This window comes from Hyperoodon ampullatus (assembly GCF_949752795.1).
Source record: "Hyperoodon ampullatus genome assembly, chromosome: 7".
NCBI classification, from domain to species: domain Eukaryota; kingdom Metazoa; phylum Chordata; class Mammalia; order Artiodactyla; family Ziphiidae; genus Hyperoodon; species Hyperoodon ampullatus.
Window position 1 is genome coordinate 110,580,477 of NC_136920.1, and position 144,179 is coordinate 110,724,655.

Below are 144,179 nucleotides of genomic sequence, written 5' to 3' on the forward strand. Positions count from 1 at the left end.
ATAACTGAGGCAGAAGAACGGATAAGTGAGGTGGAAGATAAAATAGTGTAAATAACTGCTGCAGAGCAAAATAAAGAAAAAAGAATGAAAAGAACAGAGGACAGTCTCAGAGACCTCTGGGACAACATTAAACGCACCAACATTCGAATTATAGGGGTTCCAGAAGAAGAAGAGAAAAAGAAAGGGACTGAGAAAATATTTGAAGAGATTATAGTTGAAAACTTCCCTAATATGGGAAAGGAAATAGTTAATCAAGTCCAGGAGGAACAGAGAGTCCCATACAGAATAAATCCAAGGAGAAATACGCCAAGACACATATTAATCAAACTGTCAAAAATTAAACACAAAGAAATCATATTAAAAGCAGCAAGGCAAAAACAACAAGTAACACACAAGGGAATCCCCATCAGGATAACAGCTGATCTCTCAGCAGAAACTCTACAAGCCAGAAGGGAGTGGCAGGACATAATTAAAGTGATGAAGGAGAAAAACCTGCAACCAAGACTACTCTACCCAGCAAGGATCTCATTCAGATTTGATGGAGAAATTAAAACGTTTACAGACAAGCAAAAGCTGAGAGAGTTCAGCACCACCAAACCAGCTTTACAACAAATGCTAAAGGAACTTCTCTAGGCAAGAAACACAACAGAAGGAAAAGACCTACAATAACGAACCCAAAACAATCAAGAAAATGGGACTAGGAACATACATATCGATAATTACCTTAAATGTAAATGGACTAAATGCTCCCACCAAAAGATACAGATTGGCTGAATGGATACAAAAACAAGACCCATATATATGCTGTCTACAAGAGACCCACTTCAGACCTAGAGACACACACAGACTGAAAGTAAGGGGATGGAAAAAGATATTCCATGCAAATGGAAACCAAAAGAAAGCTGGAGTAGCAATTCTCATATCAGACAAAATAGACTTTAAAATAAAGACTACTAGAAGAGACAAAGAAGGGCACTACATAATGATCAAGGGGTCGATCCAAGAAGAAGATATAACAATTGTAAATATTTATGCACCCAACATAGGAGCACCTCAATACATAAGGCAAATACTAACAGCCATAAAAGGAGAAATCGACAGTAACACAATCATAGTAGGGGACTTTAACACCCCACTTTCACCAATGGACAGATCATCCAAAATGAAAATAAATAAGGAAACACAAGCTTTAAATGATACATTAAACAAGATGGACTTAATTGATATTTATAGGACATTCCATCCAAAAACAACAGAATACACATTTTTCTCAAGTGCTCATGGAACATTCTCCAGGATAGATCATATCTTGGGTCACAAATCAAGCCTTGGTAAATTTAAGAAAATTGAAATTGTATCAAGTATCTTTTCCGACCACAATGCTATGAGACTAGATATCAATTACAGGAAAAGAGCTGTAAAAAATACAAACACATGGAGGCTAAACAATACACTACTTAATAACGAAGTGATCACTGAAGAAATCAAAGAGGAAATTAAGAAATACCTAGAAACAAATGACAATGGAGACACGACGACCCAAAACCTATGGGATGCAGCAAAAGCAGTTCTAAGAGGGAAGTTTGTAGCAATACAATCCCACCTTAAGAAACAGGAAACATCTCGAATAAACAACCTAACCTTGCACCTAAAGCAATTAGAGAAAGAAGAACAAAAACATCCCAAAGTTAGCAGAAGGAAAGAAATCATAAAAATCAGATCAGAAATAAATGAAAAAGAAATGAAGGAAACGATAGCAAAGATGAATAAAACTAAAAGCTGGTTCTTTGAGAAGATAAACAAAATTGATAAACCATTAGCCAGACTCATCGAGAAAAAAAGGGAGTAGACTCAAATCAATAGAATTAGAAATGAAAAAGGAGAAGTAACAACTGACACTGCAGAAATACAAAAGATCATGAGAGATTACTATAAGCAACTCTATGCCAATAAAATGGACAACCTGGAAGAAATGGACAAATTCTTAGAAATGCACAACCTTCCAAGACTGAATCAGGAAGAAATAGAAAATATGAACAGACCAATCACAAGCACTGAAATTGAAACTGTGATTAAAAATCTTCCAACAAACAAAAGCCCAGGACCAGATGGCTTCACAGGAGAATTCTATCAAGCATTTAGAGAAGAGCTAACACCTATCCTTCTCAAACTCTTCCAAAATATAGCAGAGGGCGGAACACTCCCAAACTCATTCTACGAGGCCACCATCACCTTGATACCAAAACCAGACAAGGATGTCACAAAGAAAGAAAACTACAGGCCAATATCACTGATGAACATAGATGCAAAAATCCTCAACAAAATACTAGCAAACAGAATCCAACAGCACATTAAAAGGATCATACACCATGATCAAGTGGGGTTTATTCCAGGAATGCAAGGATTCTTCAATATACGCAAAGCAATCAACGTGATACACCATATTAACAAATTGAAGGAGAAAAACCATATGATCATCTCAATAGATGCAGAGAAAGCTTTCGACAAAATTCAACACCCATTTATGATAAAAACCCTGCAGAAAGTAGGCATAGAGGGAACTTTCCTCAACATAATAAAGGCCATATATGACAAACCCACAGCCAGCATCGTCCTCAATGGTGAAAAACTGAAACCATTTCCACTAAGATCAGGAACAAGACAAGGTTGCCCACTCTCACCACTCTTATTCAACATAGTTTTGGAAGTTTTAGCCACAGCAATCAGAGAAGAAAAGGAAATAAAAAGAATCCAAATCGGAAAAGAAGAAGTAAAGCTGTCACTGTTTGCAGATGACATGATACTATACATAGAGAATCCTAAAGATGCTACCAGTAAACTACTAGAGCTAATCAATGAATTTGGTAAAGTGGCAGGATACAAAATTAATGCACAGAAATCTCTGGCATTCCTATATACTAATGATGAAAAATCTGAAAGTGAAATCAAGGAAACACTCCCATTTACCATTGCAACAAAAAGAATAAAATATCTAGGAATAAACCTACCTAAGGAGACAAAAGCCCTGTATGCAGAAAATTATAAGACACTGATGAAAGAAATTAAAGATGATACAAATAGATGGAGAGATGTACCATGTTCTTGGATTGGAAGAATCAACATTGTGAAAATGACTCTACTACCCAAAGCAATCTACAGATTCAATGCAATCCCTATCAAACTACCACTGGCATTTTTCACAGAACTAGAGCAAAAAATTTCACAATTTGTAGGGAAACACAAAAGACCCCGAATAGCCAAAGCAATCTTGAGAACGAAAAATGGAGCTGGAGGAATCAGGCTCCCTGACTTCAGACTATACTACAAAGCTACAGTAATCAAGACAGTATGGTACTGGCACAAAAACAGAAATATAGATCAATGGAACAGGATAGAAAGCCCAGAGATAAACCCACGCACATATGGTCACCTTATCTTTGACAAAGGAGGCAGGAATGTACAGTGGAGAAAGGACAGTCTCTTCAATAAGTGGTGCTGGGAAAACTGGGTAGGGACATGTAAAAGTATGAGATTAGATCACTCCCTAACACCATACACAAAAATAAGCTCAAAATGGATTAAAGACCTAAATGTAAGGCCAGACACTATCAAACTCTTAGAGGAAAACATAGGCAGAACACTCTATGACATAAATCACAGCAAGATCCTTTTTGACCCACCTCCTAGAGAAATGGAAATAAAGACAAAAATAAACACATGGGACCTAATGAAACTTAAAATCTTTTGCACAGCAAAGGAAACCATAAACAAGACCAAAAGACAACCCTCAGAATGGGAGAAAATATTTGCAAATGAAGCAACTGACAAAGGATTAATCTCCAAAATTTATAAGCAGCTCATGCAGCTCAATAACAAAAAAACAAACAGCCCAATGCAAAAATGGGCAGAAGACCTAAATAGACATTTCTCCACAGAAGATATACAGACTGCCAACAAACACATGAAAGGATGCTCAACATCTTTACTCATTAGAGAAATGCAAATCAAAACTACAATGAGATATCATCTCACACCAGTCAGAATGGCCATCATCAAAAAATCTAGAAACAATAAATGCTGGAGAGGGTGTGGAAAAAAGGGAACCCTCTTGCACTGCTGGTGGGAATGTGAATTGGTACAGCCACTATGGAGAACGGTATGGAGGTTCCTTAAAAAACTACAAATAGAACTACCATATGACCCAGCAATCCCATTACTGGGCATATACCCTGAGAAAACCATAATTCAAAAAGAGACATGTACCAAAATGTTCATAGCAGCCCTATTTACAATAGCCCAGAGATGGAAACAACCTAAGTGTCCATCATCGGATGAATGGGTAAGGAAGATGTGGCACATATATACAATGGAATATTACTCAGCCATAAAAAGAAATGAAATTGAGCTATTTGTAATGAGGTGGATGGACCTAGAGTCTGTCATACAGAGTGAAGTAAGTCAGAAAGAGAAAGACAAATACTGTATGCTGACACATATATATGGAATTTAAGGAAAAAAAATGTCATGAAGAACATAGGGGTAAGACAGGAATAAAGACACAGACCTAGTAGAGAATCTACTTGAGGATATGGGGAGGGGGAAGGGTAAGCTGTGACAAAGTGAAAGAGCGGCATGGACATATATACACTACCAAACGTAAGGTAGATAGCTAGTGGGAAGCAGCCGCATAGCACAGGGAGATCAGCTCGGTGCTTTGTGACCGCCTGGAGGGGTGGGATAGGGAGGGTGGGAGGGAGACGCAAAAGGGAGGGGATATGGGAACATATGTATATGTATAACTGTTTAAATTTGTTATAAAGCAAAAATATATATATATATATATATAAAGAACAATAAATCCCCCCCCAAAAAAAAATAAAAAATAAAGTGGGCACAAAATTAAAAAAAAAAAAAAACAAGGAGACTGACAAGGGCTTAATTTCCAAAATATACAAACAGCTCATACATCTCAATAACAAAAAACAAACAACCCAATCAAAAAATGGGCAGAAGGGCTTCCCTGGTGGCGCAGTGGTTGGGGGTCCGTCTGCCGATGCAGGGGACATGGGTTCGTGCCCCGGTCCGGGAGGATCCCACATGCCGCTGAGCGGCTAGGCCCGTGAGCCATGGCCGCTGAGCCTGCACGTCCGGAGCCTGTGCTCTGCAACGGGAGAGGCCACAACAGTGAGAGGCCCGTGTACCACAAAAAAAAAAAAAAAAAATGGGCAGAAGACATGAATAGACATTTCTCCAAAGAAGACATACAGATGGCCAAAAGGAACATGAAAAATGCTCAACTTCGTTAATTATTAGAAAAATGCAAATCAAAACTACAATGAGGTATCACTCACACTGGTCAGAATGGCCATCATTAAAATGTCTACAAATAATGAATGCTGGAGAGGGTGTGGAGAAAAGGGAAACCTCCTACATTGTTGGTGGGAATGTAAATTGGTGCATCCACTATGGAATACAGTATGGAGGTTCCTCAAAAATCTAAATAGAAAAACTAAATAGAGTTGCCATATGATCCAGCAACCCCACTCCTGGGTACATATCTGGAAAAAACTCTAATTTGAAAAGATACATGCACCCCAATGATCATAGCAGCACTATTCGCAATAGCCAAGACATGGAAGCAACGTATATGTCCATCAACATAACAATGGATAAAGAAGATGTGGTATATATATACAATGGAATACTACTCAACCATAAAAAGAATGAAATCATGTCATTTGCAGCAGTATGGAATGACCTAGAGATGATCATACTAAGTGAAGTAAGTCAGAAAGAGAAAGACAAATACCATATGATGTCACTTATATGTGTAATCTAAAATAATGATACTAATGAACTTATTTACAAAACAGAAACAGACTCACAGACATAGAAAACAAACTTATAGTTACCAAAGGGGAAAGGGAGGGGAGGGATAAGTTAGGAGTTTGGGATTAGCATATACAAGCAACTATATATAAAATAGAAAACAACAAGAACCTACTGTATAGCACAGCGAACTAAATTCAATATCTTGTAATAAACCATGACAGAAAAGAATATGAAAAAGAACATATATATATATATATATATATGTATACATATAACTGAACCACTTTGCTGTTCACCAGAAACTAACACAACATTGTAAATCAACTATATTTCAATTAAAATAAACTTTCAGAACTTCTACAATTAGATGATAAGATACATTTAACATATTTCATAGACGAACTTCTACAGTGTTCAACAGATATTAGCTATAATTATTACCATCATTTATTAAATTTGTTTCATACATTCACTAAAAAGACAATATTAAGAAGGGACTGGGGACTTCCCTAGTGGCGCAGTGGTTAAGAGTCCACCTGCCAATACAGGGGACACGGGTTCGAGCCCTGGTCTGGGAAGATCCCACATGCTGCACAGCAAATAAGCCCGTGCCCCACAGCTACTGAGCCTGCGCTCCAGAGCCAGCAAGTCACAACTACTGAGCTCACGTGCGACAACTACTGAAGCCCACGTGCCTACAGCCTGTGCTCCACAGCAAGAGAAGCCGTGAGAAGCCACACACCACAACAAAGAGCAGCCCCAGCTCACAGCAACTAGAGAAATCCCGCACACTGCAATGAAGACCCAACGCAGCCAAAAATAATAATAATAATAAAATAAATAAAGTATAAGAAGTAGAAAAATATTTTTTAAAAAAATAAAATGTTGAAAAAAAAGAAGGATGGGGCAGTTACTCAAGGTTACTCTAAACTTTCCATTTGGTTCTGTTACTGAAAGTGGCTATTTACAGCCAACCAGATGTTGAATCTTTGACTGTTGAAGACAAAATCTGCCATCCCTGCTTTCCAATGTCAACTGACTCTAGAGAGTAAGAAAAGTCACTTTTGCAAAAACAGTCAGCTGAGGAAAACTTCTTAGTATCAATAAGCAAGGAGGGAAAACAGTCTGGCATCTCCCCAAAACGCTAAACATAGAGGTACCACATAACCCAGCAATTGAACTCCTATATACCTGTGATAAATCAAAACGTATGTCCACACAAAAAAGTGCACACAAAGGTTCACAGCAGCATTATTCATAATAGCCAACAAGTAGAAACATGGCCATTAAATGAGGAATGCATTTTTTTAAACCTGGTAAATTCACATATTGGAACATTATCTGGCAATTTAGAAAAGGACTAATACATGCTACAACATGAATGAAATGTGAAAACATTACACTAAGTGAAAGAAGTCAAACACAAAAGGCCGCATATTGTATGATTGTATTTATATGAGATGTTCAGAATAGGAAAAGCCATAGACGCAGAAAGCTGATTACTGCTTGTCATCAGCTGGCGGGAGGGGGCAGCTGTGACTGTTAATGGGTATGACACGCTCAAGGTGATGGTGGCTAAAGGTGATGGATGACACCCTAAAGGTGATCTGTGAATAACTGAAAGCCATTAAATTGTACACCTTAAGTGGAGGAATTGTATGGTATGTGAATTATATCTCAATAAACCTATTATTTGTTTTAAATAATAAGCAAGGAGATCAAGGTGGTGCAATTATCTGTGCAGACCGTGCAATCTGGTCGGCTGTGACAGGGACCCCATAGCAATGAAACATCGGCCTGAAGGCATCTGGTGCCGAGCACAACCAGCCAGATGTCCTCCTTATGTCCAGGGCTAGCCGAGGGGCATGTCCACTGTAAACCACTAAATAAATGAATGTTACTGGATGCAAAAAGCATGTGCTCTGAGGCCTGACTGAATTCAAACCCCAGATCTGCTATTTTTAGCCTTGTGAGGTTGGTCAAGTTCCCTAATTTCTGTCTTAGTTTCCTCCTTTGTAAAATTACAGTAAGAATAGTTCTTACCTCCTAGGGATATTTAGAGGCTTAAATATATGAGTCAAAATATGTAGAACTCTAGATAGTCCCTGGTACCTTATAAGGGCTCTATAATTGTTGTTTTTGAAGCAATTAGAATTAATTTTGTTTTGAGATGCTTTGGAGAATTTGTGTATATCCCTTGAGATAGCTGAGCTATAGTACCACAAGGATTGATAGCCAGTGACCTGAAATTTTTCTTTTCCAAATTCCAAATTAAATCAACAATCAAATAATATACTGACTGTGGTTAACCTCCATTCCCTGAAAGTAATTCTTACAAATCCTTATTCCTTTGTTGAGTAAGAGAACTGGCTTCCAGATATAGTTGTATGTATTTTGGAAAGATATAGTCTCTCTAAAGCACAAGAAATAATGATTTTGTTTGTGTCAGAACTCAGAGCATTTATATGCTCATCTGAAAGAGGAATTTTGTGCAGAAGTAATTTATAACATATGCTCCTCACTTCTTTTCAGAATAACAGTGCAAAAATATTCAGTTAAATAACAGTTTTGAACAAAGTGTGGTTTGACTGCTTCTTTTGAGATCAAGAGGAAGCAGAACAGAGTTTGCTTTCTGATGATCTCTGTGTATTGTCCTATTAACCTCAGTGATAACTATTTGGAAAGTACCAGAAAGGCTACTGAAGGACAAATGGATTCACCTAGGTAAGGAGCTTCCTTAACAGCTCAGCCTTAAATTTTCTGTGGCTGGACCAAGCTCTCTTCCAGTTAGCCTGGTGTGAAATGGCAGACCCACCTTTCTAGGTCCTCTGTTCTTTTTCAAATGTTTCTTTGGAAACACCTTGGACTTCCATTTCACATGGTAGACACAAACGAACTACCGTTTTTTATTTGGAATTCTGTGTGATATGTTTAAAACATATCACAGGGTCTTCATGTGCTTTCATTTACATGTACAATGATATTGAAGGTTTTTGTGAATATTTATAGCCAAATTACCCAGCAAAGGTACCATTTAAGAGGAAATGCATAATGTTTGTCAACAGGTTGGAGTTTTAGACTCCCATAATGGATCACAGAAAAGTCTAGGCCAAAAGATTCTCTGTGTCTCTCTCCTACAGGCCTGAGTAGGCCTAAACAGCATCTTCTGATCATCTTCCATCTGCTGACCCTGTCTTTGGTCTCATTCCCATCCCCAAGTGGCTTGTCAACACGGCAAGACTAAAAGGCATCCTATTATACTCAAAATGCCATAATCTCTGCCTTGGTTTCACCACTTAGACTCTTGGAATCGAAATAGAGCAGAATTGGGAAGCCTGCTGGTAAATAAGTTAGAGTAGGAAATTAGTCCAAAAGAGGATGCTTCTAATGTATATATCCTCATGTTAATCTCTTCTCCATTAATCTTAATCCAACACACTTTCCTTTCATTCAATATATCATTTTAAATGGTTGGGGATAATATTAAACCTTTGTTGCACAATGCAGCATGTTGTTCCTACAAGAGTAGAGGGAGAGATCAGAAAAGATAAGGATAGAAGGATGAGAAAACTGTTACAAAAGACCAGTTGAGAAATGTAACATTCAAATCCATTTTAGCTCATCTTCAGTGGGGGAAAAAAGCAAGTCTGTGTAAATAGTTAGCAATTTGTTTATTCTTGGAAAAGCCCAGTCCTGTAATGCAGTGTAAATAATGTGAGCTTTTGAGGTTGGTTGTTCACAGCTGCCTCAGTAGAGGATGGGATGTCAAAAGTCCTATTAGAGCACATTCCACATGAATCGCAGGCTGCCCAACAATTGTAGTGTGTCACTTTACTAAACTTTAGGCATATTTGCATGTATGAACTGACAATTTCTGGAAGTTAATAAATTTTTGACCATTTATTTTGAAAGACTTCACCCCTTCCCTAAAACAGTTTTATCTCCACAAATAATTCAGCCTTTTTTGAAGGCCCTAGCTATCCCACCATCACCCTCAGTACTCATTCTTAATGCATGAAAAAATATTTATTAAGTGTTTACTTTATGTGGGCCCCAGTCTAGGCTCAGCTGCTTTCAAGTGTAAACTTCTGCCCTCAAGGAGCTTACATTCTAATGGGAGAGACATTCAATATTCAAATGAATAAATAAATCTAGATGCAATGAAAGACTTTAAAAATGATGTGAAAAATAAATAAAGCAGGGAAGGGGATAAAGGGGGTTGGAGTGCCATTTTATAAAAGCATGTGTAGGGAAAGGATATGCTGAGTCAGGGAAATTTATGCAAAGATGTGAAGTGAGGGAAGGAAGGAGACATGGTGTCTCTGGGTTTCAGGTAGAGGAAGCAGTAAGTGCAAGGCCTTGAGCTAGGAAGGGGTCGGGCACATTTGAGGCACAGCAGAAAGGCTAGTATGGCTGGAGGCAGTGAGGGAGAAGAAAAGTAGAAGGAGGTGAGGTCCAAGAGAAAGCCAGACAAACTACCCAGAGCCTGCAGGCCACCTGTGGAGATCGACTTCACTCTGATGACAAGAGAAGGGTTTGAGCAGGTGCATAACATGATCTCAGCTAGGTTTCAAAGGGTCAGTCTGGCTGCCGGGTGGCAAAGAGATTGTAAAAGCTTATGAGTGGGTGCAGGGACACCAGACAGTGGCATTTGCCAAGGGAGAGACGATGACAGTGCTGACCAAGGAAGGAGCAATGAAGATGCTAAGAATGGTCAGATCGAGGAAATTCTTCCAGGTAAAGCCAACAGGATTTGTTCCTGAAGTGCCTGTGGGATTTTAGGGAAAAAAAGTAGGCGGGGTGGGGGAGTCAAGAATGACTACAAAGTTTTCGGCCTAAGCAAGTGGGAGAAAGGTGGTGAAATGAGGAAGATTAGAGGAAGAATGGGTTTATGAGGGCTGGAAATCAACAGGGAAATTTTGACTTTACTGGGTTTGAGTTGCCTATTACACATCCAAGAGAAGATGTCCAATTAGGTAGTAGATATAAAAGCTTGAGTTCAAGGAAGAATTTGGAGCTAGAAATTTGGGAGTCACAGATAGCCCTTATATTGTTATCTACAACGTTTTGAGCCCCCTTCCCCCATAGGAAACTCGGGGAAAATTGATTGTAGAAGAATAAGAAAGTAGATAAAAAGATCTCAAGTTTTTTAATCACCATCCAGTGCTCAGTCTACTAATCCATTCTTCTTCCCCTCTTCAAGAACATGGTTTAATTTTCAACAAGAGTTTTCGAGGTTTTGAGGGGTTTTCTCCCTTGATATTTACATTTCTTGGTACAAAAATCAAAGAATAAATCACAAAAGAAAATACAAAATCTTAAGGATTGCTCTTCTGGAAGAAAGTTGTTGGTAGCCTAGGACTTTCTTTAAAAGGTTAAAAAAGAAGTTTCAAGATTTTTTTTTTTAAATCCATTTTGTTCTTATAGTGAAAACACTTCTATTTTTAATCTTACCAAGCCTTACAGAGAAAGTGACTAGCAAGTTCTCTACGACATTCTTCTGTCTTTGCCTGAAAGTCAGAGTCACTATGTCTTTACCTCAGTCAAGACCTTCCCCAGTACCCAAGTCAATCTTCAAAACAAACATTATGCCTGGAACCTCAGTCCAGCCATAAGTGGCGCTCATATCAGAAGGGCCAGTCTTGCTCTCCAGTGGGCCAGTATACCAAGGGTTAGGATGAATCCCAGAGATGTACACCTTCTTCTGCCTAACCCAGTGTGTGCAAACAGGCCCTTGCCTCAGTGTTTGTTCCCAGTACACAGATTCATAACCCTACTTTGGCTGAACCCCCTGATCCCTTGGCTGGTGTCCTAGAATTATATTTAGTACCATAGTTTTTCAAGCATCATTACATACCTAACCTGCTTTGAGACTTGCAGTAATCCTGAGAGGTATTATTACTTCCACGGTCACAAAGACTAGAAATGTACATGAATGTGTACAGGGAGTAAAATCAATGCTAACTAATTGCCAAGCAAGTAGCACGAACCACACATGCTACAGAAACCCAAATAAGGAAAAGGTGGCAAGAAAGAAGGAAAGAGGAGGGGCTTTCCCAGGTGGCGCAGTGGTTGAAAGCCCGCCTGCCGATGCAGGGGACACGGGTCCGTGCCACGATGAGGGAGGATCCCACGTGCCGCGGAGCAGCTGGGCCCCGTGAGCCATGGCCGCGGAGCCTGTGCTCCGCAACGGGAGGGGCCACAGCGGTGAGAGGCCCGCGTACCGCAAAGAAATAAAGAAAGAAAGAAAGAAGGAAAAGAGTCTCAGATTTTCCTTCCTACAAGTGAACCTGAAGTTCAATTTTGTTATTTTCATAATATTAATACTCTAAAGTGGTTAGGTTTAACTGCCAGGACTTCCACGTCCCATAAACACAACTATATAATCAATCTCCTTCTCTGTATCGCTCTCTCCTTCCCTCTTTCCCCCTACTCTCGCTCTATGCTAATTACAGGCCAGTCACAAAAATATGTGAATAAGTTTCAGCCAGATCAAATTTAGTTTGAAAGCCTGAAACCTAAACAGGTTACATGCATATGAACAGAAATTTCACTGTATTTGAAGCAGGCTTCAAACTACTACAGAAAGTAAAGGCTGTTCCAGAAAGTATATCACATGAAAAACTCTAGCAATCTGATTCTGAGGTCTTTCAATATTTCTCTATGTGGTCTTGGTGGTGCTGTGTGCAGGGATCATGCACAGTACCCTGCTTTTGCTCCCGACACCTCAGAAGTGGCAGTTGGGTTTTGGCCTTTTTGTATCTTATTGTTCATAATTTGCCCCAACTGCACAAGCAAGCAATTATTTTTAGTCCCTTATAGGTTTCTTTGTATTCTGTTGCTGGAGGAGATATTTTCCCAGGTGCAAGCACTCCAGTAAAGGTCCCAGTTCCCAGGTTCCAGCCTATCTCACAGATGAAGCGGCTTTATTTTTTCAGCATGTGAACTTTCTTTTGAACATCTTTCTCTCCTCAGATGCCTCACTTATTTGCTCTGTGAGTTCATATTTTCATGGATTATCAGTGTCCCTAGCTGGGGGAGGGATGAGGGACTTCATCTTAGTTTGTGCCTTCTTGCCTAGTTTAGGGGCCAGGAAGAAATTGAAGCACCTCAGGACAGGAAGCTTGGTGTTGGAAGTCTGGACTCAACCACTCTCATATCTCAGCCTGATCAGTGGATCTTCCCCTCAGGGACACCTCAGAAATTCAACATCAGGTTCTGAGAATTTCTGAGGGCTGCTGCTATTTCTGTAATTTTCTAGTGTCTAGTCTGGGGAGGAGTGAGAGAAGTTATTTTTCAGGAACTGGTCAGGCTGACTATATATCCCGTTACTGACTTCTCATCTTTGCTGGCATTCAGCCTCAATTCCATATTAATTTATTCAAATATATTTATTGAGCATCTACTTGACTCTTGGATTATGTCAGCAAATGAAACAAAAGCCCTTGCCCTCATGGAGCTTCCCATGTGCCTGAGAAAGACAGGCAATAAACAGTAGACATAATAAGTGATTAAATTATATAGTATGTTAGAAGATGATAAGTTCTATGGGAAAAATACCTGTAAGGCAGTGTCAGGCAATTGGGAATCAGGGGTTAAAGTGTAGTTCTTAACTTGAAGTGCTCTAAGTCAGGGAAGGACTCACTGAGAAAGTACAAATTAACTAGTATGTTCATGAGAAAACAAACTCATTTCTTATTTTAAAATAAAATAAAGTGTATACTTGTATTATTCTTCACACTAATAAATCAGAGAAAAGACTTAGCTTTTTTCATAAAACCAAGATTATTAAACCATTCTGATTTGCCAGAGACTTACCGTTATTATGTGAACTTAAATTCTTAAGATGTTTCTGAGTTAATAGTATCTGTAAAAAAGAATAAAAAAAATACATTTACTACATTAAAACTACTTTTCTCACTTTCTGTGAATTTGGGACATATTAAGATTATGTAAGGATCCCGGTGCCAGATCCAGCCTCCTAGAGCAGAGGTCCCCAACCCTTAGGAGCCAGGCCAGACAGCAGGAGGTGAGCAGCGGGCGAGTGAGCGGAGCTTCATCTGCCGCTCCCCATCGCTCACATCACCACCTGAACCATCGCTTGCATTACCTCCTGAACCACTCCCCCGCTGTCAGTGGAAAAACTGTCTTCCAGTCCCTGGTGCCAAAAAGGTTAGGGACCGCTGTCTTAGAGGAACCATGTCCTGCAGCTTTGTGTGCCACCTGTTGTGCCAGGCGGATGCCACTGCACAAGAGGAGACGCCGTTTGAATTCTCCGTGAATGTTTGGAGGAGGAATGCCAGAGTTACCAGCTGAAAACTATCCAAACAAAAGATATATGTAGGCTGGGGACCCTAAATCACCTCCCCCAGGATGGACTTTCTGGTTCTCTTCTTGTTCTACCCGGCTTTGGTGCTGATTGGTGGTGTTACAATCTGCATCTGCTCAAAAACCCACTGCCTGAAAGGCCTGGTCAGAGGAGGAGCACAGATTCTTTTCCCTTTATGATTCCAGAATGCCTTGGACAGCCATACTAAGATTGCTTCATTACCACTTTCATACATGGAACCACACTTTTGTTATCCTGCATCTCATCTTGCAAGGGATAGTTTATACCAAATACACCTGGGAAATATTTTGCCTTTGTCAAGAGCTGGAGTTCTCTTTGTATTACCTTTTTCTGCCTTATCTGCTGCTGGTTGTAAACCTGTTTTGTTTGTTTTTGCCCTAAGTTGTGTAACCAACCCCGGGTACCATAACAAAAGCAAACGAATTACTGTTTCTTCAAGTTTATGAATTCGATGAAGTGATGTTCCCAAAGAATGTGAAGTGCTCCATGTGTGATTTAAGGAAACCAGCGTGATCCAAGCACTGCAGCATGTATAACTGGTGTGTACATCAGTTTGACCACCACTGTGTGGGGGTGAACAACTGCACTGGGGCCTGGAACACCAGGTACTTCCTCTTCTTCCTCTTGATGGTGACAGCCTAAGCTGCCACCACGGCTGTGGAGAGCACTGTTTCTGGTCCAGCTGGTGCTGTCAGACTTGTACCTGGAGACTTACGTTGATGACCTTGGACACTTGCAGGTTGTTGACACTGTCTTTCTTATTCAGCACCTGTTCCTGACCTTCCCAAGGATTGTCTTCCTGTTGGGGTTTGTTGTGGTGCTGAGCTTCCTCCTGGGGAGCTACCTGTGCTTTTGTCTGTACTTAGCCGCCACAAGTGGTAGAGAGGTGACCAAGCCTGGTGCCAACATTGCTCCTAGGTGGCCCGGCCCCCATCAGCAGAACCCAAGGTTTACCAGAACATTCACTTCCATGGGCTTTGGAGTAACCTTCAAGAGATCTCTCTACCTACTGCTGCACATTATGAAAGAAAGAAGAAATAAGGATGGGAAGAGTGTGAACTTATGGCTTCAGTCTCACACCTCAGCCCAGTCAAGGGTAAACACAGAAATACAAAGACAAACTGGCCTAGATCTTAAAGAGTTATCCTCTTTCCCAGGGGGTACAAAATTCTGAATTGATGTGAGCTCACGAAAATATAGATGAACAGAAAAACAAACAAAAAAGACTAACCAATCAGTTTCTCTGTTGGTTCTCACACAACAGAGAATTCATCTCCATCATTCAGAAATATCATCAAATGGTTATGCTATAAAACCAAATTTCCAGTCACTGATGCAACCACTTGGGAATATATTGTTGACTATGGGAAAGTTAGAAAAAAAAATCAGTAGACAGAGAAGAAAAACTAGAGAAACAGAGTAAGCAAAGCTAAAATTCTATTGTTACTTGGAATTCACTCTGGAGGCCAAGAAAGGATGCGTCCAGGTTATATAACCATTAGTGAACTTCTCCAGAAATGCGGTTTACTTGATACTTTGCCAAGACAGCCCACTTGGGCTTCTCAGTGTAACCTCCAAAACTGCCAAACTATAATTTTCTAAAAGGTAAAATTATGACTCTCAAACATAAAATAAACATATGTCAAAGAATTTGTTTATTCAATTAATTAATGAGTGTACTAGTAAGAGATTTTGGAGAATATATACGTGCAAATAGGAACACTGAAGTGATTTTGCTAATAAACGCAAAACTGGTTAAACTTCTACAGGTCAATTAAATATAAATTTTACACTTAAAAGTTTTACCTCTATGAGACGATATGCCATTGCCTTCCTTTTTTAATTTTTTTAATTGAAGTATGGCTGACATATAATATATTAGTTTCAGGTGTATAACATAGTGATTTGACATTTATATACACTACAAATTGATCACCATGATAAGTCTAGTAACCATCTGTCACCATACAAAGTTATTAAAATATTATTGGCTATAATTCACATGCTGTACCTTGTATCCCCTTGACATTTATTTTCTATCTGGAAGTTTTGTACCTCTTAATCCCCTGCACCTATTTGGTCCAAAGCCCCTCCCCCTCCCCTCTGGCAACCACCAGTTTATTCTCTGTTTCTATGAGCTCCTTCTTCATTTGTTTTTTGTTTTTTGGGGTTTTTTTGCAGTACGCGGGCCTCTCACTGTTGTGGCCTCTCCCGTTGCGGAGGACAGGCTCTGGATGCGCAGGCTCAGCGGCCATGGCTCATGGGCCTAGCCGCTCCGCGGCATGTGGGATCTTTCTGGACCAGGGCACAAACCCGTGTCCCCTGCATCAGCAGGCGGACTCTCAACCACTGCACCACCAGGGAAGCCCCTCTTCATTTGTTTTGTTTTTTAGAGTCTTGGCATTTCTATGGACAAGACTGTTTGCATTACTGTGCACTGGAAAAAGTTAGATTGTTATCGGTTTTCTACAACTTAGTTTCTATCCCTAAACAGCTATAAAATAGATTAGTCAACCAGACAGTGAAATAATCAAATACAACCAAATAATCCCTGGAGGATCAGCTAGACAACACTAAGGACCAATCCACTGAAAGAACACTTAGTGTTCTCTTTTTTCTCCATTTTCAAGTCTCATAATTGATCTTTAAATTTAAAATAAATAATGAAAAAATGTTTCCAACATCAATTTATTAAGGCCTATAAAATTAATTCTCTTTTTTTTTTCACACCACAACCCCCCACCCCCCGCCACCTTTCCCCCTTGGTGTCCATAAGTTTGTTCTCTACATCTGTGTCTCTATTTCTGAACAGCAAACCAGTTCATCTGTACCATTTTTCTAGGATCCACATATATGTGTTAATATATGATACTTGTTTTTTCTCTTTCTGACTTATTTCACTCTGTATGACAATTTCTAGATCCATCCATGTCTCTACAAATGACCCAATTTCGTTCCTTTTTATGGCTGAGTAATATTCCACTGTATATATGTACCACACCTTCTTTATTCATTCATCTGTCATTGGGCATTTAGGTTGCTTCCATGACCTGGCTATTGTAAATAGTGCTGCAATGAACACTGGGGTCCATGTGTCATTTTGAATTATGGTTTTCTCTGGGTACATGCCCAATAGTGGGAATGCTGGGTCATATGGTAATTCTATTTTTAGTTTTTTAAAGAACCTCCATACTGTTCTCCATAGTGGCTATATCAATTTACATTCCCACCAACAGTGCAAGAGGGTTCCCTTTTCTCCACACCCTCCCAGCATTTGTTGTTTGTAGATTTCTGATGATGCCCATTCTAACTGGTGTGAGGTGATATCTCACTGTAGTTTTGATTTGTATTTCACTAATAATTAGTGATGTTGAGCAGCTTTTCATATGCTTCTTGGCCATGTCTAAGTCTTCTTTGGAGAAATGTCTATTTATGTCTTCTGCACGTTTTTGGATTTGGTTGTTTGTTTCTTTGATACTGAGCTGCATGACCTGTTTATATATTTTGGAGATTAATCCTTTGTCCATTGATTCATTTGCAAATATTTTCTACCATTCTGAGGGTTGTCTTTCATCTTGTTTACAGTTTCCTTTGCTGTGCAAAAGCTTTTAAGCTTCATTAGGTCCCATTTGTATATTTTTGGTTTTATTTCCATTTCTCTAGGAAGCGGGTCAAAAGGATCTTGCTGTGATTTATGTCATACAGTGTCCTGCCTATGTTTTCCTCTAAGAGTTTTATAGCGTCTGGACTTGCATTTAGGTCTTTAATCCATTTTGAGTTTATTTTTGTGTATGCTGTTAGGGAGTGTTCTAATTTCCTTCTTTTACATGTAGCTGTCCAGTTTTCGCAGCATCACTTATTGAAGAGGCTGTCTTTTCTCCATTGTATATTCTTGCCTATTTTATCAAAGATAAGGTAAACATATGTGCTTGGCTTTATCTCTGGGCTATCTATCCTGTTCCACTAATCTATATTTCTGTTTTTGTGTCAGCACCATACTGTCCTGATTACTGTAGCTTTGTAGTATAGTCTGAAGTCCAGGAGCCTGATTCCTCCAGCTCCATTTTTCTTTCTCAAGATTACTTTGGCCATTGGGGTCTTTTGTGTTTCCATACAAACTGTGAAAATTTTTGTTCTAGTTCTGTAAAAAATGTCATTGGTAATTTGATAGGGATTGCATTGAATCTGTAGATTGCTTTGGGTAGTAGAGTCATTTTCACAATATTGATTCTTCCAGTCCAAGAACACGGTATATCTCTCAATCTGTTGGTATCATCTTTAATTTCTTTCATCAGTGTCTTATAGTTTTCTGCATAAAGGTTTTTTACCTCCCTAGGTAGGTTTCTTCCTACGTATTTTATTCTTTGTGTAGCAATGGTAGATGGGATTGTTTCCCTAATTTCTCTTTCAGATTTTTCATCCTTAAAGTATAGGAATGCAAGAGGTTTCTGTGCATTAATTTTGTATCCTGCAACTTTACCAAATTCATTGATTAGCTCTAGTAATTTTCTGGTGGCATCTTTAGGATTCTTTATGTATAGTATCATGTCATCTACAAACAGTGACAGTTTTACTTCTTCTTTTCCAATTTGAATTTCCTTTATTTTTTTTTTCTTCTCCGATTGCTGTGGCTAGGGCTTCCAAAACTGTGTTGAATAATAGTGGCTAGAGTGGACATCCTTGCCTTGTTCCTAATCTTAGAGGAAATGGTTTCAGTTTTCCACCATTGAGAATGGTGTTTGCTGTGGGTTGGTCATATATGGCCTTTATTATGTTGAGGTAGGTTCCCTCTATGCCCACTTTCTGGAGAGTTTTTATCATAAATGGGTGTTGAATTTTGTCAAAACCTTTTTCTGCATCAATTAAGATGATCATATGGTTTTTATTTTTAATTTTTTAATATGGTGTATCACATTGATTGATATGCATGTATTGAAGAATCCTTGCACCCCTGGGATAAATCCCACTTGATCGTGGTGTATGATCCTTTTAATGTGTTGTTGGATTCTGATTGCTAGTGTTTTGTTGAGGATTTTCGCATCTATATTCATCAGTGATATTGGTCTGTAATTTTTTTTTTTTTGGTAGTATCTTTGGTTTTGGTATCCGGGTGATGGTGGTCTCATAGAATGAGTTTGGGAGTGTTCCTTCCTCTGCAATTTTTTGGAAGAGTTTGCGAAGGATGGGTGTTAGCCCTTCTCTAAATATTTGATAGAATTCATCTGAGAAGCCATCTGGTCCTGGACTTTTGTTTGTTGGAAGAGTTTTAATCACAGTTTCAATTTCACTACTTATGATTGGTCTGTTCTTATATTCTATTTCTTCCTGGTTTAGTCTTGGAAGGTTATACCTTTCTAAGAATTAGTCCATTTCTTCCAGGTTATCCATTCTATTGCCATAGAATTGCTTGTAGTAGTCTCTAAGGATGCTTTGTATTTCTGCGGTGTCTGTTGTAACTTCTCCTTTTTCATGTCTAATTTTATTGATTTGAGTCCTCTCTCTCTTTTTCTTGATGATTCTGGTTAATGGTTTATCAATTTTGTTTATCATCTTCTCAAAGAACCAGCTTTTAGTTTTACTGATTTTGCTATTGTTTTCTTTATTTCTATTTCACTTATTTCTGCTCTGATCTTTATGATTTCTTTCCTTCTACTAACTTTGGGTTTTCTTTGTTCTTCTTTCTCTAGTTCCTTTAGGTGTAAGGTTAGATTGTTTGAGATTTTTGTTTCTTGAGATAGGCTTGTATTGCTATAAGCTTCCCTCTTAGAACTGCATTTGCTGCATCCCGTAGGTTTTGGATCATTGTGTTTTCATTGTCATTTGTCTCTAGGTATTTTTTGATTTCCTCTTTGATTTCTTCAGTGATCTCTTGGTTATTTAGTAACGTATTGTTTAGCCTCCATGTGTTTGTGTGTTTTACGTTTCTTTCCCCTGTAACTGATTTCTAATCTCATAGCGATGTGGTCAGAAAAGATGCTTGATATGATTTCAATTTTCTTCAATTTACTGAGGCTTGCTTTGTGACCCAGGATGTGATCTATCCTGGAGAATGTTCCATGTGCCCTTGAGAAGAAAGTGTAATCTGCTGTTTTGGGATGTAACGTCCTATAAATATCAATTAAATCTATCTGGTTGATGGTGTCATTTAAAGCTTGTGTTTCCTTATTAATTTTCTGTTTGGATGATCTGTCCATTGGTGTAAGTGAGGTGTTAAAATAACCCACTATTATTGTGTTACTGTCGATTTCCTCTTTTATAGCTGTTAGCAGTTGCCTTACGTATTGAGGTGCTCCTATGTTGGGTGCATATATATTTATAATTGTTATATCTTCTTCTTGGAATGATCCCTTGATCATTATGTAGTGTCCTTCTTTATCTCTTGTAACATTCTTTATTTTAAAGTCTATTTTATCTGATATGAGTATTGCTACTCCAGCTTTCTTTTGATTTCATTTGTATGAAGTATGTCTTTCCTACCCCTCACTTTCAGTCGTATGTGTCCCTAGGTCTGAATTGGATCTCTTTTAGACAGCATATATACGGGTCTTTTTTTTGTATCCATTCAGCGAGCCTGTATCTTTTGGTTGGAGCATTTAATCCATTTACATTTAAGGTAATTACCGATATGTATGTTCCTATTGCCATTTTCTTAATTGTTTTGGGTTTGTTTTTGTAGGTCCTTTTCTTCTCTTGTGTTTCCCACTTAGAGAAGTTCCTTTAGGATTTGTTGTAGAGCTGGTTTGGTGGTGCTGAATTCTCTTAGCTTTTGCTTGTCTGTAAAGGTTTTGTTTTCTCCATCAAATCTGAATGAGATCCTTGTCGGGTAGAGTCATCTTGGTTGTAGGTTCTTCCCTTTCATCACTTTAAATATATCGTGCCACTCCCTTCTGGCTTGTAGAGTTTCTGCTGAGAAATCAGCTGTTAACCTTATGGGAGTTCCCTTGTATGTTATTTGTCATTTTTCCCTTGTTGCTTTCAATAATTTTTCTTTGTCTTTAATTTTTGTCAGTTTGATTACTATATGTCTCGATGTGTTTCTCCTTGGCTTTATCCTGCCTGGGACTCTGCACTTCCTGGACTAGGATGGTTATTTCCTTTCCCATGTTAGGGGATTTTTCAACTATAATCTCTTTAAATATTTTCTCAAGTCCTTTCTCTCTCTCTTCTCCTTCTGGGACCCCTATAATGCGAATGTTCTTGTGTTTAATGTTGTCCCAGAGGTCTCTTAGGGTGTCCTCATTTCTTTTCATTTTTTCTTTATTCTGTTCCATGGCGGTGAATTCCACCATTCTGTCTTCCAGGTCACTTATCCATTCTTCTGCCTCAGTTATTCTGGTTTTGATTCCTTCTAGTGTATTTTTCATTTCAGTTATTGTATTGTTCACTTTTGTTTGTTTGTGTTTGTTCTTTAATTCTTGTAGGTCTTTGTTAAACATTTTTTGCATCTTCTCAATCTTTGCCTCCATTCTTTTTCCGAGGTCCTGGATCACCTTCACTATCATTATTCTGAATTCTTTTTCTGGAAGGTTGCCTATCTCCACTTCATTTTGTTGTTTTTCTTGGGTTTTATCTTGTTCCTTCATCTGGTACATAGCCCTCTGCCTTTTCATCTTGTCTATCTTTCTGTGAATGTTGTTTTTGTTTCACAGACTGTAGGATTGTAGTTCTTCTTGCTTCTGCTGTCTGCCCTCTGGTGGATGAGGCTATCTCTAATTAATTCTTTTCTCAGCTGGATTTTGAGCCTGCAGTCTGCTTTCATATATCTATCTGGACTAAGAAAAACTACACAGGTACGTTATAAGCATTCCATTAGGGTTAGCCATAATTTGAAAGTTATTTCTAATATTAGTTCCTAATATTATGGTGGAAATTTGAATTTATTTTTTTCCTTTTGAAGTAATTTTTACAAATAAAATCAACATAAATAAAGTTCAAATTAAATAAAACACAGTCTTCTAAGTCAAAACACTGCTTTATCCTTCCATCTTGCCAGACACTATTCTTCAGAAAGTTGGTTACTGGGTAGAGCTACTGAGAGATGGAATATTTGAGAAAGGACACTTCCTGGAGCGGGACTTTTGAAGACAGCTGATGTGGCCTCTGGAAGTTCACTGAACACCTAAAGGAGTGCTTGGCATTTGTTCCTTCAGAGCTGGGAAAATGCAGGCAGGTCCAGAGCCTCCAGGCAAGGACTAGCAGTTGTTCCCTTGTCTATATTTACCCAGAAACCAGCCTACCAACCCACACCTGACAGGTAATTGGAGATATGTCTATTGCTGAAGCAGTACAATCCCAGTATAATTGGCCAAATAAGAATTTTTCCATTAAGTACTTTTGGGTACAACCAGCTTTATCAAAAGCATGATACCCTTGGAATTTGAAGCTTTTACTCTTGAAGTTTCAGCTTTTTGCAAGCATAGAATGTCCAAGGTCATGGGTTCATTATTTTGCTAAAGGAAAAACTGGGTGCAGTGGCATTGTGAGTATGGTGTGTATGAGAGAAGCACTTGAGCACTAGATCCTGCTAGCCACCAGGCATCTACATTATAGCGTGGCTTACCAATCTATGTCCTTCACCAGTGTCAAGGTTCTGCTGGATTTTTAAACTATCTATCATATGCTCTATACTCCAGGGAGTAGCAAAATACAAACATATAAGACATTCTCTTTGCCATCAAAGAATATTTATTTTCATTAGACAGTCAAGATAGAGTTAATAAGATGGCCAATAACACCCAAGATAACATCACTAAGAGCTGAAGGAGTTATATAAGAGAATGCCAGAAAGTCAAGGGGCCTGTGAGTAGTTACAGAGGAGTGAGGTTTTGAATCCCATCCTGAAAAAAAATATAGAATTGGGGCAGATGCAAAAGGAAGGGGCGTGGGGGAGGATTCCAGAAAAAGGGAAAGTTGGAATAGGAAGATAGTACCAGTTAAAGGAACTGATTCAGAATGTGTATGGTGTAGAGGACAGAAAAAAAAAATGCCTTTGGTGGCAGAGTTAATAAAAAGCAAAATTTTTCATAGGAGAAAAGAGGAAAATAGCATTGAGTTGCTTCGTGTTATGCCAGACATTTTTACATCATTATTCCACATGATCTTTTTTTTTTTTAAGGTAAATCTACATGAAGAAAAGATCACTATCATCCCCATTTCACAGATGAATATGCAAATGAGCCTCAAGGAGTAAAGTAACTTGACCAGCTGGGATTTACAGCCAAGTCTTCTGACTCTCAACTTTTCTGACGATAGGCAGTACTTTTTCTAATTGCACCTCACGGAGAAGGCAAGACTTGAGCTAGTCCCAAAGAAATAGGTACGTATTTGAAGTACTAGTTATTAAACTACTGAGTGGCAGGAACCCATTGCCCAGCATCTAGTAGATGCTAAATAAATATTCATTAGATGAGTGAATAAATTATTAAATACATACGCAGAGAACACATTCTGGGAACGGAAATGGTTTAAATAGACAATAAGGAGAAATTATATAACTTTTTATGAGAATTATGAGGAGTTCAGACTTATATTGGGCTATGTTATGAAAGATCCAGGAGATCAAGCTGAAGAACTGGACTTTATTCAACGAGGAATGCAAGTTGCATAACGGAATTTCTTTTAATGGAGCTACAGAGGAAAGGGGGTATTTTAAATAATGGTTGTTGGTTTGTTACTGAGTCCAAGCTCATTCGCTCGCCGCATGACAGGCCAGTAAATCGGGAGATGAGGTGTTGAGGCAAGGAATACAGCTTTATTTAGAAAGTCCGCAGACCAAGAAAATGGCAGACTAGTATCTCCAAAAAAAATCTTGTCGGGATTTGATGTCAATTTCTTTTATAGAACAGAGACGGGGAGGAGATGAGGAAGGAAAGTAAAAAGGACATAAGATTTACAAATGTCCCCTAGAATGGCCAGCCTTGGGGAGGGGATGTGTTAATTTCTTCTTTCTTGCAGCTATCCACAGGTGGACAGGGTCAGGATGCTTCCCTGAACAAAGGCACGTTGGTTTAACATTCAGGCAGAGAGGCAGGGTTCCCCTGAGGCAGGCCATTATGTATAGACAGTATACTTTTAGTGAACAAAAGTAGTGGAAAGCAAAGGTTAAAGTAAAAGAAACAGATCCAACATGTAGTCATATTTGGTTCTTCCCTGTTACAGGTTCACAACCTCAGGAGTTCCCTGGGTGAAATTTGAAACTGGCTCCCACACACAGAAAGCGAAGAGAGACTGAAGAAAGGCAGATCACTCCAGAATGGTAGGTGGCAGATTTGATAAGCAAGGGAACTTACATACGAGGCTTGTCTTGTGCGACCGCAAGGTGAGTAGATGTCTTCACCTGCCCCCAGAACCTTGTTTATACAGAGATCTTAACTGGGTTCAGTCAAAGTCTCATATCCAGTTATCTCAACAACACAGGCTCTCTCAAGGCTGCATCCTTGAAAATGGCTCCAGCAGTGGGAACGGTGGGCAGAACATACATTCCAGGGACAGGGGAGGAGTGAGGAGCCTCTGATTGCCCTGGTCCAGTTCACGGGTCAACCAGCAGTCATGTCCTCTCATGACCTCCTCCAACAATGGTTTAAACTAAGTTGCCATTGCATTGACTGAGAGGAACAATTGTTTATGTACCTTATGTAAATATCATGGACTTTTATATCTAGAGGAGAAGGACAAGGAGGACAAGAAGAAGAAAAGAAAGAAGGAGGAGGGGGAAGAGAAGGAGGAGGAGAAAGAGGATGACGGGAAAGAGGAGGAGGAGAAGGAGGGTGGGGAGGCAGAAAAAGAGGAAGAGAAGCAACAGCATGAGACAAACCACTTGCTTCTCTTTGGAAGATATTATTACAGACATACTCAACAGATGTAAAATTACTCTGAGAAATTGCTTATAAAAATTTATAAATGCTTACCCTCAAGTTCTGTATGCATGTCATCAGACTGGTAGCAAGCAGATCCCAGACCGGCGTTGCCCTGTGGAGCACATTTTGGGTACCCCTGGTCCATAGAATGGAGCCATTCAAAATGATGTGCCTTAAATTCAAACATATCAATAATGTCATTCAGCAAGTTTTCAAACTAAAAGTCATCTGTAAATATGTCATAATATATGTTTATACTTATGAGATATCTAAAAACATTACAGAGGAGATACAAAGGAAGAGGGAAAGTGGTAGGAAGAGAAGTAGAATGAGCCAACAATTTCATAATTACACCAAAATGTATTTCAATAAGGCTTTATCCATAAAACATTACAACCAAGTGTGAAAATTCTACTGAGGAGAGAATAAGAGAACATTGAGTATAATTTCACCAAGTGAGAGTTTGATGAGAGTTTAGTTTTTACACAAGTAATAATGTCCTCAACGGTGAAAACTGTCAAGCATTTCAATGTGACATTTGTCACACCAAGAAACTCTGCTAGTGGCCAAGCATCATGGGACTTACTCTTGTCTGTTTGAGTAAGTCAGCCAATTCCAAGTCAATTTCAAGTCAACCCAAGATGTAACTATTCTTCTAATAACAGAGCCCCAAATTCCAAAACATGACCATGTGACTAACCTAACCACAGAATGCCAAAAACTTCAAGCCTGTAAGGCTCAGGAATTTAAGTAACAAAGAGTACCAAACCACAGCATTATTAATAAAATATAAAACAGACAGTCCTCAAGTTATACTTAGGTTGTATTTCAAAACTTTGTTAGTTGGCTCTTTAGAACTCAGAACATATTTCCCAAGACTGTGATCTTTTAAACCAATAAAAGACTATATACCTTTGAGTAGAATTGTTGGGTCAAAATCTATGTATATGTTCAGCTTTAATATATAATATATACCAAACCATTATCTTCAAGAGGGGTTGTCCTAATGTACACTCCAGCCAGCACTGTGTGAGCTCCAGTGAATAATCTTTTCTTTTTTTTTTTTTTTTTTTTTGCCGTACGCGGGCCTCTCACTGTTGTGGCCTCTCCCGTTGCGGAGCACAGGCTCCAGACGCGCAGGCTCAGCCATGGCTCATGGGCCTAGCCGCACCGCGGCATGTGGGATCTTCCGGACCGGGACACAAACCCGTGTCCCCTGCATCAGCAGGCAGACTCTCAACCACTGTGCCACCAGGGAAGCCCGAATAATCTTTTTTTATTGAGCATTTAGTATGTGCTAGACACCGTGTAAGTGCTTTTCATGTGTAGTTTTATTTGATCTTCACAACAACTCAGTGAGGTGGGTATTACCGTTTCTCTATTTCTAGGTTAGGTGAACTTGCCCCATATAGCTAAAAAGAGGCAGAGCCAGGACTGGAGCCCACGTCCAATGCTGTAAGCCACTAAGCCTTCCCTGAGAAAGAATTCAGGGCATCCAGAGCAAACACATATGAAAAATACCCCTCAATGCAGTAAAGGAAGAGCTGCATTTTGTTCTGCACATCAGTCAACTGTCAGCTCTGCATGGGGATATGCCTGAGGGCTGATGGGAGCAGACACAAGCCTTCCAGATACAGTCAGCATGGGAAGATGATTCAGAGATTTGGGAAGAGGGGAAGGATGGCTTAGGCAAGGCTGGGAGGTGGACAACACATAAGTGAGGTCAAGAGCTCTGTGATTGGGACTTCCCTGGTGGTGCAGTGGTTAAGATCCCGCCTGCAGATGCAGGGGACATGGGTTCGATCCCTGGTCTGGGGAGATCCCACATGCCACCGAGCCCATGTGCCACAACTGCTGAGCCTGCACTCTAGAGCCCGTGAGCCACAACTACTGAGCCCACGTACTGCAACTACTGAAGCCCATGTGCCTGGAGCCTGTACTCTGCAACAAGAGAAGCCACCGCAATGAGAAGCCCATGCACCACAACAAAGACCCAACGCAGCCAAAAAAAAAAAAAAAAGAGCTCTGTGACTGGGCTTTCTCTGTGCTCTGGACTTGCATATGCATATGTGACTTCCTGAGCAGAGTGGTCTGACTTTCTGGAGCTTTCCCCAGAATAATACAGAAGCCACGATTCTGAAAGAAAAAGTGATTTTCACACGCATTTCACCTTGGGGAGAAAATTTCTGTTATCTCTTCCTGGAACTCCACCCTTTGTTCTTTGGTTCTGTTTGTTGTTTCTAAGTGGCATTTTCTTCCTCTCTTTCTCATTCCCCTGGTGCTGGTCTATCCTCCCACTCTGATGGGAATTCCTGTTAAAATTCCGGCAGTCTCTTTGATGAGCTGAGCCCCGGTAAAGCCTGGGAAGTGCGCTCTGAGCCTCTGGCTGTCTGACCACCTTCCCACAACCCACAAGTGGAGTGTGTCTGTGCATAGATCATCGGTTTTCCCCTCTTGAAACTCTTGGATGCCCTTGAGGAAGGCAGAAACCCTGGGAGACTCAGTCTGCTTCTTTGAGATCCAAGTTGGCCTGGCCTTACTCTCTGGGTGGACACATCCCTAAGCCAGCTCAGAGTACTGCATTTTCGGTCCAAATTTCCACCTCTGAGGTCACAATTTTTGCTATCTAAATACAAAAATGAGAGCCCCCTTTCTGCACTGAGTTTAAGTTATCACCAGTCAGATCCTCTGAGAGTTTCCATGCTGGGGGGATGCTTGCATTCTCTCTCGTCTCTTATTTGTTCCATCATCTTTTCTCCAAGCTCCTCCTCAGATCATCATCTTGGTCATCTGTGCCTTGTCACCCTCCCTGGGCCTGCTGTCCCCTTCAGCATGGACACAGCCCCTCTTCCCCATGCCCCAGGTCATCACAATCACAGAGTTGATGTGAGTAGCAGATTTAGTGCCGGTTTAAGGAGAAGATTAGAGCACAGAAGAGGAAACAACTTACAACTGACTATTAAGGCTCTCTTGTAACATTTCCTGACCATATCAGCCCGATGTCCTTTCCTGGCTGTTTTTCTTCTCAGGCCCCTATCCTCCACATCTGTGGTACTCTTCCCTCTCCTCTTGCCTGTATTTTCCCTTATGCTTCCCCAAGTTCAGAGGCCTTTGAACACTTCCTGGGGACCACCATGAAAAATAGGAAATTCCTATTACTTTATTACACAGATCGATTTACTGATAGTTTCCTTTGCCTCCATTTCCCATTTCATAATCCTGAACTTTCAGAATCAAAATATCATAAGTGGTATCCTTAAATGAAAACTATGCACTCTAGGCTTCCAACTTCGGCAGCAGCCCAGATCTCTGTATTTTTTAAACAACTTCAAAGCTTCTGGTTCAGGTTTTATTAGTTTCATGGTGAAAGCACCTGTGCTTTCCTCTTCCGGGAGTCTGTAGGTGGAAGGAGAGCAGTTCTCAAGCTAGTCTCTCCCTTACCTGCTCAAACATTAGAGCCAGGGCTTTTTTCTGCTCTTTCATGGGTAAAAATACTTCTCGAGGACATGGTCTCTTAGAGATGAATCATGTCTCTGGCATCAGACAAAAGCTCAAGTTAAGGATTGGCCACATCAAAGGATGCAAAAAATTCTCCTCTCCACTACCCCCACCGGGAAAATAAGGCACCTCTGGATTATGGAGCCAACACAAATAGGCAGCAAACACATGGAGAGTCAAACTGAAGAACAAACTCTTGTCGTATACAAAAGAATGTTCCAGAGATCTGAAACACACTTCTAACTTCAAGGTGCATAATGTTTACACATCAGATATTTAGGTCCTATTTCCTGTGGTCCCTGTGAAAGAAGCTTTTTTGTTCCCCTACTCTATGCCAAGAGTGTAATTCTAGAATGGTTCTGGGAGTTGGGGTTATTACTCTCACTTAACAAGCAGTATAACTGAGGCCCACAGAGGTTAAGATTTTTGCCTAATTTAACACAAATTAGTGCCAGAAGAATGGTTAAAATCTTGTTCTTCAGATTCCAAGTCCCTAGCAATTCATGTTTCCCCAAAATACAGAAGATAATAAGTCAAACATCCAAGTGGCAATCTACCTCTTAGTGTTTGCCTCTTGCCCCAAATCCTCCAAAAACTACATCAAATGAGAGGACATAAGGGGCAATGAGAAAATAAAATATGAAGACAGCTTTCTAAGGCAGCAGAGAGGAACATGAAAACATACACAGCATTAAATATGTCAGCCTCTGTTTATTAAGTATACTGGTAGCCTATTAATTGATAAAAGTATTTGAATTATTAATTATTCTTTGGAGAAATCTATTTGTTTACTGCTCTGCCTCTCCAGATAGGGAGAACACAATTTTTTTTTTTTTTTTAAATCACAAAATGCTGGAAAGTTTCAGCTTCAGGAATCTTATGAAGGAAGGGCAGGACTTCCAGCCCAAGCCTCATAGCCTGGGTGAGCCTCATTTCACAAAGTGAAAAATGAGAAGTAAGTACCAGTACACAGGGGTTGTATTTTTCTAATTGGTAACCCAAGACAAGGCAGTTTCAAACTCTCCCAGACAAACTGTTAAAGGCCCAGACACAAACAGGATTTGGGAGCATGAGAGAGCAGCCCACAGGCTGTCTGGATCCCATTGGAGCTACTGTTGTCAACGTACTATCATTATAAGGGGTTCATGCTTCACTGCAGAAGGGCCCTGGGTGACATCTGTCCCACCCTCTCTCGTTGTTCACCAAGCAGTGAAGATTAAATATTACACCTGCAAACCCACAGGTTGTTAGAGTCTAGAACTCAGACCCCACCTAAATTCCCAGAACCCAAAAGTGAAAAGATGATTGCTATGTGGGTGGAGGTGGGAGGGAAAGTGGCAGTGGCTGCAGCAGGAGCTCACAGCTCTAGACAGCCCTGTTGACCAATGTGCTCTCTCCCACCTTTACCTTTCTGATGACACACATCTCACAAGCCTCAGTTTTCTTATCTGCATAATGGGAATAATAATTACAGAATTGTTGTGAGAACTAAATGAGACAGTCTATATAAAACACATATCACAATGCCTAGTTCACAATAAGCAATAAATTAATAATTGGTATAATATTAAAATAACTAATAATTATTTTTATTTCCCTTTTACAGTCCTGAGGAATTGTTTCATGTTGCAGTGTTACCCATCTTATTACCCAGTGCTAGGAAACAAGATATCTGAGTTCCAGTCCTGGTTTTCTGCTAATGAACTCTGAGTTCTTGGATGGCTTGCTTCATCTTTCCAGAATGACTAAATCTCAGTCTCCATGTGCCATAAATTCTAATAAATAGCACTGATGAAATAATCCCCCTCCAAAAATCTTGTCTTAGTCTCTATTCTAAATAAATATTGAAATTACTGTTGAATTTTAATAATGTATATGTAGACTTCAAGTTAGCTTTTTTTTTTTTTTTTTGGCGGTACGCGGGCCTCTCACTGTTGTGGCCTTGCCCATTACGGAGCACAGGCTCCGGACACGCAGGCTCAGCAGCCATGGCTCACGGGCCCAACCGCTCCGCGGCACACGGGATCCTCCCGGACCGGGACATGAACCCGTGTCCCCTGCATCGGCAGGCGGACTCTCAACCACTGCGCCACCAGGGAGGCCCCAAGCTAGCAGATTTTTATTACTTATCTTTAATAGATATTGTGTCCCACACAGAATTTAATTTAGAGAACTTTTCGCTGAAGTTAACTGTGGACTAATGAGGACTCAGCTACACACCCTTAAAAGTAAGTCCATAACAGTTCATGATCACTATGGTAAAATTCGCTTTGCCAATTTCTATAGTACTACTGATTCCTGCATTTAACCAGTAGATTCGAGATAATCAAAATATGGGATTATAAAAATAAGAAAACAGAATTTGAATTCCATGATTTCTGTCATTCCCTGTGACCATGTGGAGTTTTTTGGTATTTAAAATTTTTCAACTGTAGAGACATATGAAAGATGCTAAATTCAATCCCAAAGAAACAGACATGGACAGCACTGTGATTTCCGGAAATTAATGTGAAATGGGATTTTTTATGACTCTGACAAAATTATCCCTAAGTTTAAGATTTTTCCTATTTGTATGTTGGTTGCTCCATGTGAAAAAAAACTTTAAAATTAAATTAATAAGAAGTGTTCTTTATGAAATAATGCCATTTGCAGCAAAATGGATGCAACTAGAGATTATCATACTAAGTGAAGTAAGTCAGAAAAAGATAAATACCATATGATATCACTTATATGTGTAATTTAAAATATGGCACAAATGAACGTATCTACAAAACAGAAACAGACTCACAGACATAGAACAGACTTGTGGTTGTCAAGGGGGAAGGGAGTAGGGGAAGAAAGGACTGGGAGTTTGGGGTTAGCAGATGCAAGCTATTATATACAGGATGGATGAATGACAAGGTCCTACTGTATGGCACAGGGAACTATATTTGATATCCTGTGATAAACCATAATGAAAAGAATATTAAAAAAGAATGTCCATAAGTTTATAACTGAGTCACTTTGCTGTACAGCAGAGATTCGCACATTGTAAATCAACTATATTTCAATTTTTTTAATTTTAATAAATAAATAAATAAAATGCCAATCCAAAAAAAAAGTGTTCTTCAATTAACTATGACTCAAGATAGACTGACAAATTTTAACCCAAATGTTCAAAGATCGATTACAATGAAGTTCAGGCTGAAAAAACAAACTGTAACATTATTCATTACGATGTTCAGTAACTGAAAATTTCACTTTCTGCATTTCCCTTCCAGTCAGTATTCTTATTCATTTTGTTTCCTGATTATGACAAAATAATATTGTCATACAGAGAAAGGGGGTGTTAAAAACAATGACTCACTCCATAGGCCATAAACACTAGGTTTGCTCCTGGTTCTGTCAACCAGAGATAAGGGGGTCAGGCTGTTTTCAGAGTGGGAAAGGGTGGTCCACGGGGAAACGCTAACCTAAAGGCATGTTTTCTTTGAACTGCAGGGTGTTGGGTCACATAGTATTGTTATTTATTTGTTTATTTACTTATTATTTAAATTATTTAAATAAATATCATTTTAAAATCAGGATTTTCTGGATATATGCCCAGGGGTGGGACTGCAGGATCATATGGTAGCTGTATTTTTAGTTTTTTAAGGAATCTGCATACTGTTCTCCATAGTGGCTGCACCAAGAAAACCATAATTCAATAAGATACATGCACCCCAACATTCATTGCAGCACTATTTACATTAGCCAAGACATGGAAGCAACCTAAATGCCCACTGACAGTTGAATGGATAAAGAACATGTGGTGTATATATGCACAATGGCATATTACTCAGCCATAAAAAATGAAATAATGTCATTTGCAGCAGCATGGAATGACCGAGAGATTATCATACTAAGTGAAGTAAGTCAGAAAGACAAAGACAAACACCATATGATATTACTTATACATGGAATCTTGAAAAAAAATGATACTAATGAACTTATATACAAAACAGAAATAGATCCACAGACCTAAAAAACAAACTTACAGTTAGCAAAAGGGAAAGGGGGAGGAGGGATAAATTAGGAGTTTGGGATTAACATGTACGCACTACTATATATAAAATAGATAACCAACAGGGACCTACTGTATAGCACAGGGAACTATACTCAACATTTTGTAATAACCTATAAGGGAAAAGAATCTGAAAGAAAAAAAAGATATATATGTATTTACAACTGAATCACTTCGCTATACACCTGAAACTAACATAACATTGTAGATCATCTATACTTCACTAAAATAAAATAAATAATAAATATAACTGGAATTCAGCAGATTAGGAAATGGTAACAAAAAAAGGGGGGTTTAATTTATGCCCAGCACTGTAAAGCCTTTTAGAGCCATTAGTGACATTATTAAAATAAACACTATGGAAAGTGATGCAAACAAATCAGAATTTTCATGTTGTATTAAAAATTTCTGAAATCTCTGAAAAGAACCTGGTAACAATATGCTGCCTTAACTGGAGGATCAGAGAGGCTAAGTAATTACCCCCACATTACTGAAACCAGCACGCCAGATCTCCTGAGTAGAATTCTCAGGTCTTTCCCAATGTACTACTGGCCTATCGTGTGTGTGTGTGTGTGTGTGTGTGTGTGTGTGTGTGTGTGTGTGTGTGTAAGAGAGAGAAGGCATCATGGCAGGTGTCAGTTCAAGAGGCAGGAGGCGTCCAGAGAGGACTCCATTTCAGCATATTGAGAGGACTTTATTTTGAAGAGGAATAACAACACTGTATCAAGTTCTGGGCCATATTCTCTCTCCTTCACCCGTCAAGCACATGTCTGTAGCTGCATTTATTGAGCACCTGTGATGTACCAGGCTCTACCCACTCATTATTACATTCATCCCTCCAAAATCCCTGCACTTAAATTCTCTCAACTCCATGGTTCCCAAACTTCCAGATGCACAAGTGGACTCACGGGATAGCTTAAATTTTCAGGGGAAATACAGCAGTGCTTAATGTTTCTTGGAAATTGGACAAAGTAGTAATTTAAAGTAGTTCACAGTTTCAATATTAGATCATGCTACATTCCTTTAGATGTCATCAAACTTTGCAAAACTGGGTTTTCCACAGGTCCTGTGATAAAAAAGCAAGTACTGTGTGAAAATCAGTGTGGACTTATCTTCCCAAAAATCCAGAAGTTGTGCAGTGTCCACCAGAAGCACACACACATTCCATTAGTAAGAAATTGTGATTAAGGATGAAATAAAAATTATTTTTCTTTCAATTTATGTGTATTCTTTTTTCAAATAGCTCCTAAGTTGTTAAGACATAATTATGAAGTTGATTTGGACCTAACTACTTAATAAACAGGACTGTTGGACATTTCTTTTAGATTAGAGGCACTGCAAAAAAAATTACCAAGACCCAGGGGACCAGAAACAAGAGAGTTTTAGAACCTCTTTGTAGAGGTAAAAAAATGGGCTCAGAGAAGTTAACTAACCTGTCCAAGGTGATAAAACTGGGATTTGAATCAATATGTATCTGATTCCAAAGTCTGTGTTCTTTCTACCACCCTATATTGCCTCCTGCCTGTCAGACAACAAACCATCTCCATCAGTACAAACAGAGGGTCAGACTTGGTCACTGCCCCATCAAGGGATTCAGAAATGTAGTCAAGTCTTCTGTGGGGGCTACAGTAACCCTTCCAGCATGATGTTACCCACCCCAGATATCTATAATCCTCCAGTAACCTCCGTCCTGCCTCCCCAACTGATGTTCTCTGTCTGGCTCATAACATGCACCAAACTCAGGTCCCTAAGGACAAAGACCACCCCTTATACAAAATAACTCGGCTTATAATATATAGAGACATGATGTCAATTCAGGACAGTCTGTGATGAAGGATAGACATGGGATGTGGGAAATTCAGTGATGAAGAGGGCCCCATGAAAGGAGAACTGGTGGGGTTTCTTTATAACCAAGGGGAATCTTTCTGACTGTACACTTTGGGAAATTCTCAGACTTAGAATGACTGGAATAAGACGTGATGTTAGAATTACTTCCAAAGGATGTAGTAAACATTACAGAAGTCTTTACTTCACCATAAATGAATGCAGCTTCTTCAAAACAAAAAAAGTAGGCAAAAGAAAATCCTGATAGCAAAATTATTGAATTTATTACCTAATGTCACACACAAAGAACAGCAGCTACATGTCTAATTTAATCATGATTTACATCAAGAGAAAAAAAGGCCAAAACTAATCAAATGCAAATGATAAAAAAAAACAGCTATTATACTGAAGGGAAGATGGGGACTTTTCACATGCATTGCTATATCCCTCAAGGCCTTCTCCTCTGTAGGTGCTTAACGACTATGAGTGGGTTTAAATTGAATCAAATTATTGGACACCAAACTAAATACCGCAGTGAATTTGAAAATACTACCATGAGCTAAAACAAAACTCTCTAACCAAGACTTTTCTGTTTTTCTAAACCAACCACCATTAACAGATGAATTTTATGGTATGTAAGTTAAACCCCAATAAAGCTGTTTTTTAAAAAAAGCTATTCATATCTTCGAGGCTCTCTTAAAAATCGCACAGGTGATAGTTTAAAATTCTCTCTTTATCTTGTAAAAATTTACTTATTTTCCATTCACATTTCTTTTCATAGTTTTTAATTTCTCCAAGATACATAAGTAACACATGTATACATAAGCATGCTTACAAAAAATTCAATAACGCAGGAGAATTGGGAAGGCAGTTTGACTAAATAATTAGGAGCATAGGTTTTGGTGACAAACTGGATTTAAAACTTGGCTCTACCACTTACTAAAGTTATTTAAAACCTTTGTACCTCACTTTGCTCATCTATAAAATGGAGATGATGACGATAATGATAATAATAATAATTTCATGAGTGCTTACCACATGTCAAGGGCTGTTCTAATAAGCTTTTTAAAAATATATTTATTTATTTACTTATTTACTTATTTGGCTGCACCAGGTCTTAGCTGTGGCATGCGGGATCTAGTTCCCCAAGCAGGGATGGAATGCAGCTCCCTGCATTGGGAGTGCGGAGTCTTAACCACTGGACCACCGGGGAAGCCCCTGTTCTAATGAGCTTACATGTATACCTCAATTAACCCTCATGGCAACCCCATTACTTAGGTACCACTTTTATTTACATTTTGCAGATGAAAAAACTGAGGCACAGAGCATTTAAGTAACTTGTTTAAAGCTCACAGTCACACAGCTAGTCTGTTTGTAAGGTGAGATATAAACTCTGAAATGTCTGTAGACTAGAAGAGCCTACACTCTTAACCACTGGTATCTTCCTCCTGGGGTGGTAATGAGTACATGAAATGAAACAGGTAAAGCTTTAGGAGAGGGTCTGCCACATGCAATAAATGTTAGCTTTTATTACCTGTTTTAAAGTAAAAAGTGAAAATCTCCCTTTATCTGTATTCCACTGCCCTCCCCTCCTCAAAAGAAATCACTATTACACATATATTTTATATTTAAATATATATTTATTTATATAAATGGAATAATACTAAATATTTTATTTAGCTATTTGCTTTTAACTTACCTATATGTCTCTGGATACTTGGAAACATTTACATGAGAGTGCACAAGGATCATTTAATTTAGGATAAAGATGATGGTTTAATTCAGTGGAGAAGATGAATGTGAGAAATGACAAGATATTTAAAAGGGCTTTAAGTTTCCAGGGCAACAAATTGTGGAGGAACTAATAGAAGATCTAGTGAGTAAAGTTTGTTAAATAGATTCTTCTAGTGCTGTCTCTGAGCTCATAGGTGTCTAGAGTTGACCTGGCTGATTAACTTCTGTCCTTCCTGGTAGACAGGGGAGGGGGGATAACTTTATAAATTTATGCCCTTCTTTTAGGCAAATAGGGAAAGGGCAGAGAGCTTTTCTTATCTCTGTTTTTTCTCACTTGCCTTCAGCTCAAAACAAGCCTTATGCCAAAGTGGCATATTTTGGGGTGGCATATTCTGCTCCCCTTTCACTATTGATGACAGGGAAAAAATTCATGCCTAGCTCACTGTAGACTGCTGCTGTACTCTAGCTTCCCAGGGGGGTGACTCTGAAAGACAGGAATGAGGGATGATCATTCCACTAAGCAGAACATTGAGCAGTACATTTGGTGTTGATGCTGATGATGATAAGCAGTCATCAACTCAGCCTGGAGGGCGAAGTGATCGTAAGTAAGAATACACATAAATTCCTGGGAAATCACAAGTCACTTGACTGGTTCATCAAGGGTCTGGAACCAACAAGATAGAAATATTTTAAGACCAAAGACAAGGAGGTCTGGGAAAGTAACACCTGAATGAACTTACACAAGTAAGCACAAAATGTGTGGATCTTTGTGTCTTATTCACATCAATGCCTGAAGGAGAACATCTACCTAGGAGAAAGCACTGAACACCTGTGTGGATATAATCATGCATATAATGGAGGTCAGCCTGCCTCTGTCCTCAGTCACCCCATGAACATAATGGGCCTATGAACAACATGGCATAGTAATGGACATGGAAGCTATTCATGAGCCCAACTACAGTTCACCTAGTTGCTGCCACTGCTACTACAGATTTGACTTGTCAGTGATAAGGAATGAATCTGAGCCCTCAATATGGTACCATTCCTCAAGGGGGCCAACCGGTTACGTGAGACAATATATCTGATTAAATCAGATATTGCAGGTATGACTCTGCCTTCATTACCCTCAGTGCATCAGCCAGCAACACCAGGCTGTGTTAAATATTCCTCCTCCATATTCCTCAATATCTCAGCAAAACCTTATCATAGCACTAACCATACTGCATTCGAATTTTCTGTGTATATTTCAACCAACCTGCCAATTTCTTGATGGCAGAGTCTAGGTGTGATTTTTCATGAGTTTCCTGGCCCTATGGGCCAGACCATACACTACATGCTTTATAAATATTTGGTAAGTAAATGAATAAGTTAAAAAAACTTATGCAAATGCCCAAATGAGGGATACTAAGAGCTATAACTGGGGCAGTGGCAGTGGGTTTAGAGAATCTTCTGTCCTTTGTCCATCAGTCCATGCATGCCCCTGTCACAGTCACCACAGCAAGATTAGATAGCCTCAATGTAAAATAGATAGTTAGTGGGAAGCAGCTGTATAGCACAGAGAGATCAGCTCGGTGCTTTGTGACGACCTAGAGGGGTGGGATAGGGAGGGTGGGAGGGAGATGCAAGAGACAGGGGATATGGGATATATGTATACATATAGCTGATTCACTTAGTTATACAGCAGAAACCAACACAACATTGTAAAGCAATTATACTCCAATATATATGTTAAAAAAAAAAAAAAAAAGACTAGGTAGCCTTTCATAACCATACTAGGATCAGGGTAGAAGGAGAATCAGACCAGACAGTAATTTAGTTGGTGAAACTATTTTATTATTTAGACGTTATTAATCACCATGATTATCACAATGACACAAAAGCCTAGTATTAAAAATTTGTCATGTGTCTGATACTATACACAGAAAATCCTAAGGATGCCACCAGAAAACTACTAGAGCTAATCAATGAATTTGGTAAAGCAGCAGGATACAAAATTAATACACAGAAATATCTTGCATTCCTATACACTAACAATGAAAAATCAGAAAGAGAAATTAAGGAAACACTCCCATTTACCACTGCAGCAAAAAGAATAAAATACCTAGGAATAAACTTACCTAAGGAGGCAAAAGACCTGTATGCAGAAAACTATAAGACACTGATGAAAGAAATCAAAGATGATACAAACAGATGGAGAGATATACCATATTCTTGGATTGGAAGAATCAACATTGTGAAAATGACTATACTACCCAAAGCAATCTACAGATTCAACGCAATCCCTATCAAACGACCAATGGCATTTTTCACAGAATTACAACAAAAAATTTCACAACTTGTATGGAAACACAAAAGACCCTGAATAGCCAAAGCAATCTTGAGAAAGAAAAACGGAGCTGGAGGAATCAGGCTCCCGGACTTCAAACTATACTACAAAGCTACAGTAATCAAGACAGTATGGTACTGGCACAAAAGCAGAAACAAGACCAATGGAACAGGATAGAAAGCCCAAAGATAAACCCATGCGCATATGGTCACCTTATCTTTGACAAAGGAGGCAAGAATATACAATGGCGAAAAGACATACTCTTCAATAAGTGGTGCTGGGAAAACTGGACAGCTCCATGTAAAAGAATGAAATTAGAACACTCCCTAACACCATACACAAAAATAAACTCAAAATGGATTAAAGACCTAAATGTAAGGCCAGACACTATAAAACTCTTAGAGGAAAATATAGGCAGAACACTCTATGACAAATCACAGCAAGTTCCTTTTTGACCCACCTCCTAGAGTAATGGAAATAAAATCAAAAATAAACAAATGGGACCCAATGAAACTTAAAAGTTTTTGCACAGCAAAAGAAACCATAAACAAGACAAAAAGACAACCCTCAGAATGGGAGAAAATATTTGCAAATGAAGCAGCTGACAAAGGATTAATCTCCAAAATATCCAAGCAGCTCATGCAGCTCAATATCAAAAAAACAAACGACCCAATCCAAAAATCAGTGGAAGACCTAAACAGACATTTCTCCAAAGAAGATATACAGATTGCCAAAAAACACATGAAAATATGCTCAACATCACTAATCATTAGAGAAATGCAAATCAAAACCACAATGAGGTATCACCTCACACCGGTCAGAATGGCCATCATAAAAAAAATCTACAAACAATAAAGGCTGGAGAAGGTGAGGAGAAAAGGGAACCCTCTTGCATTTTTGGTGGGAATGTAAATTGATACAGCCACTATGGAGAACAGTATGGAGGTTCCTTTAAAAACTAAAAATAAAACTACCATATGACCAAGCTATCCCATTACTGGACATATACCCTGAGAAAACCGTAATTCAAAAAGCTACACATACCACAATGTTCATTGCAGCATTATTTACAATAGCCAGGATATGGAAGCAACCTAAGTGTGTGTCAACAGATGAATGGATAAAGAAGATGTGGCACATATATACAACGGAATATTAGCCATGAAAAGGAACGAAATTGAGTTATTTGTAGTGAGGTGGATGGACCTAGTGTCTGTCATACAGAGTGAAGTAAGTCAGAAAGAGAAAAATACCGTATGCTAATGCACATATATGGAATCTAAAACAATGGTACTGATAAACCTAGTGGCAAGGCAGGAATAAGGATGCAGACATAGAGAACGGACTTGAGAACACAGGGCTGGAAGGTGAAGCTGGGATGAAGTGAGAGCGTGGCATCGACATATATACACTACCAAATGTAAAATGGATAGCTAGAGGGAAGCTGCTGCATAGCACAGGGAGATCAGCTCGATTCTTTGTGATGACCTAGAGGGGTGGGATAGGGAGGGTGGGAGGGAGGCTCAAGAGGGAGGGGATATGGGGATATATGTATACATATAGCTGATTCACTTTGTTGTACAGCAGAAACTAACACAACATTGTAAAGCAATTATACTCCAATAAAGATATAAGAATAAAAAATCTGGCATATGTCTCTATAGCACTAGCACCTAGCAGAGTGCCTGGCATGAGACAAACACTCTATATATGTCTGTAGAATGAATGACTCAATGTCCAAATTAATGAATGAAAGGTAGCATGGAATACTGAAAGTACTATGGGCTTCACAGACAGGTGGGCCTGGATTTTATTCCCAGCTCTACCATTTAATATCTATGTAACTTTGAAGCTAAAATATAAATAATAATACCTTCTGAATTACTTGGTTGAAAGCATCAGAAAACCATCCCAAACAATCACAATCAAAAACAAACAAACAAATACATGGGGAATTTCATTGGCTTGCATAATTGGGAAATTCAAGTAGTGGAAATCTCTTCAGCTCTGTTTGCACCCAAGGAATCAAATGATATGACTGAAAATCTGAAGACCAACCTCTTCTTAGTTTTATTCTCGAACAACTTTTCTCCATGTGGTAGCAAGATGGCTGCTAGATGCTCCAAGCTTGCGTGTTTCATATAGCTCATGTTCCAAACAAAGAACAACAACCAAAATGTTCCCTTTCTCAGCAGTTGTCTACATCAAACCCAGAAAAGGTTCTCACTGGTACTTCTGGTATACCTGCCCATTTGACTAATCATTGTATCCACACCTTGGAAAAGGGTGTGGAGGCCAGTGAAAGCACATGAAGAATTACTTAAGTTTGGGGAGAGACAGTTCACTAAAGGAAAAATTTCTAAGCAGACAAAAAGTAACATATTTGCACTATAATTATCTTTCAGCATTGATGTGATGATTAAGAGCAAAATCCCATGTAAAGCACTTACTAAATAGTAATAAACACTCAACAAATAGCAGCTTTGATAATAACAAAGCTTTTAGGGGAATGGAGTTCAATGTAATTACAAGAATTACACATTCAATTTGAATATTCTCCTTATTTGAATACAACAAAAACCCACTTATTTTTAAATGTTGAATTTTGTGTGTCATTCTGCCCTAATTTAAAAAACAGAAAATTATTGGTATCATTAAAAACTAAGGAAGAGAACCTGGTGGTTAAAAATTCTGAATATTTAGACTTAGGCCATTTGATATCATTATCAAATTGGCTCATATAGTCAGCTTTCCTCTCTTGCTTATTTGTTGATTTAAAGAAAGAAAAAAAAAAAGGACTCCAAATGCAATTTGGTGTACAGAATTGGACCCTGGAACAGAAAAGAACATTACTGCAAAAACTGGTGAAATCTAAATAAACACTGTAAATTAGTTAAGTGATATGCCAATGTTAATTTCATTTTGATAAATGAATCATGGTTATATAAGATGTTAATATTAGAGGAAGCTGGGTAAAGGGTATTTAGGAACTCCTTGCTTTATCTTTGAAAACTTTCTACAAATCTAAAATTATTTTAAACTAAAAAGTTTTTTTAAGGCAAATATGAAAAGAGAAAAGTACTTGGAGGACACGCAAAGTGGAGCACACAGCAAAAAAAAAAAAACAAGTTCCTGCTCTCAAGGACCTTGTAGTCCTATTGAGGCAGGAAATGACCTTGAAATAATTTATGAAACAATATTTCATCCCATGATAGAGGCAGTGTTACACAGTGATGAAGACGACAGGCTGCCTGTTTCTGCCACTTAATAGCTGTGTGATACTGGGTAAGTTACTTAAACTCTACACCTCAGTTTCTTCATCAGTAAAAGGGGATGATAATAATAGTACCTACCACAGGGTTGTTTTGAGGATTTAACAACATGTAAAACACTTAGAGCCGAGTACATGGTAAACTTTATAATAATGTTTGCTATTATGATTATATTATAAAGTACAAAAATAAAAAGCACTTCCAAACTGGAAAGCCAGAAGTAGAACTGTCACTGTTTGCAGATAACATGATACTATACATAGAAAATCCTAAAGACATCACTAAAAAACTACTAGAGCTCATCAGTGAATTCAGTAAATTGCAGGATACAAAATTAATATATAGAAATCTGTTGCATTTCTATACACTAACAATGAACTATCAGACAGAGAAATTAAGGAAATAATCCAATTTACAATTGCATTGAAAAGAATAAAATACCTAGGAATAAACCTACCTAAGGAGGCAAAAGACCTATACTCAGAAAACTGTAAGACACTGATGAAAGAAACTGAAGATGATAAAAACAGATGGAAAGATTTACCGTGTTCTTGTATTGGAAGACTTAATATTCTTAAAATGACCACATTACCCAAGGCAATCTACAGATTTAATGCAATTCCTATCAAAATACCCATTACACTTTACATAGAACTAGAACAAATAATCCTAAAACTTATATGGAACCACAAAAGACCCTGAATTCCCAAAGCTATCTTGAGGAAAACAAACAAAGAAACAAAAAAAACACCAAAGCTGGAGGTATCATGCTCCCTGACTTCAGATTATACTACAAAGTTACAGTATTCAAAACAGTACAGTACTGGCACAAAAACAGACACATAGATCAATGGAGTAGAATAGAAGGTCCAGAAATAAACCCACATACTAATGGTCCATTAATCTGTGACAAAGGGGGTAATAATATACAGTGGAGAAAAGAGAGTCTCTTCAATAAGTGGTGCTGGGGAAACTGGACAGCAACATGTAAAAGAATGAAATTAGAACATTCTCTAACACCATATACAAAAATAAACTCAAAATGGATTAAAGCCCTAAATGTAAGGCCTGAATCCCTAAAACTCCTGGTTGAAAACAAAGATGGAACACTCTTTGATATAAATTGTAGAAATATGTTCCTGGATCTGTCTCCTAAAGCAAAGGAAACAAAAGCAAAAATAAACAAATAGGACCTAATTAAACTCAGAAGTTTTTGCACAGCAAAGGAAACCATTGACAAAATGAAAAGACAACCTACGGAATGGGAGAAAATATTTGCAAATAATATGACCAATAAGGGGCTAATATACAAAATATAGAAACAGCTCTTACAACTCAACATCAAAAGAACAAACAACCATGTCAAACAATGGGTAGAAGACCTGAATAGACACTTCTCCAAAGGAGACAGATGGCCAACAGGCATATGAAAAGATGCTTAACATCACTAATTATTAGAGAAAAGTAAATCAAAACCAAAATGAGGTATCACCTCACACCTGTCACAATGGCTATCATCAAAAAGTCTACAAATAACAAATGTTGGAAGGATGTGGAGAAAAGGGAATCCTTATACACTGTTGGTGGGAATGTAAAGTGATGCAGTCACTATGGTAAACAGTATGGAGGTTCCTCAAAAAACTAAAAGTAGAAATACTCTTGGTTAGATATCTGGAAAAAATGAAAACACTCATTCAAAAATATACTTGCACCCCAATGTTCACAGCAGCACTATTTATGATAGCCAAGACATGGAAGCAACCCAAGAGCCCATCAACAGATTATTGGATTAAGAAGACATGGTATATACACATGGAATATTACTTTATATATAATGGAATATTACTCAGCCATAAAAAAGAATTAAATACTGCCATTTGCAGCAACATGGATGGACCTAGAGAATGTTATGCTTAGTGAAATAAGTCAAAGACAAATACTGTATGTTATCACTTATATGTGGAATCTAAAAAATAATACAAATGAATGTATACACAAAACCGAAACATATTCATAGATATAAAAAACAAACTTCTGGTTACCAAAGAGGAAAGGAAAGGGAGGAGGGACAAATTATGGGTATGGGATTACCAGATACAAACTAGTGTATATAAAATAGATAAACAACAAGGATATACTATATAGCACAGGGAATTATAGCCATTATCTTGTAATAACCTACAATGGAGAATAATCTGCAAAAATACTGAATTATTATGCTGTACACCTGAAACTAACACTAACTTGATTTAATATTGTAAATCAAGTACACTTCAATTTTTTTAAAAAATAGATAGCATTATCCTTTGTTTCCAGGATGTAGAAATGACCAATTTTGCTACTAATGTTGCTTTAAAAGTGTTTTGAGTTAAGAAGTCTTTAGTTTCTTTGAGTAGTATAACTTTGTGAGAGCTTCCTTTAGACATAAGTAATTTGGGGTTCTTTTCCACTGCACACATTTGTTAAAAGGGGTTTTCACTGCTTTCATGTCTACCAGTTGTGAATGAGGTTCCTGTTTGGCTACACTGTTTCCAGCATTTGTTAGCTGTGTATGTGAGAGAGAGTCAGGCAGGGAAGGAGGATTAGATATAAGGGTTTAAAATATAGTACTGTATTTATGTTTATCAAAATTTTCATTTTGTCTCTATTTTTTCATGGGAAATCTTCTAAATTACTCTTCATTATAATTATTATAGGTTCTTAGTAGTCTTATGTCTTAGTTCTTACTTTAATCTAGCTTTATAGTTTTCTTTCTATAACAGAGACCTTTGAATTTTGCAAACTTTGTTATCATTTGTCACTTAGTTATATATTATAATAGAAATGATATATAACTGGGCTATAATCTATAATTTTCCTTACTTATACATGTTCTATTCCTTGACCTTTATCTTGTGTTCTAGTCCTTGATAACTATTTGGATTCTGTGACTTCTTTTTGACCTTGATTCTTTTAATGATTTTAAATGATACTTGTTACCTTTTAAAATCTGTGTTCCTCTTTGAAACATTAAAGAAAATCTTATGCCCTTAGAAAACACACACACAGGCTTCCCTGGTGGCGCAGTGGTTGAGAGTCCGCCTGCCGATGCAGGGGACATGGGTTCATGCCCCGGTCCGGGAACATCCCACATGCCGTGGAGTGGCTGGGCCCGTGAGCCATGGCCGCTGAGCCTGCACGTCTGGAGCCTGTGCTCCGCAACGGGAGAGGCCACAACAGACAGAGGCCCGCGTACCGCAAAAAAAAAAAAAAAAAAAAAACACACACACACACACAATAAAAACTCCCAATAACTGTTTTGTCTCTAAAACAATCCAGTTGTTTTCAATGTCAATCAAAATATGGGAGAAGAGAGGACAGAGTAGAGTAAATATTCCCAGAGTGACTGATTGCCATGGCAGTTATGGACACAATCTGAAGTAAATTATTTGCTTCTCCCTCCTTTTTTAAAACCACAAAAGCAATATAGACATGAATATGAATTACTTCTACAAAGTATAGGTCATGTAATCTGATGTAGCTGAGGAGCTAAGTTTTTGTTTTACCAGTAGGCATAGAGTCCCCCAGAAAAATAACTGCCTTTGTTAAGAAAAATACCTTGATGAGCTGTTCGGTAATAGAAAGGGAGTGCTTGCATTATAAGGATTACTAATGGGTCCCTAATTAAAAACAATAATAAAACAAAAGTTTAGGGTTGGAAACCAGTATAAATAGAAAAAGCCCAGCATCAGGGCAAGAAGCAGATCTAAATGGTGACAGTTTTTTGTTTTTTGTTTTTTTAGAACAGGGAAGCTTATCACTAAATTTTAAATTATCTATGGTACCGTGCTGGGTAAGGAGAATTACTTTCTCCTTCCCTTACCCCTTACTCTTCAGTCAAATCTGTTACACAGAACTGCTGCTTGCAAGTCCACCTGTAGGAGGTCAAGCACACAAAGTTATATCCTACTTCAGGGTTGGGCTGAGACAAGGACAATCGTTTCCCTTCCTTCCTGAGGTATAACTTGTAAAAACTGGCACTGATGGAAAAAATGTCTGGCTCCATTCAGAAGTTTCCCTGCCCCTCCTCTTGCAAGCAAGGGAGGTGGGCTTGGTTACGCACAGTCTAGATCGTTGCAGGTTATGGTTTGAGAGGAAAGAAAGGGATAGACAGAAAGGAAGAGTAAATGGTTTTGTTTTCACTTTCTCCCTTTGGTGGTAGAGGAAGGAAGCTTCAAGAAGAATGGAACCTAAGCAGAGACTGTGGTCACTCAGCTCATCCTGTCTTTCACTTTCTTCTCATTTCCCTTCCCTCTGTATGCTCCTTCTTCCTCCTGTTTCCCAATTCTAGAACTTTCCATTAGCTGATGCATGGGGCTGCAGGGTGAGGGGGGTGCTGCAGTGAGAGGCAACATTGCTGCAGCAGCTCACACTCCACTCAGAACAGGCTTAAATGTCACTTTGTTCGGTCGCCTCTCACCCAGATGGAATGGGAGGGCTGTATGTATGTATCATCAGCTGCATCCATTAAGGTATTTCACTGCCTTCTTTTCCTCTGTATAAACCCATCTTCTCCTGAATGTGAACTGTTTCCATGCATTTAAAAATTAAATTTGTGTCACCAGTCCGAACATCTGACTTACTCTATTTCAATCTTTGTGCCTTTTTAATCTTTGTGCCTTTCTGTTTTGTTGCTCATATTCTCCACCCCAAAATTTTATTGATAAATACCACAAATGCTTTTCCTATTTAAAAAGTAAGTAACATCTATGATAAGATTTCTTTGGTTACTGTAATACACCACACTGTAACATTTAAAGTAGTTACTTCCTTGTGTCTCAGAAGACATTGGCATTATCAGCATCAGTAAAACTTCTAGAACGAAACTATTTAAACCTCCTGTTTTTCTTTTATACTTAATCTGATCACCATGCTATGTTTATAGAGGTGAAAGAAAAAGGGCATTACGATATATAAAACCCCTAGCATATGACGACAATGACAACAACACTAGCTAGCATTTATAGAACTCTTACCACACCATGCTCCATAAATACTGCTACGTCTTTTATACACTTAATCCTCTCATTTAATTGCCAACACAATCCAAAGAAAAAGGTACTATCCCCATTTTTAGGTAAGGAATCTGAAGCACAGAGAGGTTAAGTACTTTGTCACTATGACACAAAAGGAAACTGACTCCTTTAACACGAAAACAAGTTCAGTCAGTGTGATCAGAACACCAAAGCAGAAAATCACAGTACAGCAGGGGAAAATTAAAGGAAAACTATCAAAAATAAAGCATGCAGATCAGTGACCTAAATATAAGAGCTAAAACCATAAAACTCTTAGAAGAAAACATAGGCATAAATAATCATGACTTTGGACTTCATGGTAGATTCTTAGATACAACACCGAAAGCATGAACAACCAAAGAAAAAATAGATAAACTGGACTTCATCAAAACTAGAAACTTTGTACATCAAAGGACATTATCAAAAGAGTGAAAAGACGACCTACAGAAAGGGAGAAAATACTTGCAAATCATATATCTGATAAGGGCTTAGCAACCAGAATATATAAGGAATTCTTACAACTCAACAGCAAAAAGACAAACAACCCAATTTCTTAAAATGGGTAGAAGACTTGAATAGACATCTATCCAAAGATTTACAAATGGATAGCAAGCACATGAAAAGATGCTCAACATGAGTCACTACTCACTAGAAATACAAATCAAAACCATAATGAGATACCACTTCACACCTACTAGGATGGTTATAATTTTTAAAAATTTAACACAACATAACAAATGTTGATAAGAACATGTAGAAATAGAAACCCTCATACATTGCTGGTGGGAATTTAAAATAGTATAGTCTCGGAAGGACCTTCAAGAAGGCGGAGGCTTAAGACATGGAGATCACAGTCCTTCTCAGAAATACGTCAAAAATACATCTGCATGTGGAACAACTCCTACAGAACACCTACTGAACGCTGGCAGAAGACCTCAGAATTCCCAAAAGGCAAGAAACTCCCCATGTACCTGGGTAGGGCAAAAGAAAAAAGCAAAAACAGAGACAAAAGGATAGGGACGGGACCTGCACTTCTGTGATGGAGATGTGAAGGAGGAAAAGTTTCCACACACTAGGAAGGCCCTTCACTGGTGGAGATGGGGGGTGGGCGGGGGGGGAAGCTTAGGAGCCACAGAGGAAAGCGCAGCAACAGGGGTGCAGAGGGCAAAGCAGAGGGATTCCCACACAGAGAGTCGGTGCTGACCAGCACAAACCAGCCTGAGAGGCTTGTCTGCTCACCCGCCAGGGTGGGTGGGGGCTGGGAGCTGAGGCTTGGGCTTCGGAGGTCAGATCCCAGGGAGAGGACTGGGGTTAGCTGCATGAACACAGCCTGAAGGGGACTAGTGAGCCACAGCTAGCCGGGAGGGAGTCCAGGAAAAACTCTGTACCTGCCTAAGAGGAAAGAGACCATTGTTTCAGGGTGCGCGAAGAGAGGAGATTCAGAGCACCGCCTAAATGAGTTTCAGAAGCAGGCGCGAGCCATGGCTATCAGCGTGGACAACAGAGACAGGCATAAAACACTAACGCTGCTGCTGCAGCCACCAAGAAGCCTGTGTGCAAGCACAGGTCACTATCCACACCTCCCCTCCCGGCAGCCTGTGCAGCCCGCCACTGCAAGGGTCCAGTGATCCAGGCACCACTTCCCCGGAGGAACACACAGCATGCCTCAGGCTGTTGCAACTTCATGCAGGCCTCTGCCTCCACAGGTTCACCCTGCATTCGGTACCCCTCCCACCACCTGGCCTGAGTGAGCCAGAGCCCCCGAATCAGCTGCTACTTTAACCCCACCCTGTCTGGGCAGGGAACAGACACCCTCAGGTGACCTACATGCAGAGGCGGGGCCAAATCCAAAGCTGAACCCCAGGAGCTGTGCAAACAGAGAAGAGAAAGGGAAATTTCTCCGTGTAGCCTCAGGAGCAGCAGATTAAATTTCCACAATCAACTTGATGTATCCTGCATCTGTGGAGTACCTGAATAGACAATGAATCATCCCCAAATTGAGGCAGTGGACTTTGGGAGAAACTGTAGACTTGGGGTTTGCTGACTGCAACTGATTTGTTTCCGGTTTTATGTTTATCCTAGTTTAGTATTTAGAACTTATTATCATTGGTAGATTTGTTTACTGGTTTAGTTGCTCTCTTCCTTTAATTTTTTTATTACTTTTTAATTTTTTATTTTAATAATATTTTTAAATTTTTTATCTTAATAACTTTATTTTTATTCTCCCTTTTCTTCTGAACTGTGTGGCTGACAGGAACTTGGTGCTCCAGCTGGGTGTCAAGCCTGAGGCTCAGAGATGGAAGAGCAGAGTTCAGGACATTGGATCACCAGAGACCTCCTGGCCCCACATAATATCAATCAGCAAGACCTCTCCCAGAGATATACATCTCAACGCTAAGACCCAGCTCCACTCCAACCAGAAAGCTCGAGTGCTGGACACCCATGCCAAACAACTAGCAAGAGAGGAACACAACCCCACCCATTAGCAGAGAGGTTGCCTAAAATCATAACAAGTTCACAGACACCCCAAAACACACCACCAGATTTGGTCCTGCCTACCAGAAAGACAAGATCCAGCCTCATCCACCAGAACACAGGCACTAGTCCCCTCCACCAGGAAGCCTACACAACGCACTGAACCAACCTTAGCTACTGGGGGCAGACACCAAAAACAACAGGAACTACGAACCTGCAGCCTGTGACAAGGAGACACCAAACACAGTAAGTTAAGCAAAATGAGAAGACAGAGAAATATACAGCAGATAAAGGAGCAAGGTAAAAACCCACCAGACCAAACAAATGAAAAGGAACTAGGCAATCTACCTGAAAAAGAATTCAGAGTAATGATAGTAAAGATGATACAAAACCTTGGAAATAGAATGTAGAAAATACAAGAAACGTTTAACAAGGACCTAGAAGAACTAAAGAGCAAACAAACTATGATGAACAACACAATGAATGAAATTAAAAATTCTCTAGAAGGAATCAATACCAGAATAACTGAGGCAGAAGAACAGACAAGTGACTTGGAAGATAAAATACTGGAAATAACTACCACAGACCAGAATAAAGAAAAAAGAATGAAAAGAATAGAGGACAGTCTCAGAGACCTCTGGGACAACATTAAACACACCAACATTCTAATTATAGGAGTCCCCAGAGGAAGAAAAAAAGAGAGAGTCTGAGAAAATATTTGAAGAGATTACAGTTGAAAACTTCCCTAATATGAGAAAGGAAATAGTCAATCAAGTTCAGGAAGCACAGAGAGTCCCATACAGCATAAATCCAAGGAGAAACACACCAAGACACGTATTAATCAAACTATCAAAAATTAAACACAAAGAAAAAATATTAAAAGCAGCAAATAACATATAAGGGAATCCCCATAAGGTTAACAGCTGATCTTTCAGCAGAAACTCTGCAAGCCAGAAGGGAGTGGCAGGACATCGTTAAAGTGATGAAAGGGAAAAACCTACAACCAAGATTACTCTACCCAGCAAGGATCTCACTCAGATTCAACAGAGAAATTAAAATCTTTACAAACAAGTAAAAGCTAAGAGAATTCAGCACCACTAAACCAGCTTTACAACAAGTGCAAAAGGAACTTCTCTAGGCAGGAAATACAAGAGAAGGAAAAGACCTAGAATAACAAATCCAAAACAATTACAAAAATGGTAATAGGAACACACATATAAATTATTACCTTAAATGTAAATGGATTAAATGCTCCAACCAAAAGACAGAGGCTTGCTGAATGGATACAAAAACAAGATCCATATATATGCTGTCTACAAGAGACCCACTTGAGACCTAGTGACACATACAGACTGAAAGTGAGGGGATGGAAAAAGATACTCCATGCAAATGGAGATCAAAAGAAAGCTGGAGTACCAATACTCATATCAGACAAAATCGACTTTAAAATAAAGACTATTACAAGAGACAAAGGAGGACACTACATAATGATCAAGGGATCAATCCAAGAAGAATATATAACAATTGTAAATATTTATGCACCCAACATAGGAGCACGTCAATACATAAGGCAATTGCTAACAACCATAAAAGGGGAAATCAACAGTAACACAATCATAGTAGGGGACTTTAACACCCCACTTTCACCAATGGACAGATCAACAAAAATGAAAATAAATAAGGAAACACAATCTTTAAATGACACATTAAACAAGATGGACTTAATTCATATTTATAGGACATCCCATCCAAAACCAACAGAATACACTTTCTTCTCAAGTGCTCATAGAACATTCTCCAGGATAGATCATATCTTGGGTCACAAATCAAGCCTTGGTAAATTTAAGAAAATTGAAATCGTATCAAGTATCTTTTCCAACCACAACGCTATGAGACTAGATATCAATTACAGGAAAATAAACTGTAAACAACACAAAAAACATGGAGGCTAAACAATACGCCACTAAATAACCAATAGATCACTGAAGAAATCAAAGAGGAAATAAAAAAATACCTAGAAACGTATGACAATGAAAACACGATGACCCAAAACCTATGGGATGCAGCAAAAGCAGTTCTAAGAGGGAAGTTTATAGCAAGAAAATCCTATCTCAAGAAATAAGAAAAATCTGAAACAAACAACCTAGCCTTACAACTAAAGCTATTAGAGAAAAAAGAACAAAAAAAACCCCAAAGTTAGCAGAAGGAAAGAAATCATAAAGATCAGATCAGAAATAAATGAAAAAGAAATGAAGGAAACAATAGCAAAGATCAATAAAACTAAAAGCTAGTCTTTGAGAAAATAAACAAAACTGATAAACCATTAGCCAGACTCATCAAGAAAAAAAGGGAAAAGACTCAAATCAACAGAATTAGAAGTGAAGAGGAGAAGTAACAACTGACACTGCAGAAATACAAAAGATCATGAGAGATTAGTACAAGCAACTCTATGCCGATACAATAGAAAACCTGGAAGAAATGGACAAATTCTTAGAAAAGCACAACCTTCTGAGACTGAACCAGGAAGAAATAGAAAATATAAACAGACCAATCACAAGCATTGAAATTGAAACATGATTAAAAACCTTCCAACAAACAAAAGCCCAGGACCAGATGGCTTCACAGGCAAATTCTATCAAACATTTAGAGAAGAGCTAACACCTATCCTTCTCAAACTCTTCCAAAATATAGCAGAGGGAGGAACACTTCCAAACTAATTCTACAAGGCCACCATCACCCTGATACCAAAACCAGACAAAGATGTCACAAAAAAAGAAAACTACAAGCCAATATCACTGATGAACATAGATGCAAAAATCCTCAACAAAATACTAACAAACAGAATCCAACAGCACATTAAAAGGATCATACACCATGATTGAGTGAATTTTATCCCAGGAATGCAAGGATTCTTCACTGTATGCAAATCAATCAACGTGATAAGCCATATTAACAAATTGAAGGAGAAAAACCATATGATCATCTCAATAGATGCAGGAAAAGCTTTTGACAAAATTCAACACCCATTTATGACAAAAACTCTCCAGAAAGTAGGCATAGAGGGAACTTACGTCAACATAATAAAGGCCATATATGACAAACCCACAGCCAACATCATTCTCAATGGTGAAAAGCTGAAACCATCTCCACTAAGATCAGGAACAAGACAAGGTTGCCCACTCTCACCACTTATTCAACATAGTTTTGGAAGTTTTAGCCACAGCAATCAGAGAAGAAAAGGAAATAAAAGGAATCCAAATTGGAAAAGAAGTGAAACTATCACTGTTTGCAGATGACATCATACTATACATAGAGAATCCTAAAGATGCTAACAGAAAACTACTAGAGCTAATCAATGAATTTGTTAAAGTAGCAGGATACAGAGTTAATGCACAGAAATCTCTTGCATTCCTATACACTAATGATGAAAAATCTGAAAGAGAAATTAAGGAAACACTCCCATTTACCGCTGCAACAAAAAGAATAAAATACCTGGAATAAACCTACCTAAGGAGGCCAAAGACCCCTATTATATTTTTCAGCTCCATCATATTTGGGGAGTTTCCCATGACTTATTATAGTAAAAAAGCCACGTGCTCTCTCAAGAAATGTGTATTCTATATAATGACAAAATGAATAGGTAGTGTGATATGACACAAAAAGCACTGGACTGGGAGTCAGGACTACTATTAACTGGCTGTGTGAGCCTTGGAGGAATAAGTGAACCTGTTGCCTTGGCTTCAGTTTCATCTTCAGGAAAATCGAAGTAAATGGACTAGAATCTCTAGGTCATGGGTCTTTAATTGCTATATGTAGAATAACCATTATGTGTGCTGAGGACCAAACTAGCCCAAGTGGTGGCTGGTCAGCAGCTAGAGTCAGGGTGATTGGAAGAGAAAGACTGGAGAAAGTGATTTCCAAGTTGAAGGCCAGCTTTGGAGAAAACTGCAACTACAGGAGGTGAAGCATGGTAAGTATGGTAGATGAACAGGCAAGCCCATGTCTGAAGGGTTTTTTTGTTTAATATTTTTTCGTGTAATTCAAGAGGAATTCAAGTGATGTTGACCACTAAAAAGATAAATAATCTGATTAAAGGGAGACTTGAAGAGGGAATTCTCAGGGCTCCACTAAGGTACCTGGAAGGTGAGGGAGTGGAGCACAGGCTTTACGGTGGCCACCGACCCAATCACAGAAGAGCATTTCCACTTGCCACTCCTCCCATCATTCCCCTCTATGACTTTGGAGACTGTTACAAAATGTTTGCTTAATAGTGATTTGAGTATTTGTATCTTTTATGTACCTTTCCATGCATTTCAAATTTTTAAAAAATTATGTTAAGATAAAATATGTCCTGAATAATGCTCCCCAAATTTTTAAACTGAGAAGACATGTCTAAGTAGCAATTTGATTCTGGCAAATAAAGTGTGCTAAATTTAAAATTTCATGGGTCAAATTTATACAGAAGACAGGTGGGAGAAAAATCTTTTGAAAGACAAACACATTGTGTGCTTCTTGCCAATAAGCATGTAATACTTCCTCATTGTCATTAATAAAAGATAATACACACTTTCAAAGTTCGGTAGACACTAAAAAGAAAGAAAACACTCAAATGCGTCACCTATTTCCACATTCAAGTCTGAGAAGCTATATAAATTTCTCCAGCCTCTGGCAGAGAACACCAAACCAACCGTAAGTCCGAGAGCAATCATCTGTGGACAACAGCTATGCAGCTGGCCGTGCTGACCGTGCTGTATGCCGTGAGTATGCTGCCTGGCACCCTGGCCCTGCAGCTTCCCCAGAAGGCAGGAGGCATGAGTGAGCTGCCGTGGGAACAGGCTCAGGTATGTCATTGGCCCACTCACCTGGGCCTCCACAGGCTCACCATCAGCATTAGGAAGTATGTTTTTCCATTTTAATAATTTTTCTGATTATGTAGGTAATATATGTTTTAATCAAGTAGCTGTTAAGAGCAAGCTTTGGAGCCTGCCCAAAGTGGATTCAAGTTCCAACTCCTCCACTCAACTGTGTAGATGAACACAGGAATGTTATTAAACTTCTCTGAGCTTCAGTTTTCTAATTTGGAAGTTGGATAATGTAATGATATCAACCAAATGGGGGTGTTGTGAAGCACTTTACAGAGTACCTGTGACATATTCAATAAATTGAAGTCCTTACTGCTACTATTATTTACTGTAACTTGAGATTTTTCTCATAAAGAGCAAAGTGTTGTCTCTTAAGATGAGGACTGCTTGTGATGGAGAGACTTGAAAAGAAAAAATGAGGGTATAAGTTGCAGTCCTCCCACTGACAAGCCAATGATGATGGGCAAGGCATGAACTTCCGACTTTGTTTTCTCATATATCTAATAGAGATAATAATACTGTGTTTTATACCTCACAGGATTATTCTAGCGAATGAAGGAAGTGGTAACAATACCAATTATCATGTATGTAACAATTACAGATTATAAAGTACTTCATATACATTGTGTCATTGAATCCTTAGCTCTATCCTGGGAAAAAGAAGAAACCAAAGTAAGGTTAATTCACATACTTACTAACTGTAGAGATAAGAGTCAAGGACAAGTTCTGGTTCAAAAATCATGTTCTTTCCAATATACTACTTAATAAGTAGCCCAATAAGTGTAAGTAATTATTACCTGGTAAAATAATGGGACATCTACACCTAAGTATTGTTTATAAATTTAAGCTTAAGCATAAGAAAAGTTGTGTTTTATTTCACACTAACTTTGACTTTTTAAAAGTCCATGTAATACATTGGACTGAACCATATGAAATCAGTGATATTTGACAGGTTTTTTTTTCTCCAAAGGAGCAATTTCATATGGGTCCACCTAATGGACTCTACAGAAGGAGTACACTTGCAAGAGTATTGAGTCCCTTTACCCATGGTGCACGTTGCCAATAAACCAGAGGGAGGTCCTCTAGGTTTAAAGGGAGGCAGGAAAATTCATCTTAAGGATGCAGAGAGATTTCTTACAAAGGGTGTCTTTGTAAAGCCTGTAGCTCTGGAAGGGAAAAAAAATGAGCTATTTGTTTTTAAATCAGGGATTAATTGCTAATTGTCATGGGTGAACAATAAGTGTTTGTTGTATTGAATGAAATAGTCATTGGTAACAGGAAGACAGAGCACAATATTGCTAAGGTTACTTACATAAAGCGCATACTCCTAAGCGGTTCTCAGACAAGTAAACATTACCACCTACTCCAAACTAGATTCCAAATGAGTGAGCCAATGTTTAAATCAATTCAAAGATATTATCACACATTATATAACACTTTACATTTTTCTGATGAAATGGGCTTTGGAATTAGAACACAAGTTCAAATACCAGCTCCTTTGGTTACACATGGGGTGACCTCGTGCAACTTATTTCACTCTTCTGAGCCATGATTCTTTAAATGTGAAATAGGAAAATAATGCCATACCTTACTTCACAGGGTGGTTATGAGGTATAAATGAGATAAGTAATGTAAAGCTCCTGGTATAGTCCCTGGCACTAGTAAGTGCTTAATGAAAGTCCTTTGCTGCTGTTGTTATTTCATTCGCTTTCTATTTTTTCCTATTTAGGCTGCTGGACTGCCATCCTCATACCCATTCACTAGTGTCCTTTAAGAAATTCCCAGGGGGCTTCCCTGGTGGCGCAGTGGTTGAGAATCCGCCTGCCGATACAGGGGACACGGGTTCGTGCCCCGGTCCGGGAAGATCCCACATGCCGCAGAGCGGCTAGGCCCGTGAGCCATGGCCACTGAGCCTGCGTGTCCAGAGCCTGTGCTCTGCAATGGGAGAGGCCACAACAGTGAGAGGCCCGCGTACTGAAAAAAAAAAAAAAAAAAAAGAAAAAGAAATTCCCAGGGACCCAATTGCCCATGGAATACACCTGAGAGACCTGCTTTATCCTGCAGTCTCACAAAGAGGGTTTTACTAAGGAGTTAGCCATGGAAAAAGCACTGGCCTGGCAGTCAAGAAACTCAGAGTCAGTTCTGCTACTAACTTAACATGTGACCCCAGGGCAAATCATTTAGTTACTAAGAGTTCTGATTTCTTCACCTGGAGAATATGTATGTAAAACCAAATAATGTCATAATAACCTTTCCCAGGACTAAAATGTTAAGACATTTAACCTCAGCTGGGACCTGATCTCCAGAGAATTTTAGAAAGGGCTGGGTGACTTTGGATCTCCCCATAGGGTCTCTGATGCCAAGGGGAGGTCTCAGCTGTGCCCCTTGAGGGCCCACTGAGCACTCTTCCTGATTGGCTATTACACACAAGTCTATGTTTTATAAAGTATACAGTGTGTTTCTCTTCAAAACATTTAATGGGATAAAAGAAAAATGGAGGGACTCTTTTGCTCATGAAATGAAATGGCAGTGCTTCATCATCAATATTAAGTTTTCTTTTCATTAATGCACTCTTGTTTTACTTGGTTACTATGTAAGTATTCTGCCTTCACACTACTATTTGGGTCCACAGGAGTCAGAGGCAAAGATGTACAGACTTCTGAGCTAAAAGAAGACAATAAACAAGAATTATAGATCAATTACTCTCTTTCCAATAGGACTATCTGAAGAGATTTTATCCATCTGACTCAAAAACAAGGGACCCCAATAGTTTAGAAGTCGAACTCAAGCAGATGCAAAAATTCTTTCACCTGCCTATAACTGGGACATTAAGCTCCCATATTATAGAAATCATGCGGAAGCCCAGATGTGGAGTGCCAGATGTTGCAGAATATTCCCTATTCCCACATCGCCCAAAATGGACTTCCAAAGTAGTCACCTACAGGTTAGTTTTGCTTTGGCTCATTTTAGCAAAAACAGTAAAGCCTATTTCCTAAAAGGTCAAACATTGTTTTCTTGTTTTCTACCAGGATCGTGTCATATACTCAAGACTTACCACATGTCATAGTGAATCAATTAGTGGCAAAGGCCTTCAACGTGTGGAGCAAAGAGATCCCACTGAGCTTCAAGAGAGTTAGCTGGGGAACTGCTGATATCATGATTGGCTTTGCAAGAGGAGGTAAGGAAGATTCCTGCAGGCTGATCCTGTGTGCTATTTTGCTTGTTGTTTATATCAGTGCCCTCCTCTTTCTGGGATTTAAAATCTTTAAAGAGATATAGATATATGATAGATGATAGATAGATAGATCATCTCATTAAAGATCAATGTTCTTACACTTTTTCTAGTCCATTAACTTAGAGCCACTTTTTATAGCAGAAGATGGCAGACTATGGCCCATGAGCCAAATCTGTAAATAGTTATTAGAACACAGCCATGGTCCTTCATTTACCTATTGTCTGTGAGTTCTTTGGGGCTACAATGGCAGACTATAGCAATTCCGACAGAGGTCTTCAAGCCTACACATCTGGTCCTTTACAGAAAATGTTTGCCAACCTCTGTTTTGTAACATGAATCATGATATACATATATATTTATGGGACAGTTTAAAATATATCTAACTAACATCAACATTAAACCAAAAGAAGAGGTTACAACTTCCAAAGGCCTGAAGTGGTCTCCAAGAAGTGAACAGTCCCTGTGGCTTATTGCCAACACCCTTCATGTAGTAAAAAGTAGAAAATAGAGAACTTTCATATTAAAGGGCTTAAGGAGATATAACCCATATACATGAACTGCTATTAACTGCTGGTGTTTCATGGTGCAAATTTAGAGGAAAATGTTGGTCTTTTTGGCCTGTTTTAATGTTAAACTTCCTGGGTGCTGTGAATTTAGCCGAAATTTGAGCTTCAACCACAATATCAACAAGACTGAAGAAAACCTTACAGAAAAGCACGGATCATGGCACGCTATGTTTTTCAAGAACTGGATAAACTGGATATGGCCTGACACCAATTTGAAAATAAGTGTCTCTGCCTCACAAATAAAAGCACTATCAAAATCTATTTTAAGACACCTTGAGCACAGTTCTTCAAGAGACTGTCTACTACACCCACAAAGAAAAAGCTGGGTTTTTAAGAAAACGTATATTAAATGGTATGCAATTACCTGCTGAATCCAGTACTCAAACTCATTGTCTACTCTGCCACCATCCAGCTAAGGAAAATGATCAACTATAACACTTAGACACCACCATAAGTAGGATGTGAATGTATTTAAAGTCCGTATCAGTAAGCTTTCAACATGTGGTGGTTATCAGGGATGAGCAGTGGTTCTGTGAAAGAAAAAGTCTCTGTGACAAATAAACACCCAAACCACCCTGTGTATGCAGCTGACTGCTTGAACTAATCTTTCTAACCTCAATAATCATGCACTGTAAACTAAAAGATGAAATGACTGGAGATAAATTCAGTCACTAAAGGCAATTACCCTTTTTTCTTTCAGCTCACGGGGACCCCTACCCATTTGATGGGCCAGGAAACACACTGGCTCATGCCTTTGCACCTGGGCCAGGCCTGGGAGGAGATGCTCACTTTGATGAGGATGAACACTGGACTGATGGTAGCAGTATAGGTACAGCATCCCAAGTCTCTTCCACTACATATCCTTTTTAAAATCCTGAACTTTTTATATCTTAACTATCTTTAATTTGACAATTGAAAGCAATTAATAATAGTTATTGAGTGCTTGCTAACTGCCACCTCTGTGCTTTAAATGCATTATTGCATTTAATATGCTCATAATCCTCCATATATAGAAGATAGATACTCAGGCTACAGAGTCAAAAAATGATGGGTTCAATTTGCTGTACCTCTACCAATTACTCACTTTGTATCTTTGGGCTAGTTATTTAACTCCTCTGAGCCTCAGTTTCCTTATCTATGAAATGGGACTATAAATAATTCCTACCTCACAGGATTCTTGTTGGAATTAAATGAGATAATGCTTATGCAGTGCTTAGCACAGTGCTTGGTATATATTAATAATTCAGTAACTTATAGCTCTTTTATATATATCCCCAAAATAAGTTTTTTAATTGAAGGTGAAAGAGGAGCAGAGACTATGATATTTCAGAAGTATATACAGTTCTGATATTATTCACTGTTTTTCAGAAAGAACCCACACCATAACCCAGCCCATCGTATTCATCACTTTACAAAGTAGAAGAACACAGACAAAACAGAAAACTAATGAAGAGAAGCTCTAGATAAATAATCCTAATTGGAGACAATGCTTTTTTTTTTTTTACATCTTTATTGGAGTATAATTGCTTTACAATGGTGTGTTAGTTTGTGCTTTATAACAAAGTGAATAAGTTATACATATACATATGTTCCCATATCTCTTCCCTCTTATGTCTCATTCCCTCCCACCCTCCCTATCCCACCCCTCTAGATGGTCACAAACCACCGAGCTGATCTCCCTGTGCTATGCGGCTGCTTCCCACTAGCTATCTATTTTATGTTTGGTAGTGTATATATGTCCATGCCACTCTCTCACTTTGTCAGTTTACCCTTCCCCCTCCCCATATCCTCAAGTCCATTCTCTAGTAGGTCGGTGTCTTTATCCCTGTCTTACCCCTAGGTTCTTCATGACATTTTTTTTTCTTAAATTCCATAAATATGTGTTAGCATACAGTATTTGTCTTTCTCCTTCTGACTTACTTCACTCTGTATGACAGACTCTAGGTCCATCCACCTCACTACAAATAGCTCAATTTCATTTCTTTTTATGGCTGAGTAATATTCCATTGTATATATGTGCCACATCTTCTTTATCCATTCATCCAATGATGGACACTTAGGTTGTTTCCAGCTCCTGGCTATTGTAAATAGAAGTGCAATGAACATTTTGGTACATGACTCTTTGAATTATGGTTTTCTCAGGGTATATGCCCAGTAGTGGGATTGCTGGGTCATATGGTAGTTCTATTTGTAGTTTTTTAAGGAACCTCCACACTGTTCTCCATAGTGGCTGTACCAATTCACATTCCCACCAGCAGTGCAACAGTGTTCCCTTTTCTCCACACCCTCTCCAGCATTTACTGTTGCTAGATTTTTTGATGATAGCCATTCTGACTGGTGTGAGATGATACCTCATGGTAGTTTTGATTTGCATTTCTCTAATGATTAGTGATGTTGAGCATCCTTTCATGTGTTTGTTGGCAATCTGTATATCTTCTTTGGAGAAATGTCTCTTTAGGTCTTCTGCCCATTTTTGGATTGGGTTGTTTGTTTTTTTGTTATTGAGCTGCATGAGCTGCTTGTAAATTTTGGAGATTAATCCTTTGTCAGTTGCTTCATTGGCAAATATTTTCTGCCATTCTGAGGGTTGTCTTTTGGTCTTCTTTATGGTTTCCTTTGCTGTGAAAAAGCTTTGAAGTTTCATTAGGTCCCATTTGTTTATTTTTGGTTTTATTTCCATTTCTCTAGGAGGTGGGTCAGAAAGGATCTTGCTGTGATTTATGTCATAGAGTGTTCTGCCTATGTTTTCCTCTAAGAGTTTGATAGTTTCTGGCCTTACATTTAGGTCTTTAATCCATTTTGAGCTTATTTTTGTGTATGGTGTTAGGGAGTGATCTAATCTCATACTTTTACATGTACCTGTCCAGTTTTCCCAGCACCACTTATTGAAGAGGCTGTCTTTACTCCACTGTATGTTCTTACCTCCTTTGTCAAAGACAAGGTGACCATAGGTGTGTAGGTTTATCTCTGAGCTTTCTATCCTGTTCCATTGGTCTATATTTCTGTTTTTGTGCCAGTACCACACTGTCTTGATTACTGTAGCTTTGTAGTGTAGTCTGAAGTCAGGGAGCCTGATTTCTCCAGCTCCATTTTTCTTTCTCAGTATTGCTTTCGCTATTCGGGGTCTTTTGTCTTTCTGTACAAATGTGAAATTATTTGTTCTAATTCTGGGGAAAATGCCGTTGGTAATTTGATAGGGATTGCATTGAATCTGTAGATTGCTTTGGGTAGTATAGTCATTTGTACAATGTTGATTCTTCCAATATAAGAACATGGTATATCCCTCCATCCGTTTGTATCCTCTTTAATTTCTTCCATAAGGGTCCTATAGTTTTCTGCATACAGGTCTTTTGTCTCCTTAGGTAGGTTTATTCCTAGATATTTTATTCTTTTTGTTGCAGTGGTAAATGGGAGTGTTTACTCAATTTCTCTTTCAGATTTTTCATCATTAGTGTATAGGAATGCAAGAGATTTCTGTGCATTAATTTTGTATCCTACTACTCTACCAAATTCATTGATTAGCGTTAGTTTTCTGGTAGCATCGTTAGGATTCTCTATGTATAGTATTATGTCATCTGCAAACAGTGACAGTTTTACTCCTTCTTTTCCAATTTGGATTCTTTTCATTTCTTTTTCTTCTCTGATTGCTGTGGCTAAAACTTCCAAAACTATGTTGAATAATAGTGGTGAGAGTGGGCAACTTTGTCTTCTTCCTGATCTTAGTGGAAATGGGTTCCGTTTTTCACCATTGAGAACAACGTTGGCTGTGTGTTTGTCATATATGGCCTTTATTATGTTGACATAAGTTCCCTCTACAACTACTTTCTGGAAGATTTTTATCATAAATTGGTGTTGAATTTTGTCAAAAGCTTTTTCTGCATCTATTGAGATGATCATGTGGTTTTTATTCTTCAGTTTGTTAATATGGTGTATCTCACTGATTGATTTGAGTATATTGAAGAATCCTTGCATTCCTGGGATAAACCCCACTCGATCATGGTGTATGATACTTTTAATGTACTGTTGGATTCTGTTTGCTAGTATTTTGTTGAGGATTTTTGCATCTATGTTCATCAGTGATATTGGCTTGTAGCATTCTTTTTTTGTGGCATCTTTGTCTGGTTTTGGTATCAGGGTGATGGTGGCGTCTTAGCATGAGTTTAGGAGTGTTCCTCCCTCTGCTATATTTTGGAAGAGTTTGAGAAGGATAGGTGTTAGCTCTTCTCTAAATGTTTGATAGAATTTGCCTGTGAAGCCATCTGGTCCTGAGCTTTTGTTTGTTGGAAGATTTTTAATCACAATTTCAATTTCAGTGCTTGTGATTGGTCTGCTTATATTGTCTATTTCTTCCTGGTTCAGTCTCAGGAGGTTGTGCTTTTCTAAGAATTTGTCCATTTCTTCCAGGTTGTCCACTGTATTGGCATAGAGTTGCTTGTAGTAATCTCTCATGATCCTTTGTATTTCTGCAGCGTCAGTTGTTCCTTCTCCTTTTTCACTTCTAATTCTGGTGATTTGAGTCGTCCCTTTTTTCTTGATGAGTCTGGCTCATGGTTTATCAATTTTGTTTATCTTCTCAAAGAACCAGCTTTTAGTTTTATTGATCTTTACTATTGTTTCCTTCATTTCTTTTTCATTTATTTCTGATCTGATCTTTATGATTTCTTTCCTTCTGCTAACTTTGGGGGTTTTTTTGTTCTTCTTTCTCTAATTGCTTTAGGTGTAAGGTTAGGTTGTTGATTTGAGATGTTTCTTGTTTCTTGAGGTAGGATTGTATTGCTATAAACTTCTCTCTTAGAACTGCTTTTGCTCCATCCCATAGGTTCTGGGTCATCGTGTTTTCACTGTCATATGTTTCTAAGTATTTTTTTATTTCCTCTTTGATTTCTTCAGTGATCTCTTGGTTATTTAGTAACGTATTGTTTAGCCTCCATGTGTTTGTATTTTTTACAGATTTTTTCCTCTAATTGATATCTAGTCTCATAATGTTGTGGTTGGAAAAGATACTTGATATGATTTCAATTTTCTTAAATTTACCAAGGCTTGATTTGTGACCCAAGATATGATCTATCCTAGAGAATGTTCCAGGCACACTTGAGAAGAAAGTGTATTCTGGTTTTTTTTGGATGGAATGTCCTATAAATATCAATTAAGTCCATCTTGTTTAATGTATCATTGAAAGCTTGTGTTTCCTTATTTATTTCCATTTTGGATGATCTGTCCATTGGTGAAAGTGAGGTGTTAAAGTCCCCTACTATGACTGTGTTACTGCTGATTTCCCCTTTCATGGCTTTTAGCATTTGCCTTATGTATTGAGGAAAGCACTACTATTCTGATTCCTCTTCTAAACCTTCTGCCCTTGTGAAGGCCTGGAAACAAATAAGCAAACTATGGAGAATTTAAACGGTTAGGTATTTTATAGTTATTTTATTTTTATTATTATCTATTTTGATTTTATTATATATATAGTTATTTTTTACAGTTATTGTATGTCTCTTTTGTTGCAGGAATTAATTTCCTGTATGCTGCAACTCATGAAGTTGGCCATTCCTTGGGTCTGGATCATTCATCTGATCCTAATGCTGTGATGTATCCAACTTATGGAGAAGGCGATTCCAAGAATCTCAAACTTTCAGAGGATGATATCAATGGAATTCAGAAATTATATGGTAATATTTACGATTTCCATATTTCCAATGTCTCCTTAAGACATTGCCTCCTTTGGGTAGTCTTGAATGAGAAAGGCTGGGAAATTGGTATTTACTTGGAAAAACACACTAGAACTTTTATAACTAAAAGCCTATTGAGGGGAGAAATTTGAGACATTAGATACTTGAAATTTAATCATGCTATTTTATACTATGAGGATATTGATTTTAAGTTTTCAGTAATAAAGTATCATTTGGTGAAATCATGAAAATGATGCTCTCAAACTTTTTTATAAGCTGCCACTCACTCTTCTTTCTTGCTTGGTTCAAATACTTTAGGGAGCCTCTCCCATAGGGGCGGACAGAGGAACATAACCCCTTCCGCCGTAGCTTCCCGCTCCCAGGGGTTTGGTCCTAGGTGCTTAAAAGTTATCCAAATTTTCCTGCCTGTATATATGCATAGGGAAATGGGTTAACCATAGACAGTGACTTATAATTGCTGGTCATGACGGGTATGAATATACCATGTCCCAATCTACACTTTTTTGTTTTAATCAAGTTCCAAATTCAATTTAAAAGAATAAACTGATTTGTATTTGCTTGATCAAGTCAGAAAGAGTAATGTGAGAAAGAAATCAAAGGACAAGGATAAAAAGCCATGTCTCTAGATAAAGATGAGAATAGTAAGAATCAAAGAAGCTAAATAAATCGTCCAAGGACAAGAGGCTGCTGAGTTCTGAACAAAGATTCCAAGCCAGGGCTGCATGATTTCACATTCTTTCTACTTCATATTTCAGCCTATCATTACTTAGTATGCTTCTGAAAGCAATTTGGAAAAGAAAATACATACAGAATGATATCTTTAAGTACATAGACATAATTAAACCTTTCCGGCAAATTACCAGGATGATAAGAATATTCGGCAAAAAGATAACATAAGAGTCTCTGAATGTTCAGAAGAGCAATGAAAGTGCTTCCACATAATAAATAATGTAATGTCCTCAGGGGGAAATTACTTCTGTAGGATAATGGATTTAAGCTATCGTTGAACCTATAACTTACTATCAGTCAGCATCTCCCAAACTGTGTTCCCAGAACACTGGTCCTACCAGACAATTCCCCAAAAAAAGATAATTTGGAGAAACAAGTTCAAAAACCACTGCCTACTGTATTTAAAGTGCACAGGATGTTAAAAAGGATCTAACAAACTGTCATTTAACTCAGCGCTTCCCAAATTATAATCCTTTTTGTGGCACACCCATTGAGGCTTCTCAGAATAGCATTTCAGAGAACAAGTTTTGGAAAGTACTATTAACTGTACCACAAAGTTCTGACTTAAGGAGCTGCTTCTGTCCAAAAAAGTTCATGAATCACTGACAACTGTTGGTAAAGTCAACATCAACAAAACAGAAAATAGTACCTCCCCTTATATAAAACTACGGAACTTACAGAATACTCTATAGCATGTGTAACTATCTTTGAACCTTAAGAAAATTAGAAAGGGCCTGAAAAATGTTCTTTGGCGGACTGATTAGATTTAACATAAAGAAGATGGATTAGTGCATTAAATCCTTAAGTATTAGACAGTGAAGTGCCTCTAGTCAAAGTTGGAAAGAGGTAGCTTCTGGACAAATGAAAGTAAGATTAAATTACATAGGTTTTTAATGTAGGTAGTTTATTAATACAAGACACTTCTTGTGAGCAGAAAATATAAATTCAAAAGAATGTGCTTAAACTCATGGATATAAAATTCCCAATGTTCCTTTCAGAATAATAAAAATAATAGCTAAAATGCATCAAGTTTTTATAGTGTACCAGGCATTTCATGTGCAATAGCTTATTTAATTCAACAATCCAATGAGTTGTTACTGTCCTCATTTTACAGGCTGGTAATCTAACATGAAGAGAAGCTGCTAAGTAATAACTTACCCAAGATCACATGGCTGGTAAAATGAGAGAGTGAAAAGACAGGGTGCAAAGATATCTGACCACCCAGGGACTACACTCCATACACTGCTGCCTTTTTAGCCTTTGGAGGTTGTTTTTCAGAACCGTTGTCCCAGGCACAGAAACTGGGCTGGATGAATGATGGACTGTACATACTGTGACACTTCTTGTGTTTTTATAGTCTTAGGATTTTTTAATATGTTTTATACATTGTCAGAATGTTCCTATTTTGTCTCTTCACAGGAAAGAGAAGTGATTCAAGAAAAAACTAGAAACTTCAGGGAGAACACAGATTCATTCATTGGATTCTATATAGTTGTTCCCAACCAGAATTAAAGAACACTGTTGCTGCACTCCATTTACCCCTTACTGCCTCCATCCTTGTATTGTGGTTGGTTTTTGTACATCTCTCTCCCCCGCCGGGGATAAACCCTATTATGACATTACTATGTCTTACTCATCTATGACTCTCCTCAAGCAACATGCACTTGGTGGATGTCAATAAATGTTAAATACATAGATAAATAAAATTTTTATTCCATGGTAAAATGATTTCTATTTGGAAGTACTGTTTCTGTGGCAAGAGAAGATACAATGAAATCAGACTAAGATGAGAAAAAAGAATTAAATAACCCCACCACATTATTTTGGGACTTCAGCTGCACCTCATCCTATCAACAGTTGGGTAAGGTATAGTATAGTATAGTATAGTATAGTATAGTATAGTATAGTATAGTATAAACCAAGATAGTATAACCCAAAGGTACCTTAAGTTCCCCTAATCCTTTGGTCCAATCCCTCACTCTGAGTATTCTGGGAGGTCCAAATCTTCCCACAAAATGTGTGTGAATTCCCAGGGATTTACAATCTCAGAGTCCCTTCTGGCACCCAGTTCCTGCCCCTGAACTGACTTCATGGCATCTCTCCAACCACGGCTGCTCTGTGTTCCCTTTCCTCTGCCCCACCACAACCCAAATATCAATCTCACCCTCTTCTCTTTTACTTTCTCCAAACCAGTCCTACAAGGCTTTTGTGAGACTGTTGACACTGCTGAAGATGTGCATCAACGGTGAGATTTTACACTGCACAAGGACAATGAAATTGAACTAAACTCAAATTGGATATTATCCTCACCCTTCAAATCCTTTACCCATCCCAGCATCAGGAATTTCCCACTGGCCACCTACCTCTGCAGGCTCCAACCTCCTACCACATCTCTCCCTAATCCTCAAATCTCTAAACCCCAGTCCTTCTGACTTCCCTCAGAAACTCATTTCCTGAGGTTCAAGTAGCTCTCCCTCTTGGTGCACAGAGACTCGCTACTGTGTTTCTGTGGGAAAAACACTCTCTACGTGGGGCTTAACCCTTTAGCAGGACACAGAGCTGGCAAAGGCTTTTCCATTTCAGCCGTTCCTCCTCCACACTCCCTACACCCATGCATGTTTCTCTACAAATAGAGGGATAAATCATTGTAATTTACTTTCTTACTGATACAAATTATGCCACACATAAGCACTCTGAAAAGATGTATTCATTTTTTAAAATTTCATTTAAGGATTTTTTCACCCAAAATGGATCAATAATCCAAAACTCAGAAATACCACCAAAACCATTAGGAAGCCATTCCAGGGACAGATAATATGAGGGGGGAATCTACAACCTAGGCAAAATGAGTTATATATTCAAAGACTCTCTTAAAACATAAGGGAATAGGTCTATAATAAAAATGAAAAGGAAGAAGTCATTAAATTTAAGTTCCTCATTTTGCAGATGATAAAACAGACGAAGAGAGGTTAAATTTCCATAAATTTTGCAGTAAACAAATGTGTCCTGTGATTAAAGCATTTTGTTTGTTTGTTTGCCTGTTTGCATTTTGGTTTGGGCAGCAGAAGGCAATATCTAACTTGTAGCTGAAATGGATATTGTTTTTACCTGCCCAGCATCCCTTCACCCTACTTTTTGGGACAGGGACAGTCTTTCCCCTTTGTATGTTATCTTAGTGAGACATACTTTAGTATGCCACATGCTGCCAGGGCTGAGAAGGGAGTACAGGACCCAAGTTTGACCTATCAGACACTCCCTCTGAAAACACCAGACACTGATTCACCCTGGTAGTGGGTTTTGGAGACACTGCCTGTTCATTCCTGCACCCAGATAAATCTCTGAAGCTGCCTTGGGTCCTCTCCTACAAACAGCTTAGGTACAGGGCGTCTCTTCCAGGTTTTGCAACTGACTTCATTGCCTTCTAATAAATTTTGTCTTTTGCTTATGTTAGCAAGAGTGAGTTTATGTCTGTTGCTTGCAAATCCCTGACACAGTAGCTTGAATGGCTCTCCTATGGTATCTGATATATGGACTCTGTTATATATCTCACCACATACTCCACTCTTAACTCTATGAAGTTAAGCTCTAACTGAGCATAGAAGTTGAATTTTCATATTCCTATCCAAAAACCATAAAGCTGACTTCTAAACAGAAATTTTTCCTAAAAAATAAGGAACAATGTTCTTTTTTTTTAATTGTGGTAAAATACACATAACATAAAATTTATCATCTTAACCATTTTTAAGTATATAGTTCAGTATTAAGTATATTCACATTGTTGTACAAGGGTAAATGTTCTTACCCTTAGCACTATTAGCATGTTCAACTGAATAATTCTTTGTTAGAGGCTATTCTGTGCATTGTAGGATGCTCAGTAGCATCCCCTGGCCTCTCCCCACTAGATGCCAGTAAAACATCCTCAGTCGTGAAACCAAAGATGTCTTCAGACATTGTGAAATGACCCCTGAGGAGCAAAATAGCCCCCAGTTGAGATCCATGGAGCTAAAGAAAATAAATTCCTATTTCACTGCATTATACTCAATGTCCCTTTTTACCTTCTTTTCATCCTTATCATCTGGTAATCCTGTGTCATCCCATGGGAAAGGAAAACCAGTAAAAGATTAATGTGGCTTTGTCTGTTTTTGACACTCATTTGAGGAAAGGACTGTCATACTTTAAGGAATAAAACCAAATGTATGCCAAAGCCAAGATGATGTATATTTATAGAAGTTCACAAAACTTGTTTGTATTCTGTCAATTATTTTTATTGTTATCTTTTCTAATTTTTATGTCAAACTCCAGTTTAAGATAGAGGGCTGAGCACATGAATTTGTCTTCACTCTCCTCTGAGTTTCCATTTAAGTGGTAGTAGGGTAATAAAACAGAATAGGCGGAGGAGGTCTATCCATAGACAAGGAATTTCAATAAATTTCTGATGACCTAATACAGCTGATAGGTGAAATATATCAGCATTAACCTGGGATATATGAAGAGGTCTCAGGTGGAAACCCACCTGAGACACAGACTGGCTGAATGGATACAAAAACAAGACCCATATATATGCTGTCTACAAGAGACCCATTTCAGACCTAGGGAAACATACACACTGAAAGTGAGGGGATGGAAAAAGATATTCCATACAAATGGAAATCAGAAGAAAGCTGGAGTAGCAATTCTCATATCAGACAAAATAGACTTTAAATAAAGACTATTACAAGAGACAAAGAAGGACACTACATAATGATCAAGGGATCGATCCAAGAAGAAGATATAACAATTGTAAATATTTATGCACCCAACATAGGAGCACCGCGATACATAAGGCAAAGACTACCAGCCCTAAAAGGGGAAATCGACAGTAACACAATCATAGTAGGGGACTTTAACACCTCACTTTCACCAATGGACAGATCATCCAAAATGAAAATAAATAAGGAAATACAAGCTTTCAATGATACATTAAACAAGATATACTTAATTGATATTTATAGGACATTCCATCCAAAAAAAATAGAATACACTTTCTTCTCAAGTGTTCATGGAACGTTCTCCAGGATAGATCATATTTTGGGTCACAAATCAAGCCTTGGTAAATTTAAGAAAATTGAAATCATATCAAGTATCTTTTCCGACCACAATGCTATGAGACTATATATCGATTACACGGTAAAAACTGTAAAAAATACAAACACATGGAGGCTAAACAATACGTTACTAAATAACCAAGAGATCACTGAAGAAATCAAAAAATATCTAGAAGCAAATGACAATGAAAACACAATGACCCAAAACCTATGGGATGCAGCAAAAGCAGTTCTAAGAGGGAAGTTTACAGCAATAGAATCCTACCTCAAGAAACAAGAAACATCAAACCAAAAACCTAACCTTACACCTAAAGCAATTAGAGAGAGAAGAACCAAAAAAACCTCAAAGTTAGCAGAAGGAAAGAAATCATAAAGATCAGATCAGAAATAAATGAAAAAGAAATGAAGGAAATGATAGCAAAGATCAGTAAAACTAAAAGCTGGTTCTTTGAGAAGATAAACAAAATTGATAAACCATGAGCCAGACTCATCAAGAAAAACAGAGAGAAGACTCAAATCAACAGAATTAGAAACGAAAAAGGAGAAGTAACAACTGACACTGAAGAAATACAAAGGATCACAAGAGATTATTACAAACAACTATATGCCAATACAATGGACAACCTGGAAGAAATGGACAAATTCTTAGAAAAGCACAACCTTCTGAGACTGAACCAGGAAGAAATAGAAAATATAAACAGACTGATCACAAGCATTGAAATTGAAACTGTGATTTAAAATTTCCCAACAAACAAAAGCCCAGGACCAGATGGCTTCACAGGTGAATTCAATCAAACATGTAGAGAACAGCTAACACCTATCTTTCTCAAACTCTTCCAAAATATAGCAGAGGGAGGAACACTCCCCAAACTTATTCGACGAGGCCACCATCACCCTGATACCAAAACCAGACAAAGATGTCACAAAGAAAGAAAACTACAGGGCAATATCTCTGATGAACAGAGATGCAAAAATCCTCAATGAAATACTAGCAAACAGAATCCAGCAGCACATTAAAAGGAGCATACACCAAGATCAAGTGGCTTTTATCCCAGGAATGAAAGGATTCTTCAATATACGCAAATCAAACAAGGTGATACACCATATTAACAAATTAAAGGAGAAAAAACATATGATCATTTCAGTAGATGCAGAAAAAGCTTTTGACAAAATTCAATACCCATTTATGATGAAAACTCTCCAGAAAGTAGGTATGGAGGGAACCTACCTCAACATAATAAAGCCCATATATGACAAACCCACAGCCAACATTGTTCTCAGGAACAAGACAAGGTTCCCCACTTTCATCACTATTATTCAACATAGTTTTGGACCTTTTAGCAACAGCAATCAGAGAAGGAAAAGAAAGGAATACAAATCAGACAAGAAGAAGTAAAACTGTCAGTTTGCAGATGACATGATACTATTCATAGAGAATCCTAAAGATGCTACCAGAAAACTACTAGAGCTAATCAAAGAATCTGGTAGAGTAGCAGGATACAAAATTAATGTACAGAAATCTCTTGCATTCCTATACACTAATGATGAAAAATCTGAAAGAGAATTTAAGGAAACATTCCCATTTGCCATTGCAACAAAAAGCATAAAACACCTAGGAATAAACCTACCTAAGGAGACAAAAGACCTGTATGCAGAAAACTATAAGACACTAATGAAAGATATTAAAGATGATACAAACAGATGGAGAGATATACTATGTTCTTATATTGGAAGAATCAACATTGTGCAAATGACTATATTACCCAAAGCAATCTACAGATTCAATGCAATCCCTATCAAATTACCAATGGCATTTTTCACAGAACTAGAACAAAAAATTTCACAATTTGTATGGAAACACAAAAGACCCCAAACAGCTAAAGCAATCTTGAGAAAGAAAAACGGAGCTGGAGGAATCAGGCTCCCTGACTTCAGACTATACTACAAAGCTACAATAATCAAGACAATATGGTACTGGCACAAAAACAGAAATATACATCAGTGGAACAGAATAGAAAGCCTAGAGATAAACCCACGCACTTATGGTCACCTTATCTTTGATAAAGGAGGCAAGAATATACAATGGAGAAAAGACAATCTCTTCAATAAGTGGTGATGGGAAAACTGGACAGCTACATGTAAAAGAATACAATTAGAACACTCGGTAACACCATACACAAAAATAAACTCAAAATGGATTAAAGACCTAAATGTAAGGCCAGACACTATAAAACTCTTAGAGGAAAACAGGCAGAACACTCTTTGACATAAATGACAGCAAGATCTTTTTTGATCCACCTCCTAGAGTAATGGAAATAAAAACAAAAATAAACAAAGGGGACCTAATGAAACGTAAAATCTTTTGCACAGCAAAGGAAACCATAAACAAGATGAAAAGACAGCCCTCAGAATGGGAGAGAATATTTGCAAATGAAGCAACTGACAAAGGATTAATCTCCAAATATATAAGCAGCTCATGCAGCTCAATAACAAAAAAACAAACAACCCAATCCAAAAACAGGCAGAAGACCTAAATAGACATTTCTCCAAAGAAGATATGCAGATTGCTAACAACACATGAAAATATGCTCAACATCACTAATCATTAGAGAAATGCAAATCAAAACCATAATGAGGTATAACCTCACACTGGTCAGAATGGCCATCATCAAAAATCTACAAACAATAAATGCTGGAGAGGGGGTGGAGAAAAGGGAACCCTCTTGCATTGTTGGTGGCATGTAAATTGATACAGCCACTATGGAGAACAGTATGGATGTTCCTTTAAAAACTCAAAATAGAACTACCATATGACCCAGCAATCCCACTACTGGGCATATACCCTGAGAAAACCATAATTCAAAAAGAGACATGGACCACAGTGTTCATTGCAGCACTATTTACAATAGCCAGGACATGGAAGCAACCTAATTGTCCATCGACAGATGAATAGATAAAGAAGATGTGGCACATATATACAATGGAATATTACTCAGCAATAAAAAAAAATGAAATTGAGTTCTTTGGAGTGAGGTGGATGAACCCAGAGCCTGTCATACAGTGTGAAGTAAGTCAGAGAGAGAAAAACAAATACCGTATGCTAACACATATATATGGAATCGAAAAAAAAAAAAACAAAAAAAAACACATTTTGACGAACCTAGGGGCAGGTTAGGAATAAAGACACAGAGAATGGATTTGAGGACACAGGGAGAGGGAAGGGTAAGCTGGGACGAAGGGAGAGAGTAGCATTGACATATATACACTACCAAATGTAAAACAGATAGCTAGTGGGAAGTAGCTGCATGGCACAGGGAGATCAGCTCGGTGCTTTGCAACCACCTAGAGGGGTGGGATAAGGAGGGTGGGAGGGAGACGCAACATGGAGGGGATATGGGGACATATGTATGATATAGCTGATTCACTTTGTTATACAGTAGAACTAACACAACATTGTATAGCAAGTATACTCCAATAAAGATGTTAAAAAATAAATAAATAAATACATGTCAGTGCCCCTAATTTTTTAAATGATACTAATCCATAAAATCCAAAAATCTGGAAATCACTGTAGCAAGCTACAAAGACAGGGAAGGTTTTCAGTAAGGAACTCACAAGATGAGCTTTGTTTTCTCGATGTCAACTAAAATGTCAGCCTTATGAATTATGAACTCTCCTATCTATAACCCTGTAAAGAAAAGGGCAGGAGACCAGTACTAGTTGGCAAGACTGTAAAAAATATTTACCATGGTAGGAATAGCAAAGTACAATTTAAAAAAATATTCCTAGGTCAAATGTGATTTTCTTCATCAAGATTATTTAGAAGTCTATTTATTTTTAACACATTTTAAAAGAGGTAATTAACATTCATCTGTTTCATCAACAATGAATCCCTGTGTTTACCAGATAGTTATAACGTATTCTAAGAACTACACAGAAACCATGATTTGACCATTATTCTCAGTTAACCATTCAAAAAACACTCATTGAGTCAGGAACTTGGGGGTCAAAGAAGTATACAAAGGTGAAAAATACATACAACCTGCCTTCAAAAATCTCAAAGTCAGTCTAATTAATAAAGCACATACTCAAGAAATATTTATAATACAACATTTTAAGTGTTATAATAGAGCATTTTACAATGTGTGAGGGAGAAAGTCCTAATAGTGAGATTCCAGGAGTTATTTTAATGAATTTCTGAGCTACATTCAACAAATTCTAGCATACCACAGATAACATGCAAGAGCAAAACTCCAGTTTGATCATAAAGTATTCCAAATAAGTTGGACTTCTCAAATAGGCCTGGGACTTCCCACCAGCCTGATCAAAACTTTTTTAGAACTGTGATGTACCCTAAGACTTCACAGGTACCAGACCTGCATCATGGTCTGAAGGCTCTCCCTTCCTACTCCACTCCCTCCCCCTTTATCCTTCCTAACTCTAGGAAGGACACCTAAGAATAAACCTGTTGCATGTCTAATCTAAAAGAAAACCAAACTCACAGAAAAAGAGATCAGATTTGTGGTTGCCAGAGGCAGTGAGTAGGGAGTGTGGGAACTGGGTAAAGGTGGTCAAAAGGTACAAACTTCCAATTATAAGATAAATAAGTGCTGGGGATGTAATGTACAACATGATGACTATAGCTAACAATGCTATATGGTATATTTGAAAGTTGCTAACAGAGTAGATCCTAAAGTTCTCATCACAAAGAAAAAAAATTTTCATAACTAAATGAGGTGATGGACGTCAACTTATTGTGATAATCATTTCACAATATATACATATGTCAAGTGATTATGCTGTACATCTTAAATTTATACAATGTTGTATGTCAATCATATAATACTGAGATCATATAATACTTTCAATAATACTGAAAGAAAAAAAATCTCTGGCATGTCTAATCCTCTCTTAGCATCTGCTCTTTGGAGGATCCAAAGTAACACAAGCGGTGCTCTGTTTATCTATCACTGCATTTAAAAGTGCCCAAAATCGTCACTTAAAACAACTATTATTTTATTAAATCTCATGATTTTGTGGGTCAGGAATGCGGGCAAGGCTCCCCAGGGTAATTCTTTTGTTCCATCAGGCAGATGGGCTGGTTTGGAGGGTCCAAGATGGGTGTACTCATATGTCTGCCACTTTGGTATAAATGGCTAGAAATCTGGGCTCAGCTGGGACTGTCAACCACATGGCACACAAGTGCCCTCTCCAGCATGGAGATCTTAAGGTGGTCAGACTTCACACATGTGGCTCAGGGCTCCAAGAGCAAGTGTTCCCACAAACAAAGAGAATCTATAAAGCCTTTTAGACACATAGCATCACTTCTGCTATACCCTACTAGTCAAAGTAATCACAGGCCACCCAGAGTAAAGATGAGGGGAAACACCTCCCACTTTGATACAAGTGCCAGAGAATTTGCAGTCATGTTTTAAAACTGCCACATGGGGTCACCCTTCCTCTTACAAAACCATCTATCATTTAAACCAGGGGAGATTAATTCTAACTGAAAGTATACTTGCTACAATAAAAATGCTGTATGTATCAGCAGAATTAAGTTTTAGTTTGCACCCTCATTGGCCATCACAGCCCAGATGTCAATACCTCGATGAACAAAAAGGGAATTCAGAGTGCTTTACTGTTCAGGTGTAGACCTGTAGACCATGACCCTGGTGACCACAACTGTTTCTTTGGGGGTAATTTTTTTACTTTCTGCATGTATTGAAGGCTGTCATGCAACATGACCCCTGCCCACTTATTCAGTGATCATGCTAAGTGTGTGAAAGAGTTATTCCCATTACAGCAAGCATAAAGAGGATGGTGAATTGCCCTTTGGCTTGACTCCAGCTAAGGGACAACTGTGAGCTACTAGTGCAACTTTAATTGGTGAGAAAGAAGCATGGTGTTGTGATTACCAAAGGATAATGGGTTAAATTTTAAGGAAAAACACAGTCTTTCATCCCTGATTTCTTTTGCTGAAGCATTTTCCTGAGGATTATAGACTTTAGGGCCAAGAACCAATGATTCTCCTTGGATATAAAGTACCCAAGTAAGGGTGGACTTGCTCTCCTAGACTTTAATAGTAATGATTGTCGTTTGTTTTATGTGCATGTGTATGGGCTAAACATTCACATGGAAGAAGCCTTGAGAAATACCTCAGCATCAGAGCAAATACATTTGACAGGCTTCTTTTTCTTGCCTCTCAAATTAGCAAATACACCTAGCCCTGAATAAAAACAAGCAACTATGTAGAAAATTTTGGGAAACTTAAATAACGAATTGGACTTCTATTCAAACTTAATACCTAATATACATTTTTGGTTATCTATAACTAGATCATATTCAGGGATGAATCTACCTCAAAGTAAGTAGATTACAACCTCTATCTAACGAATCATTCTGGTATAAAAACATGATTAATCTAATATATTTTAAAACTTCTTCTCCCCGCATGACATTGATAAGAAAAGTGTAGTTCTTGACAGAAAAGGCAGAGTCTATGAGTTAACTGTTCTGAATTAGAAGCCTAAGGATTAGCACCATCACTTGCACATAAAGGTTGTCTGATAAATTTATTTGTTGAATGGTTGAATGATTGAATGAATACAGTATTTGAATTAACTTGCTCAATTAAAATTTTCATTTTAGACATCTAAAAGATGATGGTATAAATCAAGAATGGTAAGGTGGAGGCTAATTTAAATTTGAAATACTTTAATGGTTTCTATTCAGCTTATTAAGGATTAATACTTAGAAGATGTTAATTATAACTTACCTAGGAAAAATTTCCTTTGAACCTCATTTCTTATATGTTCATATCAGATAATTAGTCCTTTCTAGCTAAACCCTAATATTCTGGTTATATCAATATCACAAACAAAGACTAAAGGATATCATCTTACTTACTTTCAGGCAGGGAATTTAGCTGCTTTGTTAGTACCCAGAAGAGTATGTGACAATGAGTAGGGCACCCATTTAATATTTTCTGAAAGAAGGAATTAATTAATGTATACATTAGTGGCCTGGAAAAGTATTGGCTAGAAATTGACTTTTTCCTGAATGATTTCTCCATGTGCTGGGCTTACTGGAATAATAATTGCTAACATGTAAATGCTTAGAAGAATTACTTGGAATACTGTTCCAAGCATTCTGGTGGTTGTTGAATATATTCTTTGGGTTGTCTATTGCTACATAGCAAATAAACCCCAAACTTAGTGTCTTGAAACTACTACAACCATTTTCTAATACATAATTCTGTGGCTTGACTAGGTAGTTCTGCTAGTTTTGTTTAGGGTCTCTCATAAGTCTTCAGGCAGATGGTGGCGGGGCTAGAATGTCCAAGATGGCTTCATTCACATGTCCGGTGCCTTAGCAGGATGGCTGGAGAGCTGGGACCTCTCTCCCCACAAATGATCTCTTCTGTATACAATGACTGAATCCCCGGACCTACCGCTTCCAAGGAGAAAGAAGTAGAAGTATCACTTCTTCCAAGTGCTACTGGTTAAAGCAGCCACAGTGCCAGTCAGCCCAGATTCAAAGTGAAGGAAAATAAACTCCATTTCTCAACGGGAGAACGCAACAAAAAATTTGTAACCATCTTCAATCCACCCTACATACTTACATTCTCATCATTAGAGCAACCCTGAAAAGTAGGTATTATTTTTGCCATTTCATAAAAGAGGAAATTCTCACAGCCAATAATGGCACTTGGATTTGAAGCTGTTTGTATATTTCCAGCCTTTTTTACTGCCTCTCCAAGAAGATAACACTAAGGATACATACAAAATAAAAACAAACAAAATTACTGTATATCTAATTCTGTGTCTGGACTTGGTCCCTTGTTTTATTCTTGTCCCTGTAATTGAATCATCAATCAGAGCCTCGTATTGCTTTTTGCCTCCAAAGTCTGCTCCTTCAGGTTTTCCCACCATTGTTGTCGACCAAAAAAAACAATCATTCTTTATTCATCCTGGCATTCCTTGCTTTTCACAACACAGACAGTGGTTCAGCCACCAGCGCATCACCAGTCCTCGGTTCTTTGATTGAGCCTATGCTCACCTGAGTTTACCATGAAGATTTCAGCTCCAGGGTAACTTGCCCTAATAACACAATCAATTTCTCTGGTGACGTGTCCTCCGAGAATGCAAAGTACTTTAGTACTGGCCTAACAATCATAATTCTTCCCTACCCCAAAGTCCTAAAGATAGTTGATATTTTCTTCTAGCAATTTTAATCTTTCATATTTAACACCTTACTTACTTTTATATTCTGGAGTTTATTTTTATATTTTGCCTGAGGTAGGAATCATTTGGTTTTTTTCATATAGCGAACCAAATTTTCCTACAAACTATTTAAATAACCCAAACTCCCATGTGCATTTTTCTGAGTTCTATTCTGTTCCGCAGTGCATTTGTACGTTTCTACACCAGCACCACATTGTTTACCTAGGACGGCTGCGTAATATATCGAAATATCTAGTAGAATAAGTCTGTCCTTTCTTTGCTTTTCTTTTTCATGATTGTCTTAATCAGGGATCAGGGAACTGCAGCCCATGAGCCAAACCCTGCCCGCTATTTTAGTAAATAAAGCATTATTAGAACACAACTTCATGCATTTGCTTACATACCATCTACGCCTGCTTTTCAGCACTACAACAGCAGAGTAGCTGCATCCTGCCACCAAAGCCTAAGATACTTAGTATCTAGCTTTTTTACAGAAAAAGTTTGCTAACCCCTGGTCTAGGTTACTCACTGACTTGAATTCTTCTACATAAATTACAGAATCATTCTGGCAAGTTTCCCAGTTCCAAGTTCTTGACTGTAAGCAACAGAAACTGGTTCTGTCTAGTTTAATGCAAAATAAATTTATTGGAGAAGATATCAGTGAGTTCACAGAAGTTCTCAGCAAGGAGGTTATACAAGAAGCCTCAAAAATGGGCAAGAACCAAGGGAGGCCTGGCAGTAGCATGACAGACAAGGCTACAATGCAGGGGACACCTGGTTAAGATGTCACCATGCCACCAAAATGAAAAGCCTTCTGAACTCTCCCTGCACTACTGTAACACTCACTCAAGATTCAGAGGCCTGGGAAGGAGAATTTTATGTCCAAGCTGGGATCACATACTCATGTGCTAGCTTCCAAAGAGTGAGAAGGGGTGTCTGACCCTTCTACTTCCATAGAGGGAGGTAGAGTCCTGCCTTCCATCACGAGTCATTTGATGGTTCAATCAAAATATGAAAGGAGCAGCATCTCCCCAAAGGAAGCTATGACTTTGCTTGGAACTGCATTACATTTGGGGAAACTTGTTATGTCTAAATATTGCATTCTCATTCATGAAGATGATTCACCTCACTATTAATTCAACTCTTTCTTTAGGCCCTTTTGTAGAGTTTTTAAACGTTCTTCTGTAATGGTCTTGTGAGTTTTTATCCAGTAAGTCCTTGAAATTTTCCAGTTTTGTTGTTGTTTTCGATGATATCTTACTATCTTCTTGATATTAATATTGCTGGTATTGAGGAAAGCTACTGATTTTGGTATACTGATTTTATAATCAGCAAACTTACTGAACTCTCTTATTACTTCTAACAGTCTGTTGATTTTCTTTAGTCTTCTATGTAAATGATCATGACACTTGAAAATGACAATTTTATCTCTTCCCATCCAATCTTGTATTTCTTTGTGTTATTTCCTATCTTATACCATCGGCCTGAATCTCCAGCATTATGCAGAACATTGTGATAGCATATATCCTTGCATTGTTCCTAATCGTAAGGCAAATGCTTTTCAAGTTTCTCCCGGTAAAAAGATAAATACCTTTCTATCACATTAAGGAAGTTCTTTCTATTTCTACTTTAAATCATAAATAAGTATAAAACTTTAAAAAAATGCTTTTTCTGCATCTGCTGAAATGTATTTCCTCCTTTAATTTGTTAGTATGGGAAATTATATTAATAGATTCTTTTCATATAGAATTTTCTCCTTGCATTCCTAAGAATTCATCATAATTGGTCACAATATATTACATACTTTTTTTTAATTTTTGAACTTTATTTTTATACTAAGCAGGTTCTTATTAGTCATCATTTTTATACACATCAGTATATACATGTCAATCCCAATCGCCCAATTCAGCATACAATCATCCCCACCCCCACCCCTGCAGTTTTCCCCCTTGGTATCCATGTTTGTTCTCTATATCTGTGTCTCAACTTCTGCTCTGCAAACTGGTTCATCTGTACCATTTTTCTAGGTTCCACATACATGCATTAATATACAATATCTGTTTTTCTCTTTCTGATTTACTTCACTCTGTATGACAGTCTCTACATCCATCCACGTCTCAAGAAATGACTCAACTTCATTCTTTTTATGGCTAAGTAATATTCCATTGTATATATGTACCACATCTTCTTTATCCATTCGTCTGTCAGTGGGCATTTAGGTTGCTTCCATGACCTGGCTATTGTAAATAGTGCTGCAATGAACATTGGGGTTGCATGTGTTTTTTGAATTATGGTTTTCTCTGGGTATATGCCCAGTACTGGGATTGCTGGATCATATGGTAATTCTATTTTTAGATTTTTAAGGAACCTCCATATTGTTCTCCATAGTGGCTGTATCAATTTACATTCCCACCAACAGTGCAAGAGGGTTCCCTTTTCTCCACACCCTCTCCAGCATTTGTTGTTTGTACATTTTCTGATGATGCCCATTCGAACTGGTGTGAGGTGATACCTCATTGTAGTTTTGATTTGCATTTCTCTAATAATTAGTGATGTTGAGCAGCTTTTCATGTGCTTCTTGGCCATCTGTATGTCTTCTTTGGAGAAATGTCTATTTAGGTCTTCTGCCCATTTTTGGTTTGGGTTGTTTGGTTCTTTAATATTGAGCTGCATGAGCTGTTTATATATTTTGGAGATTAATCCTCTGTCCGTTGGTTCGTTTACAAATCTTTTCTCCGATTATGAGGGTTGTCTTTTTGTCTCGTTTATGGTTTCCATTGCTGTGCAAAAGCACTGAAGTTTCATTAGGTCTCATTTGTTTATTTTTGTTTTTACTTCCATTACTCTAGGAGGTGGATCAAAAAAGATCTTGCTGTCATTTATGTCAAAGAGTGTTCTTCCTATGTTTTCTTTTAAGAGTTTTATACTGTCTGGTCTTACATTTAGGTCTCAACTCCATTTTGAGTTTATTTTTGTGTATGGTGTTAGGGAGTGTTCTAACTTCATTCTTTTACATGTAGCTGCCCAGTTTTCCCAGCACCACTTATTGAAGAGACTCTCTTTTCTCCATTGTATATCCTTGCCTCCTTTGTCATAGATTAGTTGACCATAGGTGTGTGGGTTTATCTCTGGGCTTTCTATCTTGTTCCATTGATCTATGTTTCTGTTTTTGTGCCAGTACCATATTGTCTTCATTACTGTAGCTTTGTAGTATAATCTGAAGTCAGGGAGTCTGATTCCTCCAGCTCCGTTTTTTTCCCTCAAGACTGCTTTGGCTATTAGGGGTCTTTTGTGTCTCCATACAGATTTTAAAATTTTTTGTTCTAGTTCCATAAAAACTGCCATTGGTAATTTGATAGGGATTGCATTGAATCTGTAGATTGCTATGGGTAGTATAGTCATTTTCAAAATGTTGATTCTTCCAATCCAAGAACATGGTATATCTCTCCATCTCTTGGTATCATCCTTAATTTCTTTCATCAGTATCTTACAGTGTTCTGCATACAGGTCTTTTGTCTCCCTAGGTAGGTTTATTCCTAGGTATTTTATTCTTTTTGTTGAAATGGTAAATGGGAGTGTTTCCTTAATTTCTCTTTCAGATTTTTCATCATTAGTGTATAGGAATGCAAGAGATTTCTGTGCATTAATTTTGTATCCTGCAACTTTACCAAATTCATTGATTAGCTCTAGTAGTTTTCTGGTGGCATCTTTAGGATTCTCTACGTATAGTATCATGTCATCTGCAAACAGTGACAGTTTTACTTCTTTTCCAATTTTTATTCTTTTATTTCTTTTTCTTCTCTGCTTGCTGTGGCTAGAACTTCCAAAACTATGTTTAATAATAGTGGTCAGAGTGGACATCCTTGTCTTTTTCCTAACCTTAGAAGAAATGCTTTCAGTTTTTCACCATTGAGAATGATGTTTGCTGTGGCTTTGTCATATATGGCCTTTATTATGTTGAGGTAGGTTCCCTCTATGCCCACTTTCTGGAGAGTTTTTTATCATAAATGGGTGTTGAATTTTGTCAAAACCTTTTTCTTCATCTATTGAGATGATAATATGGTTTTTATTCTTCAATTTGTTAATATGGTGTATCACATTGATTGATTTGCATGTAGTGAAGAATCCTTGCATCCCTGGGATAAATCCCACTTGATCACGGTGTAGGATCCTTTTAATGTGTTGTTGGATTCTGTTTTGCTAGTATTTTGTTGAGGATTTTTGCATTTATATTCATCAGTGATATTGGTCTGTAATTTTCTTTTTTTGTAGTAGCTTTGTGTGGTTTGGTATCAGGGTGATGGTGGCCTCGTAGAATGAGTTTGGGAGTGTTCCTTCCTCTGAAATTTTTTGGAAGAGTTTGAGAAGGATGGGTGTTAGCTCTTTTCTAAATGTTTGATAGAATTCACCTGTGAGCCATCGGTCCTGGACTTTTGTTTGTTGGAAGATATTTAATCACAGTTTCAATTTCATTACTTGTGATTAGTCTGTTCATATTTTCTATTTCTTCCTGGTTCAGTCTTGGAAGGTTATACCTTTCTAAGAATTTGTCCATTTTTCCAGGTTGTCCATTTTATTGGCATAGAGTTGCTTGTAGTAGTCTCTTAGGATGCTTTGTATTTCTGTGGTGTCTGTTGTAACTTCTCGTTTTTCATTTCTAATTTTATTGATTTCAGTCCTCTCCCTCTTTTTCTTGATGAGTCTGGCTAATGGTTTATCAATTTTGTTTATCTTCTCAAAGAACCAGCTTTTAGTTTTATTGATCTTTGCTATTGTTTTCTTTGTTTCTATTTCATTTATTTCTGCTCTGATCTTTATGATTTCATTCCTTCTGCTAACTTTGGGTTTTGTTTGTTCTTCTTTCTCTAGTTCCTTTAGGTGTAAGGTTAGATTTTTTAATGGAAATTTTTCGTGTTTCTTGAGGTAGGCTTGTATTGCTATAAACTTCCCTCTTAGAACTGCTTTTGCTGCATCCCATAGGTTTTGGATCATTGTGTTTTCATTGTCATTTGTCTCTAGGTATTTTTTGACTTCCTCTTTGATTTCTTCAGTGATCTCTTGGTTATTTAGTAACGTATTGTTCAGCCTCCAAGTGTTTGTGTGTTTTACGTTTCTTTCCCTGTAATTCATTTCTAATCTCATAGCGTTGTGGTCAGAAAAGATGCTTGATATGTTTTCAATTTTCTTAAATTTACTGAGGCTTGATTTGTGACCCAAGATGTGATCTAACCTGGAGAATGTTCCATGCGTACTTGAGAAGAAAGTGTAATCTGCTGTTTGGGGATGGAATGTCTTATAAACATCAATTAAATGTAGCATGTCAATTGTGTCATTTAAAGCTTCTGTTTCCTTATTTATTTTCATTTTGGATGATCTGTCCGTTGGTGTAAGTGAAGTGTTAAAGTCCCCCACTATTATTGTGTTACCATCGATTTCCTCTTTTATAGCTGTTAGCAGTTGCTGTATGTATTGAGGTGCTCCTGTGTTGGGTGCATATATATTTATAATTGTTATATCTTCTTCTTGGATTGATCCCTTGATCATTATGCAGTGTCCTTCCTTGTCTCTTGTAACATTCTTTATTTTAAAGTCTATTTTATCTGACATGAGTATAGCTACTCCACCTTTCTTTTGATTTCCATTTGCATAGAATACCTTTTTACATCCCCTCCGTTCCAGTCTGTTTGTGTCCCTAGGTCTGAAGTGGGTCTTTTGTAGACAGCATATATATGGGTCTTGTTTATGTATCCATTCAGGAAGCCTGTGTCTTTTGGTTGGAGCATTTAATCCATTCATATTTAAGGTAATTACCGATATGTATGTTCCTATGACCATTTTCTTAATTGTTTTGGGTTTGTTTTTGTAGGTCCTTTTCTTCTCCTGTGTTTCCCACTTAGAGAAGTTCCTTTAGCATTTGTTGTAGAGCTGGTTTGGTGGTGCTGAATTCCCTTAGCTTTTGCTTGTCTGTAAAGCTTTTGATTTCTCCTTGAAATCTGAATGAGATCCTTGCTGGGTAGAGTAATCTCGGTTGTAGGTTCTTCTCTTTCATCACTTTAAGTATATCATGCCACTCCCTTCTGTCTTGTAGGGTTTCTGCTGAGAAATCAGCTGTTAACCTTATGGGAGTTCCCTTGTATGTTATTTGTCATTTTTCCCTTGCTGCTTTCAATAATTTTTCTTTGTCTTTAATTTTTGCAAATTTGATTACTATGTGTCTCTGCGTGTTTCTCCTTGGGTTTATCCTGAATGGGAGTCACTGTGCTTCCTGGACTTGGGTGGTTATTTCCTTTCCCATATTAGGGAAGTTTTCAACTATAATCTCTTCAAATATTTTCTCTGGTCCTTTCTCTTTCTCTTCTTCTTCTGGGACCCCTGTAATGGGAATGTTGTTGCGTTTAATGTTGTTCCAGAGGTCTCTTAGGCTGTCTTCATTTCTTTTCATTCTTTTTTCTTTATTTGGTTCTGCAGCAGTGAATTCCACCATTCTGTTCTTCTGCCTCAGTTATTCTGCTACTGATTCCTTCTAGTGTTGTTTTCATTTCAGTATTGTATTGTTCATCTCTGTTTGTTTGTTCTTTAATTCGTCTAGGTCCTTGTTAAACATTTCTTGCATCTTCTTGACCTTTGCCTCCATTCTTTTCCTGAGGTCCTGGATCATCTTCACTATCATTATTCTAAATTCTTTTTCTGGAAGGTTGCCTATCTCCACTTCATTTAGTTGTTTTTCTGGGGTTTTATCTTGTTCCTTCATCTGGTACATAGCTTTCTGCCTTTTCATCTTGTCTATCTTTCTGTGAATGTGGTTTTTGTTCCACAGGCTGCAGGATTGTAGTTCTTCTTGCTTCTGCTGTCTGCCCTCTGGTAGATGAGGCTATCTAAGAGGCTTGTTTAAGTTTCTATATTTCATTATTTAATCATTACTGAATTTAGTTAGCCAGTACATATTTGGATTCTTGCACCTTTGTTCACAAGTGAGACTGGACTGTAAACTATGTTTATTGAACAGCTTTTATTAAGTTTTGAGGTTAGGGTTAAATTGGCTTCATAAAAGGAGGTAGCAATCTTATCTTTCTTAAAGGGAGGAAATAATAAAACTGTTACAAATCAGTAAGGTAGGGAATTTTTTGAAGTAGAAATGCTTACCAAAATTACAATTCGTTCTTTTAAAAAGTTAATAAAAACAGAAAAATAACCAGTTGCCCACACATCCCAATCTGCTGAAGAGAACTCCATTGTACAACTAGTGTCTTGGCATAATTATTAAGAGCAGCCCCTTTCATTCTGAAAATATTGCTGTTGGGCAATAAATCATCCATAGGTTGAACCTATAACTGACAAGTGTTTAGGGCACACATTAGCTGTGTTACTGTGGTAAATTTACCTGGCCTCTCTGAGCTTCAGGTTTCCCATCAGCAGAATGGAAATTGTAAAATTTACCACCCTGGGTGGTTTAAAGAGATAATTGAATAAAGCAAGTAAATGCTTAACTTCTAAACAAAAGTTAGCTGATTCCAGCCCCAGCCACTCCCAGCAATCCACAGATTAGAGCAATGATACCGGCACCCAGATACAACCCAACAGAATTCCAAAGCCATCTTGACTAGAGGTAGGAAAGTATGTATGAGGCTATACCACTGTTAAATAATAGACAAAATATATATTGGTCTCTGCCCCCGCTTCATGCCACAGAGCTCCTAAAACCCTTGTGATTTCCAAAGTGATAACAGCACCAAGAACATATTTTTTTCTCATATTTGGTCTTTGACCCCAGTTCCTTACACAGGATTCCTGAACCCTTTGTAATTTCCTGAGTGATATAAACTTTTGTTCTCATAAGGAAACTCTGGGTGAGCTCCTGGATAAGGGCTGGTCACCAGAAAAACCAAACCATGATTAGAAGCTTGGAATTTTCAGCCCCTTTCCCAACCACACCCCATTCTCTTGAGGAGGGAGAAGGAATGAGTTAATCATCAATCATGCCTATGTGATGAAGTTGCCATAAAAACCCCCAAAGTAAGGGGTTTGGAGAGCTTTCAGGTTGGTGAACACATCCATGTTAGTGTACCCCAGTTCCATGGGGACAGAAGCTCAGGACCTTCCAGACTTCATGCCCCATGTATCTCTTTTTCAGGCTGTTCATCTGTTTCCTTTATCATGTCCTTTAATAAAGTGGTAAACAAATATACATATTTCCTTGAGCTCTGTGAGCCATTCTAGCAAATAATTGACTCTAAGAAGGGGGTTCTTTGGAACCTCCGATTTGTAGCCAAGTTGAAAGGAAGTTGTGGGTAACCTAGGACCTATTACTCATGATTGGCATCTGAAGTGTGTGTGTGGGTTGGGGGAGGGGGGATCTCCTGGGATCTGAGGCTATCTCCAGGTAGACAGTGTCAGAATTGAGTTAAATTATAGGACATCCACCTGGTGTTGCTTGTTGTTGGGGAAAACCTCCACACATCTGGTGTCAGAAGTGTTGTTAGTGTGGCAATGTAAAAGTCAAGGAGAAACACAGGAGGAAGACTGGGTATTTTTCCTACACAACCAACAGTGCCCAGTGCTCCCCCCTCCCCACCCCAGCACCACCTGCAACCCTGTCTACTAGGTAACTGGGGATATTCAAGGTTTGATCTATGACCCCTGAGTGCAGGCTCCCTGCAATGCTCCATTCCAAAAATCAGGGAAGCCTAAGTCCAAAGATGTCACCTTCAGCTACTCTTCATCCCCATCTCCTGTCCCACCTCATTCATCCAGCCCTTTAGAGGCCTGGGTTCTTCCTTGCACTTGCCAATCTCCTCTCTACCAATATGTGGTAGAGATACAAATACTCACATTGTTCCAATGCATAATCTTATCTGGTTTTGTTTTTCTTCTTTTTCTTTGATTCACTAGAAAGTGAAATGCAAATATTTTTCCTCATCTTTGGTGAAGAAAGCCCTCCCTTCCCTGGAGCAAAGAAGAACATGTTTTTCAAGTTACAGATTTAATGAACTTAAAGTGTATGGTGAAGAAGGAAGAGGGAGGAACTTCCACCCATACTAGAGATTACTTGGCAATGGTGAGGAGAAGAGGTCCATAGGCCTAGAAGCAATAGGAAGCCAGGCTCTGCTCCAAGTCATTACCCCGGGAAGCAGCAAGACTCCAGAAGGAGGTACATGGTTTACCTAGGGAAGCAGAGGCCTAGGCACTAGGTTTCAGAGCTTTGACAAATATTCTAGTATGCTAAATGTGTCAGGGAAACTGCCAAAAGCTGCCCGACTTGACAGGATTGTGCGGACAGAGACAACGGGCAGACCAGCAGTAACTTGGGTGGGAGAGATGACTCATGAGTAAGAAAGGCCTCCAGAACCTTGGTGAAATGAGGGAGCACAGCTGAGGCAGCAATGCAAGGCTGCTAGAATAAGTTGTGTACACCTTCCTCCCAGCCCAGTGGAGTGGCACCTTGGAGTCAAAACTAGGTTGATTCAGGGATCACAAAGAAATGTGATATTTCTTGCACACCAGAAGGTCTTAGATTCAGACCTATTACAATATAGTAGATTCCTACTTGGGGGTGTAAATCCAGTAGCTGAGGGACTGACCCCAGAAGGAGAGATCTCTGTTGACCATTACTTGGTCCCCCTTCCAGACTCATTTTTGCCACACCAACCATGCCTCAGCCTCTGGCACAACACTGCTCACCAGCCTCAGCATCCATCCTCAGTCCTGCCAGGTGTCCAGGGCAAGCCTTCCGTATCTTCTCTCCCACCTTGTCTTGATGTGGTTTATCTCAAGAAAGAGATACCTGTAGGATGGAGAAGTTTCTCTTCCTCAATTTTACTTTCCAAATGTTCACCATCTATCCCCTGGTGACTCTCAAGTCTGTATCTGCAGCCCTGTCCTGACTATAGAATAACAGTTCGTATATGTGACATCCCCTTGGTACCCTACCTAGAACTCAAGTTCCAGATGTTAAAACTAGAACTCATTAGCTTGTGGCACCCTGCCCTTAGATGTCCCTATCTCAGTAATTAGAACTGCCAACCAGTTGCCTTAATCAGAAACCCAAAGTCACCAATTCTTTTTAAATGTTCTTTCTTCTCCATCTTCTCAGGTCCTATTACTTCTGATTTAATTCAGGACTTCATCATCTCCTTCCTGGATTGTTACAACAGCCTCCTAACCCATCAGACTCCAATATACTTTCCACAAAGCCAGATCAATATTTCCAAAACACAAAGTGACTGTCACTCCCCTTTTTAGCATCCTTCAGTGGTACCTCACTATTCTGCTGTCCCATGTCATACAAACTGCGGCCCCTGGCCAAATCCAGCCTGTATCCTCTTTTTGTATAGCCCTCAAGATAAAATGGATTTCACATTTTTAAGTGTTTTAACCAAAAAAAAGAAAAGAAGAATACCCAACAATTGCCATATATAGCCTACAAAGCCTAACATATTATGATCTAGCCTTTACAGAAAAAGTTTACTGCCCCTCTTAAGTTTAAAGGACTCCATTCTGGCCCTGCTCCAACCACTCCCCTCCCCACTCAGGGCCAGGAGTCCCCATCTATCCAAAGGGTCATCCCACTGAGAGCCTGTGTCCTCCTCCCTTCCAGACAACAGTCCTGGAATTCCCAACCCAAACAGCCTGATCCCACTGCCAGGGCTCACTCTTAGGCCTTAGAAGTGGCCAAAGGCAGATATTTTCAAGGAGATGGGACAGAGCCTGGACATGCAAGCTGGGTTGTTCACACATGTGTGTGAGGAGAATTACAGGAGAGAGGGTAAGATGAGAAGGGGACCAGCCAGGAAACTACTTGTGTTTTTGGCCTGGGTCCCACAAGTATAAGGATATTTTAGAATTCCCTAGGTCTGCTCAGGACACTTTTAGAATTCCCTAGCATGATAAGGAAAACTTTTCATGATGTGGTACCCTGCATTCCACACTCAACACAAGCACTAACAAGACTGACTCTTAGTGCACCCTGCTGTTTTACCAAGCTCCCATGGACTTGCCTCCCTTTTGCTGTCCATTCTCCTGGTGGAATCCTCTCAATTTCAAGACTCAACTCCAAGGTCAGCTCCTCAATGAAGCTTTTCCTAGTCTCTCTTCTCTCATCTCTCATCACTTCTCATTTAGTTTTTAGGGCCTCAATGCCCTATACAAATGTCTACCACAGTACTTCTGACACTTTATTCTACCTCATTTCAATGTCTGTTTCCTTCCTGTAGACTGGACCCTCCTTGAGGACAAAGACTTGGTCTAATTTTTTTCTGTAACCCAATCAATATAATGGAGTATCTAATGCATAGTACATACTCAATGATTTTTGAAAGAATGCATGAATAAATCAATATATATGATCAGTTTACCTTACCAAATCTTGGGATCCACCCTCAAAGGGCATAGATACTTGTATAATCCTAAGTTACTATGGTCTCCATCCCATTTTTATCCATGGGGAATTAAAATAAAAACTAGGATCCTATAAGTATCTGCAGTTTTCTACACGCACCATATGTTTATGGCCTCTATGACCTTGTTTTGAGGTCTGGTGAAGTCCTCAACACTTAACACTTACCTCAGGTGTCCCCTCTTCCAGAACACCTTCAAGCTGAGTTTGTCTTCCCCATTGGCGTACTCTTGTTCCATTGCCTATTTCTCATACCAAACTTTCACATTGTTTATGTCTTTCTCCCCAGTAAGATTGAGAGCTCCTTGAAGGCAAGATCTGTCTGTGCATTTTTGCATTTCCAGCACCCAGGGCTACACCTGACACTTAGAAGTTGTTTAATAAATGTGTGTTGACTGATTAATGTTCACACACACAGAGACTTTAGAGACTGTGGAAGTTATCCAGTCCAAAGAAGGAATCCCAGCCACTGTATTCTCTCTGATCAGCCCATCTTTGTTTGAAAACCTCCAGTGACTGCCACGTAAGACTACCCTAACAGAATGTACACCTCACTGGGACAAGAGGTCTTGTGTTTTTTTCACTAGCAAATCCCCAGAACCGAGATCAGTGCCTGGCACATAGTAGATGTTCAACAAATATTGAGCAATGTTTGAATGAATAGTTGAAAAGTTTTTCCTGACACTGAACCCAAATTTGTCTCCTTGTAATTTCCACCCTTTGAACTTGGAATATATGTTTTCCTTCTTCACATGACAAGTTCCACATATTTTTCAGGGAGATCTCATATCTCCCCCACAGTGAACCTCCTCTTCTCCAAGCTCAACAACCTCAGTTCCTTCAACTCTTCCTAATCTGTTCCCAGTCCCTTTGCCATCTCCATGCATGCCCTTATCATCAACATCCTTCTGATACTGAAAAAATAATTAAGAGGAGCTGTGAAAGAGAGGAGTATTAATGTAATTAAAACCCACAGCCCTAGGACCAGTATAACAACTTGAACATTAAAGAGTTCAGAGGATCCCTAGGGGTTAACTAGTTTAAGCTCCTCATTTCACAAATGAAGAAACTGAAGTTAAATTACTCATCAGAGCAAGACCTGCTCCTGGTCCAGTAGCTAATCAGGCGTAGGACCATCTCAACCCCAAGATTAATCATCTTATTCTACTTGAATTCTTAGTTGGATGCTAAACTGAAAAAGCTTAGATTTGCAGAATCTAGCTCTCTGCCAAAGACTATTCTCTCTAGAGATGTGATGAAATTATTTTAAAAAGAAGGCCAAGTTTCCTAATTCTATAAGCAATAATTTACACTTGTTGAAGCCATTTTTCATGAATCACCAGATTCTTGGTAGCCTTTTAAAGACAGAGTTAATAAAATGGTTTATAACTTGTTATAAGAGCTATAAAAATCATTTTATTAAGTTCTTATACAGATTCTTTTCACGATACTTACTTTTTTTTAGTTCAAGAACTAACTGAATCTCAATGTACATTATATGACAGAGGCAAGCCAGCTGAACCACAAGAGGTCCATGTCACACTTTTTTCTTTTACCCCATATCAGGCAAATGTAGAGGAAATTAAATTAAAACCAATTTTTTGGAACAAGAAGGGATCACCCATTCCCACCCCGATTTACCACTTCCTCTTTTCTATTTACCACTTTTTCTTATCCCAGAAAAGAATGAACAAAATTAAGTAAACAAAGTCAAAATTTTAGTAAAGACATTTAAATATTTCAAAGGCATGGGCAGTTACATACATTTTAAGGAATTCTGTCTTAAAATTGATGGAGTAGAATAATTAACAGAGGGATGGTAAGGGTTACTTTTCATTTAGTAGGTACAACGTCTATTTGCAAATAAGCCAATTTGCAGATAATCCAGTTGAAGAGCTGGTTTTCTAACCCATTTTTCTAAAATGGATCTGCCTATTTGTAATTGGAAACTTCCGGGAAAATGGATAATAAACACATAAATTTTACTTTCACGTTAAGTACAAACTTTAGTAGTCAACAATTTGCACAAATTGTTTTGGAGAGAATTTTCCTCTGTGAACTTCCCCCTCAAAGATTTGTAATTTAAAACAGGAAAATGCACAGTGTAGTCCAGTGTCAGAATTGCATCAGAGTATTACCAGGACAAAGTGGTAGATTTTTATCTTGGGAATTGCAGCTAACTACAATAGGTCTTTTCTTTCCCTGTAATCATCCTCACCTTTGATACTTCTATCTACTTCAGTGGTTTTCAAATTGTGGTCTGGCTGCATCAGCAACACCTGGGAACTGATTAGAAATGCAAATTCTCAAGTCCCACCCCAGACCTACTGAATCAGAAACTCTGGGGGGTGAGGCCCAACATTCTGTGTCTTAACTAGTCTGCCAGGTGATTCTGATGCACGTTAAAGTTTGAGGATTGACACTGTATCATAATAGCAGTTCACCACATCCTGTTCCTTTATCTTTCAAATGAAATGTTCTTACCCTTAGACAGGCTCTTGTCACCTTATAGAGTTGAGAAAGAGAAAAGTAGTCACTGACATCTGGGAGCTGATCTGGCACTCACAGCTTAGGTCTTGGTGTAGAACATATTCAGTTTCACAGAACATCATCAGATCAGGCCACTCTGTGATCAAGACAAAAACAAACCCAGTCCGTAATCACATCTGAACACAGACAAAAACAGGAACATGTCCAAACCACAAAAATAACCAAAATATTTTCCATCCTAGCTAATATAAGCGGCCACTGCCTCTTTGCCAATTAAAGTTTAGGCTCTTTTTATTCCTGCCCCTTTCCAATAAGATTTATAAGATACCCAATCATGGAATTGCCCCCACTTCCGGACAGCATCCAATCCCAGACAAAGCCCCATCTCTCAATATTACCTGACACAAGCCCAAATCCTAAAATAAGTCCTTTCTAATTACATAAGCCCTCATTTATCTGTAGTTTCACTTTAGTGGTTTCAGTTACCTGTGGTCAACCTCAGTCTAAAAATATTAAATGGAAAATTTCAAAAATAAACAATTCATAAGTTTTAAATTGTGTGTGGTTCTGAGTAGCAAGATGAAATCTCACACCGTCTGCTCCATCCCACCCACGACGTGAATCCTTCCTTTATCCAGCTATCCTGCCCCTTAGTCACTTAGTACCCAACTTAGTTATCAGATCGACTGGTCATGGTATAACAGTGTTTGTATTCAAGTTACCCTTACTTAACAGTGGTCCCCAAGTTCAAGAGTAGTGATGCTGGCAATTCAGATCTGCCCAAGAGTAGAGGCAAAGTGCTTCCTTTATGTGAAAAGGTGAAAGTTTTCGACATAAGAAAGAAATAGTATGCTGAGGTTGCTAAGATCTACAGTAAGAACAAGTCTTCTATCCATGAAATTGTGAAAAAGGAAAAAAATTCATGCCACTTTTGCTGCTGCACCTCAAACTGAAGAAGTTATAACCACAGTGCATGATAAGTGCTTAGTTAAGATGGAAAAGGCATCTTAAATTTGTACAATAAGATATTTTGAGACAGAGACCACATTCACATAACTTTTATTATAGTATATTGTTATAAGTATTCTATTTTATTATTAGTTACTGTTGTTAATCTCTTACTAGGCCTAATTTATAAATTAAACTTTATCATAGGTATGTATGTTTTTTTTTTAATGTAGTATGTATAGGGTTTAGTACTATCCACAGTTTCAGGCATCCACTGGGAGTCCTGGATCGTATCCCCCGAGGATGGGGGGGATGACTGTTCTTACTAAGATGTTGCAGGGTGTGTAACTCATCTTGCTACAACGAGTAATAATCACCTTTCTCAGGAACAGATGTGTTCCTGTGGTCTTTGACTGGACGGCATTGACATAAGAATTACTGCACAACCTCCTAGTCAGTGGGAACGAGTACCCTTCCATGAACAGTTTGTTCCCAGTCCAACACAAGGTAAAAATTAGGATTTGTTGTTTAGGAACATTGCCAACCATTTGAGAGAGTAATTTTATGTCTGTTGAATCTAAAACTAGAACATTGCTTGTATTTTGTATACCAGTTGTTTAAATTTTATTTTTCTAGTAATTTGTAATTATATCTTACAAATGATCTGCAATAGATTTAAAAAAGAAAAAAAGAAACTGATACTCCATTACAAATTGTTTGAGAGGCATTGTCCTACAGGACTTCTCTAATACTTTTCTTTTTCAACGCTGCTATCACATTAATCTCCTGAAAAGTCTGCTTTCAATATAATGTGCTCCTTCTCAAGCATCTCCAACATTACGATCTCCTCTGTTTTCCAATTGAAGAGAGAGGAAACTAACATATTTTGAGTGTCTACCATATGTTATTAATTGTGCACATTTAAATACACCCAATTCCCAGGAAACAATTCTAAATAAATATTAGCATTCTATTTCAAAACCTATTCCACAAAAAGTACAAGGACTTTTATGGGTGATTTTTTTTTAATTCAAGGAACATATATATCGAATGTTATTTAGACAAGAATAAAACAGGACAGGCTTTCCAATTAATTTTTTAGAAGCCATCATAGTAGAACAAACCTGATCAATATAGCATTTGAAAACTCTAGTGCAATGTCATTAGTAAATATTGATGCACAGGTGCTGTACTAGGCACTTGTGAGAATTTGTTCTTCACTTAACATTTATCAGGTACTTACAAAATGTTGGCACCATTCATTGTCCCTTTGGCAGCCACATTTGTGCCACTTCCCCTTCTTTTGATAATAGGCTTTGTCATCCTTGGCTACAGAAGCTGGTAAGCGACATAAGAGCCAATCAAAATACCTCACCCTTCTGGCCTCAATGATGGATCCATTGGTGTGTTCATTACCCATGTAGAATAAATCAGTTTTCCCCAGAATTGTTCTAACTACAGGTAGCAGAGAAGTTGCCCTTTTTCCTTTGTTGTGAGTCATTAGGACATGGTACAGATTACCAGTAGCGTACTCCCCAGTACACGGAGAAAAATCTATCCAACATGGGGAAAAAAATAAATTCAACATGCAGAGAGACATAGAGATAGAACAAGAATGAGAACAAGAGTGCAAAGGAGAGACTCCTAAAACTGTGGGATTCCCTGGGCCAGGTCATCCCTGAAGCCAGCACGTTCTCATCACTGTCTCGGGCTTGGTTTCATAAAACAAAAAAATTCCTTTTTGGTTTAAGGTAGTTTGAGTTCCTTTTCTGTCACTTGCAACCCAAAAGCCTTCATTAACACAAACCTTCAATAAGTAGCCTGTGTGGTAGAAAGAGAAAGGGCTAAAGATTGAGACAAATATAGTTTTTCCACTTAATAATTATGTGACTATTAGCCTCTCTGAGCTTCATTTGCCTTGTTTGCTATCTGGGAATAAAAAGAGCCCACTCCTAGAGTCAGACTGTAAGCTTTGGAAGGACAGGAAATATGTCTACCTTTCTTGTTATGTCCCTCTCACATGAGGGTCTCATGACCTGATTAATGTGGGAAGGGCCAGGGGAAGGTCAGAGAGACCTTCCTGCTTCTGCCATTTTCTCGGACTCCTTCAACTTAAAGTATTCAATATACCAAGATGTCATATTTTAGGATAGCATGTCCTAAACCCTATCACTTGAAAACCAGAGCTTGGTTTGGCAAATGTTCCCATAGTTAAAGCCAATTCGTTGACCTTTTAGTGTTTCTGCTTTCACTTACTTTTTAGCCTCTAAAATTCCTAACTTCCTCATCCATTTATTGTTTTCTAAATGTCCTTTTATCTTTTATCCAGCATTTTTATTGTGAGAGTCAACCAAGATATCTAGACTGCCATTTTGCCAGAAACGCAAGTCTCTGACTGGTAGTTTTATTTACTATTCCTACGGACTTCCACTGTTTTCATTCAAAAATCTTTCCTTTATTTAGCGTCTTCTATCTTTATTATTGTGGAATATTTTAATGTTTTAGTCTATATGATTTTCCTTCTCATATTTCACGATTAATTTGTCTAAGTTTTCCCAGATGTCTTACAATTTTCTAACCTTTGACTAAAGCAAGTAAGTGGTCAGCAGTATGAGCAATTTTCATAAAATAATCAGTAAAGCAGAGTAGTTAAGAGCATGAGTTCTGGACCCAAACTTCCTGTGCTCAAACACTCATTGCCACTGAGCTGTGAGATCTGTACCTTGAACTTCCTCATGTGTAAAATGCAGGCGACAATAATAGTACCCTCCTGTTAGTATTAAAGAGAAAACCACAGGCCCAAAATGGCATAACTTCTGCTAAAGACCATGATGCCAAACACAGATTTAATACCTAACCCAATTGCAGTTTCAACCTTCCCCAGAAATGTAATCTCAATCATCCAGTCTGGAATTTTCTGGTCAGTATCAAGGAGGTAATCTGCCACAGATTACCTCTCCATTCTCCCCCATCCACAGAGGAATAAGAGGCAATCTACATGATAAAACTCTTGCCCTTCTCTCCCCTCCCCCCAAAAAGATATCCTTTCTTTTCTTTTGCTAATAGCTTCCTCATCCCACACCTCTTCCTCAAGAGTGCCTTTCTGTTTTCTAGATGGGATGCTGCCTGATTTCATGAATCATTCGTTAAGGCCAATTAGATCTTCAAACTTACTGGGCTGAATTTTTTAACATTAGGGACTGAATTAGTTAATATATGTAATGCTCTTAGAACATAGCTTGCCACATAGTGTTATATTTTTATACCATTAAAACTGTAATATGATTAAATTATTAAAGTTAGTGTAACTACCTGGCACCTGTCAGTGACAACGTTTATAAATTAGTAACTTTTTTTCACATAATCCTAGAGGCCTGTGCTTCATTGGCTGCAGAAACCATATAAAAGCCATACCCATACGAAACTTAGAGAAACCAGACCTAAGTGTTTTATATAAAAGAATTAACACTGAACACTTACTGTGCCAGGCATAACAGTAAGGACTTTCTATGAATTATCTCATTTTTTTTCTAACGTCACTGTGACATAGGTAGTATTATTATTCTCATATTACAGTTGAAGGAATGGAAGTTCTGAGAAGATAAAGTATATGATTGGGCCACCCAAGATGGCTGTATCTTGCTTTCTGTACACCCCCTGGTCAACCAGTTCCTGCTTCACCTACACCCTACTCACCTAACTGACTTTCCCTCTTAATTATAGATCCTAATCAGTAAATGCCTACATACTTGCACCTGGTCCCAGCTAGTGATAGTTCAAAACTTTCGATCAAAATATCTCCACTATGATAGCTTATCAAAGGAGCAATGAGAGCGCTCCTCTGCTGGTTTCCCTGGTAACCAGTGAGCCCACCTGATGTCAATTCCTCCTTTGGCTGGTAACCTTCTCTCCCCTGAAGCGAAGACTGCTGCCATGTCCTGCCGGCCATTGGCTGCACACGGCGGGGTGTCACTCCAGGGCCTTATTTCAGACATGTAAGATCCCCCATCCATTAAACCATTGATGTCTCTGTTGCTGACTCTGGTCTCTTCCTTCGGTCTTGAGGCTGGGCAAGTACAGTGCTTGCAGGCCTGCAGGGTGCAGCCCAGCATAAGGGGACTTACTTAGGCTTGTGATGGAGGAAGGCCCAGATTCAAAGTCAGGCTGTCAGACCTCACAGTGAGTATGTTTAACCAAGAAGGGGGCAGCACATCTCTGGAGTCAGCTCACGCTTTCATCCCTTGAATTCATGGGTTTGGTTCCACGTTGCTGTTGTTTTGGCAGCTGGATAGGACATTAAAGACTCCTTTGTCAAATGAATCCTCTCCATTTTACCTAGGAGGAAATTGGGTCTATAAGTTTGTGACTTGGGCTCCACAATTAGAAGTGGCAGAAATGAGGCCTTCTAACACAACACTCTAACACTTATTCATTTACTTCCTTAATCCTGAAGCCAAAGTTTTATTTATTCACACCATCTGAATTCACACCATCTGAGTTATTTGATATGTAAATTATAAATGTAACAATAATAAACTTATTTAGGTGAAAACGTTTTGAACTTGCTGGATTTCTATATTAATAAAACAAATAATACAAAACCAAGCAATCTGAACAAAAGTATCTTCAAAGGAGAAATAGGTTTAATATATTGGATTATAATGCCGCCATCATTAGAGCCACACCATCTTTCTAATATGCTAGAGGGTCATGTGAACCACCTGGTTAGCAAGGAAAAAAATGTTTCAAGCCTCAGTAAAACTTCCTCCTTCCACTGAAGCATACTCATCTTCTGTGAACAGATATAGCAAAATACAATAGAAATAAACTAAGGCTGTCCTGAATGAGAATGGGAATTACCACCTCCCAGACTCAGCTCATCTCACTAGTCCCTTGAGTCTCAGGTACCAGCAGGCCACTTGGCAGCCCCTCCCAGCGAAGTTAGTCCTCATTAACAAGAGTGAAGATCAGGAGATTCTCAAATTAATTCAGGTCTGGACATGCTCTCTCTGAGACTGGGATGCTTATGGTGTTCTAGCTAGCTAAGTGTTTAAGGGCTTCACTTATTCCAGCCTGAAACTTCCACAGGGAAGGGAATTTGCCATGTTCATCTTTGTCTCCCCAGCACCTAGCATGGTCCTAATGCTTAGCGGGTGGGCCATACCTGTCTTTGGAATGTTGTAAAGGTTAGACAAATGAAGGAGTCAATGAGTTAATGGATGTGAGTGAGACTGAAGGTCAGGGACAGGATGGTTCAGTTATGGCATCTTCCTTCTGTGGTCACAGACAAGGTCTGTGTGAAAACAGCGGACGATTTAAGTTCCGCTCAAACTCAACATAAACCAGCAGTGAGATGTGGCTGATAAAAAAAAATTATGATATAACCTTGATATTGAGTTAACAAGAGTATGATACTCAAAGAAAAAAGTTAGTAGGGGATTCTTCACTCCTACGTTCACTTCCCAAGCATTCCAAATGCCATGCTCAAATCCAAAGGAAACTGATCTTTCTTTCCAAGATAGACTCTCACCCTTTTGTCCTGTTTCTTCACATGGTTTTCTTCCACCCAAAAAAATCTTTTCCATCTCATCTTTCATTTCTCCGTTGTCCTTCTTGGAATACTCTGCTGTTCCACAATCCCAAGCCCCATGCTCCCAACTTATCTCTATATCCCCCAAACCACTATTACAATGTTATGGTACTTATCTTTTTTAATCTAATATTTTCACTATTTATGTTCTTGTCTTCTTTATCAAAAGAATCTAAACTGTAAAGCACTGACCAAAGGCAAGGAATTTTCATTTTTATTGTTGTACTTGCCTCCATGTACATTTCACATCCATTAGATCATGATCTTCTAAAGGCCAGTAAGAGACCCATTTGTTTTATTTTATTTCTCTTTAAGTTACACACTGTACCTAGCTCGTTGTTCTGGGCAAAAAACAAATGTTGCTTGTCTGATGGTTGACTCAGGTATAACTACAAGCCACAACAAGAGGAAGCTAACACACTAGTAAGGAACAGAGCATACATACACTGCAAGCCAGGAGCCACGTTTTGAAACCTCTCTTAGTATGCAGACATACAGATCTATTTCCCGATTACATACTTTCATGTGCATAGATCAAACAAGAGTTAAGCAACTAAGGACAAAAACAGATAGTTCACAGGAAAGGAAGTACAAATGGCTAATGAAATAGACAATGATGTGCCATCTTAGTTAATAAAGAGGGAAATGCAAATGGAACAAAATGAGACACCATCATTTGTCTACGATACTGGCAAAAGGCAAAGAGACAGATAATATTCAGTGTCAGCAATGGTGGGAATGTAAATTTTAAAGGCTACTTTACAATACTGATCAAAATTTTTAAAACACACATTCCTTACTAAATAAGCCCACTTTTAAGAATCTACTCTTCAGAATAACTTTTTCCATATTGCCAGGATATTGGCTGAAGAATGCTCACAGTGCCATTAAATTTATATTAGTAGAAATCAGAGATAACCTAAATATGTCAAAAGTGAGATGTTTAAGTAAATTATATTCATCCTCTGATGCTACATGGCCATCACAAAGAATGAACCACATCTATATGTGTAGGTATGGGAAAATGATCACAATATATTGTCAAAAAAAAGCAAGTTGCAAAGCAGTAAATGTAATATAATTTCTTTTTTGTGAGGAAAAAAGACGTGTTCCATGTTTCTGTGTTCATATAAATACACAAATTTCTACATAACTCTATGAGCAAAAACAAAAATAAAAACAAACATACAAACAAAAACAAAGGTCTGGAAAGAAAAATACCCACCTGCTAACTGCGGTTACCCCTAGCGAGGTAAAGCAGGAAGGGCTTTTCCTTTTGTGTATTTCTGTGCATTGTTTAAATTTTCTTGCAACATCAATGTAATACTTTTGACTTTTCTGAAATAAAAAATAAACCCAATTAAAGTAGTTATAAAATATTTGAAGATTCACAAAAGCAGTGATCAAACTTTCAGGAAATGCATGCATGAATTATCTCTTTAAGTATTCTTTAGAACTCTATGCTCACAAAATTATTCACACGTATTTGTGTCAGTTACCAAAACCTGAAACCTTATGTGGTAGCATAAAACAGTCATTCCATGTTTTAGAAGAGGTAAGAAAGGAAAAAAGAGATTTCTTTAACACTGTGTACAAAGAATGTCACCTGTTATCAGTAAACAAAGGATGCTGCAGCCATCAAGCCATCAACCGCAGACACCTCCAAGTGTACACCCTGAGGGAACTCAAGATGGGAAAGAACAGGATACTGGCCCTAAACAGTTAAGGTGCATATCAAAGGAATGATTTTAATGAGCCCAGGCTCTTGCATCTTCCCATACGTAAAGAAGGGCTAAATTCATTAACTTGAGATGTCTGGTTTTCTTTAATTAACAGTAATCTTTTGATGTTCCAACTACCTGGATTTTGCAAAAACTCATATATCCTGGCTACTCCTGTACCTCTTTGGAACAGCTCCTCAGAGCTATCTGAGAGTGTGTTTCCCAGGCTTAAGTCCTCAGTAAGTCTACTGAATAAAACATAATTTTCAACTTTTAGGTTGTGTATTTTTTTTTTTTTTTTAGTTGACAACACTTTTAAGAAATTGACAAACCAAGCAGAGGGCTCTCAGAAATAATTCACCTGATCATTGATTTATGCTAGGGGCCACAAATACAAATGCCAGAGGAGACTGGCAAGTAACACATTAATGAGGCCAGCTGGGAATAAGACAGCAAGGACCAGAGGAACTATTTGGAGAGTGTGTACTGCTTAAAGGGAGCAGCTACTTCACAACTCCAGCTAGGGCTTCCCTGGTGGCGCAGTGGTTGTGAGTCTGCCTGCCGATGCAGGGGACACGGGTTCGTGCCCCGGTCCGGGAAGATCCCATGTGCCATGGAGCGGCTGGGCCTGTGAGCCAGGGCTGCTGAGCCTGCGCGCCTGGAGCCTGTACTCTGCAACGGGAGAGGCCACAACAGTGAGAGGCCCACGTACCACAAAAAAAAAAAAAAGAAAAAACTCCAGCTAAGTGAGAAGATGGATATGGTGTTATCAGATCTTTTAATATTTCAAAGGAAATCAGAAACCAGTTTTTTTTTTTTTTAAAGAAGATGTTGTGGGTAGGAATTTATTAATTAATTTATTTATTTTTGCTGTGTTGCGTCTTCGTTTCTGTGCGAGGGCATTCTCTAGTTGTGGCAAGCGGGGGCCACTCTTCATCACGGTGCACGGGCCTCTCACTATTGCGGCCTCTCTTGTTGCGGAGCACAGGCTCCAGATGCGCAGGCTCAGTAGTTGTGGCTCACAGGCCTAGCTGCTCCACGGCATGTGGGATCCTCCCAGACCAGGGTTCAAACCCGTGTCCCCTGCATTAGCAGGCAGATTCTCAACCACTGCACCACCAGGGAAGCCCAGAAACCAGAATTTTTAATAGCAATACACCCAGGTTTTACATTTTAACAGCCAGTTTCTTAAAATCTTAAATTCCATGTTGGAGGACTTCCCTGGTGGCACAGTGGATAAGACCCTGCACTCCCAATGCAGGGGGCTTGGGTTCGATACCTGGTCAGGGAACTAGATTCCATGTGCATGCTGCAACTAAGAGTTCACATGCTGCAACTAAGGAGCTGGTGAACCGCAACTAAACAGACCACCTGCCTCAACTAGGGAGCCCACATGCCAAAACTAAGGAGCCCAAGTGCCACAACTAAGACCTGGTGCAACCAAATAAATAAATAAATATTTTTTAAAATAAATAAATAAATGCTATGTTGGTAAACATTGCACAAGCCAAACAAAACACATCTCCTAGCTGGATGTGGCCTGCAGCCTCCCATTTGCCATTTTTGGGTTTCACTGTCTCCATAGAGTTCTAGTGGACTAATTCTGACAGACACATCCTTCATCACCCAGATCAGTTCCCTCTTCTTCCATTAACACTTTGGCCATGGTATTATAGAACATTAGAGTTCAAACATATTTTTTTAAATCTCATTAAAATATCAATTTTTTATGGTAACAAAATACATAGAACATAAAATTTGCCATTTTAGCCATTTTTATGTGTACAGTTTGGTGGCGTTAATTACATTCACAATGCTATGCAAATGAAGCAGGAGGGAAGGGGGCAGGGCACAAGCTTTAAAAAACTGACACAGCCATAGGACATGATAAGGACTGGTTAGAACCAACTAGGTCCAAGATGGCAGAAGATTCGACTTCCAGTAGACCTTGAGTCTCATTATATGCTCATTGTAATACATTAACAATATAAATGACACACCCACCAGCGCCATGACAATTCTGAGGCCAACCATAAAAGGTAAAAAAGTGAGCGGTGGGAGATTGGGATTGACATATATACACTAATATGTATAAAATAGATAGCTAGAGGCTTCCCTGGTGGCACAGTGGTTGAGAGTCCGCCTGCCGATGCAGGGGACACAGGTTCGTGCCCCGGTCCGGGAAGATCCCACATGCCGCGGAGCAGCTGGGCCCGTGAGCCATGGCCGCTGAGCCTGCGCGTCCGGAGCCTGTGCTCCGCAACGGGAGAGGCCACAACAGTGAGAGGCCCGCGTACTGAAAAAAAAAAAAAAAAAAAAAAAAAAAAAGATAGCTAATAAGAACCTGCTGTATAAAAAAGTAAATTAAATAAAATCCAAAATTTCAAAAAAAAATAAGAAAAGTGAGTGGTGGCCCAATTCCTGGAAATTCCTGCCCCTTCCCTGAAATAACTGGAATAATCTTCCCATTCATTAGCCTATGAAATTACCCAGTCCATAAAAACTAACCATGCCATATTTTGGGGCATGTTGCCTTCTGAGATGTCCCACACTTTGTCTGTGGAGTATTTTTCTCTCTAAATAAATCCACTTCTTACCTATCACTTTGTTTCTCACTGAATTCTTTTTGCAATGAGACATCAAGAACCTGAGCTTCATTAAGTCCTGAGACCAGATGTGTGATCTCAATTAAAAGATGTGGGTTCAAGTCTCAATCTGGGTTTTGGCTGGGTTTGAGTCCTGGGACATGGGTTCAAGTCCCAGTCTGAGGTGCACAGTTTCATTACCATCACCACCAGCTCTTTCCAAAATTTTTTCATCACCCCAAACAGAAACTCTGTACCCATTAAACAATAACTCCCCACTCCACCCTCCCCCAGTCCCTGGTAACCTCTGATCTATTTTCTGTCTCTATGAATTTACCTATTCAGGGTACCTCACATAAATGGAATCATATAATATTTGTCCTTTTGTGTCTGCCTTATTTCACTTAGCTAAATACTTTTAAGGTTCATCCACGGCACAGCATGTATCAGAACTTCATTCTTGTTTACAACTGAGTAATATTTCATTGTATATTGTGATTCATATTAGGAAATATGTATTTGGTCTTTATTCCCATTACTAGCACAAGAGCTTCTAAAACACTTGGAATTTTCTAAGTGGTGTGAGAAATCAAGGCTTCTTTTGTTATGTTAATGAGGTGATTTTTGGAATGCCCCTAGGTCACCTAAGAATGGATGCTGGATGCCAGGGGAACCAACCCTGTGATTGGAGGTTTGGAACTTTCAGCTCCATCCCCCTGACCTCCAGAGAGGGGAGAGGGGCTAGACGTTGAATCATCAGCAATGTCTATTGATTTAATCAACTGTGAGTATTTAAGGAAGCCTCTGTAAAAACCCAAAAGGACATGGTTTGAACAGTTTCCAGCTTGGTGAACATGTGATTTGAGACACAGTGGTGCACCTGGAGAGGGCATGAAAGCTCAGCACCTTTTCCCCATACCTTGCCCTATGCAGCTCTTCTGTCTAGTTGTTCCTGGGTTATATCCTTTTATAATAAACCCATAATCTAGTACATAAATGGGTTTCCTGAGTTCTGTGAGCCACTCTAGCAAATTGAACCCAAAGAGGGGGTCATGGGAACCTCTGATTTACAGCCAGTTGGTCAGAAGCACAGGTAACAACCTGGACTTGTCATTGGAATGTGAAGCACAGGGTAGCCTTGTAGAACTGAGCCCCTGACCTGTGGAATCTGATGCTATCTCCTGGTAGGAAGTATCAAAATTGAGTTAAATTGCAGGATACCTAACTGGTGTGAAAGCATTGTTTGTTGGGAAACCCCCCTCTGCTGCCACTATGGAACTGTCTTCAGAACCATTTGTATGCATATAGCACATTTTGTTTACCCATTCCTCTGTTAATGGACACGTGGGTTGTTTCTACCTTTTGGATATTGTGAATAATGCTGCTATGAACATTTGTATAAAAATATGTTTGAGTCCATTTTTTATTCTTTTGGGTATATACCTAAGAGTAGAACTTCTGGGTAATATGGTAATTCTGTATTTAACTTTTTGAGGAACTGACAACCTGTTTTCTACATCAGCCACACCATTTTACATTCCTACCAACAATGCATGTAAATCCCTCATTTTTAAGATGAAGAAAGCAAGGGTAAAACTTGTTAGATAGCTTGACCATATACACAGAAAGTCAACTGCAGAGCTGACAACAGAAACCAAGTATCTTGACTCCCAATACAGTCCTCTTTCAAAGGTTAACTCCACTAGGATTTAACTCAGATGACTAGGCAAATGGCAGTATTGTCTACACAAAGAGTGGGTCATTGGAAATAGATCAATTGATATACTGGAAGAAAGAATTTGAATTAAGTTCTGGATTTTGCTCTCCATAATGGAGAGAATTTTGTTTTTCTTCTTCAGGTCTAAGCTCTAAGAGAAGATTAAGTCATACTTGTCTTAAGCCTAGTACCTAATTGTACAATAATCATAGAAACATTTTTGTATCATTATTAGTCTTAACATTCTGAACTAAGGTCTTTTTTTAAAAAAATTCCTTGAAATGCAATAAAGACTTATTTTAGAGGAGTTGGAAAATTCAGAAAAGTGGAAAGGAAAAAGAAAGGGTCACCTAGAGAACTGTCAACCTGAAAAATACTCACTTTTTAGTACTTTTTCCACGCTTGTTGTCCTAAATATGGTGTTTTTGTTTGGTATACATGGTCGAAATTATAGAATCTTAAAGCTTAAGAAAATTATTACATTTCGGGAGTAAGCTTAAAAAACAGAATAAGGAAAAGTAGATATTAAAGTCTAGGAAAGCACCCAACATAGAGTTAGCACTCCTTCCTACCAAGTCTCAGCCCTCACAGTCTTATGACATCCCTTTTGGTGGTATGTTCTTACTTACCTGTCCACATGGAAATGTGTTATTTACCTAAATGTAAAAGCTCCAAGGACATGGCCACACGATGCACTATTTTGTTTCTCCCTCTGTGCCTCATAGAGTGCTACAAATACAGTTGGTACGCAGTAAAGAACTTCTGAATGATTATTACTGATTTCGTACCATCTTCAAGGTTAACACCCCTCAGAGTCTCCAGAAGGGGTAACCCAATTCAGGCCCTGCGGACCCAGTCTTGGCAGGGCTTCACACTCCACAGAATTTGGTTCCATAATCAAAGATAATTTAAAAGTCATTTGAATCTTTACTTCCATTACTTGAATACTATAGGTAATTCAACTTGTAACCCACAGTAGCACTTCTTTTTTTTTTTTTTTTTTTTTTTTTGCGGTACGCGGGCCTCTCACTGCTATGGCCTCTCCTGTTGCGGAGCACAGGCTCCGGACGCACAGGCTCAGCGGCCATGGCTCACGGGCCCAGCCGCTCCGCGGCATGTGGGATCTTCCTGGACAGGGGCATGAACCTGTGTCCCCTACATCGGCAGGCGGACTCCCAACAACTGCGCCACCAGGGAAGCCCAGTAGCACTTCTTAAAACCTCCTTGGCCCCATTCTTTTCACTTCAGTACATTTCAAGTCCACAGCTGACTTAAAGGCCCGTTCTCAAAATCTTCACCAAAAATTCTCTCTCAGCTTCATCCCTTGTGGTTCTTGGTTTTGCTTTTCATCCCCTTTATCTTCTATTTCTTCTTCCTTTCAGCCAAACAATTACAGCCATTTGTATCATCTTGGCATTCATTCTTACTTCTTCAGCTCAGCCCCTCTCTCCTCAGTCTCTGATTCTCTTTCAGGAAAGTTCAGCAATAGAGCAGGCACACTCAGCCCCTCTCTTGGAAGGAGACCCAGGAGTTAGGACTGGGGGAGAAGAAGGCGGAGGAGGTGGGAGAAATCACAAATGCTTATAATGTACTGGCCTTTCTTTTATTCTCATCACGCAATGAAATTCTCATAGATTATTTATTTGGGGTGGGCTACATGAAAGTTCTTTGGAAAAAAATGTGACAAGTTGTAAAGGTAAAATGATGAAATTTTCTTTGAGGATGGAAGTCACGGCCTACCCATCCTCTCCTCTTTGGGGTGTCACCTTGAGGGCATATAATAGGCCTCATAAAAATGGTCTGATCTTTTGATCTTACAAAGCAGAGTCACAGGCCTTCCGACCCTTGAAACTGTAAACATTTACTCTGGAATTAGCTCAGAGGTCTCTCATGGGTATAATGAGACAATTACAAGGTACATCATCTTGTCTCTCACAGAGATAAGTTTTCATTTTTCTCTCTTCTACTTTCTGCATAAATCTGTGTGGAAATTTCTCCTAATTTTGTATTCACCTTTGTGATATCTTATATGCATGTTATCACTGATAATGCTTACCTAATAGTAAAATTACATGCTCTCTCTCTCTTCTATATTGGTACAGAGGGGTCTTTTGTTGGAGTCTTTGTTTTCTTTCCCCAACACTATGATATGGTCCTCCAAACAACAGTTACATCTGTTTAACTAAATTTCTTATTTCATCTCTTCCCCTAGTCCAGTAATACCCAAAGTGCACTACTCCTAGGTGACAGCAGACTTAAGTAACACTTAATACTACTTGACATGGGTCGAGTAGGTACCAACAGATAATCACTGAAACTTTTTGTTCTCCCTGGCTATCTCTGTATGCAGAGACTCAGAAAGACAGAAGGACAGTGGGACGGAGTTCAGAAAGTGTGACTGAATATTCCAGGATAAGGGATGTAGACCTACCACTCATCCAGTTCTCAGGCCACAAACTTAGGATTTTGCCTTAATTTCTCTTTCCCTCAAACACAACATCCAATTGACTCCACACTCAATCCACATCCCCAATCCATTCAGTTCTTCCATTTTCACTACTTCTACCCTAGTTCAAGCCCACCATGCATCAGCCTCTAACTGCACTTCCTGTTTCTACTCTTGTTCCTCTCTATAGCAGCTGGTGTAATCTTTTATAAAAATATAAATCAAAAAATGCCACTGCCTACTCTTTAATGGCTTTTCATCATACTTAAATTAACACCCAACTCACCTGAAAAGCCCCAAACCTCATTTTATACTTCTCTGCTTCAGCCACACTTGCTTTCTTTCTGTTTCCGCCACACACCAAGCTTGGTTAAAATGTACTTTCCCCTGGTTTTCACATGGCTCCTTTTAAGGACTCAGTTTAACTTTTACCTACTTAGAGAGGACTTACCTATTTATTCTAAAGTAACCGCCCAGTTGTTCTCCATCACATTGCTGTGTTTTATCAGCATGACACATTTCTAGTTGTTTCTTGTGTGTATGTATGTTTTCAATTGCTCAAACTTTTGTTGAATGGATAGTAAGCCTTACTCTTCCATTTCCTATATGGGAGATAGGAAATACTGAGCAGGGATCAAAAGTCTAAGAACTTGGGGCTTCCCTGGTGACGCAGCGGTTGAGAGTCTGCCTACCAATGCAGGGGACACGGGTTCGAGCCCTGGTCTGGGAGGATCCTCCATGCTGTGGAGCAACTAGGCCTGTGAGCCACAGCTACTGAGCCTGCGCATCTGGAGCCTGTGCTCCGCAACGAGAGGCCATGACAGTGAGAGGCCCGCGCACCATGATGAAGACTGGCCCCCACTCGCCGCAACTGGAGAAAGCCCTCGCACAGAAACGAAGACCCAAAAGAGAGCCAAAAATAAATAAATAATAAAAAGGTAATGTGAAGTTCTTTAAAAGAAAAAATGTCTAAGAACTTTATTTCAGATTTTTCTTTAACTTCCTCACAATAGCTATTTTATCTATTGTCAGTTTTCTCCATCGTGATTAGCTCTTACTATAGAATGGCATGGGGTCTTGCAACTAACTCCATATGAAGTCTTGAAGAAATAAGAACACCAAAGAATGGGGTAGGTGGCAGTGAATTCAAACAGGAAAGGAAAGTATGCTGAATCCCTATAGCCTCCTATAGAGAAGAAACAAAGAGTCGAAGTAGGAGCTGATAAATAACCTTGGACTAACAACAGAGAGGCCCATGGGACTTCCTAGTGCCCGCCACTGAAACCTCTGAACTCAGATCTCACCTTCCTACTGTCCTCATAGCACAACATAATCCTGCCAGATCCATACTGAAAACTCACCATCACCACCTCTCTCCCAACCAAACCCTTCAGATTCAGACACAACTCTCCAACTCCTTTTTGAGAAGTCATTCCTTAAAACTTTAGTCCACCCAGAACTCTCTTCTCTGACCTCCTTATTTCAAAAGTAAAATCCAGTTGTGGAGCTCATTGGTCTTTCTTTCTTTGTTTATCTTTACCATTACTTGGGGGGTTTTTTTGCTTGTTTTATTTTTATTTTTGCTCTTGTCTTAATCTTAGAATCCTATGTAGCATTGAACACAAGATACCCAGTAAGGTTTTTGGGTTTTTTTTGGGGGGGGGGTTGGATTAATTGAACAGATTCACACTCTAGCTGCAGTTTGTACCCTCAAGGACAAAAAAAAAAAGAAAGAAAAACTAAAAGGAGAGGGAAGAAGAAGGTGTGAGAAAAACGGGGACTCTAAGATACAGGGAAAGGAAGCAGGGGTGCAGAAGAGGGAAAGGACCCAAAAAATCAGCTTTCATTGTGAAGACTTAATCACAGTTTATAACATGTTGTCAATCTGCTAAAATGGAAGTTGACAGGAAATTGGCAGAAACAGGGAAATGGCCACAGGCCACGTTATACTCTTGTGTTAAATCTTTCCACTGCCTTGCCTTATTTGCAGCTACCTCACGGTCTCAAAGCCAGGTAGATTCTGATTTGTTCCTCATGCAAGTATGGATTTATCAACAGACTGATTTATACATAGCTAGAAAGTAATAATCATCTGTGGACATCAAACCGGATGAGCCTTCCTTTATCCCCTCTTTCTTTTTACAAATAAAAACTTACTGTGGGATATAAGTAAGTTTCAGTGCAATAACATGAAATCTCAATATCTCTTGTACAGTCATAACAGAAGTGGTTTCTGCCATTCCTATCCAGAAACTAACTGACTTTGAAACCACTCACTTGGTCTATCAGGTAGATCAGTGTTATTCACTGCTATTTCCTAGCACCTAGCATAGTGCCTGGTACATGTCATGTGTGCAATAAATTTTTGGATACTGATTGGATTAATGAATAAATGATGGTTCCAATCTCTGGTGCACCCTTAGGTGACCTTAAGCCAAAGATACAGACATACGGGAAATACAGGATGGATTTTTAAAAAGGACATAAGTGAGGGAGAAGATTACCAGAGTTTTGCTGCTTTGTTTATCTCCACCTAAAATTCATTCCACGAATAGAAACTGAATGCCTTCTATGTGACAGGAAGTGTGTTATACCCTCAAGTACAAATATAAAGATACAGACCCTGGATTCAATGTGTGCTCTTCCATGACTACATCATAGCCTCTAATCACACTCTGTTTCAGTTACTAGACTGTAACTGTCAATGTATCTGTCTTGCCACTATATTGTAAGCTCTATTAGGACACTGCCCATCACACAGTAAGCACTCAGTAAATAGCTGGTAAAGCATCTGCTTAAAGATGCCTTACCAGCTATTACCAATTTACCAATGGAAATTGTAGCCTACTGGGGGAAAAGACATAATGAACCATATAAAGTCAGGATTCTTAGTTTTGAGAAAGAAGAGCTAACTCTTGCTGATATAGCAGAAAAGGAGCATGTTGAAGATATTGGGTGGCTCTCAGAATTACTGGAGGGTAAAGAGAATCATGGCAGATGCTAGGCCTCCAGGAATAATGCACAAAATCAATGCAGAACTAGTCCAGTGAGGAAACTGTCTCCACTGCAGTTCCCCACCCATGCCACTTCTGCATCGGAAACTCAGTCTTGCAACCACTGAGAAACTGCTGTTGCTGCCAGTGCTGCCAACAAAGTCAGCCACCTCTGCTGCTACTCCTATCAAATGCCAAAGAACCAGAGAGCACCCTTGTTCATTGGTAGCTGAACCAAGGTTGGAAAGACAAGTTGAGCCTGGATTGTGAAATGCTTGAACAAAGGCATAGGCAGTCACCAGAACAATTTATTCCTAAACCAGATTCCCCAATCAAATGAGTAACCAAAAGCTAAATGTGCAGTGCTTGCTTTTTGCCCACGGTGGATGTCAATGAGTATTTGCAAGTTTGGTTGAAACAACAGATGGGAGTCTGCCAATTTAGGACAGACTGCCCCACTTAATCCCTGTGATTAGTCATGTCTATATTGATAGCCTTACCTGAGATCAGAAAGTACTATCTCTCATAACATATTTTTGGGAATACAACTATGATATCGTGGCCCTTATGTCATGAAATCTGGGTCAGTTACCAAGAGAATCAACAACATTTAGATCTGCAACATTTAGAGTGTTGGGAAGGGGGGTGGACTCACCAGGATTTTAAGTGGCCTGGATCCTTTTCAACTGAAGGTTTCCCACCCAAATGAGGACTCAATCTTTGTCGTTCTCTTGCATCAGCCACGGGTTGCTACAGGTCACTTCGGAGTTTCTCAGCAAAAACAAAATGCAATCTGTAGGAGCACTGCAAGTCAAGACAGGTGAGTAGAATTGGCTCCAAGGGCTGAAGAGGAACTTAGCCAAAAACTATACAAAACAGGTTAATCCATCTGAACTGGGACAGCAGACACCAAGGAGGACAGGGACTAGGTTAGACGTATGCAACCTCGGCCTTGCTGGCTATACTTGCCTATGAATAGCTACCAATTCTTCCAAGTCCCCCCGCCACCATCCCCCCCCGCGTCCACTCGGATAATCTCTTTAGGCACGTTGGCTAGCCAGAGAAGCTGGGAACCTGTGGAAGAGGATGAGGTGTTATTTGGGGTATAGAGATCATGGATGTTTTACGTATGCACTTAATGAATTTGTCGAGCCCCTCACCCCCGCCCCATCTTAGGCTGGGTCACTCGGAGGAAAAAAACCCTCTTTCCTGTACCTCCCTTTATGCTGTCCTCGCCTGCGACTTCTCCCTCTCACTCTGAGCCGCACGCAGCCTCCGTGCCTCACCTGAAAACTACTCTTCAAAGGCTTCCTTCCGGGCCCAGCAAAGCCCGGTGTACTCGGTATCGGGAGAGGCAGAGGTGCTCGCTTCTATACAAAAAAACAAAACTGCCCTTTCCGAAAAAACGGAAAACTGCTCGAGCATTCCGAGGCTCGCATGCGCGCCTCACAGCGGGAAACCGCTAGGAGGGTCCGGGTACTTCGAATCGCAAACCCCGCCCCCGCGTGTAGGCCCCGCCCCGCCGCCTCAGCCCCGCCCCGTCCCGCCGCCGGGGCAGGCACGCGACGCCCTCTCCGGGCCGGGCTCCCGCGCCCTATTTGGTCTTTGGGGGGCAGGCGGTGGGAGGCGAGGCGTGCGCGGCGGAAGGGGACGCGGGGCGGGCTCGGGTGCGCCAAGGCACAGCTCTAACCAGCGCGGCCGCCACCTCCTCGGGAACCCACGAGGCCTCCGCGTCCTGCCTCGGAACAATGGGACTCGGCTCGCGAGGTATCTTGGCTGTGCTGGCCCTGGGAGTCGTGGTGGGGATAGCGCTGCTGAAGATCATCGCCGACAGCACAGACCCGGAGGGTAAGTGGCTGCGGGGGTCGCCAGCCCCGGCTCCGGGAGGAGTCGCGCTGCCCATCGGGAGTTTACAAGTTGGATCTGGTTGTGCAGAAAGTTCTGCAAGTCTTAGGCCGAACGCACGGGGCAGACCTAGAGGTGACCTGATGGCCCCATGAGGGGGAAAACTGAGACTTGGGCCAGTCCCCCCCCTGCCCCAAGGCCGCCTGCTTAAGAAATGGTCCAGTCCTTCCCCTCAGTTTTTCTGCAAGCAGCGGACGCAGGCCTGGAGGAGTGCGTATAACCTGTTGAGTTACCGAAGGATGGGCCTTCAGCAGGGGTTCAACTCAGTTGTTACAGTCTTTCCCCGAAGTTAATGTTTTCCTGGGAGGTTAGAGATTATCTAAGCCTTCCTTTTGTAAACGATTAGATGGATTGAAAAATATGTCTACCGATTCTTGAGCAAACATGTCTACCAGTTAGTTGCGGAACCTTTTAGGCGTTTTCCGGCGTTTCATCGCCTAATTGTGTAATTTCAAACCAATTATTTATAGTCTTAAGAACCCCAGACGCTTTGGGGCTAGTGTAGCTGGTTGGGAGCTTTTGGGGTGCGGACAGCTCTCCCGGGCGCAGGTGATGCTTGTGCTTCTGTGGATGGGCGCTCCCGGCCCCTCGTGTACCGTAAACACCGGCCGAGGCGGGCCGAGGCGCATATCAGCTGTGCAGCCTTACGATCACAGCTGCACTATTGTTAGGAGTCCACGGCGTCGTCAGTAAAATCATAACAAAATGATTTTGACATTTCTCTTCTGGGGGAAGTGAAGGTGTCCCTTTAGGCCCTTGGCCTTTTGGGGACTTTTTGGATAAAGTCGTGAAAACTGATTTGCTGTGTAAATTCTGTTTTCTCTTTGTCAACTCTTGTAGAGGTCAGGTCACTGATTAATGGTCAGTAAACTAGAATAAGTTAGTTTAAATGACCCAAGTTTTTCCTGGTTTTAAATTCTATCCACTGTATATTACATTAGTTTTATCCAGCAGTTTGCAAAACCAGACGGTTCAGGCACAACACCTGCTTTTGCCGGAATAATCTGGGTGACTTAGACAATAACAGTTTTCGTTTGTTTCGCTGAATTTTTTCGTTTGCTGAATTGCACATGTGACAGACTGGCTTTGTAGAGCTAATTTTGAGATCATTTCAGCAAAGAATGATCAGTAAAATCATGTCCATCATATTTTCAATATTATGAGGTATTTTATTGTAAACTATCTGGAATTAAACAGTATATTTTGCTGCTGATTTTATGCCAATATTTATGAGTTGGTCTCCATTTTTTTGTTACTTTGTGAAAGTATACCTGCTTATTGTTTCTCTAAAGAATTACTGAGTAGAGAAACTGAGTGTGCTTGCTTTTCTTTTGCCCTCATAACAGATTTTTTTTGCTCTGTTTTAATACTCACTGTTTGACTGTTCTGTTTGTTACTTGATGTCTCACTAGACGTCAATGCTATTTGGAAAACTTGGAATGCTCTACTATATGAAAGCCTTGATTTCATGAACTAGTATAACCAATGTGAGCTGGAATCCATTTCTGCAGACTATAAGGTCACCTTGAAACTAGAGTAAAGGAAGGTTCTATAGAAGGTGTCTCAAAAGAGCAAGTAAACGTTGTCCTAGTCTTGATATGCAGTGTGTCATCTGTAGAAAGTATCATTGTGAAGTACAGTGATTTTTGTCATACTAGAGTTTATATAGCTAATTTTTACTAGACACTTTTCCTGTGCTCCTCACACTATGCTAATTGAGGTCCATACTTCATCCCATTGGATTCTCACAGTATTATCCCCATTTTATAAATGAGGAGACTGAGGCTTAGAAGTTACCTAATTTATTCAAAGTGAAACAACTAATACATGTTTGATATCAGAGGCCAGAATCCAAACTCTCAATTAACCATTTTGCCACTAAGCTACAGTAGGTGATGTTGGCTCTTCAAGTAGATAATACTTTTATCCACAATACTGTCATTGCCCAGAATATTGTGGGAGAAGCTAAAAACATTATTGAAATTCTTCTTTTAAAATATCCTTCACAGTCTGCTGCATAGTTTCATAAATATCTTCAGTTGAAGGAGGAGGGATACTATGAACAAGTTAGCAAGCTAGCAAACAGGATAGATTGTGGCAGTGCAATGAAAGACATAGGGTGGGGGAGACTATTAATCAGGACTTTTGGTGGCAAGTGACAGAAACCCACCTTAAACAGCCTTAGGGGACAGGAAGGACTTTATTGACCCTTAAATGGAAAAGTCCAAGGATTAAGGTGGCTTCAGAAATGCTGCATTAAAGAGTTCAAACAGGTTGCTAAGAGATGGCCATTTCCGACTCTCTAGATTACATCTATCAAACCATAGGCAAGCCCTAGTTAAAGTGTTCTTAGCCTGCAGGGGGAATCCAAATAACAGGGACTTTCTAAAGTGATTCCCAGGCTTCAAAAGCCACCAAAATGGGTAGCCAATTAGGATATGAAATTAATCTTTAATGAGCCTATGCCACTTCATGAACTTAACTTTCTTTTCTTCTATTTAGTGCAATATTCTATGTTAATACTTGGTCATTCTGTCAGGTAAAGCATCAGCCTCCTTGTACTTAGATTGCCCATGACATTCTTTATCTCTTAGGACACAGAAACAGTGCCTGCCCATAGTAGGTACTTCATAAGTATTTTTTGAAAAGAGGAGAAAAGGTCCTAAAGCTAGAAAGAGCTTAGAAAGAACGCTGCTTCTGCCTTCTTCCTCAAGCAAAACAAAAAAAAATGGGTTGCCAGGAAATCATCCCTCATAAGAGTGACAACTGCAGGTAGACAAAAACAGGAGGCTCTCATAGCAGTCTAGGCAAAAGATGAAGGCACGTGGTAATGGAGATGATAGATAGAATCTAGATCTGTTTGGGAGTAGAACTGAAATCATTTGCTAATGGATTGCATGGTGGAGTGAGGAAGAAGGAAGAATCAAAAGATGACCTCTTGGTTTTAGGATTGAACAACTGGTAATGCAGCAACTGGGAACACTGGCGCAGAAGCAGGTTGATAGCGGAAAATCAACGGTTCCGTTTTGGCATTCACAAGTACAGGCTTTGGAATCAAACAGCCTGGTGCAAATCCAGACTCTGCCTCTTACTAGCTGGGTGGCCTCCTCTGGGTCTCAGTTCTGTCACTGCACAACAGTGTTCCTGTCCCAGAATTGTTGTGAGGGTTCGATGAGCTAATGCAAGTTACATGCTCCCCATGAGGCCTGGCATGTAGTAAGCCCTTAATAATGTTGGCAGTTATTTGCTACCTGCTGCTAAATACATCTGTATAGTCTACTGAGCTTGATCTTTTTCAAGTTTAATCTTCACACTATATCCTTTTGTGATAAATGGATTATGGTTCCAGCAAGAGGAAGAAACGCACAGTAAAAATAGCTCCTTCAAAGTTGTTATTGCTTACTTTCTTTGTACTTTGAAGGTTTTTTGGGTAGGGGAAAACTATCTTTGTGAAAAGTACACAATAATAAACTTACTTGCCTCCCATGTAGTATATGTGTTCACCTTCCATTATACAAAGACCAAAGATGAATAACCCACTCTTAAAAGTTGCTTAACTGGGGCATAGAATTCTTCCAAACTTTTTCCAAAATTTAAGGTACTAGCTAAAAATTCAAAGAATTATACTGAGAAGGCTTGCAATTTTAAATGAAAATCCTAACCCACTTCATCTTCTCTCCATTGTATGCAGTTAGGCATGTTGGTGATACAAGACCTAGGGGCACCCATTAATAGTAAGGGCCCCTCCCAGGATGGTCCACTCTACTCAGAAGAGCAGAGTTGTCAGTAGCAAAAATTCCTCACCAACCACTGTGTCCTCATGTGGGTGAATGAACTTTGGCAAACTATTGTATCATTGGCTGGCACATAGTAAGTACTATGTAAGTGTTACATTAGCCATATGTTTTCTGTCTTGAAAAATCCAATAATACAGTCCCAGATATACTGACAGTTTCAAGGTATATTTCATAGCAACAGTGGCAAAAGTAGAACTTCCTGTGGAATAATCTACCCTTCCCCCACACCACCACCACCCCAGAGACAGAAAGAAACACATTGCCAGTGTTCTTAGTTAAATATTAAATGTCCTTTCATCACAGGATATTTCTTTGTTTTTTATAGGATCTCCAGGTAAGAAGAATCCTATGTCTATGGAAGACTCCAATGATAACCCAGTAGGTGAGTTTATAAAGGTCAGGAAACGGATTATCTGTCTAGGATACATAAAGGAATATCAGCTAGTCAAGTACATGTAAGCTGGTACACTGACCTGTCTTAACCATGATTTGTTCATTCATGAATCCCTAAAGCCTACCATCAAGGGCTGCCCTTAGTGGGCATCAGTAAATGATAGGTCACTGGATTAATAGTCTTTCTCAGTTTAGCAAAGATGTGAATAAATTCTAAAACTAAAAGCATACTGGAATTTATTACTGAGTTCTGAAGCACATTTTTAGGTATGACATTTTGCACTCTGCCTATAGATATGAACTATGAATATGTTAAGTCTGCTGATCTTGCCAGTAGAGCAAGTCACGCTAAGCTGGTCAGCCACAGTAGCCTTAATTTGCCTCGGTGGACTTCAGGGAGACCCTACTTATATTTCACCCATCAGTTAGATTTCAACCCACCCTCTTGCTTCCCTATTGAAACAATAGATGAGGCCCTTTTTTTTTTTTTTTTTTTTTTTCAGCTGCACTGGGTCTTCTTTGCACCTTGCGGGCTCCTCTCTAGTTGCAGCACGCGGGTTGCCCCACAGCATGTGGGATCTTAGTTCCCCAGCCAGGGATCGAACCCGTGTTCCCTGCATTGGAAGGCGGATTCTTAACCACTGGACTGCCAGGGAAGTCCCAAAAAGATGCTCAAGCACTTTTCTTGTGTTTTTAGTTGGGGACAAATGGATTTCTTTCTTGATTTTCTGAGTTCATTAGCATGGAAAGATAGGAACCAGGCTGATGTTATAAATAGTAAACCATCAAGGCATGTTTCTTGTAAGCAGTATTTAGTTTATCTTTTTACTGTCCTTGTTATTAAGAGTTGACAGAGGTAGAAACTAGAAAAAGGTACATAAATCCTATCACTGGACCCATTTTCTCTACTTTTATTCAACAAATATTTATTGAGTGCCTCTAATGTAAGGACACATTACAAAATGGACGAAGCCCTTCTTGGAGTTTTTGTTTGTTTTTTGTTTTATTTCATTGTAGAAAAATACACATAACATAAAATTCACAGTGTTAGCCATTTTTAAATGTACAGCCCAGTGGCATTAAGTACATTCACATTGTTGTGCAATGTCATGGAGGTTTTTTTAAATTAATTTTTTTAGAGAAATATAGTTGATTTACAATGTTCTGTGAATTTCTGCTGTACAGCAAAGTGATTCAGTTATACATATATATACATTCTTTTTTATATTCTTTTCCATTATGGTTTATTCCAGAGTATTGAATATAGTTCCCTGTGCTATGTAGTGTGGCCTTGTTGCTTATCCATTCTGTATGTAATAGTTTGCATCTGCTATGAACATAGGGATGCATGTGTCTTTTTGAATTATACATTTGTCCAGATATATGCCCAGGGGTGGGATTGCTGGATCACATGGTAATTCTATTTTTAGTTTCCTGAGGAACCTCCATACTGTTATCCATAGTGGCTACACCAACTTACATTCCTACCAACAGTGTAGGAGGGTTTCCTTTTCTCCACACCCTCTCCAGCATTTGTTATTTGTAGACTGTTTAATGATGGCCATTCTGACTGGTGTGAGGTGGTACCTCATTGTAGTTTTGATTTGCATTTTTCTAATAATTAGAGATGTTGAGCATCTTTTCATGTGCTGTTGGCCATCTGTATGTCTTCTTTGGAGAAATGCCTCTTCAGGTCTTCAATTGGGTTGTCTGCATTTTTGTTGTTGGGTTTTATGAGCTATTTGTATATTTTGGAAATTAAGCCCTTGTCGGTCACATCTTTTGCAAATATTTTCTCCCATTCTGTATATTGTGTTTTCATTTTTTTATGGTTTCCTTTGCAGTGAAAAAGCTTGTAAATTTGATTTGGTCCCATTTGTTTATTTTTGTTTTTATTTCTATTGCCTTGGGAGACTAACCTAAGAAAACATTGGTATGATTTATGTAAGAAATGTTTTGCCTATGATCCCTTCTAGGAGTTTTATGGTGTCATGTCTTATATCTAAGTCTTTAAGCCATTTTGAGTTTACTTTTGTGCATGGCGTGAGGGTGTGTTTTAACTTCATTAATTTACATGCAGCTGTCCAACTTTCCCAGCAACACTTGCTGAAAAGGCTTTCTCCCATTTTATATTCTTGCCTCCTTTGTTGAAGATTAATTGACTGTAGGGGTGTGGATTTATTTCTGTGCTCTCTATTTTGTTCTGTTGATCCCTATGTCTGTTTTTGTGCCAATACCATGCTGTTTTGATTACTGTAGCCTTGTAGTATTGTCTGGGAGGGTTGTGCCTCCTGCTTTGTTCTTTTTCCTCAGGATTGCTTTGGCAATTCTGGGTCTTTTATGTTCTGTATAAATTTTAGGATTATTTATTTTAGTTCTGTGAAAAATGTCATGGGTAATTTGATAGGGATCGCATTAAATCTGTAGATTGCTTTGGGTAGTAGAACATGGGATATCTTTCCATTTCTTTGAATCCTCTTTAATTTCCTTTATTAATGTTTTATACTTCTCACCATATAGGTCTTTCAGCTCCTTGGTCAGGTTTATTCCTAAGTTGTTTTTTTTTTTGGTGTGATTTTTAAAAGTAATTTTTTTTACATTCCCTTTCTGCTATTTCATTGTTAGTGTAAAGAAATGCAAGTGATTTCTGTATGTTAATCTTGTATCCTGCTACCTTGCTGAATTTATTTATCAGTTCCAATAGTTTTTGTGTGGCGTCATCAGGGTTTTCTATATATAGTATCATGTCATCTGTATATAGTGATAATCTTACCTCTTCCCTCCCAATTTGGTTACCTTTTATTTCTTTTTCTTGTCTGTTTGCTGTGGCTAGAACTTTTAGTACTATTTTGAATAGAAGTGATGAGAGTGGGCATCCTTGTCTTGTTCCAGAATTTAACAGGGCTTTCAGCTTTTCACCATTAAGTATTATATTGGCTGTGGGTTTGTCATAAATGGCTTTTATTATATTGAGATATGTTCCCTCTATACCCATTTTGGTAGAGTTTTTATCATGAATGAATGTTGAATTTTGTCAAATGCTTTTTCTGTGTCTATTGAGATTATCATGTGGTTTTTGTCTTTTCTTTTGTTGATGTGGTGTATCACATTGATAGATTTGCATGTGTTGAACCTTCCTTGTGAACCTAGGATGAATCCCACTTGGTCAAAGTATATGATCTTTTTTATGTGTTGTTGGATTCAGTTTGCTAGTATTTTGTTGAGAACTTTTGCATCTACGTTCATCAAAGATATTGGCCTGTACTTTTCTTTTTTGGTGTTATCTTTGTCTGGTTTTAGTATCAGCGTGATGCTGGCTTCGTAGAATGTCTTTGGGAGTGTTGCCTCAACAGTCTTTTGGAAGAGTTTGAGAAGGATCAGTAAAATTTCTTCTATGTATGTTTGGTAGAATTTGTCTGTGAAGCCATCTGATCCTGGACTTTTGTTTGTAGGGAGTTCTTTTATTTATTACAGGTTCTGTTTCACTTCTAGTGGTCGCTCTGTTCAAATTATCTATTTCTTTTTGATTCATTTGTGGTGGGCTGTATGCTTCTAGAAAGTTGTCCGTTTCTTCTAGTTTGTCAAATTTGTTGTCATATAATTGTTCATAGTATTCTCTTATGGTTTTTTGCATGTCTGTGGTATCAGTTGATATTTATCCTTTTTCATTTCTTATTTTATTTGGGTTCTGTCTTTTCTTCTAGGTCTTGGTTTTATTGATTTTTTCTATTGTTTTTTATCTCAATTTTATTTATTTCCTCTCTGAGCTTTATTATTTCTTTCCTTCTGCTGACTTTAGGTTTTGTTTGTTCTTCCTTTTTTTGATTCTTTTAGGTGATAGGTTAGGTTATTTTTTGAGATTTTTTTCTTGTTTCTTGAGGAAGGCCTGTATCGCTATGAACTTCCCTCTTAAGAACTGCTTTTGCTGCATCCCATAGATTCTGTATGGTTGTGTTTTCATTGTCACTTGTCTTAAGGTATTTTTTAATTTCCTTTTTGATTTCCACGTTGACCCATTGGTTTCTTAGTAGCATTTTCTTTATTTTCCATGTAATCGGGCTTTTTTCATATATCTTTTCTTGTGGTTGATTTCTAGTTTCATGTTGTTGTGGTCAGAGAAGATGCTTGAAATAATTTCTATACTCTTAAATTTGTTGAGGTTTGTTTTGTGCTCTAGTATGTGGTCAATCCTAGAGAATGTTCCATGTGCACTTGAAAACAGTGTGTATTCTGGTTTTTTTGGATGTAATGTCCTGAAAATATCAATTAAGTCTAACTGTTCTATTGTATCCTTTGGATCTTTTTTGCCTTATTGATTTTCTGTCTAGAAGATCTGTCCATTGATGTGAGTAGGGTGTTAAAATCTCCTACTATTATTGTATTTCCATCTGTTTCTCCCTTTATGTCTGTTAGTATTTGTTTCATGTATTTGGGTGCTCCTATTTTAGGTACATATATGTTGACGAGTGTAAAAATCCTCTTCTTGTATTTGTCATGGATTTTTATTGTTGTGGGTTTCCTAACGCTCCATGTAGTTCATATTCTCAGTTGCCTCTGGGCTTGCTTTTTATTATTTCTGCTGTACATAGTCAGAATATACTTTTATTCTAGTTACAGTAATTCTACAGAAAAATTTTCAATTGGAAAAAAATGACTAGATAGATTACCCTAAATGTACTTGTGATTATTATTGGGCAGTTGTGGGAGTGGTTTTTTGTTGTTAAATACTCTACTCAGTTGTTCGGTGTCTTTTCCTATTGGCCTTTTTTTTTTTTTCATTTTTAAAAATTCAATTTATTTAAACAGACTAAAAATAAAGCACAGTTCACCCTTTACTCTCATGCCCCCATCCTCAGCCTCTGGCAGCCACTGATTTGTTCTCTGTATCTATGAACTTGTTTTGTTTATTTTTTGAATTCCACATATAAGCAATATTATACAGTATTTGTCTTTCTCTGACTTATTTCACTTAGCATAATGCCCTCACAGTCCATCCATATTTGTCACAAATGGCAAGATTTCCTTCTTTTATATGGCTGAATAATAATCCATTGTGTATATATACCACAGTTTCTTTATCCATTCACCTATCGATAGACACTTAGATTGTTTCATATCTTGGCTGTTGTAAGTAATGCGAAACGAACATGGGGGTTTGCATATCTTTTTGAGTTATTGTTTCTGTTTACGTCAGATAAATACCGAGAAGTGGTAACTGAATCATACGATAGTTTTATTTTTAATTTTTTGAGGAAACTATACTGGTTTCCATAGTGGTTGCATCAATTTATGTTGCCACCAACAGTGCATAAAGGTTCCCTTTTGTCCATATCCTTCACAACAGTAGTTATTTCTCATCCTTTTGATAATAGCCGTTCTAACAGGTATGATGGGATATCTCATTATGGTTTTGATTTGCATTTCCCTGATGATTAATGAAGTAGAGTATCTTTCCATGTACCTGTAGGCCATCTTTATGTCTTCCTTGAGAAAATGTTTATTTAGATCTTCTGCCCATCTTTAATTTGATTGTTTTTTGATGTTGAGTTGTATGAGCTCTTTATATATTTTGGACATCAACCCCTTATTGGATATATCGTTTGCAAATATTTCCTCCCATTCAGTAGGTTGCCTTTTCATTTTGCTGATGGTTTCCTTTGCTATTCAGAAGCTTTTTAGTTTGATGCAGTCCCACTTCTTTATTTTTGCTTTTGTTGCTTTTGCTTTTGGTGTCAGATTCAAAAAAAAGTCATTACCATGCCAACATCACTGTCAAGGAGCTTACCACCTATGTTTTGTTCTAGGAATTTTATGGTTTCAGGTCTTTTGTTCAAGCCTTTACCATTTTGAATTTATTTTTGTGTATGGCGTGTCAACCTTAAAAATTATTTTACCAGCAAAATGAGTTCATTTGGGAACAGCAGACTAATTGTAATTCAGGACAAACAAAATATGGTGAATCATAGGCAAGTCTGGAGAACAAAGGAGAGAAGCATGCTTTTATAGAGGAAGGGAGGAAGTTGGGAGGGCCTGCTTCAAAAAGAAGTTCGCTGGAGGAGAGCAGGAGTGCAGGGTGATAGCAGCTTCTCATTGGCTGAATGCGGTGGTTTCTCATGGGCTGGGCTGTTGCTGGGCAAGGAGAAAATCGTTCTTCCTTCTTCTGTGGCATGTAAAGTAAGCTTCTTCCTGCTGGCTCTGCAACTGGCAGTGAGGGGTAGTGTATGAGAGCTCTCCCTTCAGGGATTCTCAACTCCATTTTAAGTGAGAGTTCCTTTATTTATTTTCACATTTCCCCCTGTTGATCAATATCTTTCCTCAGAAGCATCACTGATCAAGAGTCAGGTTTTGGTGATTCTGTTCCTTGGTTTGAGGAAGGTCCTTTCCTGGTTGTCATATCCCACGTTGGAGGGAAAATACACAAATTGGAAACTGTTGAAGCTACATTTGAGTAACAGGGAAAGGTAGGAGGGAGAACTCTTAGACACTTCTCATCTAAAGTTTATATCTTATCAAGGTCATAGCATTTGGAGATCAACTCAGAGTACTGAGTTAGCATTTTCTCTATTTGATGCAAACCTCTGCAGAGACTTGACAGGCAACCAGTACAAAGGTGAAAAATAATTATGCAAAACAATTAAAAGTAACAGGACAAATCCAAGTTATTTGATGATTCTCAACCATAACCCTAGACCCGAAGGTAGCCAGCTGAACAAATCAAAGGACCATGGAGAGAGTCAGGTGAAATTTCTTGTAACCAGTACACTTGCTCCCTGATCTTGTACAGTTGAATTTCTGTCTTCCCAGAGACATTAATCCATATATGACAGGGGGTATTTGCTATTACACAAATGCCTCCTTGCTCAGCAAGTAGGTAAACAAAGGCTATATGATTGTCCAAAACTACCTTAGCCAAACAGTCATGTGATTATTGTTAGGCAGCTACTGCCTTGGCTGTGGAGTTGGCTAGCTCTCCTAATGTTAGGGAGAGATTTTTGATTATGCATTCCCTGGTTCTTACCCCAACCCATGGGAGAAGGGCTCTCCCTATGGAGGCAAACCCAGTCATGTGTGCTTCCTGGAAGTTCCTGTTTAAGGCAGCCATGGAGTTTTAATGGGGAGAACCAATGGGAGACTTCTGATTTGTTACAAATGTTGACAGTTAAATGTCCCAATAAGCATTGGCCTCCAGTTCACCATCTATCTAAACATTCATATACCCATGCGAAATGTCATCCACTGCAGAAAAAGATAAAACCAGGTGGAGCAGAGAACTCCATTTAAGGTCTGGTTCTTCATTAGCTAGAATTTACTGATTGACCTTTTCAAGCCAAGGGTCAGAGGAATTGAGATGACGTTCTGTAAGGTACTATCCCAGCCTAAAGGAGTCTTTTCTAAAAGCCTTGCAAAGAGAAGTTTGCCCGCTTGTATTTCCCTTGGGTGTAGGAAAACAGATGGTATTTTAATAAGGAAAAGGGTGTGGGAGAGTTAAGGTCATACAATTGGTGGAGGTTTTTTATTGAACTAGTATCGTTCTGGTTGGAGAAAGATTGAAACAAGGCATGGGAACACCTGCATGGAACAGCCTAACCAAATAGGTAACACCTGTAGGCTTGTAGGTATAATTGACAGTGGCATTTGGGACTAATGAGAAATTAGTTACAGGTAAAAATGATGAATCTCCAACATCATGAACAGATTGGAGTATCTAGTGACGGATCCAGCAGTCAGAGAGGTTTCCCCTTTTGCAATAGATTGGGAAAATCAGATAAGAGAATTGTCTTTTCAAGAAAGAAGGGGAGAGAAAGATGTGTACCTCTACAGGCCTGGTTCAGTCGTGTTGGAAGAGCTGTCTCCTTCAGATGTCATCTGCTTCAATTCCTGTAAATCTTTATTTTCAGGTCACCGGTTGGTGTACCGGTCCAGTCAGTGTTTGATGCTTTCTTGAGATGTGATGTGTTAAATCCAAGAGTCTATTTTTTTCAAGTTTGGCAACACAAGGGTTGGTTAACAGTACCTGATAGAGGCCTTTCTAGTGGGGTTGAAAGGAGTCTTTCTAGAGGTGTCTTTTCCAATAGATGAAATCTCCAGGCTGCAGTGTGTGGTGTTTGTGGCCTTCATCTCCCAGGAGTGCACTATGAAAAGATTGCTCTACTAAAGTATGGTTATTTTTGTGACACACATTTTAGGATGCTAACTAGAATTATGACTGAGAACATCATACCAGGACATATCAGAATTTTATACAATTTCTAGAACATTTATGTTAATAACATTCACCCATGCAATATAACTTAAAAAGGTTTATTATCGTTTATTTGACAATGCTTCCCATGTAATTTAACATACCAAATAAGCCTAATTAGTTTAATATCTCTTTGTAAAGAGAGAGAACAAATCTTTTGAGATGTTGTAGGAGCTCTGGAAATGCCCAGGGTTACTTTCAGGTCAAAAAGACATTATTTAGAATTTGATTTTTGGGAAGTTTGTCAAAATTATCAAAAGGTTTTGGACACTTGACTAAATGAAATCACAGATTATTATAAAGCAATACTTTATTATCTAAAAAGTTTACATAGTTCTGAGCAAAACATAGTTCTTTTAAAATTGAGAAAACTCTGTTTTCCCAAGTAATCAAAGACCTGATTAAGATAACATGAAGCACAGGAAATAATTTTGATAAAACAAAATCTTTGCTTTCTAGGCAGGTTACTTAAAAGATAAGAATAAACCTTTCACAGAATCTTATCAGGAGCAGATCAATAGTCCAAGCAAACTTTGTTCTTTTAGTAGATGAAAGAATATTAAGTTCCAGTTTTACATAAGTACACTATTGATATTAAAGGTTATTTTTTTAAACCCTTAGAACAAATTTGTTCAATCTTATCCAGCTTGATCACACATAAAACTTCTTTCCAAGATTCTCTTTCCACAAACCTCCTACAACTTTCTTAATATCCCTTCAGATTTTGTTCTGTGTTTTTTCCTCTTTCCCTTTCTGAAGTAACAAGCCTCACTTTAGGACAAATTACTTTCTTTTCTCTCAACAAAAACACATCTCTCATACCTTCTTTTACCAAAAACACACATCCTAGTTTTCTTGCATATGGAGATGTTTCCCTTATTATTTCTAGTAGCTTTAATTATGTTGAAGCATTAAAATTCTTAACACTAAGTAACCTTAATTTCTAGTGAAAGTAAGAAAAAGAACTGTGAACTGTTAGACCAGCATTCTTTAGATTGGTCAGTTTATGAATACATTTCATAATTTCTAGAAACATATGCTTTCTCATAGTACAGTTTTTTAGCATGGCACAAAACGTGTTTACTAAGAGAACTTAATATCTTTAGTAACTCTATAAAAGAAAGCCCAAAGTGGATAAACCTGGGTTCAGTATTTAGTGTTTTATCTTATTTGGAAATGATTCAGGTATTCAATGAATTTAACTTAACTCATTATTTAACTGAACTTAGCAAAACTTTAAGGTTCCAGATTACCAAAAGATTTGGGGAAACTATTTTAAAAGTTTACCCAAAAACTTTTTATTCTGTGTACATCTATTTAATTTACTTGTTTTTAACAATTATATTTAGATTAATTATGACAATCTGATCATACTAAGTTATTTTTCTTGCTGAATGATCATTAAAGATCAATTCAGTACTCTGAGAACAGCTTCAGAGTCAGTGAGATGATTTCAAATACCCCTTCTAGCACAGGGAAATTTATTCTGAGGGGAGAAGCAGCATTGCCTTAAAATATTTTTCTGAAGAGACAAGATAATACAGATATTATAAAAATGTTTTGTTCATTGTGTAACATTTTCCATAACTGTTTTATTCCTTTTATATCCTCTATTTTCTCTTTTGTAGTAACACACTTCTAATCGTTGAAAGGTTGTCTTTTGGACATACCATTTGCCAATTTATTGGATGCAATTTAGCACAGTTTATTTGGCACCAATCCCAAAAGGAAAACAACGTCTTTGGGGAATCCTGTATGATGTGTATTCCAGGAATGTGCTGTTGGGAAAAGTGGAGAAAGCCAGCAATACTACAGCATCGGTGCCTGTCGCTTTTGTAGGACTCACCACTTTGGATTCAACGAATCCAATTTTTCTCTATTTTGTTTGTTTGTTTGGTCTCTGTCTAAGTTCTATGAGTAGTATCTATGATTTATTCATCCTGGCACCTAACACTATGCCTGGTACATATAGTAGGTATGCACACATGTTGGTTGAACTGAATTGTGGAACCAAGTACATATTTTGTAGTTGCTGATTTACCTTATCAAAGAACCATTATATGTGTTTTTCAGACAAGACTGGTCCATGCTCCAATCTTATCCATTATCGTAGCTGGATTTCTTTTTTGTTTACAGAGTAAGATAGATACTGGAGGTCAAAGAAACAGGAATTAAGGTTACTTTCTAACTGTACCACCGAATTATATGTAACAGTTCTGTTTTTTTAATATGCTCTAATCATTATTTGAAGACAGACATACTTTTGACATTCTTTTGTGCAGGGACTTGTTTGATGATTTATAAGCTTATAGAGAAAATAATTTCCCGCATTTCATGTACAGTCAGGGGCTTATAATTTAGGGTCTGTGGATGGATGGGTTTATTCTTCATGGTGCAAGGAAGGCACATGCCCAGATTATTTTTCATAAAAGGGGTTTGGGCAAGGTTACAAGGAGATGTATCATAGTCTAGAATGGACAGTAGGTCTCAGAACAACAGCTCAGTATCATTCAGGATACAGCCTTCTCAATCAGTTAGCATCAATGCTTTCCCCAAAAGGGGAATCTCAGAGGTTAAGGGTACCACCGTCCAGTCTGAAGCTCTTTTCTTGGGCATAATTTTACAAAACCAGATTCAAAGCAGTTGATCTTCCTTAACGTTCTATCCATACACAGTTGCCTTTGGCTTGGTAACCCATCCTTGGTACAGTCACTTGGGCTACTCTAGTAAGGTTGGCTTTATCCACAGACCTGGCAGGACCATAGCAATTTTGAACAGATGGACCTGATTTGGAGGTTAGATTTCTGCAGAAGAGGGCAGCAGAAATTTGGGAACAGCTTACTCAAGTAATTATTGCAATTTTTACCCCCAATGGAAACACTAAAAGTCTTATTGAAGTGGAAAGCATTTTACTTCAGGTATATAATCCCATATACCTTACTACCTTCTTTTATTCACTTTGGGTAAAATGTTTTATGTGTGAAAGAAACATTAGATGGAAACTTCCTGTTAGGTTGTAAGCTGCTATAAGACAGGAACCAGTTGGCCTGACAGGTTGCTTCAGATGCAAATGGTGTTAGACAGACAGACAGACAGACATGTAGGTACAGATATTGATACTTGTTTCTAACTAGAGTTGATGTAGGAAAGAATTTCCCTGGCAACTCTGAAGGATGAATTTGTACTTAAGGAACTGCTTCAACTCCTCAAAGACTGTTTATTGTATTCAAGTCATGTTTTTGAGATTGCATTTGAAAATTGCTGGTAATTTTTAACATCATCAGGTTTTGTCTCAAGGAATGTAGAGTGGGAAATCATGCAATATTATGTTCAGTTATATAGTGAACAGATGTTTGTGTTGACTGCCTACTTTACTACTCACTGTTTTAGGCAAAAGGCATACAGTGATAAATAAGACAGATTAGTCCCTGCTCTCAAAAAGTTTATCATCAGGTGGGGAGATACAGACTGTAAGGAGATAAACAACTAAAGAAGATGATTTCAGATCGCGATTTTTAGAAATAAACAAGGTAATATAAATATGTGAATACATAAACAGGGTAATGTGGTAGAGAATGACTGAGGAAGGGCTGCTTCAGACTGGGTGGTCAGGGAGGACCTCTCTGAGGTGGGGTCATCTGAGCTGAGCCCTGACTACAGGGAGGAGCCAGCCCTGCATATACCAGGGAGAGAGCACTGCAGGCAGAAGGAATAAATAGTGCAGGTGTGAAACAGGAGTGAGCCTCTTGTGTCCAAGGAGCACAGGCAGGTCATGCGGCTGGCATGCAGCCGTGGGTGTACACTGCAGTTATGTTATCACATATAGGAAATTCTGAAGTGGAAATACAGTATTTAAGATGTAAGAGTTGTATTTTGAAACGTCAAAAACAGAGCAGGCTCCAGAAGAGGAGGCCGAGGCATGTGGATTCTGCCAACTTCATTAATTTTTCTGGGTCTTTTTTTTTTTTTTGGTGGGAGGTGGGTGTTATTTCTTCAAGCATTAAAATGCTACAGTGATTCTAAACCACTGTGCACCTTCATCATACTCTGCACTCAAGACAGCAGGTGTAATAATAAATTGGAATTGTTCTGGTGTTTTCTTTCCTGAAGCGTGCCTCTCTCTTGAAATTACAATTAGGAGCCAAATGAAATGCTTCCAATTCAGATCAAGACCTGCTGCTTGCACTTTATTGGGATGTGAACATCTAAGGAAATATCTAACGTTTAAATCATTTTAAGGGTTAGAGATAATGGGGCTGAGTAACCAGCCTGCTCTATGAGTTCCGGGAAAATGCAGGAAATTGTGAATGTTCGCTTCAGTTCCTGGGAGCAGCGGGAGGGGGAAGGTCATGATGAACCGAGGTCAGGAGAGATAAACAGTGCAGGATGCACATGCACTGAGAACAGTTCGAGCGATAGTTTATGCTTTTGTCCCTTTTGAAAAGCGAGAAAAGCGAAAGATGGCGTAGAAGATAAACATAGGTCCTCTCTCCCCGCAAAAGTAGGCCTAGGGCAGAAAAGCCAACCATCAGACCCTCGGTTCCTGTTGTCTTTCAGTATGCCCAGGAAGGGGCTGCCACACATTGAGTGCCCCATGGGTCCTTGTGGAATGTGAATTCTAGTTTGAATAGGAAAATGGACTCAACTGGGATTGAACACACAGCACTTCTTTTTTATCTTTCTTTTTCATGGAAATCTGGCAGGCTTGCTCTGGACTCTCGTGACTTCTTTCAGACTAAGATTAGTGACTTACCTACCCAATTATGTGCAGTAATACATAGAGATTTCTCAAGAATAACTTCCGCAGATGCATAATGTTACAAGGAAGAGACTTTGATGTACTGATTATAGAGTTAAGCAGTAGTTGGTATCAAGCATTCATCTTTTTGCTTGCAGTATCTTCTTTTTTTCTTTCATATTTTAATTTTGTTTACAGCTTATTATACAATAGGAGTAATGCATGTACATAATTTAAAAGTTCAAACAGTGCTTGAAAATATGAAGTACATAATACCAATCTTCTTTTCTCTATGGAGTCCCACTCAGTCCTTTTCCCAAATGTACTTCAACAGTCAAAAGCCAGATTCATTATCCACCCAAAGATCTGCTCTTGTATTTCGTATCTCACTTGAGGGACCAACCATTCATATCTAAAGCAAGAAATGGTTACCAGTTTTACATGTATCATTCCAAAAAACAATTTAAGCATAATGCAAATCTAGCATATGTGTTTTTTACGAACATAAATGGATACTGCTAAGCAGCACACTGTTCTCTACTCAGCTGGTCTCACTTATCCTCATCCTTCCTAATGGCTATGTGGACTCCACGGTGCAGATGCAGCATAAGTCGTTCACCCAGGCCCCCACTGATGGATATTTAGGTTGTTTGCAGTCTCTGCTAACTTAAGCAGTGCTGCAGTGAGCATCCTTCCTATTCCATGCCGGTATACCTCTGCTAGGGCACCTGTGGTGTTCTTTTCTAGTGGTGGGAGTGCTGAGTCAAATCATGCATGTATTTTAATTGGTGATATATTGCTAAATTTTCTTCCAAGAAAATTACACTAGTTTACTCCCACTGGCAGTAAAAGGTGCCTGCTTTCCACGCCTCGACAGCACTGGGTAATAGCAAACATTTTAATATTTGCCAGTCTGATACGTGATTAATAAAAAGTCTTATCATTTGGAGTTACAGTCCTTTAAGTTTAGAATATTTTCATATTGGTTTTGGGGGGTTTTTTGGTTCTTTTTTTAAAAACAGCTTTACTGAGATATAATTCAGCCATTTCAGGTGTATAAATCAGTGGTTTGTAGTATATTCAGATAAGTGCAGCCATCACCACAGTTAATTTGAGAATATTTTCATCACCTCAGAAAAGAAATTCTGCGCCCTCTAGCCATCATCCCCTTATCCCCCATCTCACCGCAACCCCCAGCCCCAAGCAATCACTAATCTACTTCCTCTATAGATTTCCTTATTCTGGACTTTCGTATGAATGGAATCATTGTAGCATGTGGTCTTTTGTGATTGGCTTCTTTCACTTAACATAATGTGTTCGAGATACATCCAAGTTGTAGCCCTTTTATGGCTGAATAATATTCCACTGTATGGATATACCATATGATGTTTATACATTCATCCATTGATGGACATTTAGGTTGTTTCCACCTTTGAACTACTATGAATAATGCTGCTGTAAACAGCTGTGTACACATTTTTGTGTGGATATATGTTCTTAGGAGCAGAATTGCTGGGTCATGTGGTAACACCATGGGCAATGAACTGCCAGGTTGTTTTCCAAAATGGCTGTACCATTTTACATTCCCACTAGCAGTGTATCCTGATTCTGATTTCTCCACATCCTTTCCAGCACTTTTAAACTTTTGATTCTAGCCATCCTAGTGGGTATGAAATAGAATCTCATTGATTTGCACTTCTTTGTTGACTAATGATGTCGAGCATCTTTCATGTATTTATTGGTTATTTGCATATCTTGCTTTGAGAAATAGCTATTTAAGTATTTTTTAATTGAAGTCTAGTTGATTTACAATGTGTTAACTACTTTTTATTAGTTTACTGTACAGCAAAGTGATTCAGTTATACATATATATATATTATTTTTTAATATTCTTTTCCATTATGGTTTATCGTAGGATAATGAATACAGTTCTCTGTGCTATAGAGTAGGACCTTGTTGTTTATCTGTTCTGTATATAAAAAGCTTACATCTGCTAACCCCAACCTCCCACTCCAAAATATTTAAGTATTTTGCCCATGTTTAAATTAGGTTATCTGTTTTTTTGTGTCTTCCTTCTTTTCTTATTAGTTATCCATTTTATACATATTAGTGTATATATGTCAATCCCAATCTCCCAATTCATCACACCATCACCCCCCACCAGGCACTTTCCCCCCTTGGTGTCCATACGTTTCTTCCCTACATCTGTGTCTCTATTTCTGCCCTGCACACCAGTTCATCTGTAGCATTTTTCTAGGTTCCACAAATATGCATTAATATATGATATTTTTCTCTTTCTGACTTACCTCACTCAGTATGACACTCTGTAGATGCATCCACCTCTCTACAAATGACCCAATTTTGTTCCTTATGATGGCCGAGTAATATTTCATTGTATATATGTACCACAACTTCTTTATCCTTTCATCTGTTGACAGGCATTTAGGTAGCTTCCATGTCCTGGCTATTGTAAATAGTGCTGCAATGAACATAGGGGTACATGTGTCTTTTTGAATTATGGTTTTCTCTAGGTATATTCGCAGTAGTGGGATCGCTGGGTCATATGGTAATTCTATTTTTAGCTTTTTAAGGAACATCCATACTGTTCTCCATAGTGGCTGTATCAATTTACATTCCCACCAACAGTGCAAGAGGGTACCCTTTCCTCCACACCCTCTCCAGCATTTGTTGTTTGTAGATTTTCTGATGATACCCATTCTAACGGGTGTGAGGTGTGATATCTCATTGTAGTTTTGATTTGCATTTCTCTAATAATTAGTGATGTTCAGCAGCTTTTCATGTGCTTCTTGGCCATCTGTATGTCTTCTTTGGAGAAATGTCTATTTAGGGCTTCTGCCCATTTTTTTCATTGGTTGTTTTTTTAATATTCAGCTACATGAGCTGTTTATATATTGGGAGATTAATCCTTTGTCCATTGATTCGTTTGCAAATATTTTCTCACATTCTGAGGGTTCTCTTTTTGTCCTGTTTATGGTTTCCTTTGCTGTGCAAAAGCTTTTAAGTTTCATTACGTCCCATTTGTTTATTTTTGTTTTTATTTTCTCTAGAAGATGGATCAGAAAAGATCTTGTTGTGATTTATGTCAAAGAGTGTTCTTCCTATGTTTTCCTCTAAGAGTTTTATAGTGTCTGACCTTACATTTAGGTCTCAAATCCATTTTGAGTTTATTTTTGTGTATGGTGTTACCGAGTGTTCTAATTTCATTCTTTTACATGTAGCTGTCCAGTTTTCCAGCAGCACTTATTGAAGAGACTGTCTTTTCTCCATTGTATATCCTTGCCTCCTTTGTCATAGATTAGTTGACTGTAGGTGCGTGGGTTTATCTCTGGGCTTTCTGTCCTGTTGCATTGAGCTATATTTCTGTTTTTGTGCCAGGACCATATTGTCTTGATTACTGTAGCTTTGTAGTATAGTGTGAAGTCCAGGAGCCTGATTCCTCCAGCTCTGTTTTTTTCCCTCAAGACTGCTTGGGCTATTCGGGGTCTTTTGTGTCTCCATACAAATTTTAAGACTTTTTGTTCTAGTTCTGTAAAAAATGCCATTGGTAATTTGATAGGGATTGCATTGAATCTGTAGGTTGCTTTGGGTAGTATAGTCATTTTCACAATATTGATTCTTCCAATCCAAGAACATGGTATATCTCTCCATCTGTTGGTATAATCTTTAATTTCTTTTTTTTTTTTTCTCTCACTGTGGTGGCCTCTCCCGTTGCGGAGCACAGGCTCCAGATGCACAGGCTCAGCAGCCATGGCTCACAGGCTCAGCCACTCCGCGGCATGTGAGATCTTCCCAGACCGGGGCACGAACCCACGTCCCCTGCATTGCCAGGCGGACACCCAACCACTGCGCCACCAGGGAAGCCCCATCTTTAATTTCTTTCATCAGTGTCTTATAGTTTTCTGCATACAGGTCTTTTGTCTCCCTAGGTAGGTTTATTCCTAGGTATTTTATGCTTTTCGTTGCAGTGGTAAATAGGAGTGTTTCCTTAATTGCTCTTTCAGATTTTTCATCATTAGTGCATAGGAATGCAAGAGATTTCTGTGCATTAATTTTGTATCCTGCAGCTTTACCAAATTCATTGATTAGCTCTAGTAGTTTTCTGGTGGCATCTTTAGGATTCTCTATGTATAGTATCATGTCATCTACAAACAGTGACAGTTTTACTTCTTCTTTTCCAATTTGTATTCCTTTTATTTCTTTTTCTTCTCTGATTGCCATGGCTAGGACTTCCAAAACTATGTTGAATAATATTGGTGAGAGTGGACATCCTTGTCTTGTTCCTGATCTTAGAGGAAATGCTTTCAGTTTTTCACCATTGAGGATGATGTTTGCTGTGGGTTTGTCGTATATGGCCTTTATTATGTTGAGGTAGGATCCCTCTTTGCCAACTTTCTGGAGAGGTTTTATCATAAGTGGGCGTTGAATTTTGTCGAAAGCTTTTTCTGTATCTATTGAGATGACTATATGGTTTTTATTCTTCAGTTTGTTAATATGATGTATCAAAATGATTGATTTTCATATATTGAAGAATCCTTGCATCCCTGGGATAAATCCCACTTGATCATGGTGTATGGTCCTTTTAATGTGTTGGTTTCTAATTGCTAATATTTTGTTGAGGATTTTTGCATCTATATTCATCAGTGATATTGGTCTGTAATTTTCTCTTTTTTGTAGGATCTTTGTTTGGTTTTGGTATCAGGGTGATATTGGCCTCATAGAATGAGTTTGGGAATGTTCCTTCCTCTGCAATTTTTAGGAAGAGTTTGAGAAGAATGGGTGTTAGCTCTTCTCTAAATGTTTGATAGAATTCATCTGTGAAGCCATCTGGTCCTGGACTTTCGTTTGTTGGCAGATTTTTATTCACAGTTTCAATTTCATTACTTGTGATTGATCTGTTCATATTTTGTGTTTCTTCCTGGTTCAGTCTTGGAAGGTTATACCTTTCTAAGAATTTGTCACCATTTCTTCCAGGTTGTCCATTTTATTGGCATAGAGTTGCTTGGAGTAGTCTCTTAGGATGCTTTGTATTTCTGTGGTGTCTGTTGTAACTTCTCTTTTTTCATTTCTAATTTTATTGTTTTGAGTACTCTCCCTCTTGATGAGTCTGGCTAATGGTTTATCAATTTTGTTTATCTTCTCAAAGAACCAGCTTTTAGTTTTATTGATCTTTGCTATTGTTTTCTTTGTTTCTATTTCATTTATTTCTGCTCTGATCTTTAGATTTCTTTCCTTCTACTAACTTTGGGTTTTGTTTTTTCTTCTTTCTCTAGTTCCTTTAGGTGTAAGGTTAGATTTTTTATTGGAAATTTTTCTTGTTTCTTGAGGTAGGCTTGTATAGCTATAAACGTCCCTCTTAGAACTGCTTTTGCTGCATCCCGTAGGTTTTGGATCATCGTGTTTTCATTGTCATTTGCCTCTACGTATTTTTTGATTTCCTCTTTGATTTCTTCAGCGATCTCTTGGTTAGTTAGTAATGTATTGTTTAGGCTCCATGTGCTTGTATTTGTTACAGATTTTTTCCTGTAATTGATATCTAGCCTCATAGTGTTGTGGTTGGAAAAGATGCTTGATATGATTTCAGTTTTCTTAAATTTACTGAGGCTTGCTTTGTGACCCAGGATGTGATCTATCCTGGAGAATGTTCCATGTGCACTTGGGAAGAAAGTGTAATCTTCTGTTTTTGGATGGAATGCCGTATAAATATCAATTAAATCCATCTGTTCTATTGTGTCATTTAAAGCTTGTGTTTCCTTATTAATTTTCTGTTTGGATGATCTGTCCATTGGTGTAAGTGAGGTGTTAAAGTCCCCCACTATTATTGTGTTACTGTCATCTTCCTCTTTTATAGCTGTTAGCAGTTGCCTTATGTATTGAGGTGCTCCTGTGTTGGGTGCATATATATTTATAATTGTTATATCTTCTTTTTGGATTGATCTTTTGATCATTATGTAGTGTTCTTGTCTCTTGTAACCTTTTTTATTTTAAAGTCTATTTTATCTGATATAAGTATTGCTACTCCAGCTTTCTTTTAATTTCCATTTTCATAGAATACCTTTTTCCATCCCCTCACTTTTAGTCTGTATGTGTCCCTTCGTCTGACGTGGGTCTCTTTTAGACAGCATATATACGTGTCCTGTTTCTGTATCCACTCAGCGAGCCTCTGTCTTTTGGTTGGAGCATTTAATCCTTTCACGTTTAAGGTTATTATATGTATGTTCCTATGACCATTTTCTTAATTGTTTTGTGTTTGTTTTTGTAGGTCCTTTTCTTCTCTTGTGTTTCCCACTTAGAGAAGTTCCTTTAGTATTTGTTGTAGAGCTGGTTTGGTGGTGCTGAATTCTCTTAGTGTTTGCTTGTCTGTAAAACTTTTGATTTCTCCATCAAATCTGAATGAGATCCTTGCTGGGTAGAGTAATCTTGGTTGTAGGTTCTTCCCTTTCATCACTTTAAGTATATCATGCCACTCCTTTCTGGCTTGTAGAGTTTCTGCTGACAAATTGGCCATTAACCTTATGGGAGTTCCCTTGTATACTGTCGTTTTTCCCTTGTTGCTTTCAGTTATTTTTCTGTGTCTTTAAATTTTTCAATTTGATTACTGTGTGTCTCGGCGTGTTTCTCCTTGGTTTTATCCTGTATGGGACTCTCTGAGCTTCCTGGACTTGGGTGGCCCTTTCCTTTCCCATGTTAGGGAAGTTTTCGACTATAATCTCTTCAAATATTTTCTCAAGTCCTTTCTCTCTCTTCTCCTTCTCGGACCCCAATAATGTGAATGGTGGTATGTTTAATGTTGTCCCAGAGGTCTCTTAGGCTGTCTTCATTTCTTTTCATTCTTTTTTGTTCTGTTCTGCAGCAGTGAATTCCACCATCTGTCTTCCAGGTCACTTATCTGTTCTTCTGCCTCAGTTATTCTGCTATTGATTCCTTCTAGTGTATTTTTCATTTCAGTTATTGTATTGTTCATCTCTGTTTGTTTGTTCTTTAATTCTTCTAGGTGTTTGTTAAACATTTTTTGCGTCTTTTCAATCTTTGCCTCCATTCTTTTGGTGAGGTCCTGGATCATCTTCACTATCATTATTCTGAATTTTTTTTCTGGAAGGTTGCCCATCTCCACTTAATTTAGTTGTTTTTCTGGGGTTTTAACTTGTTCCTTCATCTGGTACATAGCCCTCTGCCTTTTCATCTTGTCTCTCTTTCTGTGAATGTCGCTTTTGTTTCACAGGCTGCAGGACTGTAGTTGTTCTTGCTTCTGGTGGATGAGGCTATCTAAGAGGCTTCTGCCAGTTTCCTGTTGGAAGGGACTGTTGGTGGGTAGAGCTGGCTGTTGCTCTGGTGGGCAGAGCTCAGTAAAACTTGTAATCAGCTTGTCTGGTGATGTGTGGGTCTGGGTTCCATCCCTGTTGGTTGTTTGGCCTGAAGTGACCCAACACTGGAGCCTACCCAGGCTTTTTGTGGGGCTAATCGTGGACTCTAGGAGGGCTCACACCAAGGAGTACTTCCCAGAACTTCTGCTGCCAGTGTCCTTGTCCTCACGGTGAGCCACAGCCACCTCCAGCCTCTGCAGGACACCCTCCAACACTAGCAGGTAGGTCTGGTTCAGTCTTCTGTGGGGTCACTGCTCCTTCCCCTGGGTTCCAATGCACACACTACTTTGTGTGTGCCCTCCAAGAATGGAGTCTCTATTTCCCCCATCCTGTCAAAGTCCTGCAATCAAATATCACCAGCCTTCAAAGTCTGATTCTCTAAGAATTCCTCCTCCCATTGCTGGACCCCCAGGTTGGGAAGCCTGACTTGTGGCTCAGGACCTTCACTCCAGTGGGTGGAGTTCTGTGGTATAAGTGTTATCCCGTTTGTGAGTCACCCACCCAGCAGTTGTGGGATTTGATTTTATTGCAGATGCGCCCCTCCTACCATCTCACTGTGTTTTCTCCTTTGTCTTTGGATGTGGGGTATCTTTTTTGGTGAGTTCCAGTGTCTTCCTGTTGATGATTGTTCAGCAGTTAGTTGTGATTCCAGTGCTCTCACAAGGGGGAGTGGTTTGTGTCTTTTTATTAATTTTTTTTCTGATTATAAAATAGTATAGAGTTCCTTTCAAAATTTTGGAAACTACAGCAAGTATTTTTTAATTATTCAAATTATTCCCACCAAGTGGTTTTAGGTTTTTTTAAACTCAATCTTAATATATAGGCACAGTTTCTTAAAATGGAAACTAATCCTCTTTACAAAACATTTTATTATGGTTACAACTTATGACATGAAAACAACTAGTTGAAAAGTGACAATTTTAGTCTATTACCTGACTGTTCAGTAAGAACTGGTTTGACAACTTTTTTCACTCTGCAATGAATTTGATTCACTAGTTTTAGTGTTTTTCACCCAGTGTGTGTGTGCCCTGTTGTATTTTGGGGAAGATACAAAGAGAAAAATAATTGCTTTGCTGTTAAGTGAACTTGGGCAAGTTGCTTAACCCCTCTGTGCCTCAGTTCCTTTTGTAAAAACTAGAACTGATAAAATAATATGGCTATCTCATGGGATAAATAACAAGTAAAGCACCTGGCGTTAAAATAGCACCTGACACAAACTAAAAACTAAATAAATGTGTTCCTCTTTGCTCTCCAGCCACAATGGTCCTTTTTTTTCATTGAAATATAATTAAGTTAAAATAGTGTATTAGCTTCTGGTGTATAGCACAGTAATGTGGTATTCTTAAACATTAAGAAATGTTTGCCCCAATAAGTCTAGTTACCGTCTGTCACTATACAAAGTGTCTACAATATTATTGATCATATTCCCTATACTGTACATTATCTTTTCATGACTTAGACTTATAAATAACTAGAAGTCTGTACCTGTTAATCACCCTATTTTGCTTGTTCCTCAACCCCCTTCCCTTTGGCAACCACCCGTTTATTCTCTGTACCTGTGAGAATGAGCTTTTTTTGATGCCTCCCATCTGTGCTCTCTTTGCCACAGAGCCTTTGCATATGCTCTTCTGTTTCCCTAAAGAACTCTTCCCTCTCATCTTTGCCTTTGCCTGGTTAACACCCATTCAGCCTTCAGAGCTCTGCTCCAGCTTCAGTTCCTCAGGGAATAGACCTGTGGTTACAGGCCTTCAGAGGACCATGTATGTTTGTGTGATGCTTTAGCTAAGACTGCCTTCCCGACCAGAAAGTCATCTTCAGGGGCAATGCTGATTTCACTCAGCACCACATCGCCAGTGCTCAGCTCAGACCTGACACATTTTTTTGAAACAAAGGATAAATGAATGCTCTGGGAGGAGGAAACCAGTTTTTGCGCTTGCTGCCCCAGGCTTACCTGCAAGGTTATTGGGGAGCTCCTTGATCAAAATAAATCACCACCTGCTTTCTACCTGACGTTTAACCAGACCCAGGCTTTTCACTTCACAAATTCTATTACTGTGTCCCTGGACAACTCTTTTCTTTTTGTTCGCATAAAGCCCCTCCAGCAAGGCCCTGATACAATGAGGGGTGTGGGGAAGGGGAGGGACAGGGCCATTCAGATCCAAGAGGACAGAGAGGACCTTGCCAGGCTCACCAGGGCTATGCTGTGGTCAGTCTTCCTGCTGAGTAGGAGATACCCATGTTGTTCAGCCCTGGTGACCTTCTGGCAAGACATCTGTGCTCTGCACGACATAAGAGGGTCATAAAGGTGATGCAGGGAGGAGGTGTTGGGAGGCTTTACTGATGTTGAGGGAGGGGAAGGGGTTGCTGAAGTTCCTTAGGGAGTATGGATTTGATAATAATGCAGTGGGAAGCCATTGCAGGATTTTAAACAAATTAGTTTAAATGGATGATGGGCCAGGTGGCTAGCGGTGGAGATGAAGATAGATTCTGCTGATGGATTGGGTGTGGCAGGTAAGAGGAAGGGATGGCTGGTGGCTGGGTATTTGAGTTTGAGCTCAAATGTTTTATTGGCCCAGTCAAACCCAGACATCTGGCCACCACGTATCTGGGCGGTTATTACAGGGGAGAAGTTAAGAATGAGAACAGCTGAGAGATCATGGCAGGCTGGAGGGGAAGAGTGGGCAGTATCCAAAGAGGGAAAGCCTCATGATGAAAGACAGAGGAAAAGAGTAAGGACAAAGTTGGGGCTTACATAAAGTGAAGGGTGAAGAGAATCCCACTTTATTACGCTTCCTTGCCTTTGAGAAAGATGGGAGGTAGGGGTTACAATGTGAAAATTAGGCAGTTTTAACTTCCTGTATGAGCCAGTTATTAGGGGTTTCTTGCAGGATAAATCTTAGAAACTGTCATTTAGTAGTTATATTTTCCCATTTTATTTTTTTAGATTATCAAACCTTAGAACTGGAAGAAACCTTAGAGCAGTGTTTCTCAGATTTAGTAGCTCATTAGAATCACTTGGAACATTAAAAATTACTGGTCTGAGTCCCACTTAAAACTGGTTAATTCTGAGTGGGGAGGAAGATAGCATAAAAGCATGCCCAGATGTTTCTAACGTATAACTAAGGTTGAGGATCACTGACTTAGAGAGTGGCTGAAGGGGGCCGCTCTCCTGAAGTAGCCTTTTGTGGGTCTGTGGAATGCATGACTGCTTTTGCAATGAGGGTCAACTTTCTAAAAATAATTTTTTTTTCCATAAAGAATTACAAAATCTTAATTAGTGGGGATATGCAGAAATATTAAGGTATTTCCCACCCCTTATCCCACACGCCACAAAGGCCTCCCCAAACAAGACACTGCAGTAATACAGTGGACTGATTTTTTGTTGTTCGGGGGGTGCTGGTGGGACACAGAAAGGAACAGACTAGTAGCAGTTATGTTAGTAGTACCGTAACTTTGTTATTGTGATTAACATTGTTAAATTTAGTAAAAGCCCATTAGCTGTCATGAAAGATTGGGGACTCATTCTCCAAAAATATACAATTTCCTAGAGACAAGTTTCAGAACTGTAAGATTTATTTACATGAAAATCTAGAGAATAGTTGAGAAGTCCATTCATAAGACCTTTTATTCTGCTTACATCATCTTAATACATGTATTCTAAGTTCTTGGATTATTTGTTAAAGCTTCCTAAGACATTAAAGAAAACTCTCATACCAAGTTAACTCATCCCTGTTAACTCTTTTTACATCACAGTGTGACAAAAAAGAAACAGGAAAAAAACAAATAGCAGTAACTTTACAACTAATGACATGTGAATCATTTATGCCTTTCTCCAGAGAAAATAGGGTTAAAAAATTGTCTTGAGTCCTTCAGTAGCTTCTATCGTAAAGCTGTGCATATTGAGATTGTGTATTTCACATATAAAAAACAATTATAGTTGTTTTTTAAACGTCATAATACCAATATTACGTATAAAATTAATCATTTTTTAGTTTTAATGAGGTATAATTGACATGTAGCACTGTATAAATTTAAGGTGTAAGCATAGTGATTTGACGTACGTATATTGTGAAATGATTACCACAGTAAGTTTAATTAACATCCGTCGTCTCATATAGATACAAAACGGAAAAGGAAAAAATGTATTTTTCCCCTTGTGATCAGATCTTAAGATTTATTCTCTTAACAATTTTCATATGTACCATATAGCAGTGTTAACTGTAGTTATTGTGTTATGTAGTACATGCCTAGTGCTTATTTATCTTATAACTGGAAATTCATACCTTTTGACCACCTTCGTCCAGTTCCCCCTCCTCTTTCCACCCCACCCCCATAACCACAAATCTGATCTCTTTCTCTATGAGTTTGGTTTGTTTATTTCTTGTTCATTTTGTTGATAGATTCCACAATAAGTGAGATCATAAAGTATTTGTCTTTCTCTGTCAGACTTGTTTCACTTAGCATAATGCCTTCAAAGTCCACCCATGTTGTAGCAAATGGCAGGATTTCCTCCTTTTTATGGCTGAATAATACTCCCTGTGTGTGTGTGTGTATAAAATATATCACTTCTTTATCCATTCATCTGTCCATGGACACTCAGGTTGTTTCCATGTCTTGGCTATTGTAAATAATGCTGCTATGAACATGGGGGTGCACATATCTCTTACACATAGTGTTTTCTTTTTCTTTGGATAAATACCCAGAAGTGGAAGTGGAATTGCTCGATCATGGTGGCAGTGTTTTTAATTTTTTGAGGAACCTCCATACTGTTTTCCAAAGTGGCTGTACCAATTTACAATTCCACCAACAAGTCCCTTTTCTCCATGTCATCACCAGCGTTTATCTCTTGTCCTTTTGATCCTATCCATTCTTATAGGTATGAGGTCATGCTCATCAAGGTTTTGATTTTCATTTCCCTAATAATGAGTGATATTGAACATCTTTTCATATACCTGTTTGCCATTTTTATGTCTTCTTTGGAAAAATGTGTATTCAGATCCTTTGCTTTTTTTTTTTTTTTTTTTTTTGCGGTACACGGGCCTCTCACTGTTGTGGCCTCTCCCGTTGCGGAGCACAGGCTCCGGACGTGCAGGCTCAGCAGCCATGGCTCACGGGCCTAGCCGCTCCACGGCATGTGGGATTTTCCCAGGCCGGGACACAAACCCATGTCCCCTGCATTGGCAGGCGGACTCTTAACCACTGCGCCACCACGGAAGCCCTGCTTATTTTTTAATTGGCTTAATTTGCTTTTTCTATTGTTGTATGTGTTCTTTATATATTTTGGATGTTAACCACCTATCACAGGTATGGTGTACAAATATTTTTTCCCATATTATAGGTTGTCTTCATTTTGTTGATCATTTCTTTTGCTATGCAGAAGCGTTTTTAGTTTGATGTAGTTCCATTTGTTTATTTTTGGTTTTGTTGCTTGTGCTTTAAGTGTCATATCCAAAGAAATCATTTCCAAGACCCATATGTTTTCTTCTAAGAGTTTTATGGTCTCAGGTCTTACATTTAAGTCTTTAATCCATTTGAGTTGATTTTTGTGAATGGTGTAAGATAAGGGTCTAATTTCAGTCTTTTACATGTGAATATCCATTTTTCCCAGCACCTTTTAGTGAAGAGACTGTCTTTTCTCCATTGAGTATTTTTGGCTTCCTTGTCAAATATTACTTGACCACATATGCCTAGGTTTATTTCTGGGCTCTCAATTCTGCTCCATTGGTCTTTGTGTCTGTTTTTATTCTAGAACCATACTGCTTTAATTACTACAGCTTTATAATATAGCTTAAGATTAGGAAGTATCATGCTTTCTGCTTTGTTCTTCTTTCTCAGGATTGCTCTGACTCTTCTTTGTGGTTCTATATAAATTTTAGTATTGTTTTCCTGCTACTGTAAAAAATTGGACTCTTGATAGAGATTGCATTGAATCTATAGATGGCTTTGGGTAGTATGGATATTTTAACATTAATTCTTCCAATCCATGAACACAGGATACCTTCCAATTATTTGTCATCCGATTTCTTTCATCAATATCTTACAGTTTTCATTGTGAGATCTTTCACTTCTTTGCTTAAATTTAGTCCTAAATATTTTACTGTTCTTGATGCTATTGTAGATGGGACCATTTTCTTTTTTTTCAGATAATTCATTCTTAGTGTATAGAAATGCTACTGCTTTTTGTATATTAATTTTGTATCCTGCAGCTTTATGGAATTCATTGATTAGATCTAACAGTTTTTTTGGTGAGTCTTTAGGATTTTGTATATATAAAATCATATCATCTACACATGGAGGTAGTTTTACTAATTCTTTTCTGATTCTGATGCCTTTTATTTCCTTTTCTTGCCTGGTTGCTCTGGCCATGACTTCTAGTACTGTGTTGAATAGGAATAGTGAGAGTGGGTACTCATTTGTTGTTCCTCATTTTAGCAGAAAAGCTTCCAACCTTTCACCATCGAGTATGATGTTAGTTGTGGGCTTGTCATGTAAGGCCTTAATTACATTGAAGTATGTTCACTCTACCCAGTTTGTTGAGCATTTTTATTATAAATGATTGTTGAATTTTGTCAAATGCTTTTTGTGCATCTATTGAGATGATCATATTATTTTTAGCTTTCATTTTGTTCATGGGGTGTATCACATTCATTGATTTGTGGATATTGATCCATCCTTGCTTCCCTGGAATAAATCCTGCTTGTTCATACTGAATGATCATTTCAATGTTGTGCTGAATTTAGTTTGCTACTAATGTATTAAGAATTTTGCATCTACATTTATCAGGGATATTGGCCTGTAGTTTTCTTTTCTCATAGTGTCCTTTTATGGCTTTGGTATTAGGGTAATACTGTCCACATAAAATGAGTTTGGGAGTGTTGCCTCCTCTTTGATTTTTTTGGAAGAGTTTGAAAAGGATTGGTATTAATTCTTCTTTAAATGTATTGTAAAATTCACCAGTAAAGCCATCTGGTCCTGGTCTGTTCTGTGTTTGGAGAGTTTTGATTACTGATTCAGCCTGCTTACTAGTAATTGATCTGTTCATATTTACTATTTCTTTTAAATTCAGTCTTGGTAGGCTGTATGTTTCTAAGATTTTTCCACTTCTTCTAGGTTGTCCAGTTTGTTGGTGTATAATTGTTCATAGCAACCTCTTATGATCCTTTGTATTTCTGTGGTGTCTGTTGTAATATCTCCTTTTTCTTGTATAATATTGTTGATTTGAGTTCTCTTTTTTTCTCTTTGGTTAGTCTAGCTAAAGTTTTGTCAAATTTTTTTTATCTTTTGAAAGAACCAACTTTTAGGTTTTTTAGTCTTTTCTATTGTTTTCCTGTTCTCTATGACATTTATTTCTGCTCTAATCTTTATTTTTTCCTTGATTTTGCTAGCTGTAGGTTTATTTTGTTCTTCTTTTACTAATTCCTTAAGGTGTAGTGTTTGGTGGCTTATTTGAGTTCTTGTTTCTTAACATAGGCATTGGTTGCTGTGAACTTCCCTCTGTTTTTGTTGAATCTCATAAGTTTTGGTCTATTGTGTTTCCATTTTCATTTGTCTCAAGATACTTTTTTTATTTCCTCTTTAACTTCTTTGATCCATTGGTTGTTCAGAATATTGTTTCATTTCCATGTGTTCATGAATTTGCCATTTTTACTCTTGTTATTTATTTCTAGTTTCATAGCATTGTGATCAGAGAAGATACTTGGTATGATTTTAGTCTTCTTGAATTTGCTAAGACTTGTTTTATTGCCTAACATAGGGTCTGTCCCAGAAAATGTTCCATGTGCATTTGAGAATTCATTTTCTGCTGTTGTTGGATTGAATGTTTTATATATGTCTATTAGGTCCGTTGGTATATGGTGTTGTTCAAATATGCTGTTTCCTTATTGATTCTGTCTGGATGAATTATCCATTATTTGAGTGACATATTAAAGTCCCCACCTATAATTATGTTGCTGTTCATTTCTTATTTCGGCCCTGTTAGCTTTTGCTTTATATATTTAGGTGCTTTGATGTTTGGTGCATAAATATTTACAATGTTATATCATCTGGAAGAACTGGCTCCTTAATAATGGCGTTCTTTGTCTCCTTTTACCATTTTTAATTAAAGTTTGTTTTGTCTGGTAAAGTATAGCTATCCCTGCTTTTTTCTGATTACCATTTGCTTAAAATATTTTTTTCCACCCTTTCACTCTCAG

At 38.6% G+C, this 144,179-nt stretch overlaps 1 protein-coding gene and 1 pseudogene across 2 annotated transcripts; both read left to right on the forward strand.

Moving 5' to 3' along the window:
* Positions 1-14,113: 14,113 nt before the first annotated feature.
* LOC307055998 (palmitoyltransferase ZDHHC4-like) lies at positions 14,114-15,223 on the forward strand (annotated as a pseudogene). Its single transcript has 2 exons — positions 14,114-14,172; positions 14,205-15,223. The product of its transcript is annotated as a palmitoyltransferase ZDHHC4-like (transcript).
* A 38,764-nt stretch (positions 15,224-53,987) lies between these two features.
* On the forward strand, positions 53,988-112,128 carry MMP7 (matrix metallopeptidase 7; the record flags this gene model as incomplete). Its single annotated transcript, XM_079707859.1, has 7 exons — positions 53,988-54,104; positions 56,843-57,069; positions 57,155-57,303; positions 58,627-58,755; positions 63,431-63,648; positions 110,837-111,378; positions 111,906-112,128. 7 exons carry the CDS (start codon positions 53,988-53,990, stop codon positions 112,126-112,128), a joined length of 1,605 nt encoding a protein of 534 aa, XP_079563985.1.
* Between the last annotated feature and the right edge of the window lie 32,051 nt (positions 112,129-144,179).